Genomic DNA, 144179 nt, shown 5'->3' with positions numbered 1-144179 from the left:
CTTTTCTGGTTCATGTTCTATAGATGGGGATGATTCGGCTACTTGTGTAGTCATTCTAATGGTTTCCTCTATCTCTACTTGAGTGATAATGATAAGTGATTTGACTCTATCTTCACTTGCTTCCCTTCTTAAGGAATCCATCATAGGTGTTATCTCCTATGCAATTGGTGAAACATTTCTTTCTCATCCAAAATCCAGAGTGAATCTCTAGTGTACTTTTCTTCTCTAGTAGCTTGGGAGACTATTCCTTAGTGATTTTAGCTTATTTCTCTTAACTATATTTTACTATTGATTTGGGATTTGTCATGGTGTCCATATTTTGTGGTACTTTCTCTCTTACATGACCTGTAGAAACATCAATGTGTCCACTTTTTTTTTTCTTCTTTTTCTTAGTCTCATCTTTCATAGTTTTTTTCTTTGTATCTCCTTATTTTCTCTTCTTGATGAATTCATCTAATTGATTGGTTGTTCATTTATATTACTCAGTTGCACTCTCTTTTGCATCCTTAATTTGACCTATGATTACCCTTGATACATTCTTCTACATACTAAAGTCCTTGTATACTTCTATCGATGTTTTCTTGTCCACTTCATCTAAATCAGGTCTCATTTTGGATAGAGTATCATCAAGTAACTCTACAAATGTTTGTACACCAACTTTATTTTTCAAATAATGTATCTCCTAGTTCCTTAAGAAATTTACTTATGATTTCTAGTGGAATTTTCCATATTGTCCTTATGCTTATTAGTACTACCTTTACAATCTTGTTCTTGTTTTTTTGTTGAACTTGGACAATCTATTTTACAATATGGGATAATTGATATTTTTCATAATGTCCTTAAATATATCATCCAATGATAGTTAAGGTGTATTCCTATTACATTTCTTTGTTATTTTCATTACCTCAATGCTATTCTTTGTCTTAGAAGACCCTCTTTCTTGTGGTCTCGATGATCATTTTTTCTCAGCTTCCATTCTTTTATATGGCTCTAGCTTCTCTATTGCATCCATTTGTGATTGATTATTTAGTGGGGATCCTCTTGTAAGTTCAGGCTTCATTTATTCATCATCCATCTCTTCAACTTCTATGATTTTGGATGACCTTGTTACTTTACTATGTGTCACTTTCTTTGGTGTACTTTCCTCTGCCTCCTTCTACTTATGAAGTATGTATCTTATCTCTTTGTAGGTGTCAAACCTTAGTAGAATTGGGCTTTTTCCATAGCCAGTAACCACTTAATGTGTGGTATGTCCACTTCTTCACTTACTTTGTACTAAAACAATGTCAAGTAGTGAGTCCTTGGTTGCACAACTTGCATGATACACTTTTCTGTGTTTTCTATGAAACATATATCACTCTTTTCTTTTTCCACCAAACTAGCATGAAGTCATTCCTGCTTATAAATTTCTTGCTGAAAATTTTTAAAATATTCCCACAAGATATTGTTATCTTTTCCTTTGAGTTTTTTGTACATCTTGTTGATTTGTGTTGTTATTGGTTGCTCCTCTTACCACTTGAAGGTGGTAACCCTAGGAATTCCTTTCTAAAGTAAAATAATATGCATACTAATATTAAACCAAACTTAGAACTTGATTGATATTGTTTATCTTGATCTTACTTATATTCTCCATAATTTTCCCATGAAACCATTCACTTAGGTCAAGTGTAGCTTGTTCTTGTATAATTTGATGGGCTTTGTATGATGTTTAATAGTATTTTATATAACCTATCACCATAGCTGAAAATATTTATTTATGATTTGGGATGTCATTTACCGTGCATGCCATTCCATCATGATGTCCTCTTGTGAGGTGTCCAGCTAGCTTTTTTGGGATTGACTTTTTCATTAGCTCTCTTAGAATATAGCTAAATTCAGATACTCTTTGTTTCACTTGCTTCAAGATTTTATAAGGTTTTTCCAACAATGTGCATTGATCATGAACCCTACTTAATACAATTCTCACCCACTTCTCATGAAATAATTTTGGGATATCTATAGCTCAGTGTAGGGTAGACTTCTCCAAATGCTAGTGTTCTTGCTTCGAAATCCCATCAGTGTAAAAGTTTACATACAACTTATGAATTACCTTGTCACCCATTTCTCATATTTTGAGATCCAAATACTTGCTAATGTTCTTGGTGAGAGAAACATCAATTTGGAGTTATGGAAATATTCCTTTTGCATTTATTTCATCTCCCTTAAACATAGTGGCCTCATACTCAGGATGCTTTTTGATCCTCCTTTCAACTAACATCACTTTGTTGATTTCTTCAACTATTATATATAATCTTCCTCTAATAGTTACTACATGACTTGTCACAATAGCTTGCCAAGAAAATTACACCATGCATCTTTCTCTTCTTGCAGAGCTCAATAATGAACACTTCACAACTACTTACATTGAAGGCTAGGGTTTCACAAATTTGAAAGATTGAGAGATTTCAAGTTTTCAAAGTGATAAGTGACTTGTTAAGTGTCTATTTATAGTCTTGAATTGTAACGTTGGAGTCACAGTAGTAAAGAAGAGTTTTATCTACCACAACCTATGTCATTATTGTTTGCAATTCATTGAGCAACGGTCATGTTAATAGTTTTTCTCATGTCAGCTATAGGTGGGGCATTTTTTCTTGTGTACCTAACACTCAGTATCCTTTGGTGTCACATTATTTGATTTACCAATTTAGATTTGGGGATCAGTGTAACATTTTACTTTATAGCATAACCCAACCTTAAGCTATGAGTTACCTTAATTCATCTTGGATGTCTCACCACAAACTGGTGAGCTCACTACATATGTCCATTTAAAAAACCTATTCTTCCTCACTCTTCTTATTCCACGTCTCGTGAAGACCACCTTGAATTATTTTTTGTCTACAACCTTGCTCTCCCTTTTTCCATCAAGGGACTTACTTTTTGGGTTGTCTGTGCTTCTACAGTCTCTTGCAAGATGTCTAGTTCTGTGACATCGGAAACATGTCACTCCAATACCTCTCCAAGGTCCATTATTAACTCTTTGGTTCATTCTCAATTTACAATGTGTTGTAGGATGATTAGAATTCCTGCAAGTAGAGAAAACATGTGTGCTAAAATTGCCCCTGCCAGTGTTACTTTTCAACTTTGGAGATGGTTGGTTAGATCTTTCTCTCGGTCTGTAGGCCCCCATCCTTATGCCCATACTTATTCCAATAGTAACAATATCCATGTATTCTTTTCTAATTAAAATTAGATCTACACTCTTGTTACGTATGACCATATTGGTGATAATTATGGCAGTGCCCATTAAAGGTACTTTGAATACTAGGTGATGACTATTTGAACCAATATGCATTTGAAGTATGACCTATCTTACCACAATAGTAATAGGTGGATTTTCCAAGTTTCTTTCCTTTTGGTGATGTCCTTCCTTGCTTCTTTAGTTTCAAGTCTTCTCCTCTAGAAGTCTCACCTACTTCAATATTGTTGTCACCTTTATATCCAAGACCGGTCCTTCTCTTGTTTCTTTTTGAATCTCCCAATTGTTCATCTATCTTCTCTAAGCTCTCATTAAACTCCCTTAGTTTTTCATTCCTCTTATTCATGATATTTAGCATCTCAGCTAGTTTGAGCACTTGTTCTATCAACTATGTCAACTACTCCTTGTAAGGATGATTATGCTTCTCTCCCATCTACACCATCTATACATATTTTCTTCTTATTGCTTCCTTAGCTATTCTCTTTAACTCTAGGGTTATTCTCAATGTTTCCTCAAATTTGTCTTTGGCCAAAATGGCATTGTCTTGTACCTTTCATGCCTTGCTTATTCTTGATGCTAACTCTTCCTTTAATTTCTTTATTTATGCAATGGTTTTATTCATCCTCTTAGTCATCAGATCGGTTATGGCTTCATCCAATTTTTTTATCCTCTTTGATCTTCAAGTTATTCAATGAGTTCATGACTCTCACTCAGCTTTCCTATTAGCTCCTTCCTCTTTCTCAATGACTCTTAGCTTATACTTGAAATCATCAATAATGTCAAAATCTTTGTTGAGATATTTCTACACTCTTATGGCTTCCATTAGATCTTCCCTCAAGCTATTAAGTTCTTTGCAAGTAGGGTTTGCACTCAGATACCAATTGTTGTCCCAAACTAGTACTAAGAGGGCGATGAATAACTATGAACTTTTAGACTAGTTATGTGAGATCCAAACTATATAACCTTTGACATTAGTCTCTTAAACAACAAAAAAAAAAAAAATACAACACTATAAAACCATGTAATCTCACAAATAAACAATCACACGTGGATTTTGTATGTGAAAACCCTTGGTGAGAGGATGAAAACCATAAAGGGAGTAATAAACCCACTAGAATTTTAATACATGTAAAATATTTCCCTATTAAAGGATACAATAGTTCTTTTGGATAATACATTTTGTTATGAATGTTCATAACCTACAAGGATTACAAAAGCTTTCTAAGGCTACCTAGTTAAAGGATTTACAAACACTCCTTCTAGGAGGTAACTTGTGAAACAATGAAAATCGTAGCAAGGGTAATATACCCACTAGCCTCTTAATGCATGTTCAAGGTTTCCATGTTAAATACTACAGTTGTTCTTTCTAAGAATACATTCTGCTAAGAATGTTCATAACCTATGAGGACTACAAAATATTGCTAAGACTACCTACTTAGAGAATTTACCAACACTCCTTTTAGGAGGTATCTTTTGAGAGGATTTATAAAGCCTATTATTGAAGCTTTAGTGGTTAAGAGCTTACAAATAGATGCAATGATAAGAAACCAATCTAACTGAACAATCTAAGAATAGCATTATCTTGCCTTATAGATCAGTATGATAACTCCTTGGAGATTCTCTAATCTTCTTCCTTTCTTTGGTTTTCCTTATGAATTGCATTGATTGACGTCTTCCTCAATTTTCTTAATAATCAAGCTACTCTCTAGCTTTCTAATTTGTATCTTGGTTATGTTCTCTATTCTTCTCTCATAGTAGTTTTTAATCTTGTAAAATGACACTTCCAAAATGAAGTCTTGCACATTATATGTAGTACCCAATGTCTGGGCACCAAAACCCAAAAAATAAATCCTTCTCAAAGTTGATGCATTAAAATTTTGAATCGCATATCAGAGTTAGTCATATAATACTCGTGACACCTACTAGTAGGAGTCTAGACTGGTAGACCTTCTAGTCTCCCTATGAACCTATAAGAATCTTTTGTCCTTGTGTCCTTCATCTACTTTGTCCTAGATGTTTGTCACATCACTCTCTCTTATTGACCTTTCATCTTGTCACATCCTCGATGACCATTCATGCTTGTTCCTCAATTCCCTGCTCACTTTTCTTGTTTGCCTATCAACTAAATCAACATTTGTATCTTAATCAGTACTCCCTTATGTTAGCGTACTAAAGTATTTTCTTATTAATTATTCATATTGATTTAACTATTAAGTCACTTATTATCTCTAGTTTACTTAAGCTAAACTTTAGGCATTTAATAATTAATTATTTTATTAATTATTATTATGCAACCTAAGTTCCTTACCTATTAAAGTTTTGATCTCCTTTTATAAGGATTGATCTCTTTGTAATTATTCATTCACTTTTGATAATAGCAATTTCTCTTTTTTCTCATCAAAAACATCTCATTTATGGATCTGGAAATTGTAGCCTCCATAGCTTTTGATTCTCTTTTTATGTGATAGGTGTTTGTATGCAGGTGATTCTTGGGAGCTATGGGGTTGATCTTTCATCAACTTCAATATTGTATCAGAGCTCCAGATCCTCATGCCCCTGTTATGTTTATGAGAGGTTTGGGTTGGCTTTTAGATCTATTCTTTTTCTTTTAAAGGATTTCATTTTTAAGAGGATTTTTGTATTGGATATGGGGGTCACTAATTTTGGGTGTACTTTAAGCCCAAACGAACATCACCATTGAGCTCAAAACACCCAAAATCCCCTATTTCCATATAAAATTTGTTCAATTTGGACACAGTTGGAATCTAAGACAAAAAAAATTGCTCCTGATTAGGAACATTTCTTGAGGTGTCAATTTTAAGATTTTTTTGGCATAGAAATCAAGGTTCTCTGAAATGGACATTGAGATAGTTTCAAGTACAAAATTGGCATGCTTCCCAAGGCAATTTTGGTACAAATTGACACGTATACTGATGCAATTTTGACGAGGAACTTACACACTTCTTGAGATAGATTTTGGTATGAGCTAGCATGCTTCGCAATGTAATTTCTAGTACTGGTGGGCACACTTCCCGAAGCAACATTTTTTTTTCCTTCTGTCTCTTTTTTGACCTACCTGTGGTTTTTTGGTCGTAACTAGCTCATTTGAACTATATTTTTTGCAAACAAGATATCGTCGAAAAGTTGATTCTGAACCTATCATGATGGTACAATTTATTTGGACTTTTCATTCTATTTGGTTTCCATTTTATGCATTCAAATTCATAGGTTTTATTTTGTACTCCAGGAGACATCTTGAGACATTCTATTTTTCATATTCTGCTCTAGGTACATCGCATTCAGTTTTTTGTTTTTTTGAATTCTTGTGGATATCTTAGTTGTGTCAAGTCTAGAGATCGATTTTTTTTCTTCTAATTATTTTTCATGGGTTATACTATCTCTTGTGTCATCCTTATGTCTCTTTTGATCTTTGTTGACATCCTTTTGTAGTATTTTTGCAAATGCACTGAGATAAAGTGTCACTCTATTGCATTTCACAATCTTGCACATCTTTGCATTTTGTTGTACTCACACTGCATTATAAAGTGCCTTGGGGGGTTTCATGTTGGTCACATTTTTCATCTTCCTTTGTCAAGTGAGTGTTCATTTCATGATATTAGCCTCGTGATGTGTCGATGACATGTTTCATTATAGGTGTTTGTACTTCTTTTGCACTCTTGATGTTCCTAGTTCTTTTTTCTATAAGAGATATTGCATTTAGTTTTAGTGTTCATGTCTTACCTCTCAGCATTATTGGGAGGTTATGTTGGTTCTATTGCTTTCTTGGTTCAATGGAGTGAGTTATGTATTCAGTATTTGATCCTACGTAATAGGTGATTGTAGTGGCCAGATACTTATGCATTTTAGTGAGATGGATCACTTGCCATATAGACATTCTTTCCTTCTTGTTTTTGGAGGCCATAAAGATACCTTGCATCTTCGATTAATCAGCTCTTCAAACTTAATCTTCTCTACCTAGTCATGTTCTATACAATGGAGATTATTTGGATCAGCAGTTTGGAAATGTTTGCAACTTCATGGTTTAGCGGTGTTCTTCATGATAATCTTTTGTTCCTATCTTCTCGGACATTCACTAGTTGGAGGCTTCTTCAATCCTTCTCTAGTTCTTTTAGCATTCTTTGCATCTTTTTTTGGAGTAGGGTTTTTCCCATGTGGTTTTCTCTATTTCTCCTCTTTTTAGAGATTTGGTTGTGCTTGGGTACCTCATTAGGATTTGTTATCAAGACCCAAAATTCTTTTCAATGGTAGTTTCTAGGTTTTTAATTACTCCCTAAGTTTATCTTAAGGGGGGGTGTTAGACTAATAAATTATTTTCTTATTAATTAAATCATATTGATTTAATTATTAAGTCACTTATTATCTATAGTTTACTTAAGCTAAACTTTACGCATATACTAATTAATTATTTTATTAATTATTATTATGCAACCTAGGTTAGTTACCTATTAGGGTTTTCATCTCATTTTATAAGGATTGGACTCTTTGTAATTATTCATTGACTTTCGATAATAGCAATTTCTCTTTTTCCTCATCAAGAATGTCCCATTTATGGATCTAGGAGTTCTAGCCTCCATAGCTTTTGCTTCTCTTTTTCTATGATAGGTGTTTGCATGCAAGTGATTCTTGGGAGCTCTGGGGTTGATCTTTCATCTACTTCAACACCTTCTACCCATGGTTGCACTAACTTGCAACCTCTTTTGCTTCTCCAATCAATTGCCAATTAATAACAAGCACTCAAAGTCTTAAGATGCTACATGATAGTCACCACCATTCACATGCCAAGTGGACTCACTAAGTCCAACAAATTCATCAAATATAGCATGACTTGTGAATCCTTCATTAGATCCATTCATAGAGATGACATTTTCCTTAAGGATGGTCCTCTTATTGGTGCTCAAAATTGTAGCCCCAATTTTGAGCACCATTGAAGAAATCAAGCCCCATAAATGCTTTTGATGAGTTTGTACCCAGCTGTACTTTTGAGCCCCATGAGGTGTTTAATATTTCTAACACCTTCCATTCAGTGCGTCTATGTGTTTCATGAAGTTAAACTTCCATTTTGAGTCATTTCGTGAAGTCTCGTTTTGAGCAATTATCAATTCTACATTTTCACCTAAGTGTCAAACAGTGATAAGAGGCACCCAATAATGTTTCATGAATCGCCACTTTGGGAGTGTTTAGCATCCATATTTGAGAGCCTATGTTTTAGATTTTGAGTCATTTCAAATCCATTTGACTAGGTTTTGAATCCCCCAAAGTTGGTTATTTATTGTTGTCATGCTAATGCACTTAGTTCTAAATTTTGGAAGGCCCTGTTTGACGTGTTATAACTTTTGAACAGTTGACCCAAATGAGAAAATTCATTTTTTGTTGCATTCTAGTGGTCAAAGACTTACTGTGTTTCCATTTGGAGCTTATGACGAATCCATTTGGTCAGTTTTCAAATGCGATTCCCAATGCAATTTCTAGCTTTTTACTGGTGTCAGCATTTGCAGATTTGTTAGTACTCCTATTTGTGATGTTATATTTCGAGATCCATGATAGATGAGATCCAATGGATTGTACCACTATGTTGTACTCTGACAATACTTTAAGTGTGTCAAGTCTAAAATATTGACGAATCCGTCTGCACACTTTCCCAAGTCAATTCCATTTACAAAAATAATTTTTCTGCCATTGTTTCAATCTGCAAAATACGAGTAGCCCACTTTGACCAATTTCCATTTGCGCCTTGTTATTCCTCATTAGCCCAAATCACAGATTTATGTTGTCCTCATGACACTGAACCAGCATCCCAATTTTTGTCTTCTCAAGTGTTAGTTTACCTAGTTTTTGAAGCCAAATTTGAGCGCAATTTATTATTTTCTAACATGTTTATGTACAGGTGATTCTAAAAGGTCAACTTTGACGATCAATATCTTTTGACTCCAAATTCATCATGAGACAAGATTTGACAGGGTACGAGTGTGCAAAACAAATAATCAGTATGCTAGTTTTCAAAGCCTGGTCAGGTGTTTTGGTCAATTTTTAAGGCCAGTCAAAGGACCTTCTGGCACGAAATTGACAAGTTGCAGAAAGAGATGAACTAAGTTTCAAAAGTTGATTTAATAGTCAAATGTGATTTGGATTTGTATCAGATGATGAATAGATTAATTTGGCACTTCAGGTGTCTGAAAAAGAAAAAAAAAATAGTCGGACCCACTTTCGGGCATGACTAAGTTCATCTAATTGCATAGATATGGACCTGGGGTTAGAGGAGTTTTTGAAGGGGTAATGTTACAATGTTTTAAGTCATCATACAATGTGCAATATACATACAACATTTTGACTCCATTTGAAAGTAAGGGACCAATTTATGGTGGAGATCAGAAAGCTTCAAGATTACAGGTTAGGAAGGGTGTTGACACGGATTGATGTTAATCTGATCTCACATAACCAGTATGTTCAGAATTTATACTAGAGGAAGGGCAAACAAGTTTGGTGCTGAAGATTTTAACATCCTTTTAAGCATGTATGTTGAGGCAACGACAAGATGCACAGTACCACACATTGAAGAGTTCCAGGAGCATGGCAAATTAAGCCACCCTAACATCATGATGCCATTGGCATATGCTTTGAAGAATAACTTCGTTGTTCTTTTATATGAAAATGTTCACAGAGGTAGCCTTAGAGAGCTTTTTATTGAATCTTCCTTAGATTGGTCATCTCGTTGCAAACTTGCTTTAGGTATTGCACAAGGTTTGGCCTATCTGCATGAGTATTGTCCACCCATCATACATCTTGATATCGACTCCAAATATATTATGGTCAAATCCCCAACCGAGCCACAAATAGCAGAGACCAACTTTTGCTTCATAATTAATCATTCTACCAGAAGTAATGAAGGGATTGTCTCTGCAATTATTGGCTCAATTGGCTACATTCCTCCGGAGTATGCCTACACAATGAAAGTAACTCTTGCCAGCAATGTTTACAGCTTCAGTGTCATTTTGCTAGAATTGTTGATTGGTAGGTCTCCTATAAAAGATGGAATAGTACTGACACAGTGGGTGTAGAGGACTCCAAGGAATGAGAAATGGGAGAAAATTCTTGATCCAAGGATTACTAGATCTTCCTTTCAAGAAAGGAATTGCGTGATTTCTATTCTTAGAATAGCTCTAGCCTACGATGATTCTTCTCCAACTACAAGGCCTAAAATGAATAGAGAGAGTGAGCTGTGACAAACTTGGTGCGGAGCTTTATTGTAAGTTAGTATATTATGGATGAGTTTAATCTTAAATTTGGACATTTGTCAAAAGGTGTGGAAGTTATGAAACTTGTAAATGGTCTCATGAGGCATCCAAGAGAAGTCGTAGATCACAAAAAAGCAAGAAATAGATGTGAGAGTAGAAGCCCACGGCATGGGCAAAAAGGAGTAATCAAAAGGAAGTAGGGCATGAAATTTTTCAACCCACATGAGCAGACAAAGAATCTAACTCTCAATGTAGACAAAGAATGGAATCTGCGCATTGAGAAAGTTAGAAACCCACACATAAATGAAGCCCAGCTGCATATAATTTGAAAAAAACTAGAGCATTCACGCATAGTATGGGAGTTGCCTGTACATAAATGAGAAGAGCATCTTCAAAGAAGCTACAGAAGGTGGTTGTGTTAGGTGTTGCACAGAGGCGTCCTAGCAAACATCAAAGCTCGCGCATGCTAAAAGGAAAGAACCAATAGACAAGATGAACATCTACAAGCATAGAAGTTGTAGGTTTACAAATAAGGCAGTCTTATGCAAAGGAGAGCCTACATGCAAGCATGTAACACAAAACAAGCTAATTCAACATGTTAAAAAGGGTAGCCCACATTTAAAGCAAGGGCAGAGAAACACGCTAGTAGGGAAGTTTGAATTTTTTGAAGAGCTCCATGTGTGAACAAAAGCACCCATGCAATGACAAGAAAAGCCAAAACGGTATCAAGCTAGGCGCCAGGAAGGAAAGTAGTTGAAGGAACTGCAGCCCTTGGCCCTTGTTGGTCTCTACTACATTCTCAATACATTGACAAGATTATACGGTCCTTTTCTAGAAATGAGCTAGGCAGTCAAAGGAGTGCAGGGTCAAACATTCAAATGCAAATGGTACAGTTCTACTCTCATGGACTTCATAGTGTTGGTTAGGTGCGACACAGGGGATGAGCAATGGAGAATGGAGTTTTTCTTTTTATCCCACATTGGGGACGTGATGGGTTTGCAATGGTTTAAATACTCCCATAGACATATCGCATTGTGTCTCAAGTGAAGGGCTTTTGGAAGCCCGACCCATGTGATGGACCTCGTTGATAACACCAGCAAGTTGTAAGTGATAACATCATAAATTTTAAATGAACCTGCAAACATGCACGCAAAAATGAAATATATGATCTGGAATGCGAAGAACGAGATGGTGACACGTGGTAGATTGTGCGATATTCGCTATGTCGCCAACCAAAGTTGCTCACTAGTTAAGCATAGCGACATAGCGAATGTAATGAGGTGGCAGTGACATGGAGATAAGTAGGTGCAAGATATGATGTGGAATTTGAAGAACGAGATGGTGACACGTGGTAGATTGTGCGGTATTCACTATGTCACCAACCAAAGTTGCTCACTAGTTAAGCATAGCGACATAGCAAATGTAGTGAGGTGGCAGTGACATGGAGATAAGTAGGTGCAGAGGTGATGATGTGGCACAGTTATATAGGAAGTGATCCAATAAAATGTCAACACATGGCACTAACAACGCAAAGGTTCCTAACGTGGTACACTTCCTGAGGTGCTGATGTGGCACCCAGTTGGAGGAATCTGACAGTTGTGCAAGAAAGGAACAAATCATATTATGACACGTGTCATCAGTTGGTCAACATGTTTGACCCGAGTGAAACATAAAGGGAATTTCCAAAAGGAAAAAGATTTTTTATTATTTTATTATTTTTCCCTACACGTACTGGGCCAACATTTAAATAAAGTCTGAAACTTTATATACTTCAAACTATATAAAAGAATAAATATTTACATAATGCTATGGAAGCCATGAGACAAAGGCCAGAATTTCAAATGGGCATAACTAGGGCTATTTTTATTCGAAATGGATGCTCCAATATACCATCGAAACTGAGAAGATCTGAGTTTTCCATTTCTGAGGTTAGTTTTTGCACAGGTGCTCATCGATTCACGATATAGGCCAATTTGTGATTCTCAGGGCATTCTCAAAAAATTAGACAAATTTCATTATTGATCATCAAAATTGGTTAAAGGATAGATTTGAAGACCTTTTGAAGCTTAAATGTGGAAGAAACAATTTGGAAAAGTTTATATTGGCTTCTTGAGGCCATTTTAACTAATTTTTCACTTTTACCATGAGTTCACTTTGGCATCAAAATCAATTATGATGTTGAATCAGATATCTCAGATATTTCTTGCTTTCGGAAACCAAATGATGAAATTTTGATTTTGGCAGTTGAGGAGAGAAGGTAGAGAGATTTTTTTCAGCTTCTTGAGGGAGAATTCTAAAGGGAGACGTGTCAATTAAAAATTTAATCCAAGAATTTTCCTCTTCATATATATTCTTTCTTTTCCTTTGTAAAAAGGTTGTTGGTTGGTTTTTATCTTTCAGTCTTAGAAGCTCTACTTAGGCTGTGAAAACCACACACCCAGCATTCTCTCTTGTATTAAACAGCAATTTGAGTTTTATGCAGATAGTCCTTACTTGTTAGGTGATTTGTGAATTATTTATGTACATCTTTCACGTATTTGGTTTTAAGGAAAACAAACAAAGCACAACAAAGGGTTTCAAAATTCAGTCTGAATCTTGTCTCCTGGTCACGGGTTTGCAATCTTTTCTAGTTTGTGAACAAAGAGCATAAATTAGGTTGCAATTTGCTTAGAATTGTATGTGGTTGAAATGTCTTGTTGGTGGAACGAAGAGCCATGTAATTGCTTGGTGTTTATCATAGGGTTTGCAGATTTCGTGGTGGGATAATTCAAGTATGAGATTGAAATCTAAAGCAGATGTCTATTCACAAGGTGAAAGATAGATTAGGGATCTTGATGTAGGAGTTATGTCAAAGATTACAACGAGATGTATTGTTGTAATTCATTTAATTGCCCAATAGATAATGCATTGATCAAAGATAAGATCATTAGGGTTTGTTGTTCATACCTGGGTCTTGCTAATATCAACATATTAAATCATTTTTCCCTTTTATGTTGAAAGTTATTCAAAGTTTACCCCGCACTTAGCTCACCAGTTTCATGAGTCATGCTATTAGCTATTCCATGCTTGTGATTTCTCGATGAAGTATAGAAGATTTAGGGGTTTCATCTATTATTCTAGATCCTAATTATGCTCATTGAACTAGTCACATAATCAGATCTTAAGAGGTTTACCCGCTTAGGTTTTACAAAGCCTGAAGTGAAGAAGGAGTATAGCCTTATAGTTTGCCCAAGTTCTTGGTAAATTGTGTGCATTATTGGAGATAGCTTCCCATAGACGCATTCTTGCCTTGCATACTTGGTTGTTCAAACTCTGTTAAATCAGGAGCCAACAACTCCTTTTCTAGATCTATTTTAAGAGTATGCTTTCTTTAGAATTGATCTCTTTTTCTAGATTTTCTTAATTGAGATAATGCTTTCACTAAGGATTGGTCCTCTTTTGGTGGATTTCCTAGTGGACAACACTTCAATTTGATATCCTTTTTCATTGAGTTAACTAGGATCGCATAGTTGCTAAACCTTCAATTCCATCTTTTTTAGTTTCACACAACCCATAGTAAGATAAACCTTACTAGGTTAGTTGGTCATTACTAATTCTCTCGCTTTCTCTTTCTCACTATTTTTAAGTGTTGTCTTTTGTATCTTGGTTTTCAATTTGATAAGGACCTAAGTCAATTAGGGGCATGGTCTATTTTTGTCTCATAGACCTTGATAATAAAAATTCCTATGCATTGATCTACTTCATCATAAGCATAAGGTTGTTTCACTAAAGTGGGGATTAAATTTTTCATCCTAAAAACTAAGAACCTATAATTAGATTGTCTCTTGGGCAACAGTTTGGCAATTTTGAGATTTTGTGTCCATTATGCTTGATCCATCAACCCAACTCTTACACTTTCAACATATTTTCCTCCTTCCTACCCTCCAATTTGAATTTGGGCCTCTTCTTAGAGGAAGCGTCCTCTTTCCCAAAGTTTGGCCCCAAATTTGGTCCAGGGTTTCATTTTGTGGTTATATCAATATTTTTTTAATCCAAGTTAAAACCAATTCCAACATTCTGAGTCATTTTGAATGCAATCTTCTCCATTGTAACAAAATTATCTCTCACAATGGCCAAGAGGATGAGTCTTAAATTAAGAAATAAGATTGTATGTCCATCTACATGTATTTCATTCATCCATTCAAGGAAAGAATCCTTCAAGCATAACAACATTGAGGATTTTAAAGGGGCATTCATGGATCTATGAAATTGTAAGTCATTTGTGTTTCCTTATTGCATTCCAAGATTCAAATTCAACATACAACCACATTCAAGCAACATACAAGCATTTTCATGCACATGATGATCTCAGTACCAATTTACGAGCATTTTCCTACCTCTATATTTGCAATCTTTCCTTCATGCAATTTCATTTATATTTCAAAGTTGATTCCTTAACCAAGGTTTGACCAAGGCAAACCCATTCAATCCATGTGGAGGAATAAGTAACAAACCTATTGAGACTTAATTCAGAAGCACTAGATTTTATAGAAAGTTTGCAACTAAACTCAATCAAAAGTTTCCCGCATGGTCAAGATGTCCTCTTCCCTACAATTCAACTCCAAATTCAAACCAATGGTCAATATTATCATCTAGTTATTTCAAGTACTTATAGGTTCCCAATTAATTTCTATCAATTTGTGTTTGCTAAAACTTGTCATGTTTTCCTATTTAGTCTTTTATCTTGCATCATCATATCATATTCCACTTTAACTTATCCAAATAATTATTACAGAGTATCACTACACACACTTTAAGTCCTACCTAAGCCTATTGGTCATCTTCCTTCCAATTGTGCATTAGGAAGATGTGGGGAAGTCATCTTTACTTATGTCTTCCTTTTATCTATTGTCCATGAACTAAATTAGTTTCATCTTTTATCACATAGTGCTCGAACTATGTCATATAAATATTCTCCTCTAAATCATCATGAAGAAAAGTGGCTTTCACATCTATTTGCCCAACCTCTAAACATAAGCAACAACAATAAAATGCAAAAATTTATAGAAATCAATTATTTCATGTAGAAATTCAAAGTTCTGAAGAAGCTTTAGGAGTGAAATATGGTATTGAAAACAACATAATTTAAAATTTATACCACTTTTTTGTTGAGAAATAAATGGTTAAATCGTAGTGGTGAATTGAATAATGGTGTAACTCTTAAAGAGCTACAATAAAAAAATATGGGATGGAAAATCAACATAAATACAACTTTGGTACAATATAGTATTAAAAACTATAGCAAGATCAAAGTTGCTTTAAAATGCAAATGAGGTTAGATTAGCAATTGTTGTTAAGCTATTGAAAAGAAGTTTCTAGGAGATGTAGAAACTCTATTTATAGAATGCCAAAGAGAAGACAGATCACATCTCTTAATGTGTTTAATGTATAGAAGTGGTAATGGAAACTCTAGTAAGATTGTAAGATACAAAAAGGAAGATGGCTTTTGTAATGGATGTAAAGCTAGATAAGCTCATATTGATAATTTGATTCCCCCACGACTTGGTAATTAGGGTTGTCCAAAGGGTTTTGGGAAAATAATTTGTATTCAATGACCATATAAATAAAGCTAATTCAGATATACTTGCAATGTTTGTGGCAATATCTCTGTATTTTGAGCATGATATGGATGTTGTGAATTTATTTTATATATAGGGACATATTTAAGAAAGAGACATTGGACGATGTTCTAAAAATAGGTGGTGTTGCAACAGGGAAGAAAATGTGCTCTACTAGGTTTTGTACAGCTTTCGTCTAAATCCTTGTTTTTTCACCACCTATCATACCACATTTACTGAAGGATTTATTTTCTGTTATAATGGCCTTAGCCTTCTCCAGCCTAGCAATTGGTGTTTTACGAGGTAACTTCTCTCCTGATATTGCTTTGAATGTCAAGGAATTTGATAGTGCATATACTTGAATAGAGAAAAAAACCTTGATTGGGTATTTTGTGGGTCATACTCCTTCTGGAAGCATGCTACAGGAATGGGTTTCTAAGGTCTAGACACCCAAATGTGTCCTCCTTAAAGGCTTTTTCCTTTTTTGCTTTAGCAACCCTAGCCAAGCTGAGCATGAGTTTGTTAGAGGCCCTTGGTCTGTCAGGTCCTCTCTTCTATTTTTCCAATGTTGGTCCCATGATTTTGTTATCTCTAATGACCGCAAACATAAGGTCCCTGTATGGGTGGAATTCCCTAGGCTTCCTATTCCATGCTAGTCCTTCCTACAAGTCATTGCACAAACTATCGGCAAGGTCATTTTCCTTGATCCATTCAAATTTTTTAATGCTCAACCCCAACATAGGGTTTGTGTTGAGGTTGACCTTGCCAAGAACATCAAAGAATCGGTGGAAATTCAAATAGGTGGTACCACCTTCACTCAGAAGGTGCTTTACCTAAACCTCTCGTATACCTATTATAGGTGTCAGTCTGTGGAACACAAGATTAAGGATTGTCCATTGCTAGAACGCAATCGTTCATCGGTCCATGAAGCCAAACTGGCTCTAACTGCCAAAAAATATGAATGGACTATTGTTGTGGAAAAAGGAAAAGACTCTTCTGCAACTAATGTAGGCTCTTTGCCTCAGGATAATGGTCGTCCTAGCTCAAGTCTGGCGCCACCACATTAATCAATCCCTTTGCTCATGCCTCCACTTGTTTCAAACCCTAGTGCTCAGGGGATGACAAGCGTTCATACCCCTGAGTCTCGCCCTTCGTGGATTCAAGCACCACAAGCGGCTTCGATGATTTCGTCCCAACCCCTTCGTCATTCTCGCAACCCAGAAGGTGGCGACAAGGTATCTAATAATGGGGAGAAGATACGATGGGTCATCTTTCTTGGAGACCCCTCGTTTGATGCCTCCACATTTTTGCACAATAGTTTCTCCTCTCTTGGGGACGAGGAAGACATGCAAGTTGTGTTACAATGAATTGTCTCCCATGGAATGTGCATGGGCTAACAGACCTCCCTAGAAAATATTATGTTTGTGATACCAAACATCAGCTTGGTAATCTTGATGTTCTATGTCTTCAAGAAGCTAAAGTTTTTGGGTTTCTTCTCAACTCATCCTGTCGTGTTATTTGGTCGGGCAGTGCCTTGTTTGCTTCCCAGCATGAGACTAGATGAGGTAGTGTAGTCACTCTTCTCTCTCCTTGTTTACTTTCTTCATTTATTTAGCATGACTTTGACCACATCCAGAGGATTGTTTTGATTTTGTTGTCTTTTCATAATCATTCCTTTGGTATTGTTAATATCTATGCTCCCAATGATGATGTTGTGCATTCACACCTATGGCGTTGGTTGGCGGATCATTCTCCACCTACCACTTGGGTTTTTTGTGGAGACTTCAATATGATTGAGTTGGCTACTAATAAGGAAAGGCTTCAGCCTTTTCAATGGGCAGTTGGCGAAAGGCAAGCCTGGTTCTACATGCGGAACAAGATGGGCCTTTTTTATCCCAATAATAATCGTCGTCAGTCTGGTGGGGTTTGGCATACTTGGTCTAACTTTCGAGCTAGGTTTGACAGGGTGTTAAAGAGACTGGACAGGGCTATGCTTTCGACGGAGTCCTTTTTTTCCTTTTCACATGAATGTGCTTTACCCGGCACCCCTTTTCCAAATGTGACTTTGTCAAATCATTACCCCATCCTCTTTTCTATCACCTAGCACACAGCTCAGCCTCATCCTTGCAAAAGTCAGTTCTTTCTCAATACTTCCTTGTTGTCCCATCTACCCACCGTTGCCCACATTCTTCAAGTTTGGAACCTTGAGCCTAAGCTCCACACCTCTATTGGGTGGATTCAATGGTGGAATGATGTCATCCTCCGTACTACACAATTTCTTCGCATTTATGGGAGACAATTGGCCATGTACTGCAAAAGATCTTATGAAGCCACCACTAAAGATCTTCGTATGACCTTAGAAGCTCTCGCGATGAATCCGTTTGATACAAAATTACAAGTCCAACTTGCCAATCTTCGACACCAGAAACAAGTTGCAGACAATTATGCTGCTAGGGGAGCTTAGATCAAAGCCTGTCTCCCTTGGCTAGAGGTTGGCGATCATGCTTCTAATAAATTTTTCAATGTTGTGCAGGCTCGCCCCTCTGTGGTGGGCATCAAGCATGTTAGGGAATACCAGCCAGTCCTTTCTAACCTTCCTAACATCCTTCAAGCTTTTGTGCATCATTATGAGAAGGTTTTCATTGTGCAAGGGCCCTCTGTTGTGTGCGACCATGCCTTACAAGCTCGCATTGTCGCCACTCCCAATAGGCTTGCTCAAAGCAATGTGCCTTTTGTGAGCAAAAGCTCATGCTTTCTGATCTCAAGGAAGTTGTCTTCTCCATGGCTAATAATAAAGCCACTGGATGTGATGGCTTCCCTTGTGAATTTTACAAAACATTATGGGAGGACATTGGCCCTAATCTGCATCAGGTCTATCAAGAAGCATATAATATTCATTCCTTAGGAAGCATAATTAATAAGGGTAACATCAAATTCATACCTAAAGTTGGTGATCCCGAAGATATATGCAATTGGAGGCCCATCATTCTATTGAATGTGTCCTACAAGATTATTGCCAAGGCTCTTTCCCTTAAAATATGGCATCTGCTCCCACAAATTGTTCATCCCGAACAAACTGGTTTCATCAAATCCAGATATATTCTAGATAATATTATTGTTGGTTGGGAAGGTATGGACTGGGCTCATCAATCCAAATAGCAGGCCTTGTTTCTTAAGATTTGACTTTGCCAAAGCCTATGACTAGATTGAATGGTCGTTCATTTTGGCCATGCTTCAAGCCTTTGGGTTTGGCCCAGTCTTTATGCAATCAATTTGAATGCTTTTTAGAGATGTCTCTGCTTGTATTACCATAACCGGCCGACAATTTGAAGCCTTTGGGCTCTACAGATCTATCCGTCAAGGTTGTCTTTTAACGCCTTCTCTTTATGTCTTGGCTACTAAAGGATTTGGTTATCTTCTTGCTAACACCATCTCTCAGGGCCTTGTGTGTGGCATAGCACTCCCTGATTCCACTACGCAGCTTGTGAATGGCCATTTTGTAGATGACTCCTTTCTCACCCTTACAGAAGATGAAGGCAATATTGCTAATGCCTTGCAATGCTTGGATACTTACTGCCTTGCTTCTAGGTCTATTATTCAATGGCACAAGACCCTTTTCGATAGAAAATCTTTCTTGCCAGACCATCAATGGTTGTAGTGCTACGAGTGGAAATGGGTACAGCATGGAGAAATCATTCATTTTTTGGGCATTTCCTTTGCTTTTCAAGCTTCTCCTATGGAGCTATGGAATAACGTCCTGGCTCGAATTGAGAAGAAGTTGGATTATTGGATCGCAAAACCTCTCTCCCTTGTAGGAAAATTTTAGATTTGTTCTAAAGTGTTGGCTGCTACACATGTTTACTACTCTTGTTGGGCCCATTCCAAAGCTTCATACCTCAAGCTTGAACACCTGTTAAGGGACTGTCTCTAGGCCTCTAATGTTGTGCATCGTGGCTTTCACAAAGTAGCCTGGGACTTTTGTTGTCTGCCAAAAGACACTGGTGGTCTTGGACCGCTTCCCACTCGCAAACAGGGGATCGCCCTTTGCTTATTTAGAAGGGAAATCAAGACACCCAAAGATCTCTTTTCCAGAGTTACTATGAGCCTTTGCTCAAAGGAGGACCTACAGGTGCAATTCAAGCTTATCCATCTAGATCCACAAACAATTGATCTTATAGTTTCTGTGGTGCCTCCCCATATGTTGCACAAGCTTGGTATTCATTCATCTCGCCCATGGTGGAAGGACTAGAAGTGATATCTTGTCACTCCTTTGACCAATTATAAACCCAAGTTGGGTTATTGGTGGCTAGTTCCCCACCTTCCAATGGTTGAAACTCTCAACCAGCATTGGCATTTGTAGTCCTCACAAGACTTGGAGTCTTAGATTTGCCACGGTTTGGCAAGCCATCATAGAGCCAAAAATAGCCCACTTTTCCTGGTGTCTCCTTTTCTAGGGGCTAACGTTGGGCCCTCGACTACAACATCTAGGTGTCCTGGGCCCTAGATGTCCATTTTGTGGCCAGTCGAAAAACTTCCTACATATTTTTTGGTTCTACAGGCAAGCCCAGAATTACTAGCTCTAGATTCATGAGTTTTTTAAGCCTTTCTGCCTAGAGGCCTTCACCTAGCATATGGTTGTGCTGGGAGATTCGACCAAACTCCCTTTTAAGTATTCCCAGATATGGCATGCTTTTAGAATGGAGATTTTGTTTACTATCTAGAAAGACAGCTAATGTTGTTTTATTCTCTCACAACATTCTTGATATACATGTTATGTATGCTAAAGCATGTATTTGTAATAATATCATAATGCATATTCAAGTACAGACAAATAAGGTGGTGTTGGAGGTCGCTCACTTGTAGGAGCTTTTGGCTCTTTGGAGAAATGCCCCTTGTATGGTCGCTCGAGTATCGCTAGATACTTTATCCAGTGATCATACTCCACACGATCATCGAAGAGGTCAAAGCAATTCATCGCATCACTTGAATACTCCCAGGTCACAACCTTCAGCTCTCCCAGTGGCAGTTTTGGTGGTCGTCGTCGCTTGGCCCCACCGCTGTAGAGGACGAGTTCAAGTTGGTCCCCCTAAGCCATTTGCCAACCCCATGGACTTTTGGGGTTCTGATGATAAAGACCCTCCTTCGACTAGCACTACTCTTGCAACCTAAGGGCTTTCTTTTTACTGCTTTTATGTTTTTTGGTGAATAGTTGTTTTACCCGACCATGTGCCTAGTGAACTTGCAAGGTGATCTTGTATCCTCGGGCCCTTTTTTGTGGATATGTATCTTTAATATTTATTTAATATAGAAGGTTTATTCATCAAAAAAGAAAGAGACATTGGTGGGGCTTGAGAAGGTTCTTGTTAACACAGCTGACAAACTATGATCAACAAATAGTTAGAGGCAAACAAATCCCTAGGTTCTCGATATTAGTCACAAAGGATTGGGAACTGTATGGAGCCAAAAAGCCTATAATTGCAAGAAATTGAAATATTGGTTTGTGGTGTATCTCAAGGCAGTCAATGTGGATATGTAAGAAGAGAATAAGGACTTGGCAAATGCTAGTGACATAAAAGAGAAGCTGATACAAAGGATGAGGCAACATAGAAGGCTTCAGGAGAATAGAAAGTACTCTGTAAAGGAAAATGTTCAATGTTTAAGTATTATATTCTTTCTATTAATTTTGGCATGAATCAATTTACTAGTACTAGCAACAAGGATAATTTTGGTTCATTTAGGACTTATTTAGAAACAAGTTGTTATAATTTCAATATTGGAAGTGACATGTATATTAAACGGGTAGGCTCTCTAGATGGGCTTAGTGTTCTATCTATGTAAGACATCCATAGTTTTGATCTTTTATATGAATATAAATTACTAGTACTAGCAACAAGGATAATTTTTGTTCATTTGGGGCTTATTTAGCACCAAGCTATTATAATTTTAATATTGGAAGTGACGTGTATTTTGAAGGGGTAGGCTCTCTAGATGGGCTTATTGAACTATCCATAGTTTTGATCCTTTATATGAACATAAATATGAAATGGATATTTTATGCAAACTTTATGTTTCATGGCCTAGTCATTGATTTTTATTTTTTGTTGTTGTTGTTGTTATTATTATTATTATTGGTGTTATACAAGACTTGATTCAAATAGGGACTTATTATCATAGTTAAATTATATAAGATAGGGACATAATCCTAGTTAAATTATGCAAGATGGCAGTAGAATGATTAGAATGACAATTTATAAGTGAGTTATTAAATTAAAATCAACTCTTTCCTTATCTAAAACTAGCATTAGAATAGAAGTCTACTACCTATATCTCCATTTCGACTACGAGTAGCAAGGGCAATCAAATTTTGTTAAGCATCATATACAAGGGATCAATTTTTGAAACTAACCTGAAACATAACTATGATTATGGCATTACTATCGCGATTTAGCCATGTAGTTTTTGAGTCAAACTCATTGACCCATGTATCATTAGTAGTGATTCACACATGAATCCAATAGCACATTATAATGTTTTTAGTCAATTAAAATAAATAATACTAATAATCTACTATAATAAATCATAATTATACAGTAAATTATAATGACCTTTCTTATGCATATACTATAGATTATATTTATTATCAAGTTAATTTGTATTTAAGTATAAATTTTAAGAATTTTTTATTTTAAAAAAATTATTTATATATTCTAATGTGTAAATATTATAAATAACATTTAAAGTATGATTATAATAAAATTAAATTATTAAATATAAAAACATTATATAAATATATACTTTAAATTACACACTTAACAAATATAAAAAAATACAATAAAGATGGTATTTGGACTTGTAAAAACAAATAAGCAAAATGCCAAGTCAAAGGTATTCGTTGTGGTGTTTATTAAACATTATAAAGGTAGCAATCTAATTTATAATAATAATGATAACATATTTTCGTCAGAACATTATCCAATCAAGTTAAAACTTTTGACGAGTATGGATGATACAATGAAAGATGGCATCACATGAGTCATACAGCTCGACATTTGAGGGGTGCAAATAATTACATTGTAGCCAATGCCCCCTTTATCAAACCATGTACTAGTTTCCCTGATACCTATTTAACATGTGCTACACTATATGTCTAAAGCATTCATGAACTAATATCTTGTAGAGACAACTTAAACATCACACACTAAACTCCATTCCAAGATAAAATGTTAAATAGCCAAAATTAACTTATTCTTTCCAAGCTTAATTTTTTCCTTAGTGTGTGATGTTTAAGAATGGCCTTGCAGGCCTTTTGGACCTCTATGCTATGACAAGCCTAAATGGAATGTGGTTCCCTTGACAATTGCAGCGCATGCATTTAAGCAGCGAATTTCACCACTTAGGCAAAGCATTAAACCAATGGAAAATTTAAATATGCCCAAAACAATCGCATCATTTGATATAAATATTACAACATTTAACTTTTTTTCAGCGCTACAAGCTGTTTTTTTATTTTTGTAATAGGAACCATTTTGCTTTTGGTTCCATGATGTATACATTTTTCTTCCATTTTTTATTATGTCCATACATTATGTAGATACCGTTGCTTCCCACTTGATTATACAATTACCACTATCAAACTTTACTAGCACCTAAAAAGGAAATTTATCTCAGCCTAACCCTCATAATCTAATCAACCACCTTGGTATTATTGTTGACAATTAAAACATTAAGATTCTTTTGAATATTTGGGATCAAAAGAATTCCAAGAGAATGCCTCTTTAGATTGATATCAGGACACTAGAGTTTTGTTTCAGTTTAACTTTGCTTTCTATAGTACAGATATGTTTTCCCAAAATCAGCGAGAAGCCTCAGCATTCATACCATATACTATTTCCCACTAATTTGTGTCATTAGATTTGATAAAAAGAATGCATTAGTACGAATCCAAGGCATATGACAACAATGTTGCATACTAAGAAAAAACAACAGTTCTAAACCATTCCATGCTAATGTCCTTAGCATCAAATGTAGAAGCTTACCAAATAATGTCTCTATTTTAATGTCCTTAACATCTATTAGAATATACGTCCATTCAAGGTTGCCTACCTGCAATTTGCCTCCGCGACCTAATGAAATGTGGCAAATCTTGATGACAGAACCACATCCCAATCCTATGCTAAAAATCAACAAAAGCTTTAGGAGAGTAATTAATTCTGTTGATGCTAAAAGTGATAAAATTATACCTAGTCACCACAAGACTTAGCTATGATGTGTGAACTGTAAACAATGGGACAAACAAAAAGAATAACTAATGGAAAACTCAAGATAATGGACGGGGAAACTGAAACAGAGTGAAATTCTATCATGACCTTGCAATTTACAGCTATACAAATGATTATGTTGGGAGGATAAGTTAGATTTGTTCATGAAGGATTTCAGGTCCAAAGAAAAAATTTAAAACCCCTGCATCATGTTATTTACGCAAAAGTCAAGACTCCCTTGGCACGAGCCTTTAGGGGCAAAACTGTTGTCAAATAATTATGATGTTACACAAATATCCAAATCATGGAACACTGACTACATGCATGAACATCCCAAAAAATATAAAGAAATGAAGAGCAAGCAGGAGAACTCAAAGTAGACCAGGACACTGCCTCTCTCTGCATCTTAAGCAATATGCTAAAAATAAATCCACAGGACATGTAAAATTAATTATTGGGGTTCCCACTGTTAATGGTGGACAGATCACCGTCTTACTCAAACGATAATTGAAATTCGAAAATAAATGCAGGGATAAAAAAATAAAAGCTTGCTAAAGGAATGAAGCCTTTATGTATTGAATCTAAGCAATATTGTTTTTTATCATGAATCAGAATCTAATACTTCTTCATTAGATAATGACTGCAACTGTTGAGGTCCATGCCTATTGCAGTTGGCTTCAAGAGGGGGCAGCCCATCGTCACTAGATTCTTCACTTCTGCAATTCTCTTGTTCCTTTTCATGCAGCACATCATTGTTTGCAGTAACCGAGTGCTGTTTATCAGAGTTAAAGCCTTCAGGCCTACACATCACAGTTGAGTATTTCATAAAATGTAAGAAAATAGCCTTTGTATTGCTAGTTTAACAAATTGCAGCACTAAGTTCCATTTGCATCACATAATCAGACATTTGTGGAACATCATTATGAAAAATGTATTTATTAACCTCTACCTAAAAGTGTATGCCAAGTTAGTGTTGAAATACATATAAATGGTACTTCTAGAAGCTTTAATTTAACTTTTCTGGAGCTTAAAAATCTGCCCCCGGGACTTAAACTCAAGACATCTCAACAAGTTAAAGTATAAATTGGCAATAGTTTTCCTTAAAGAGGGGTGGAACTAGGATTAATGACCTCTCAAAGGGCATGATCTTAACAGGCACCTCTTGACCAATATTCTGCACAATTGTACATTTTGACATCGAACGCAAATGCACTCGTTCAGCGTAGCATGGTTTTTTTTCAAAGAAATGATTGGTATTGGCAGGATAAATAAAGGGCTTCTATATTCAACAGAGATCATGCTGCAATTGACTCCAAGAGGCTTGCAGAACCCAAAATTGAAGGAGGCCATCTAGATTGTTAGTAGTATAAGTGGGTCGTGTCCCATTAGATAGATATTTGTATAAGCAAAGATGTAATGTAACAGAAGATGATATGCGTCAGGAGAAAATATAGATACATACAAATCAAGAATATAATGTAACAAAGGAGATATAAGAATCTACTAAAGGTGGAAGACCTGCATGCATGTATATGAATGATCAATGATGATATAATCCAAATTATATTGGAGATCTGTATACCGTGTTATGAGCACTTTGCTTTCTATAATTCATTAACTAGTTAAATAACAGCCCAAATTAACTCCATATTTTTTATGTGAGTTTGGTTCAACTACAACAGGCAGAATCAAATACCCAATGTTTCAAGATGAAACATCAACCACTCAATGCTGTCTTCATATAAGGTCATCTCTCATGCTAAGCTTGCAATGTAAGATTACGAAATGACTTCCAAGATTCCTTCAATTGTAAAGACTCACTCAGTGAAATAATGTGATTTGTTGGTAATCACTTAGGAGACTTTAACATTGTTTCTCAAGTTCTTTGGCAAATGGCTTCAGAATGTGCAATTAAAATATATTATCCTTTTAGATTTCAAACTCTTGATCTTCTCAACTTACACTTAACTTGATTCCTAATCCTACTCCTAAGTATGAATGCAAGCACTTATGAATGGCTTGGACTCTACCAGATGGAGCTTTGTCAGCCACTTGACTCACCTAGTGCAAGCTTCTAAGATATACTTGAAGGTTTCAAATCAATACTTCCTCCCTAATCCCACCAAGTTGGTACAAACAAAGGATTGATCAAATTTAAGTACCATAATTCATCAGTTAACCATGCGAGGTCATTCTTACAATCAGCAAGAAGCTAGTTTTTTGAGTCATGCAAGTGAACATTCAGAACTAGTCTCATTCAACTAACTACTTGAAGCTAATTCTACTTTATCTTGACAACATGAAATGAAAACTATTCTAAACAAGGATGAAGGCAACCATGCAATAACACAAACTTGATCACAATCATCACCATGCAACACAAAAATGATGAGTGGAGCAATTTGATTTTATCTTTGCAACAATTCTCCAACGTGAGTTTACAAATGAAGGGAGCGAGCCTTTATATAGAGGGCTCAAGAATAATGAATGGCCAAGATTAAATTAGAATATATGGCCCAGATTAATCCACATAAGCCCTAATTGGGGTTTCCATGACTACCTGCTACAAGCATTAAATGCTCACCCAATTACAATTAAACACTGCCGCCTGGGCCAATAGAAAAATTACATTTATTTCATGGACCGTTGAGAAAATCCAAATCCATAACTACTAGATAAGGACCAATGACACGTGGACCAATGAGAAGAGAGCACATGTAGATAAATCTACCACCTCACAGACCAACAGAAAATTCAAAAGCAGCCATGGACCAATCAGAAAATAGGGCACATGGGCCTACGCCAGTTTCAATAGGCCAACTAAATTAAGGCATTTATAATCAACTAATGAGCAAATTCAAGACCATGTGAGCCTATGCCACCTCAGCAGCTTGGGAATCATGTGTCCCATCCGCATCCTCCTTTTCACATTCAATGAATCTAGACACAATCATTTCCATGGGGACACTTGGCATGCATCCAAGCTTGTACTCATAACAGCTTGCCTTACCTATATAAGTAGAACATAACTTCTTCCACTAAGCTGAATTATATAAAGTCATGAAGCAATTGCTCAAACTCAAGTGAATTTATGTTTCCAAAACAAATTTCATTCAACCTTTCCTGAAGCCTTTCCACAATTAGCCTTTGAGTAATATCCATCTTTGGGTGCAACATAGATCCCACATAACCAAGTATCTTATTCTTTATCTTCAAAATAGCATCCCTTGTAACCAGACAATGAAGCTCAACTTGCTTCAGTACATCACATCTATGAGCCACCCCTTCATGTCAAGCAACGAAATCAACCTCATGTCCTTTCTCTACCACAAAACCTTTTATGATTGTGTGCAATGGAACCTCCATAAGCACCAACAAATGGGAGAGCACCTTGTCCTTCCTTGATGAGTAGTCTCTGCACTGTCTCAGTATCCTCTCAGCTCATTTATGAAGGGAGAGTGCAATTTTGAATATCTTGATGAACTTCTTGAGAACTATGCTTGCTTCTTCGCTTATCGATGCCACCCATCTCCATGCTTCATGTCTCATAAGTCACCCTCCTAATCCTTCCATAGATGCAATGGAACTAGGCGTATGGAACTAGGCATGTAAGGAATAAAATTTGGATCTGCCTACCGTATTGGGCTCATGATTTGTCAAAGACATTCCTTCCAACTCAAGGCCTTAGCCTTATACTTCTTCGTTGCCACTTCCTTTTGTATTCTCTCATCAAGAGCCTGGATAGTCCCATGTGCCTCCATGACTTCCTATTTCTTAGTGACTCGTCCCAACTCGTACTCATTTATGTCATAGTTTTTGGCTTGATATCTCCTCTCACCTTGTCTACCCTTGGGACTACCACCTATGCAATGCAGTTTCCCGAGGCATCCATGGTGACTTGATAGGACTTTCTTGCCAGTGATTTGCTCTTGTCTTCTTCACTTCTTCTAACTAGCTCTTTTGCACTTCCCACGAGTTGCTCAATTGTATCTGGTCTTGTCATTCTACACCATAACCAAGCAAGTATCGATATTACTCCAAGTTCATCCTCAACCCTTTCTTCCTTTTGGTTTGTCTTTGGAATTCTCAATCAACTTAATAACTCTGCTCCATTTTCTTATGATTGATCTTCACCATCCTACGAGAGTGACTCAATATTAATGATTTCATTCCCTTTTCAAGGATCTCATTCTCTTCATTTTGTTGTTTCATATCATGCAAAAGGGACGGGTTAACCTCCTGATCATCAGGATCCAATGGTACGCAACTAGACCTCTTTTTTGCCTTCGATTCATTGGTGACAGGAACTATTACCACTTCTACTATTGCTTTCTCTAAAAATTTATTTTCAGCTAGCTTCCTTTGTTTCTTGGGTTGTGTTGTTCAATTAAGTACTTCCTCTCTCTCTTTTCCTTAGCTCGTAGAGGTCTACCACTACCTTTCTCATTGTATTGATTCTCAAAACCAGAACTCCTTCAGCTATGTCCTTCGTAAGCTCATAGGTTAATGACATCCTTAGTGCTTGTAGGCGAGCCTCTTGCTCTCACAACCATCCCAATATGAAGTTCTAACCATTATCATAAGTGCATCCAAGCTTTCTTCTCTCTTATTGCTCCAGTCAACGAGTGGGATGTCGGCCTTTCTTGTCTTCCCATTATTTGGATGGAGATATTGTTGAGTATTAGGGAGATTGTTGAGTTAGATTTGTTGTTAGATGGTCATTGACATACAAGTTTTGTCATTGATGTCAACATATGTTCAGGAGTTTCAGAGAAGAGTTCAACAAACTTAAATTCCACTAGTTACAAGCTATTGATCGTAATACCATGAACAATGTACGACATTGCTGAGTTTGTGAGCTTGGATATGAGTTGCAAAAATGGGTGTAGACCTTAGGTCTATAGTTGTAGCTCTTGATGTATCAACTTGAGTAAGTTACGGTTGTTTTGGTAAAGACTGGTTGCACACTAGTGACAAGGAAATACGCCATGCATGGTCGTATTTTGGATATAACTTGTTGGCGAGTTGGACTTAAGGTTTGCGAGTATAAGGAATGGAAGAAAACTTTGAATTGTGCATGCTTTAGGATTTATGGTTCATTTGGTCCATGTTATAACGATCACTAGCGTGTGGCCTCTGGATTATTTCTTTTGCGAGCCGACGGAATGGAGTAGCGTATTATTTGGATTAGCAAGCGTAATTATGGATCATGGCGTGTATTTTTGATAATTGTAATTGTTGAATGATTGTAAAAGGTGTCGTGTGAACCTTAACATAGGTCTATTTAATTATTTGTGCATTGAGAAAGTACTAAGAGGCCAATGCAATTGCTTGTTTGTAACTTGTATAAGGAAAGTAATTTCCTTGGTTGTAAGGTATGGGAATGGAATTATATGTACGAGCCTTGATGTTGGATATTAGAGCAAAGTTGACGGATTGTCAAATGCTTTAGTAGAGGTATGAGTGGAATCTGTTATCATTCCTAAGTATACTTCATCGGAGCTGTTAAGACAGGTCTGTTGTCATCGGTCAGTTCATTATTCAGATTTGTAAATATTTGAAGGTGGATTTAACCTCCTCATTTCAGAGAGTAAGTCTTGTTGAAGGTGAGTTTAACCTTCTCTTTTTGAGCAATGTGCTTTGGTGAGCCTTTTGTTCTCATCAACAACTAACAAGGTTGGGAACCTCTAAGTAGGGATTCAGTTCGTTAACATGGACTTGTCCTTTAAAATGGACAAATATACTAAATGTATTGAATCAACTACTAACAAGGCCAGGTCTCCTAATAGGGACATTCTCATATTAGTGCATTGATCTAGTGGGTATCATCGCCACTAGGGTTTTTCCATTAACAGGATTTTCCTCGAGAACAAAAATCTGTGTTATCGTGTTAGATTTCATTTTGTTATACACTATTATATTCTTGCTTGGTGATTTGTTTAAGAAGTTTGAAGTTTATAATTGTTGCACACAACTGATTCACCCCACTTTTCCGCCCTCCCCCCCCCCCCAAAGTTGTGTTGTGAGGACTATTATTACTTACAATTGGTATCAAAGCTTGTGCTCCTCTTTGAGATGGAAGCTTGCTAGGTTGAGGAGATCCAAGATGGCTTGCATGAAGGACAATCCTAAATTTGATGGTGATAACTTTAATAATTGGAAGAACAAGATGAGAAAACATATGATCTGCATGGGTGTTGATTATTGGATGATTACAAAGAATGAGGAAGATATAAAGTCAGAGATTGAATTGTCTTCATGTACAGATGAGGAGATGAAGAAATTCATGATTGCCAGGGTTGAAGCTGAATTCACTAAAATCAAGGAATTAGATTCAGCCCATGAGATTTGGGTTACATTGGAAGCATTGTATGAAGGAGACAAATATACAAGCAAGTGAAGTTGCAGAATTAGAAAGCAATGTTAGAGAGCGCAATAATGCAAGAGGATAAGACTAACAGACCTTATGTCCAGAGTATAACAGAGATTGTTACTGGTATGAAGAACACTGGTGGAATCATAACAGAGGATGGGATTGTAGCAAAGATTCTGAGATCTTTGACACCAGCTTATGATACCAAAATCATGGTTGTTGAAGTGATACCACTCGTCAACGGATTCAATAGGGAAACATTGATTGGTAAGTTGTTAGCTTTTGAAACTACTAGATTACAAGATTCTTTACCTAAACTAGAATCTGCTTTTAAGGCTATTGTTCATAAAGATAAAAGGATGCTAACGAAAAGTGTGAGTACTAGTAGAGCTAGTGGTAATCTTGGTGAGTATGCCAAGGATTGGGCAGAGATAGAAAAAGAAAGGAAGCTTGAAGCATTGGTCACAAAAAGGGAATATAGAGGTAAAGGTAAATATTTAGGAAAATTGTCTTCTAAATGTTTTTCATGTAATATGATTTGTCATTTTACATCCAGATTTCCAACTAGAGTGCCCAAATATAAGCCTAAGCCTTACAAATCTAAGCCTTAAAAGTCCAAATATCCTAAAGAATGCTATTATGCTAGTGAAGGAGCGTCAGATAATGAATCAGAGAGAAGTGAAGATGATGAAATTGGTTTTGTTGCTATTAAAGATGAAAGCCTTGTACATGAGGGAAAAGCATTGGTTTCACATGTTGAAAAGAAATCCAAATGTATCATAGATAGTGGTTGTTCACACCGTATCACAAGTGACAAGGAAAACTTTGTGTAATTGAATATGTGTTGATAATTGTAGCTCATAAAAGTTAGTTAGAAGTAGAGTTCAGGTAGGACTCTACTTTGAGGAAGTAGAGTTCAAGTAGAACTCTACTTTATCCACCTAACTAATTAAAGTAGTCACCTAAGAAGAAGAGTTCAAGTGGGACTCTACTTTATAGAAGTATAGTTCAAGTAATCCTCTAATTCTTTGAGGAATATTTATCAAGACATCATCACCAAAAATAGTTGAAAATAGTGCATAATTTAAGATCTTAACATTTCTTTACACCTAATTAATAACAAAAGTTACCAGAAAACAAGATAAGTATACTACCAGTGATGAGACTTCCGAAGTATGCGCACATTCTCATCAAAAAGAACTTGTACAATCATGCAAGTCACCTTGCTACCTGCTTCCATAGCTTTTTCTCTATCACTTCCCTCTACCAAAACATAGCTTCCTGGGTGAAACAGAAAATATAAAACTTACAATCTAGGCTGAATTCAGTTTCAAACACATATGCTAGTGGGACATATAAGATTAGCACTTCTCTGGAAGTATATCAGATGATGCCATAACTTGCAAGGGAAAAAACAACTAAGATGAACGTAGATGATTAAAACAAGTTCAAACATGAAAGATTCACATCTGCATGGCATACCCATAGAAAATTTAAATGCCAACATGACATGCAAGGAAAGCTCCAAACCTCTCTTTATCCAAAGACTCTTGTGAAATTTGGCTGGAAACAATGCCAAAGTTTTTGAACCCATACTGTCCATCACCTATAAGTTACCCAATTGTTTCATTCTTAGTTTATGTAATCATACTTTCAAATTAAAAATAAACACCACACCTAAATCACCACTGTTAACTTTACATGCCTCTTTGGATAAATAGATTTTAGTAAAAACATATCATAACTCCTTGGCACTTAAAACACACAGTAATAAAATTATAAATAGATTTTAAAAATAGTTATTCAACAATGATGCAAGAAAAATGCACAAAATTTTTGGTCGTAAATCAATGATAACAGTAATATTCAGCAATTGTGTGATGCCGATCAACCTAGAGAAAACAGTTGGAGAATGCGAAGTAGAAAGAATGAGTTTCAAAAATAGATGAGCAATGGCAAAATTTCACTAATTGATTATTACCAACATTTAAGGACCAAAAATACCTGCAATAAGGCTTACTTCCTAAAACAATAGCTCAGAAGAATACTTAGTGATAGTAGTCTATTGATGGTTTTTGTAAACTTATCTTCAACAACCTGTCAAAGGGAAATCTAAGGAATGACCAAGATACCTTTGTGAGAGGTGGTTTATTCTTTATATGCCTTCCAAATTTCATAGAAGTAAAAATCATTGGGGAAAAAAATCAGCAAACCAAAAGTAAAATATTTTTTGGAAAAATAGACAAAAAATCGGGTTAAAGAAAAATGTAAATTCTAAAAAAAGACACAGAGAACATTTTCTTTAAAGCTCAAGGGCATTTCCATATCATGAAGATATAGAGAGCACATAAAATAGAGTTTAACCCATGACTTGTAGGAAATGAGTTTTGTTGTTTATGTTCATATTGCTGATTACATAGGCAAATATTCAGCCTTTTTTAGAGGGAAGTCACCCAATATACCAAATAGTTGTGTAAGTCTAAAATCACCTATTGGCTAAGTCTATAAAGTAATTGAGATCAAAATTTTATCAGACAGTGATCCAGCTATTGTCGTGAATTTAGTAAAAGTGGAAGCCATTTTGAACTGCTCCGATTCTTCATTGTGATTAAGGCAAGGAGTTTTGTAGGGATAGCTTAATATTTAAGACATTTTATCAAATCATATTCCACAATTGCAATGCTTTATATTCCATAGTGGCAATTGGCAAGTTCTTTATATGGAATAGAATTCAACAAAAGGCAATTGTTTAGATGAATAAAAGGATTAACAAGCCATTGATTTTGGCAATACCTATCTCGCAACTACACTTTACGAGAAGACAAATGCTAATGATTATGTATTCAAGAATGTTCTATCACATATGTGATAAGCTTGTTTGTTATCATTCTGATTTATTTCATGGAGCAATTTAGATATATTGCTCATTTAATGAATTATATCCGTGTGACCATAAATTTTATGTATTAGTAATAAATGAAAAATCATATAAAAAGTTAAAAACCATGTGTGTGTATTATAAATTAAGAATATTAATTATATAAGACATTATAATGTCTTCAAACGTGTAGTTTCACAGTCTAAACACTTTGTTGGTGAAGCAGCCACCAAGGTTCAAACCCCTACTGTGCCACCACACTCGCAAGTTGTTGAGTACGAGGGTTTGAACATTGTGTCCCACCAATTCATAGGTCCCAGTCAAAAGCATTTCACATTGAACCAAAGGCATACCAAGCCAACGTCACCAGTCATATTAAAAAGTTTACTAGGCATTAATTTTTATTTAAATTTTTATACATTACAAGTTTTACTTTATTTTTAATTTATATATATATATATATATATAGTTTGAAATTTAAAACTACTAATACTAAATCCTTCCTTGTCAAAGTGCCATCCATGGACCATAAGAGTGTGTTATAGTTATTATTTTAAAACTAGTGGATAATTTTTAACTATTTACTTGTTCATATCAAAATCCAAGAGCAGCGTGCAGAGAACTTTGTTAAAGTTTGTAGCTGCGATAGAGATCTTTATCTCTCGAAATCTGAACGTTATTACCGTTATTATCATCTTCAGCTGAAAAAGACACTTAAGTTTAATTTGTAATATTAAATGTAAATGACATGTGTCATTCACATGCATTGAGGCATGAATATTCAAAGAGTTATAATTAATTATAGGAGTTATGAGAATCTCAAGAGACCTTCGGTTATAATGTGAACAGTCTATCCTATTGTTATATATTAGTATCAAGCAAAGGATATTGTACACTTAAACATTTCATTATCAATAAACATATAATTTTGTTGTTTGGCTGGGTTTTTTCCTTTATTCTCGAAGGGTTTTCCCAAGATATTTCTAGTGTTTATTGATTCAGTTTTGTCTACTTCTTGCTGCTATTTATCACCATTGATTTCTAGGCTCTATATTTTACAAGCTTAAGTTGCATAAAATCCAGGATTTAAGGCATACCTATCAACAATTTAACACTATAATGTCCCCTGAATTGAGATATGGAATAAACAATGATAACTATCTAATATTAGTTAAATATTTCATAAACTAATATTATATAACTAATCATAAAAAATTATTATTATTTAATATTAGTTAATAAATCAAAAACTCAAAAACTAATATTAAATAATTAATTATAACAATTGTTTGAAGGAAGTTGTATTATAGGAATTTCTTCCCTTATAAAGGCATTGCCAAGGTGGAAGACGTGATTTTGGAAATTACTATTATTGTAATTGATAGAGTTTAAATCTGTGCCATTGATAATGCATTTTCTATATGCAGAGGTATTTATTCATTTAGAAGTTATTGTTAGAGAAATGACATATTATTATGTGATCTTATGTTATTGTTGGAGAAAAGTTTCCATATTTGAAATGATGCTTTGGGTGATTTTATGTGATCTCTTGAGAACGATGCAATAATTTGAATAAAGTGAGGTGGAAGAATTAAATAAGCAATGAATATTAATACGAGTATGTGAATGATGTCACTTAATATTATTACAAATGTTTTCAGCGTTTAATATCTGAAAAATATGAATGCTTTGTTGGAACTATAACAAATGGTGGGACCCAATCATGATGCTGAATTATATTTGAAGTGAGCAATTATAAGATATATTTATATTTATTATATTCAAACTTTTATTAAGTCTGAACCATTTAAATATATTTTCATTCAGCATATGGGGAAGAGACTCAGTAGCCACCCAGGCTAACTTCATGCCACTGGATCTCTTGAAGTGTAAGTCGAATTATCCTGATTTTTTCGGTGTACCTCCGTAGGTGACTCAAGAGCTTAATGCAAAGGTTTTGGTGTTTCGGCATTTACAGAACTCTGTAGAGGCAGTAGAGTGCGAAGTGGTTGAAAACTGTCAGTTTAAAACACTCGCCCAATACCTATTATGTTCACCCCCCAATAGTCGCTCACCAAAAACACCAATACTTGTGGTAAAATGTCCCAGTGGTCATTATGAAATGTCCCAATAGTGGTGCACAAATGGATCAATCACCAACCAAAAAAGCTAAAATATGATCAACTATTAGTACATGTGTGATCAGCTGTTGGGGGTATCCATGACATCTACTCTATCACGGTCATTGGACTCCTTAATGGCTACTAGGTCTCTTACCCTATATCATAATCAGGCTTATCATAACTGGTGAAATTACCGACACTTATTTCATGTTTGCAAGGCATATCCTAAAGGGTTGAGTATTATGGAAAACAATTTATAAGCCTTCCTCCATGCAAGTCATGGGAGTTTGTTAATTATTGTTTGAAGCGCATTTATGGTGAGAGCAAAGTGAGAATATTCAGAAAACATGTCACTTTTATTGAGTCTGAAGCATTTAAATATATTTTCATCCAGCGTATATATCTTAATCAGGCTTATTCATAACTGGAAAAATTACTGACACTTATTTCATGGTTGCCACGCATATACTAAAGGGTTGAGTATTATTGCAAACAATTTATAAGCCTTCCTCTATGCAAATCATGGGAGTTTGTTAATGTCTGTACAGACATTAAAGATTGCAGAATCCACTTGGATAAATAATTGTTTTTTGAAGTCCAATGAAGGTGAGAGCAAAGTGAGAATATTCAGAAAACATGGTATAACAGCCTGGAAGTAACACAAGTTCACTGAGGGATCTGTTACCATTCAATGCAATATACAAACAGTGAAGCTGAAGAATTAAATTGTTCGGGCTATTCAGGAAATTTGGTGACAGACAGACGCCGCAGATTGTAAATAGGTGCACAAGATTTCTTGGAAGGTGTTAAGACAATAGTCATCTGAGAAAAGGCATTATCATTGTGATTGTGGAGTTTCCTTAGCAGTTGGATACTGGCAGTTTCCTGCTGGGCAAAGGTAGAACATACTTGCAGGTGCACAGAACATTTTAATCACCAATCCTATATTTTCCAGATTTTACCTTTGTTCTTTTATATGGCAATGAAATGTTATTTGTATAGATAGATAATGAGCATCCATACTGTGAGGTCGATGATGATTGTTATTCTAGAAACCTTGATATGAGAAAAAACTTGAGTAACTAACAGTCTGTAGCAGTGTAGAAATATTCAGAATGTACTCACCATTAAACAAGAGATTGAAGAAGCAGATGGATCAGTTCAAGAAGCATATGGATTCAAGCTTTAGAAGAAAAGATTAACAAAGAAGTTGGGAAGAAAAGAAAATACAAAGCAGAGACCATACACTTGAAGGAATATATAAGGCAAACAGTGAATCCAATCTGGCGGGCAAACTCAAAATTCGTTCCTCCAGTCCCCTGCTCTAATGGATCGATAAATGGATTTAAAGGGAAAGGGATGACAGGAAAGTTGGCAAAGATATGGGTGGCATACCTAATTGAGGAAGCAAGCAATTTTATAGTAAAGTTTGTCAAGACTTATGATACCATGCTCTCTCCAAGAACGAGTATAGGCCATATTGAAAGAATGTGAAGACTCTTACCAGGTTACAGACACTAATGGAATATCACACCATACATTGATAAAGAGTCAAGTGTTAAAAAAAGAGCAGAATGTTGATCTCTTGGCATGGTATTGAACATTAGCTTACACGAGCTATGTATTAAAACAAGTGGATTCTGATTGTATGGCTGCAAGGGATGTTGTTTTTGAAGTAAAAAATAAAATACTTGATTTTGTGAGTACTATATTACATCTGGAGGTAAAGGATGGCCAAAAGCTAAGTGTTGAAGAATTGCAAGAAAAGGTGAAAGATATTTACTTCATAGCTGTCATCCCACTTATGTTTGAGCAATCAGAAACAGCTTCATGGCTATTTGTAATGCAACTGACTGGAAAAAGACAAGCACCACTTGTACAAGCATGTGGAATAACATGAGTATACGCTCAGATTGGTGCCAAGTGTCCCCCTGGAGGAGTTTAATCAGATTATGTCCAAATTCATTGAATATGTAAAGAAGGATAAGGACAAAAGGAATGAATTCCCAAATGAGGACTTGATGCAGCCCTATCTTGCTTTGAATTTTCCCTTTGGTTAATAAGTAGGTGCTTCATTCTGATTGGCCCATTTGGTACCAAGTTATAAAGGGTTTATACCTAACCCTTTTTCTTATTGGCTCTTGGAAGCAATTTAATGTTCCTATTGATCCATTACTTGGTGGCTTCTTCTACAAGTTTCTACCTAAACTCTTCTCTCATTGGCCCACAAAGACATTGTGATTTTCTTATTGACCCACATTGTGGTGCTCTTTTGTAACTGGGTGGGCATTTAATATTTGTTGGTGATAGTTACGAAACCATTATTAGGCTTTGGTAGATTCATTTGGGCCATTGATTCTGATTTAGTCTTAGCCATTCATTGTTATAGAGCTCCCTATGCAAAGAATTGCTCTAATCATTTGTAGAGGAGTTATCTTGGAGAATTGTCGCTAAGATACTGCTAAAATCGTTCTCTATTCATCGTTGTGTTTGCATGGTGGATCTTTGTGAACATTTTGGAGTATTGCATGGTTCCTTACATTCCTCACTTAGATTAGAATTTGTTTTAGGTACTCAATATTTGAATTTGCTTCAAGTAGTTTAGATTTGATGAAAGTTATTGTAGAGCTACCTTTGGTGAACTTGCCCAGACCAAACCACTAGCCCCTAATTGATTGTATGTACGTCTTGCATGTTCAAATGGCATAATCGTAAGCTTAACTTCAATTAGTACATGCTTATTGATTTGTACCTACAGATGGAGTTGATGAAATGGAAATGATATGAGCATCTTTCATACGTACCTAAGAAGATTGCACTAAGTTGGTAGAGTTGACAAAAAGACCATATCTAGTAGAGTTACAAAGATATTCGCAACCTCTTGCATCCTAGTATAAAAGTAGAAGTAATTTAGATTTGTAAGCTTACCATCAATTGTATTTCATTTCGCAAGTTGAAAGTTGGATATTTTCATTGCACATTATGAAGCCATATCACTTGTAAGTCGACAAGTCTTAATTAACTAACATAAGTCCACTTGTGTACCAACATATCACATCATTACAATTGAGTTGAGTCCACCATTAGAAGGAATCTTGGAAAGATCTTGATGATCTTTTCTTGCAATCTTTAGCATACATGGTATCTTTGTTCAGAGAGAATAGGAAGTTCAGTATTTCATCTTCAAATATCAAGTCTTTAATTTCGTATGTTGTAGTAGCATAAAACTCTCATCAACAAGACATTAAGATTAGCAGGTTTCCTCAGCATTAAGGCAACAGTACAATCTTGTCTTATTTCATCAACAACACAATTAAGAAGAGTTTGAATCGCCTTCTCAATTTCAACAAGGAAATCAACTTTGGCTATTTAGGAATGCAAGAAAAACTTAATATACGTCTCAAGAAACTAAGGGCTAAGGGATCAATATGTAGATGAGAGAAGTTAATGACAAGCCTAGAGTCCCAGTCCTAAATGAAGCTAGAGTCAAGAGATATCATGATATTATTTTTCTGTTGGAGTTGCTTACCAATATGAAGAGAGCACATATGAGAGAAGGAAGAATTATGTTCCCTAAATGAGGTAGAGGAAGGAGAACCCAATAGGTGAGAATTATAAATAAGAGGGTTAGCAATATCAAGTATGGCATTGCAATCAGCTATTAAAACATTTATATTGGTAAGTGGTTTACAAGAGGTGACAGAACAAAAAGGAAAAATGTGACTAGGTAAAGAAGCAGGCTCAAGTTTTAATGAAATTTTTGGATGGATATTTTGCAACAGACACTTTTAAGAAATAATGCAAAATAATGGCTCCAACTACAGCTTGTGAGACACAATCTCTCCTAATTAAGGGAAGGCTCCCCCTATCTACTGTTACTGAAAACAACTAATACTAAACTGAAACCTAGCCTTATGTACCCTAAGCTTATTGATGGGCAGTATCCTCTTTTTCCAAAATAGGAGTTTTCCTTTCATTGTATTCTTTTATTTCAGAATACATGTTTCTATCTTTACAACAATCCTTCGAACACAATGTAGCAAAGTAAAAAAACAAGTTTGTGAAAGCCCAGCAACTCCTGTGAATTTGGAAACAAGGATGGAATATACATGCAGCTCAAATTCTTCAATGTATGCTTGACCTTTCGTGCACAAATTGAGAAAATAAAAGCAGCACAAAGTCTGCAAGATACCTCCTTGTTTGAGCGTTCTACAAAAGGATTCAAATTTGATAAGCATCTCAAAGTCTTACAAGATCAAATCTGAAAATCTAATTATAATTTTAAACATGATTTGCAGCTCAATGTCTGCATAAATGAAATTTAAATCCCTCTTGAATAATAGCATAACACTCACAATCAATCTTCAGAAAATGTTGTCACATAATGATAATACCTTAAATTAGCACAAAGTTTAAAAGCAATTTGCCTCTTTGATTGAAAGCAAATTTCTTTACCTATAAGCTCAAAGTCTTCAGAGTACTCAAGACCCGACTGTACTTTATGTTGCTCTCATCCAATTACAACCAAAATTGTATTCCTTTCACTTGCAATGAATCCTTCGTTCCAGTCCCACACAAAATGTTGTAATTTCATTTTTTGCAACCATGTGCAACTAAACAATATGCCTTCCCACTTGTAGTGTGTCTTCCAAAACCTGAATGGGGCCTAGAAAGCACTTGAAATCAACTTTCAGCAACCCAATTACAAGAGCAAACATGTACATTCCATTGCACATATGAAATGTGTTTATTGCATTCAGAGTTATAATTTGGTTTCAGACTTGTCTTGCAACCTTTGAGTTGCTTGTAAGGTTTGAGATTATCATAGAGCTCCCAAGCAAAGAAATAGCCTGCAAACTTTGTAGATGCAAGGTGGGATGTATGTTGAAGACTTTGACCTGCACTTATGTCTCATTCCTGTTCTCAAAATCTCATAAGGAGTCATGGAATGATTTTGAGATTACATAAGCTTTTAGGTTACATTGAGGATTAGTCTTAAGTCCAATTTTCTATTTATTAAGATTATTGGTCCAATAAATACTTCATAAATGACTTACGCCATTGATTAGAGATTGTCTTGTAATGGTAGCATCTAGTCTGTGAATAAGACAATAGGATGAATGTCCTGCCCTGATTTTGTTTAGCATAAATAGAAATAGTTAAGTGTTTTATTAATTTTAGTAATAATAAGAAGGGAGAGTCTTCCATTAGAAGTAGGAGAGATTGTGTTGCACATACTGTGATTGGAACCACTGTTTTGCAACTAATCCGTCAAATAGTTGGTTGCAAGATATCCACCCAATAGAAAGAACATGGTGATCAAAACATAAGTCGGCTATGTTAGCCTATATTTTCACCTTGTTGAATCCTGAGAATTTGTTGTGAAAATCCAATTTTAAAGAGGAGGTTAGGGTTACATATTCCCTGTTGCTGAAGTTTTTATGAAAGAACCCTAGGTCTTTACCCTCATGTATGTTTTCATTTTGAAAACCCTCTTTGGTTTAAATAATGTTTCGCGCTTTTAAAAGATTTCTGAAATTTTAAAGTGCGACCTTGCGACCAAGGTTATCACTCTATCACTGCATGGTTAAGCCTCTAACCATTTTATGTTGCGATGGTGCAACGAAGTCAAATTCTCAGTGTTCGCTTGGTCGCCACAATTAATTACAAATGGTTGGTCCAGACAGCAAAGGGGTGACGTAGTTAGCATGCAGTTTTCGCGGCTTCGCACAATTAAGTATGAAGTTAGAATTTCAGGCAACGACCATGTGAAAAGAGACTTATGCTCAATCGCTACCCTAGTGACAATTTGAAGATAGGACACGTGGAAGTATTTTGACTGTGGCATGGTTATGGTATAACATAAGTTCAAGCTGCAATAGTGTGATTGATGTTAAGAAAATTGTTCACAGCTTCGCAACTTAAAGCTTAAACAGTTGGCATAATGGAGCGACTCAATGACTAGCTGTGATTGCACAATCACAGGCTTAAGGATGTAGTGTAATGAGATAGTCGGGATGGTAAGAAACAATCAATGAAGGTAAATGAAATGCTTGATCGCCCAGTCACGTTGTTAAGACAGTTATATAAAATGAAAGTTGCAAACTGGCAAAAGGGTCAAGAGCTTGTGAAGTAAGCTTTGATCGCGCAGCCGTAAGGTCTAAGGGATAATGAAGGGTGCAAGCTGCGAATGGGCGAAAAGGTTAGGAGCCTTTGAAGTTTCTTTGATCGCGCGGCTGCATAGTTAAAATGATAAAGAGAAATAAAGGCAATGACGTAGTGACCTTTTACATTTAACGGTTTTGCATGTTCACAACATTAAAATGTTAATGCCAAAGTCAAGCAATGATGGTACGATTGAGGATGTTCGCAATTTCGCAAGTCATGAAATGCAGTTAATGGGACTCAATGTGACCATGCGATGCGATCAAGAGATATAACAATCTACGTGAGCGCTCAATCGCACAATTATGAATACAAAGCAAAACATAAGCCGCGAAGCAGTGATCAAGGCATGAAGGCAGTGTTCGCTCAGTCACACGGTTAAAAGCACAAGGTAAAGCATAGACTGCGAAGTAGCAACAAGATGTTGTAGAAGGTTTCGCTCTTTCACAAGGCTAAAGGATTAAGCATGAAATTAAACAGCGATTTTGCGACCAAGGGTTTTGCATAGTCGCAAGGTGAAACAAGAGTTAGAAGATAAGCCTCACGAAGTTGCAAATAGCTCACAGTTGCCTAGTGTGCACATGGTTGCAACATAAGACTTAAATAGTAAAATGACTATTGTAACCTCATAATTGCCAAAAAAAGACGTAATGTCTAAAAAAAGCGTAAAAAGGAATTTAGAACGCTAGCAATATGAGCGTCGTAAGGTCTGATTGTGATGCTTTTCTAAATTTTCAAAAAAAATCATGGATGCTAACTTAAAGGGCACCATTAATTCTATTTCTATGCTCAACTGCTATTAAAAGATGATGTAACGGATTTCCAATTATAGCATTCACAAAGTTCCAGTGCCAAAAATAGAATTGAGCATGAAGTTCAAGAAATTTGAGTTGTAAAAGAAGTGTTTGAAGTAATTGAAGTAATTGAAATCAGAGAAATAATGGCACAGAAAGAGGGTAAACTGATAGCACATGTCAACATAGAAGAAGTCGCTCAAGGTACTGAGTAATCTAAAACAAAGCTAGCCAGCTTCTATGTTGAAGAATGGGTTTACTTTCTACCAGGGTCCTCAAATGCTCAAACAATAAATCCTCATCTTTTCAAAGATGCATATAGTTTCTGTAGAGATGCTACCGTGCCAGAAACTAATGGCAGTGAATTATTCTGGTATTTTTACAATAATAGGTTAGACAATCCACCTATTTCAAATCCATGGAATAGAAACTTAGCAAAGTTAATCATGTAGAGGTGATAGTTGATATAAAATTGGTGAAGGCCTTGATAAAGGTGTATAATCCTACAACTCATGGATTTCACAGGAAGGATATGAGTCTACTGTGCACCTTGGACAGGGAGACCTTTATTGAAGTTTTCAACCTTGGAGGACCAATGACAAACATCATTGAGCAAGACAATTGGATGAAACTTTCACGACTCAGAAGAGTTTCTTCATTGGAACAATTATGTGAAGACACATCCCTAAGTCCAAAAAAGAAAAGGGTTAGCTCCCAAAGAAGGTAGGAGACTTTATGCCCTTAGAATTTTTCGGCAAATACTTCCAATATACTATGTTTGGAGTAGATAAGGTGATTGGATTGGATCGTACGATGAATGCTCCTGGCAATGTATACATCATGGCCCTAGACATTCAGGACTTGCATCATAATGTAGGGAATGATTTTGTGACCCATATTATAAATGTTATGCACAATGAGATTACTGCTGCTCAGAAGGGAGAGAAAGAAAATTTCAAATTCCACCATTACTCATTGTTGTTGCATATCATTCTTTACAAGAATATAGGCCACATCAGTCCTGATTTCATTGAAGGGACAGAGGAGAATGGAGAAAACTGGCCAGTGCAGTTGTGGACCAAGTTATGGCAAAGGTCTTATCCTTATTCCAGTTCTATAGCTTTCTATAATGATTTTTTTTTTCGAATTTCAAATATGTTAGCTGATATGACAAAGGGTTCCTAGGGCTGTTAGAATGTTGATTAGACCATCTGCATGCCCTAATGGGGATAGGAGGCTAGGACATGACTGGGGAAGTGTTTTCCTTTTTGAAAATTCTATTATAAGGGTTTATGGATGCCCCCAGCCCCTCATGTTTTGCCTAGGTATATCCCAGAGAGAATGGGGATTGTAGAATTCTTTTGGCAATTAATAATGATGAACCGGGAGTACCTAGGACCTACAATAACAAAGGGTTCCTTTGTTTGTAGAAATGTCAGAGTGGAGGATTTTGTCATAGGGAAAGATGCAACTAAAGAAATAGATGAATTCATGAGCGAATTCTTATTTCCCTCAACCCTTGCTAGGAACTATGATCCTAATGACCTTGTCAGGCATGCCCTAAAGCAGATGAGAAAGTTCACACTTCCAAGTAGCAAGCCCTGTCGAGAAGAGGATGTGTTTATGAATTGCTTGGAAACAAAGGACTGCAGAGATGAGACCCCGAAATGGAGAGAGATTATGAGAATTGAAGAGGAGATTAAGAAGACAGATCCCTCCTTTAAAGGTTTTTATCACGAGAAGAGGTATCTTGATAGGTATAATAAGTGCATCAGCAATTATGATGCTATAATGTCTCAAGTACCTCCTGAAATAAGAGACAGAACAGCACCTGAATCTCCAAAGCATGATGATATCATAGAGATTGATGATGATGAAGATCAGCTAGAGAGTTCAGCATGGGTCCAAGGTGGAAGAAAGAAACAGAAGATGATTGATATCTCAAACAAGGCAAGAGAGAAAGCATTGCAAATTATGCCTAGGGGTACCAAGTATTTTGATGATATCTAGCATAATTTCTTGATAAGGCAAGCCACCCAAAATGAATGAATCCCAAATAAACTTGAGCTTGAGGCAAGGATGCTAGATGAAAGGATAATCCAAGCTCAAGAATTTAGGAAGGATGATGACTTCATGAATTTTGAGGAGTTCAAATCAAAGATTAAACAAAATGAACTCACTCTGCAGTTGCACCCAGGAGACTCCCAAGAGAAAGTACTAGTAGCTGAACCGGTGCAGAAGTTGCAAGAATATGACCCAAACAGTGAGACTCTCACTGTAGATGAGGCTAGAGAGCTGGTGAAGGGAAGTGGGATGTTGCTCTTCCCTGGATGGGAGCTTAGCTCATCCTTCATGCTAGATCAAATAAGAAGATAAAGCAAATCTGTCTCATTTGAGAAGACCAATATTACTAGAGAACTGTAGGGGTCTGGATTTAATGTTGACTCCAAAACAATGGCAATCTAGAGTATGGCTCCTGAATTTGACAAGACAACTCTAATGGAGGTCAGAGACTCTCCCCAAGGCAATGTGATATTCTAGAATGTCACAACAACATCAAGTGACCAGATTCACAACATGATGAACATTGTTTCACTCATGAGAAAGAGTAAAATGGATATGCTTGAAGAACAGTTGTATCAAACATACGGCATATCCATTGAGACAAGGAAGAAGTACGAGGAGGAACTAAAGAAGACCTATATACTAGAGCAGAAAGTGGCTGCCCTCGAGAATGGGTAAGAACTCTGAGGAATGTAACCAAACCTATCACAGAGGTCAAAGATCAAGAGTCCCAAACATATGCTGATTCAGCAAATATGGGTATGAATCAGCCAATGGAGGTGCATGAGCTGGAAGCAGGAAAGGAAATTGAAGTCAGGACTATGGAGAGCATGGTCTCACATAAAATAAATGTCCTCAAACAAGCTTCCCAGAATCTCCACAGCAACTACATTGCATTGCAGGGAGCAGAGTATTAGTGCGCTGCGACCTTATAAATTCTTTCTACATTGTCCACCAAGTGGGGCCCCTACATTCCATTTTTTGACAGGTTGGTCCCAATTTTGGCCTGGAAAAAGGAATTGCCCAGGGAGAATATCATCTTCACCAGGAAAATGATAAAGAGGGTAAAAGATCTGAATGCATTCTTTTCTAGTAAGATGCAATTAATAAACAATAAAATGAAGACCATTGCCAATGGTACACCTAGCTTCATTCAAAAAATTGTTGATGATGAGAACAAGCTTAGGAAATGGCAGGAATGATCAAATTTTTTCCACAACATGAGAGGTTTATTGCCTATAGCAATGGTGAAACTAACATAGTAACAGTTTTTGACATTATTGATATTTTGTACAAGCTAGAGGCAAACATGAACAAAGCAGTTGCAGAGGTTAGAGCCTTGACAGATGCAAAATGGAATAAATGCCTGAATGAATTGAATACTGTTAGAGGAGCCACTGGCCAGATGAAGAATCAAATACTACAATTTGGGAGGTTGTAGCTGACATAAAGGCAATTCCATCCGGAGATAACGACTGAGGATGCAAGGAAAAGTCAAAGAACATGAAAAGGGAGGACAACTACTTGATAGAGATACCTTATCTTTGCGGTTCACCTGCTGTGGGTATACTCTCATTACAAACAACGAAGTTGATCCTGAACATCCATATTGACAGCTGTTCAAATTTTGGCTATCTCCAACATTCTTTTTGTAACTATTTTGTCTTATATAAAAAGTTGTTGTATCTTGTTTTTTTAACATGTGTCCTCCCATCCGAAGCTGGTTGCAATCCTTATCCTATAAAAGGATTTCCAAGATGTAGAGTGAGGGTCCGAGATTCATTTTGCTGAACTAACTCTTGTTCATTCTTGAGTCGGTCCAAATATATTGTATAAGTTTTTTCAAAGGTAGAATGAAAAAGAAAGTTAACAATTGTTGATCCATTTGAGCTTTCTCTGATATGAGTTGATATCTAATTGTATATTTCAAAAAAATTAATACAAAGATGCAGAAAATTGGCTGTGCATTTTTAGATCTTGTCTCTTCCTTTGTTACCATTTAAATCGCTGAAGTTTAATAGCAAAGTTTATTATATTTCAGTTGTAATTCATTTTGAATTATATTTCAGTTTACATTATGCTTATGATCTAATGGGTTATGTAAATGATTAATGTAAATTGGAAGAATTCTTTCGTTGTCATTGAAGATTTTGATAAGAAAGAGATCTGGAAATGAATATTGATATTCTTACCACAAAGTGTAAAGATAGATCTGATAATAGATGTCAAATTCCTGTGAAGTTAATAGACCAATGGATAAAGCACTGGCCATCCATAAAAGTTGATCTATTTGGAATGTTTCTAAAGTATAAATCTTATATAAATCAAACATTTCACTGTTTTATTGTTGAAGAACTGAAGTGTGAGCATGTACTTGATTCATGGAGCTCTAGGGTTTGATAAAATAGCAATTTATCATATCTGTTATTAGAAGAAAATAGGGCAATCATCTGTTATTTTGGAATTCATGTTGAGACTTTGAATTTTAAAGATATAAAGAGTGAATTCCTAGGTATACCCGCCTGAATTCTGCAGAGTTCAAGGTGGAGAAGACATCAGAATCTTGTTAGTTTTGTTCTTCTTATTGTGTTCCTCAAAATGCCCATTATAGTTTCTAGCTAACTCCTAGGTTTTCTAATCATTCAAGAGGTTGTTAAACTTCTGTCAAATCAGAAGCCAACAGGCTAGAAGAGAAATTAGACACACTATCAAAAATAAAGGTGTTCAAAGGGGAGGACTTATTTGTAGGAGTCATATAGGGGGTGTCCACAGACTCTATAGCAATCATGATTCAAAGTCTGATCCAAGGAGCTTGGAAATTCATTTAGGATTCTTGCAATCTCAATTAACCATGTCTACCCATTAAGTTCCTTGACAAGATTAGTTATTGCCACAACATTTCAAAACAGCTGTCACAGTGAATATGAATTATAGAACAGTCACACTAGGGCTTGGAAGTTCTCACCAAATACACAACCTTTTAAACTCAAACCAATTGCATTAGAAGGTACTTCGAAGTACTACTAGAATCAAGAAAATAATAATTTTAAACATAAAAAGTATAGTTATTCATCAAACTTCCTGTAACCCTTGATATGGAGGGTTTGGTGGTTGTTTTGAAAGAAATTGCTTGATCTCTCTCTATGATCAGTGGCCAGACTTCAAACCTGTCTCAAATGAAAGTAACCTCACCACTTTTCCCCACAATTGATTTGGGTCAAGAAACAATCATCACAAAAGAAATCCATGATTGATTCAAGGAAAACAGTAAAACTGTCATAAAATAAATCCTTTTGATTGCACAAACTTTCATCGAGCTTATCCAGATGATTACCCTCAACCAGAAGAGGGGTTTTATAGACCTCCAAAATGTATGCAACTGACCCCAACTGGTTTTACAATTACTTGGTCAATTTAGTCTCTAATGACAACTCTGTTACAAAAGTTGCAAAAGTTGTCAAGCAATTTTTTGCAACTGTAGCATTTTTCATCCAAATGACTTCCAATTGCCACACAAACTTGCCAGCATATCAAAAATGACAAATAAACATGATTTTAATCATTTTCTACCCCCTTGACCATTCATACCAACTTTGACCATTGTTGATCAATCAGGGCCTCTTAGGCCACAAATGACTACATAATGGCTCAAAGGCCTTACAATTGAAATCATGAGCATGAAAAAAAAAAATTATTTAACCATGAAAATGAGATAAATGGCCTTATTACAAACGTTTGACCATATTGGCTTTAATGGCCTCACAGGACTTTCAATGGTCCTACATCAGATCTCCCTCCGTTAACCCCACATAGATATTGTCATTCAATTGTAGAAAATATTACAAGAAATATATGGGGTTAGTGAGGATCCTCTTAGCATACATCTAGCACCACTGTTCAAAACCAAACTGCTACAAACCCAATGCTAAACTCAGCCTTACGAACACCTTTTAAATAATAAGGACCCATACAATTCCAACAGCCATCATTGTATCTGTTCAGCATTCAACCATTACATGTTTACAAAGTATTTTCTTAACACATCACCAAAATATTACTTTTACTATAAATTAAACTTGCAAACCAACAAAGAATGAATATGTCATTTGGGTCCTTGATGCCTCGATTGAACATTTCAAATAGGTCATGAGTAGACATAACTACAAATCTTGGAAGTTTAAAACCAGGCGATTTCTTTACTTCCATGAAAAGTGATGTTTTAGTACCACGTGCACTACTTTTTACAATGAATATGATATTCCATTTTTTAGCATCAGATGAAGTATAGATTATACTGTCACATAACATTAGTATTCTTGATATGTAACTCATTAAAAAGACAATAAATTAAACCTTTCTCATCACTAATGTCCTGATAACACAATTTTACTGTTATAATGGTACATAGTGAATGGCCTCATTATCGACTAAATGCCAATTTAATGAGCTACAAATGATTAGAACATTTATTAAATTTATACATGTACAATTAAATCTGATATTATGTCGGCAAAACTTTGTGTGAGCTAAGCAATCATCATAGTCATACACTTCAGTTTTTAAACTTCAATAATTCTGTTCAAGTTATAATTAATTGTTCCAATCTCACAAACTAATGCAAGCATTTGTTGTTACAACATATATTAAAAGGATTTAATTGGAGCTTGACACCAGTATTTGAGGCTGGTTATGGAATATCTTTATTCTTATTCTAAATTTAATAAGAATAGCAACAACCAAGTTGGTGTAAGGATTTCATTCCTATAAAAATATTTGAGACAAACACCATGAATTACGTTTGGATTTCATAGCTCCCAAGCCACCTACCGAACCATACCCATAACCTAATGACTAAACCATACTTTTAGATTCCTACTCACTTTCCAGATGTACATGTAGAAGCTTCTTTTTTTTAAATTCATCCTATTTTAAGCTCTAACAAATGCTTGTCTGAACAAAAAGTGAAAAGCAACGTTTTCAACTCTGTTATTCAGTTGGGCGGCTTCTCTGAATTTTATGCAGTCCAGAGGCCAGTTTATGCAGTCCAGAGGTCAGTTTTACGAATCATGTAATCTTCTTTTCAGAAAGTAGCCTTGTGGGAATTGTTGAAGTTTGTACTGTGATAGAGATCTTTATCTCTGTTCTTATAAAATGGAAACATGTTTGTTATGACCGTTGTGGTCACTTTCAGCTGAAAGAGATATTTGTGACAATATTTAAGTCAATATTATATAAAAAGGCATGTGTCATACGTCATGTGGAGGCACACGTATGAAAATATTAAGTGATGTATATTTGGAAATTGAAGAGACCTTTGTGTGTAAGACGAAGAGTCAAATGCAATCTATTTGTCTGATTGCTCAGTACATTGTAATAAAATCAAGTGAAAGCCTTGTACTACAATTTTTTGTTGATCAATAAACGAGATATTTTGCTGGTGTGGCTGGGATTTTTCCTTCAAGTGGAAGGGTTTTCCCAGGATAAATCCTTTGTCTTCTGTACATTTATTTAGTTCTCTTATGCTATTTATCTAATTTCTGGGCATAAAATTAACAAGAACCGGCAGTGAAAATTTTCATAAAGCATGTTGGCTTTTCATGTTAACTATTTAACTATTTTCTCAGTTGAACTTAATTGAAATTGCAGTAAAATGGAAACTGGGCTAAGCTTCCCCATAATGATGTTTGTGGAGCAGCCTTAGGTGTTCTGAATTAAGTAAACTAGGTTATGCAAAGTTTCAGGTCATACTATGCCGATTCTACAATGTGAATATCATTTACTTCCGTTTGTCTTTCTTCTTGCATTTTCCTGGATTGGTGACTGCAAGGTTGTGCACATATTTGTTTACTGTAATATTTTTTTTTTCTTTTAGATGCATTCAATTTGATTTAACAGTTCGTTGGCCCAACTACTGTAGGTATTGCGAATGATTTTTTCAAAGATTGTCATGAATTTATGTGTTTAGAGTTCTTATAATGACTTGACTTTAAAAAAATTATCACAGTTGTCTATTTCAGCAATAATAGGATTTTGCAGCCATCTAGTTTCAAAAGCTCAAATGTCTATCTGGTAGGTCCATCTGGTAGGAGTTGTTAGTATGACTGTGATGGCTAAATTTTTTAATTTGGCGTGGCATTTCTTGTTGCTGCTGTCTAGCTCACTAATGTTAAGGTTACTTATTCAATTTAAAATATTATTTTAAAGAATTTCCATCAATTCTGGTTCAAAGATGTTATTATGGTTGTTATAATGCTTTATGTACCAAATATCATATATGAAATTTGAATTGACGAATTCCACAAAAATAATAAAATTTCATTTTAGTTTGGCCCAAAGCCAGTACAGAACAAAACTGTGGCTTTTTTAATTGATATTTCAGTCATTTGATACATAATCTGGAGGAATAAGTGTGAATCCCAAACGAAATGAATAAGCATAGCCTCCTTAGTCACATGCTAAAACCAAGGTTTTTGTAGGAAAGGCACCATAGGTCCGATGGAATGTGAGGCTGTAAAAACACTGCAGAAACAACCTTTCAAAGAGGATTTTTTGAAGCCTAGACTTCCAAACCTGAGTTTCATATTTGCCTGGGATTTTAAATCAGAATAATATCCTAAGCTCACACTGGAGTTCCATACTCCATCACAAGCTTAAACTAAAATTATTATTTAATATATGATATTGAACATGTTTATTATTTATGCATTAATATTTTGAAAACTTAAAATTTTCTTATTATGTTCTTTCAATTCATTATAATGTACTTAAAAAATAAGATAATAGTTTGATTATTAATAAATTTTTATTTTGTATATGTAAAATATGCATAATACTTTTTGAATTTGATAAATATTATTTCATTTTATTTTAAATCTACTCCATTTTTATAATATTATTTTTTCTAAAGTGCCAGGTGAACATTTTAACATGACTAGTGATGCAGGCACCAACACACCCTCAAGGTTCATGTGAAACGCTTTTGATCTGGAGCTACGAACTATCGAGGCCACAACTAGGGGACCTCATCCTCTTATTACAAAGGGGAGACCTAGAGCTTTGAACCAGTGAGGCCACAACTGGCAAAGTTGAGGCCTAAACATACAAGCACATTGGGGGTAACCTAATATCAAATCAAGGGGTACGTGTCTTGACTCATCCCTCTATACACTTATGTGAGCCAAGTCATGGACACTTCAATATTTCCCTTACTAGTATTCCTCAAAAAATGTTGGCTAAGTCATGCTCTTAGGCACTTTGTGAATTTGTATCTCTAAGCATTGCCACACCTTGCATACTTCATCGACCCACGACATACATTGTGATCTCATCACATGTTGCTACACATGAATCCAAAAATGCTTCACAAAAAGAATTAGTGATTCCTCACAACAAGATGTTCATAAATGATTTCTAATACTACAAATTTGGAAGCCATCACACAGGAGATTAGTCTTGTTTACAATTATTGCATTGAGATCAAGGATGCTTCATAGAGAGCATCCAAAGCTTCAACAAGAAATCACTTTCTTTGCACCTTTTTTACATCAGTCATAGAATAGAATTCATAATGCTTCACAGAGAGAAGCCAATGGTTCATTTCTAGAAGAATGTTTCTCTAGCCTATCTTCTTCAATTGTACATTCACATATATTGGAGATGAGTTTTGTTCCCACTAGGTTTTCACCTTTACTTCATTATATCTTAAATTTGTACGTGAGCACCTAACATAGCTAATAGTTGGGAGTCGAGGGAACCATCGTCATTGTTCACATTATGACCTCAATTGCCCATATGGGGAGGTATTAGTGTAAATAGACTCATTCCAAAACTAGTTAGTTGTCATCACTTTCTGGATTGACCTATTCACACATAAGCTTAAGTATACTTAGATGTTTTACAAATTTGTCTCACCTCATACGGTTGAGACGTACACTCAATTTATGAGAAACCTCTTCATATGCACTTGCTATTCACTAGAACATAGAACACTTTTCAAGTAAGTTAACAAGTGTTTCATCTTTGGAAGGATAGCCATTCTTTGTGTTTAAATTGCCTGCCTCCACTAGCTCGCCTATATATGCAAGCCTACATTGTATATTTCAATCAGCTCTTTAATAATATTCATTTGGCTTTTGTGTGTTCGTAGTTTGTGGAAGATCTATTTTTTGCTTGTTGAAATTTAAAATCTCAAGAAAATTATTTTAGGAAAAACATTCTAGCAATTTTGATCAGAGGAATTATCAAATTTATGGCCAGTGCAAATTCAGAAGACACGAACATAAATTTCATCAATCTAACAAGAATGCATTGTTTATCAAACTCTTTTCTTTGTAGACTAGCTCAATGCCAATGTATTGTACTATAAAGTGGAATATTTTCATTCTATTGCATTTCCAAACAATAAAGAAAAGTTGTTTTGCAGCTTGTGGAACACTTATTCCCCCTGAACAAAAGTTGCAATGCATGGAGAGTAGCTGAAACTACAAAATCCCTACCAGATAGCTTTGCAAGGTATAGGGACCCACTTCTGATACACAGACAACTTTAAGCATTGGGGATTCACAAGCCAAAATATTTTGATTTCCTTCTAGGTAACAGGAATTTTCTTTCTTCTCTCATTTGAGGTAGTATACTCCTCATGAGATAACCTTGTTTCAAAGGAAATTTCAATGGTATAAGTTCCCTTTGGCAGCTTGGATACCTGGGCCACGTTTACCTAGGGCAAAGCAAATATCCTATCAATCTGGATATGGTCAAAGTAGAAACAGATTAATTTTGCAGACAAATAGCAAGTTTGCCTTATTCTAAATGCAGCTTCTGGGAAGTAGCAGCCACATTTACATTATGAATTCCAAATTTGCATACAGAATGTTTTATCTAGGAGCTATTTTATGTTTACTCATGTTTGTAATTTCATCAAATAATCCTGAGTAGTTGTGTCACTCACATAAAGGTTCAGGCCTACAGCTAATTTCAGTAAACAGCTAAATACGAATGGCCGCCCACAGATTGAAATTTTAGCAATAAGTTATTACAAATAGTGCCTCAAGGAAGGACTTCAAAAAGTTTCTCATAATAACCACCAACTCAAAAGGAATGCCACAGTTGATTCAAAAAGAAAACAAATGCTACATATAATGGCTTAATAGTGCAGCACCTTAAAATGGTGTCATTCAATCAGACGTCAGAAACTGTAACATAAGCCTCAACAAACATATTGAATTACCAGTCTGCAATATGTTCCAAATTGACGACAAATTTCACATATAACAAATATGTTAGTGTTTAAATTGAAAAGCTTGGAAGTTACCTCAATGAGATTGGACCCTCGAAGGGAAACTACTTGCATTATAGTTTGGCCTGCCTGTGGTTCAGGGCAACCTTGGAGAGCTCCTTTCTTCAAGTTTTTCCTACCTCCTCTCATGATCTTATTATAAACTCAAATAATAGCCTCCAACAATTAATAACTGCAAAAATTAACAGTGTTCTGTTAGCTCTTATGCCTTGACAAGCTAGTTTCTGATATAACAGTCAGCTGTGTTCCTTACAAGTAGTTAAATCTTAAATTCATTAGGCTTCATTACCAGGGGAGTAGATAAAAATAAATGCCAAACTACAGTTTCTAGTTTAATTTGAAAAGGATAGCTTAAACAAAAAGTGCCAATGTCATCAAAATGTGTGCTACAAAAACTAAATCTAGATAAACCAAAACTATTAATGCTAGGAACCAAATACACTTTATGTGCAATATGGTACCTTGCCATTGTATCTATTAAAAACTTCAATGTGTGTATATTTTCAATTCCTTCTTTATAGGAAGACTTGTTCTTCCTATATATATGCTGGTGATGCCCTATAACCAAGGGACGCCACTTTTCTATCACGATATAATCATCATTATATAATATAATATAATTATTATTATCTTATTATATAATATACTATTATATTATCAAATTTAATATAATATAATAATTATATTTTTAATTTAATATTAGTATAATTATTGTCAATACAATAATTATATTACCACACCCTTTATGTTATCTATGTTGGCTTGAAGGGATCCGACCATAGCTACAATAACATCAACACTCACTCGTCATTAGAAAGGAATCCTTCTTAAGGCTAGAGATTTTATGATAGATGATGATTTAGTAACTTCTTGCGGCAATATTGAGTTGCAAGGTTTCTGATTATAATCAAATTGAAATCTTTAGATAATAAGAATATTGGACTCATTGTTTGGTGGACGTAGCCCACGGATTGGGTGAACCATGTTAAATCTTTGTGTCTTGTCCTCTTTTCTGTGCACTTTATTCCTTTCTGATATTGGTTATATTTGCATGTAATTGTTAGTTCTATCTCTCTAATCCTAACATTTGATGGAGTATAGGTACAAGCAAATAGGTATTTGTTAGATGTGTCTTCCTCAAGTGAGAGAAATATAGGAATAGAAGATGAAAGTGAGACATCTAGTAGGTCTAAAATAAGAAGATCAACTAAAGGTCAAAAGACTAGAAGGAAGTTCAATAAACTCATGAAAATCCTCCTTGGTTGAGGGGGGTTATGTTCTTATGATGATGAGACCAAAGGCAACAATGAGGTGCCCTTGATGTACCAACATCTACAAAAATGATGGGTACCCAAGGAACTTCCTCCAATAAATATTGATTTTTGTGTTAATGAGAGGATATATTGCCTAGCACCATCACCAGAGAGGACTCAGTGGTTAAAGTTTTCCCACATCGTTTGGCACTATTTCTGCCAGTTTTTTTCTACAGGAGTTTTGGGGCAACGCCCCATGTTAGGAGTCCAAGGGCAGCACCCAAGGTGGAGTCCTAGTGTTGCACCCCACGTGTGCTCCCTTCATGATACAAGGCGGGGTCAGGAAGGCAGTGCCCCCAAAGCCAAAAATGAATTTATTATTGTAGAAGGCATTGGGAGTTAATTTTTTATTGGATTGAATATTCTAGCCCTAATTTTGTAAGTGGTATAAATCTTGTATAAATGGCATAGGGTTAGGAATTTGATGTATGATGATTTAGTTGCTTCTTGCGGCAATGTAGAGTAGCAAGGGATTACAGATTGTAATCAAGTTGAAATCACTGAATAGTAATACTGGACTTGTTGTTTGGTGGATGTAGCCCAAGGATTGGGTGAACCACATTAAATCTTTGTGTCTTGTATTCATTTGTGTGCTCTATTCCTTTTGTGATATTGGTTATATTTGCATGTAATTGTTATTTTTGTCTCTCTAAACCTAACAACAAGGCATGGAAATATGCCTTTGAAGGAACCAAGTATAATAGCATGATATGCGTAAAATCCAAAAAACAAATTCATGGAGGCATATCTCACTTGAAGTCCATGCAAGGATCAAAAAGCACACAAGGATTTGTAAAGAGACCCAAGAGGAAATAAAGAGAGATGAATGCCTTGCTCTCTGTCCAAGATGACAAAAAGTTGCAAAGGGAAAGAGCAAAATTCACAATGAGGGCAACCATTTTTGAATCACAAGGTATGTCTCCTTTTTTAGAATCATTTATTATTTTTTAATCATTATTATTAATTTAATTGTGCTAAAACAGTGACATGGGTTGTGACTAGGCATCCCAGTCACCCTTGATGAAGAAGTGACAATGAGGGCATATGTTACATCCCAAATTTTGACCTAATTTTAAATTTGCTCATAGCCGTTAGATTGAATGGATTTTTCTTTCATGATCATGTGAAGTAAGTAGTTATTTATATCAGTTGTATTAATTGTTTTGCTTTTGACCTGGTTCACTATGAACCAGTGAAGCCACAAATAGGGGACCTCATCCCCATTAGATTTGAACCTTAATGGCAAGGATAACAACTCAACAACTTAATCATCTCAACATGCCACTATTGGCATCAGTTGTATTAATTGTTAATGAAGATGGTTGTTAACCATTACTTGTTATATGATGTTTAGCAGTTGCTTGATTTTGGAATTATGGTTAATAATTGAAGTCTTTTAAATGTTTATATGAAAATTATTATGGAACTTGTTATTATGGTGGAAGTGTTTCACAGGTGATTGCAGGAGAAGATGAAGGTGGCAAGCATTGCTAAACAGGATCAACGAAATGGGATATTAGCTTAGTCTAGTCAATAGGATTGACAGGTATGACCTTAAATTGCCTTGGCTAGGACCTAGTGACTTGAACTTCAGGATACAACTGAAGGACCCGCATGAGCTATCAAATAAATAATTTAAGAAACATAAAATAATTTAAATTAAAATATAATATGTACCTCAAAGGATTTTAAATGATCTTTCACCATATTATTAAATATATACCTATGGACATACACATAGACATAAAAATGAAGTGACGCCATAATATTATTTTCTTATAATAAAATGATGCCACCTCACCAATATATCTACGTGTACATAGATAAATATAAACCATAATATTTTTCGAATTATAACCTTCAAAATCTTCTTCCATTCTTTTATTTTTCTTTTAAAAACTGATTGAACACTTGGCATTTAATTGGCATTCAAAAAGCCAAGATAATTCTTATGTACAGAAGCCAAGGAGTCACATTGTTTCCTTTTAATAGAAGTCGTGAGTGAGAGGCGGATATCTTTTTCCAAGCACCCAACTACCTTACTAAAGATCGGCTCCCTTTTACCATTTCCGACTTCTCCATTATTCCACCTTTCCTTTGCTCATAGTTCCAGCTTCACTTACCATTTAAACCTTTGCAAACTCCAAGCAAGATCTCTACAAAATATAAGCGTTGCCATTCTTGCTATAGGCTGTCATATATTTCTACCTTGCTGAAGTTGAGGTTGCCTTTACATACTGCGGTTACACTAAGTAATCAATTTGAAGAAGAACAGATACACAAGCATCTAGCAAGGCTCAAGCATTTCTAGAATTTATACCAGGTCGTGCGGTTGATCATTCTCCAAATATTGCTATATTTCCTTTAATAACCATTAATGCATTTCAATTTCCATAGCAATAAACTTCAAATTATACTCATTCATAATTGAATAACCTTAGGAAGTTGTTATTATAAATCATAGCAAAATATCTGATGGAACCTTAAAATTTGCAGAATTTTGAAGTTCTAGAAACAATACTGAAAGGAGAAACTTTATGTATGTGCAAATGCAAAATCGTCACAAGTTGTGTAAATCTTGAAGAGTTAGATGTTCATGTTCGTGTGGCTCATAGTTAAGACCTACAGGGGGGCATGTTAGAAGAATGGTTTTCATGTTGCTGTGGCATAAATCAAAATCATCTGATTACTCATACAGAACTGTGAAAGATTGCACATTCAGCAGGAACTAAATCCTCACCAATTATCTCTCCAGGAATCTGAGCCTTCCATTCACAAAGGAAAACTTTCCCTGAGGTAATGGAGAAACGGGATCTGACCATGATAATGCTCTAGGTCCGACTCCAGTGCCATCCTATAAAGATGTTGGCTAGTTCGAAAGATAAATCAGAGAACATATTATATATATATATATGAAGCAAAAACAATAGGCCTAGAGTAAATGAGGCAAAGACAATAAAGTATAAAGGGAAGAGATTGGAGATGTCTTGTGTGCCTGAGGAATCTATACAACTATACGCGATAGACAGGTCTCAATGTTCTCTTTCAATACATACTACCATGCCAAACAATTTCTAGACGATCACCTCCAGCAACTTCAATGGATGTCGATGAGTGTCTCAATCCAAGAGAAGGGAGAGTCAAATTTCCACCACAGTTTCTGCTACAGTCAAGTTTGATAGAACAAAGAAATATATATGGAGTTGCAGATATTCAACAATAACCACGAATTAAATCAATGAAGTTTGAGAGGGAGAATAAAAAGATGTCTCCATCAGCGAGTGAGGGGCAAGTTCAGATCATGTTCTTAGACCCTGTTTTGTCACCATCGAACAAGCAATTGATAAATGAAGAAAGTCACGTTGGACATAGTAACTTGCCGCATGAGGAGGCCATGATCACAGGCAAAACACAAGTGTGATTGAATATAATGATGAAGAAACAAATTTGTTACTAGAATTGCATCAAACTCTTCAAATGCTCAATCTTTTCCCTCACGAGCAATTACTGCAACCCCGAAGGGAACTCCAGGTTAGAAAGTTCTTCACAAAATGATGGAGATAGTATCGTGAGTTTACATCAAGTAAGCTTGTATAAGAATGATGCCCGATAGAGATCCGTCAGGAATACCCAAAACACCAAACGTATTACACTATGGCATTAGCTTGGTTATCGCAAATACTACAAATGTCACCATTAATTAAATGTTGCGTCTATCAGCTTCTACTTTCCTGGCAATGAAAATATAATTCTATATGGCAAACATAAGATAAAGTAGAGGGGACGATTTTCAAGAGATTATTATTATTGCCATGGCTAAGTTCCTGTTATGTCCATGTCAAATTCGAAAGACATCTGAAGCATCCATATCGAGTTCACATCATTTAACTTTGTTTATCAAAAGCGTCTAACTCCTCTTTTGTTTTTGTTTGCAAGCACATATGAAGACGTCAATAACTATTGTCGTCTTGTATTTTTCTCTAAAAACAATATATATATTTGTGTTCTAAGCATTGTGGTTTTTCTTGTTTGTAGATGAACATAATCATTGGTTCTCTACTGCAAAGGACTAAAGAATTCAAAGGGCCTGTTAGCAAAGACATCACATTAAAGTCATCTCAAATGAAGAATCACCATGAAGGATGTGGTTGGGTGATTAACAATCAACAAGGAACCACGTGTAATCAAAATTCATCAATAACAGTGATCGATGGCCCTGACCAGATGCGCGTGGATGACTTCTATATAATTATAAAATTGGAGACAACTCAAAAATTCAATAATGAATATAGCATACTCCTCTCCTAAGGCCATTTGAAATTAAAATTTGTGATTATAGTAACAACTATGTAATGGAACCAATTAGAGAATCAGTTCCCTGCTTTGAAGAGTTGTGATGGTTGGGGGACAACCATATAACTACTTATTCATCTATAAATATAAGATGTAGAACAAACCGGAGATACAATATATATTCACTTTCCAAAAAACTTTTTTCTATTCGTGCTCATTTGGTATATTATATTCTTTTGTTGGTAAAGAAATGATTTTTTGAACTAAGCCTGTGGATAGTGGATTATCGAATGAATTCTTGTGCAATTCTGGAGTCTAACTGTATTGGATGGATCATCCATAAGGAGTGTCTCCAATACAATTTTATTTCTGGATCAGTAAGAAATATTTATTTTAATTTATTTGTATTAGAGTTTTAAAATATTATTAAGTTGTGTCCTTTATAAATGTTTTATTAATTTCTATAAATATTTTAATATTCGAATAAGTGCACTGGGTCATTATTGCATTTTAAATTTGATAAACATAAATATTGTAAAATATTTAATTATTTCTATATTTATGTCTAGTTTGTCTCCATATCACATGAGTTGAAGTACATACTGGACTAATTTAAAATTGCGTTTGTATAATTGATCCGTCGCATGTGAATTGTTAATTTGTTTATAGTTTAAATATATTGAACTTTATAAAGTTGTACATTTCAACTTATAATATTGAATCTGATAGCTCATTTAATTAAGCACTGGTCTTTATATTGCTCATAATTCGTAATCCATATGTTGGCAATTTCATATCTTTCCCTCTAAAGAATTAATATATTCATTTTTTGCAGAAATTCATACTTATTCTTATTTCAAAAACATTCATACAATCATTTACTTTTATTCTTAATTCAATCGCACATTTGAAGTTTTCGATAATTCTTGTCATTTTGGAAACTTTCAATACATTCGTGTTCTAATCAATCTGCTATAAGTGTCTTGGATCTAAGTGTTTTGTCCAAGATCAAGTACACCTGCCTTGGTTTTACAGAGCCAAAAGCGCAGGGGATTTGGATCGCATCGATCAATCCCGTCAAGTTGGCCTTAACCGGTTGGATATCCCAACATCAAGCAAGCAAGGCTCGTAGGATTCCAATCTGCGGTTTTGGGAACCAACAATATCCAAGACATGGAATCATAAATTGTATTTGCCATTGGAAGTCAAAATACAGTGATTTTATTTATGCAAGTCTTAAAGAGTAATCTCTCAAATCACAAAATGTGAAATGCTGGAAGCATCTATTTGCTATGAATTAACAGAATAGATCCAATTGCTCCGAGAATCCAAACACCTAGGACTCATAGACTATATAGCCATGTAAAGGTGAAGAGGTGAGATAAAATCTACAAAAACACGAAAAATGGAATCAGATATGATTAAATAAATTATATAACCATACTTAATAGCTCATGCTCATCCCTAATAATTTTTCCTGTTGTTAAGTCGAGCGGTGGTGATCGTGTTGTTGAACCCATCAAAAAACCTTGGCCAAGGTAGTTTAAAGGCATGTTTGTCATCTATTGATCACTTGATGTCAGTGGTGCCAATTATGCAGACATGTCCGTCCATAACTGTGGAGGCATTCTAAACACCAGAATGCTCAGGTGGTTGGACTAAGAATATCTCAAGCCCGATCCCAGAGTAGGGAGGGTCTTTCTAATTGAATAGATTGTGTGGGGATAAATATGGTCCGAGGTTGGGAGGTTAAGCCTAAGTCAATGCTTCTCCTCCTACCAAAAGTTGAGGCTTGCACAACCAGCTAAAGACCCACCAGATATTTCTCGTATGTTCTTTCTTTTTCATGTTATGCAATTACTTTATTTATATGCATAAAAAGATAGCTAATTGATATTATAGTTATTGTTAAACACAGTTATTTTCAGTTAATCATTAAACTAGTTATTTCAGTTGATCATAAATATGGTTATTTTCAATTAATCATTAATCTAGTTATTTCAATTGATCATGGATACAGTTATTCCCAATTAATCATTAATCTAGTTATTTCAGTTGATCATCGATACAGTTATTTGCAATTATTTGTTAATCTAGGTTCTTCAGTTGATCATTGATATGGTTATCTCAATAGAACATGGTTACTTTAGTTAAACGTTGATAGTTAAATAGTTAATATCATATGAAAAGGAAATCAGTTATCTAATCAATGAATGTTGGGTAAATCTCTTTATTTTTGTTATGAAAAACCGTTTATTACAGCATAGTGGGCTCTATTCATGGGCCACGAATCTGCACAGCTACCACCCACTCAACTTCCACTTCTGCTGATTCTAGTAGACCACATAAATCTTCTCTTGATGATTTTTTTTGCATAGAAACACACTTCGAGCACGACCATCGCTAGAGGGTCTTGGATGGAACAATGGTGTACATAAGTAAGTTGACATTCAATGTACCAATTTTTGGTATTTTAACATCCCCTTCAATTTTGCAGCAAGTCCCTATTTTCTCAATTTTGTAATTGGTTGTACGGTGGTAGGAAAGGGCTACAAGGCACCTACTTCTATAGACTTGAGTGGGAGGTTAGTTCACTTGTTTCAATTTTTAATACTTTTATAATTTTACAATTACCTATTTTTGTTGAATGTAATTTTTTTAATCAAAGTTGTGTACTTAATGTCATTTTTATTTTGTGCTTGTAGATTGCTCAAAGATGTTTTTAGGGCTAAAGATGTGGTTGAATATCAAAAATTACAATAGAAATGGTTTGGCTGCACCATACTTTCAAATGGATGGACGAATGGAATAAACCATACTATCATTATTTTTTTGGTTTATTGCAAGGATCAAGTGATCTTTATGAAATCCTTGGATGCTTCGAACAAGGTAAAGACGGCTGAAACTTTGGCTCTAATGCTAGAGCATGTTGTGATGGAGGTCAAAGCTGTTGATGTGGTGCCAATAATAACCGACAATAAAGTGACACATGTGGTAGCTGATAGGATCTTACAAGATAAGTATAGTACACTCTTTTGCTCTCCTTGTTCAACCCATGTCATTGACCTTCTTTTGGAGGATATAGAGAAATCGGATTGGCAGACAGATTGTAGAGGATGCAAGGAAGGTGAAAATATATATCTACAATCACTCTTTGGTCCTTTACTTGATGAAAGAATACACCCATGGAAGGAGTTGGTTAGACCTGCGATCACAAGGTTTGCAATGATTTTCTTAACATTGCCAAGTCCTATTGGTCCTTTGACTCCTTTGAAGCAATTGTTTGTGTGTGAACCACGGCTAGACACAAGTTAACTATCATATCCCCATTTTAAGATAGAATTTTAATAATTATTAGATAATACAATGTTATTAAATAAATAATAAATTTATATTAAAACTAATACTAAAATATAAAACAAGAAAATAATATTTATTTAATCTATATTATTGATAAAATAATATTTAGTATGATATTTTAAATAATTTAAAAAATAATAAAATTTCAATGAGTAAAGAAATAAATCAAATTAAATACAAGAGACAATATTGTAGAAAGTATGTTAACTTTCTAAAAACGATTTAATAATAAATAAAATAAAAACACAAATAAGTAAGTAAATAAATAATATAACATAGAATAATATAAATTAACTAAATCTAATAAAAAGTCAAGAGATGTTTAACAAATAGACATGACTCCTTAAAATTAAGATATAAAAGAGAGAGGAGTTTATTTTAGAGAGGAAAAAACAGAAAGGGAAGAAGAGAGGAGTTCAAAAGGAAAAATGGAAGAGGAAAGTAATATGAAGAAAATAAAGAAGTGACTTTCTGAAAAGGTATCAATGATATTGAAAGGATGCGTACCTTTTGAAAGGGTTATAATTATGAACAATTGCAACTCTTCAAAAATATTGTGATTATAAAGTATTGAAATTTTTCCAAAGGATTTTAGTTATGAAGGGTTGTGACTTTTCAGAAGGATTATAACTATGAAGTGTTGTGACTTTTCAAAGGATTTGTATTATGAAAGGTTGTGACTCTTGGAAAAGACGAAGGTAAGAAAGGTATATTTATGAATTATATTTATTTAATTATGTTTATGAATTTATTTATGAACCATACTTGTGGATAATATTGTGTTAGCTCATGGGGTTAACACCATGGATATTAATGAGACTCAAAGCATGGAGCATGTGAGATATTTAAGATCTCCATTGTCCGCCATGGCCGAGAATCAATGTTACTTGTAGCATGGAGCGTGCGAGATATTTAAGATCTCCATTCTCTGACATGGCCAAGTGTTGATATCGTAGCATGAAGCATGTGAGATATTTAAGATCTCCATAGTCTAACATGGCCGATAATCGACCTACCAGAATATTCTGAAGTTGTCAACATATGCATATGTAAGTAGCCTTGGATAGAGAATGCCCGTCCAAGAAGAATCTTAAGGGGTGCGCTTCTAGGAAGACGGCAATGTAGCTATGAGCTAGGAAGCCCAACTTGGAGAAGTCCTTAAAATTGGGGTTAAATTAGAGGGTAGAGTAATATAGTTAGTTTTATTATTATTGTGATTCTAAAATTTATTTTGCAAGTATTACTTGTCCCTAACTAACCCTATTAGTAGGGACATTACAGCGGTATCAGAGCATGATCTTGCCATCCTGTAGGGTTAAAGAGGCTCTAGAAAAATAATTTATATGAAAGACTAATGTAGAAAGTTAATGACTATTAGAAATGATTCAAACATATCCATAATAGCAACCTAAGAATTTAGACTAAAAGAAATATATATATTTCAACTCAATAGAAGAAATTATCTAATTGCTTGAGGACAAGCATTTTGAGGAAGGGCGAACTGTCATATCCCCATTTTAAGATAGAATTTTAATAATTATTAGATAATATAATGTTATTAAATAAATAATAAAGTTATATTAAAACTAATACTAAAATATAAAACAAGAAAATAATATTTATTTAATCTATATTATTAATAAAATAATATTTAGTATGATATTTTAAATAATTTAAAAAATAATAAAATTTCAATGAGTAAAGAAATAAATCAAATTAAATACAAGAGACAATATTGTAGAAAGTATGTTAACTTTCTAAATACAATTTAATAATAAATAAAATAAATACAAATAAGTAAGTAAATAAATAATATAACATAGAATAATATAAATTAACTAAATCTAATAAAAAGTCAAGAGATGTTTAACAAATAGACATGACTCCTTAAAATTAAGATATAAAAGAGAGGAGAGTTGATTTTAAAGAGGGAAAAAAAAGAAAGGGAAGAGGAGAGGAGTTCAAAAGGAAAAATGAAAGAGGAAAGTAATAGGAAGAAAATAAGGAAGTGACTTTCTGAAAATGTATCAATGATATTGAAAGGATGCATACCTTTTGAAAGGGTCATAATTATGAACAGTTCCGACTCTTCAAAAATATTGTAATTATAAAGTATTGAGATTTTTCCAAAGGATTTTAGTTATGAAGGGTTGTGACTTTTCGGAAGGATTAAACTATGAAGTGTTGTGACTTTTCAAAGGATTTGTATTATGAAAGGTTGTGACTCTTGGAAAAGAAGAAGGTAAGAAAGGTATGTTTATGAATTATATTTGTTTAATTATGTTTATGAATTCACTTATGAATCATACTTGTGGATAATATTGTGTTAGCTCATGGGGTTAACACCATGGATATTAATGAGACTCGAAACATGGAGTATGTGAGATATTTAAGATCTCCATTGTCCGCCATGGCCGCGAATCAATGTTACTCGTAGCATAGAGCATACGAGATATTTAAGATCTCCATTGTCTACAATGGCCAAGTGTTGATATTGTAGCATGGAGCATGCGAGATATTTAAGATCTCCATTATTTGCGATGGTCGATAATCAACCTACCAGAATATTCTGAAGTTGTCAACATATGCATATGTGAGTAGCCTTGGATAGAGGATGCCTGTCCAAGAAGAATTTTAAAGAGTGCACTCCCGGGAAGACGGCAAAGTAGCTATGAACTAGGAAGCCCGACTTGGAGACGTCCTTAAGATTGGGGTTAAATTAGAGGGTAGAGTAATATACTTAGTTTTATTATTATTGTGATTCTAACATTTATTTTGTAGGTATTACTTGTCCCTAACTAACCTTATTAGAGGGGACATTACATTAACCAAAGAAGCCTAATGGACAAAGTATTGCGCACATTGTCTTTGACAACCACTAGTTTTATGAAGCCGTAGAAATTGTGGAGGTAACTTGGAAACTTCAAAAGTTAAATATTTAATTTTCTCGTATTCAATAATCAAGTGTTTCATTACTAATTTATATCCCTAACCTCACATTAATGATAATCATTTTCTACGTTTCACATGTAGGTGGCAAACCCATTTTTCTCAACTTAGTAGATGGGGAACTAACCCCAATTGGGTATCTTTACAAGGCCATGGAAAGGGCCAAAAAGGCTATATGAAATTACTACAAGGGGAACAGCCTAAAATTTGACCCAATATGGTCAATTATTGATAGGAGGTGGAACAATCAACTCCACCAACCCATTCATGCAGTGGGGAATTTCCTTAACCCTCATTTTTGCCTCTCTATCGTATGGGGATCCCAATTAAAGGTCATGTAGGGCTTCATTAAATGCATGTAGAGGATAGTACCCGACATTGAGGTGAGAGACCTCATTGTGGCCGAGATGGAAGTGTACCAAAATGCAACAATAAAGCTAACCTCCTTGGAATTGGCAAGGAGAGGAAGAAACACTCAAACCCCACGTACAACATTTGGCTTTAGGAGTCTTTCACATGCATGATTAAATAAAAACTAAGTTACAAATACATGTTCTCGCTTTTCTTTCTAACTCTTTAATATTTATCTTGCAAATGCTTGGTAGCGAAATTAGGGCGGAAATGTCCCAAATCTGCAAAAAATTGCCCTTCACACATTACGTCAATCATGTAGTTCATCTAGTTGTGAGCATAATTGGAGCTTATTCAAAGTGATTCACACACAGAAGAGGAACAAGTTGGCACAAAAATGCCTCAATGACCTTGCCTTTGTACAATACAATCTTAAGTTGTTCACTAGAAAGGTAGAGTCCACACTAGTTGGTCCACTTGGTATAGATGACATAGATCCTTGTGGTGATTGAATAGCACAGAAGCAGCCTTCATTGTTCATAGGGGATGACATGAATGATTTGGAGAGGCAGGCTATGGAGGTGGTTTTGTATCGAGATTGGATTGTATCGAGATTGGATGGCATTCAAGAGGAGGGCAATGAGAGTGAGGATATAGATGAGGAGTCATTATCATTGGCAGCCTTGTAGATCAACTGCAAGTGGATTTGAAGAGATTTTATAAGCAAATCTGGATTCAAAGTAAGTTTTCTAAAATAAAAAAATCTGTAAAACCATTTGCAATGTTCTCTAGCACAATCTAGAGTGTAATGAATAAGATTTGACACCATTGTTTAGGAATTTCTCCAAAAAAATCTTAGTTCTCTCAATAATTTCATAACCTAACACATTTTTTGTTTTCTCCTTTTAAGTTTCAGCTTGTGTTTAAGTTTATTTAAAGTTTAATCTAATTTAGTTTGTTTTTTAATATGTTTGTTAAATTTCTAAATTTGTGGCCTCAATTTTTATTTTGTCTGCAAAGATTGATTTTTCATTAAATGCCAAATATAGATTCCTCTACAACCAGGTCAGTTGTAGCATCTTCTAGTGGCCTTGTAGGTGCATGTCAATCTAAATTTCTATGCACGCACCCTAAAGAGGCTAGAGACAGGGCATGGAAATATGCCTTTGAAAGAACCGATACAATAGCGTGATATGCATAAAATGCAAAAAACAAATTCATGGAGGCATCTCGCGTTTGAGTACCACCTTGTAGGGATCAAAAAGCATGACACAAGGATTTGTGAGGAGACAACGGAGGAAATAAAACGAGAGATGAATGCCTTGCTTGTTGTCCAAGAAGAGAAAAAATTGCAAAAGGAAAGGGCAAAACTGGCCATAAGGGCAGCCATTTCCAAATCGCAACATATGTCTCCTTTTGAATCATTTATTATTTTATAACCACCATTATTAGTTTGAATTGTGCTAAAACATGCTCATAATGAAATGAAGGGGATTGTGACCAAGCGTTGCAATCACCCTTGATGAAGAAGAAGCAACAATTGAGGACATAATGGGCTCTATTCGTGGCCCACGGCACCACACACTTACCATCCACTTGGCTTCCACTTTCCTTGATTCTAGTAGACCACATAAATCTTCTCTTGATGGGTTTTTTGTGCATAGAAATACACCTCCAGCACAACCATCACTGGAGGGTATTGGATGGAACAATGATGTGCATCAACAAGCTGACATTCAATGTATCACTGTTTGGTATTTTAACAACATCCCCTTCAATGTTGCAGCAAGTCTCTATTTTCTGAATTTTGTGACTGGTTGTACGGTGGTGGAAAAGGGCTACAAGGCACCTACTACTACAAACTTAAGTGGGAGGTTAGCTTACTTGTTTAAAATTTTAATACTTTTACAATTTTACAATTTACCTATTTTTGTTTAATGTAATTTTTTTTAATCAAAGTTGTCTACTTAATGTCATTTTTATTTTGTGCCTGTAGATTGCTCAAAGATGTTGTTTCGAGGGCTAAAGATGTTGAAGATCAAAAAATTCAATGGAAACAGTTGGCTAAACCATACTTTCAGATGGATGGACGAATGTAAGAAACCATAACATCATCAATTTTTTTGGTTTCTTGCAAGGATCAAATGGTCTTTTATCAAATCCTTGGATGCCTCGGGCAAGGTAAAGATAGCTTAAACTTTGGCTCTAATGCTACAGCATGTTATGATGGAGGTTGGGGCTGCTAATGTGGTCCAAATAATAATTGAAAATACAGCAACATATGTGGCAACAGGTAGGATCTTACAAGATAAGTGTAGCACACTCTTCTAGTCTCCTTGTTTAGCACGTTTTATTAACCTTCTTTTAGAGGATATAGGGAAATCAGATTCTGCGAGATTAGTTGAAGAGGATGCAAGGAAGGTTACAAAATATATTTACAATCACCCCTGGATTCTTCGCTTGATGATAGAATACACCCACAAGAAGGAGTTCGTTAGACCCATGGTCACAAGATTTGCAACAATTTTCTTAACGTTACAAAGTCTTATTGGTTCTTTGAATCCTTTGTAGCAATTGTTTGTAAGAAACGATGGCTTGACTCAAGTTATTCAAAGAAGCTTGATGGACAAAGTGTTGCACGCATTGTCTTTGACAACCACTTTTTTTATGAAGCTATAGAAATTGTGAAGGTAACTTGGAAACATCAAAAGTTGAATATTTTATTTTTTGAATTCAATAATCAAGTCTTTCATTATTAATTTATAACCCTAGTCTCTAATAATGATAATCTTTTTCTACGTTTCAATTGTAGGTAGTGAAGCCCTCAGTTAAAGTTCCTCGCTTGGTAGATGGGGAACAAACCCCAATGGGGTATCTTTATGAGGTCATGGATAGGGCCAAAGAGGCTGTAAGAAATTACTGCAAGGAGAATGACCTAAAATTTGACCCTATATGGGCAATTATTGATAGGAGGTGGAACGATCAACTTCATCAACCCATTCATGTGGTGGTAGGGTATTTCCTCAACCCTCGTTTTCGCTTCTCTCCATCATACAGGGATCTCAATGGAGAGGTCATGAAGGGCTTCATTGAATGCATGCAAAGGATGGTACCCAACGTTAAGATGAGAGACCTCATTGTGGCTGAGATGGAAGTGTATCAAAATGTAATAGGCAAGCTATTCTCATGAAACTTGGCAAGGAGAGGAAGAAACACTCAAACCTCAAGTACAATATTTAAATCTCGGAGTCTTTCACATGCATGATCAGATAAACACTAAGTTACAAAAACATATTCTCACCTTGCTTTCTAACTATTTAATATTTATCAAGAAGATAAACATTACACGCCAAATGTAATTATTAATAAGATGTAAGCAATCAATTCAGAGGCACAAATTCAATTGTAAGGGCAAATAGAGTGAGTGCAAAGCATGCAAAGACACATTGAATCTGGACTTAGTGAGCATTAAGAAATCAAGACAAAACAACAAAACAAGTCCGGATCTTGTCATAGAAAATTAGAATTGCAAAAAAGGTCAAATCTGAAAGTAGTGATCAGAACCCCCAGGATCAAGTATTCTCAAATCTGACTTTTTAATCTCAGAATTTTGACATTAACAGAAATCAGTTGTTGTGGTGGTTTCATAATGGGTGGGGGGTTGTAAATGTTAGAATATATAGTCCACTGATATAACTGAGAAGGGTGGGGGGGTGTGAATCAGTTATACAACTATTATCACTTTTATCAAACTTAATAATCCTACACCATGTGATCAACATAAACATAAACCATGGCAATAAACTCATACACAATAACACCAAATATGTTAACTAGGGAAACCCTTGATCAAAGGGAAAACCCCTGTGGGGATGGTACCCACGAGATGATGTACTAATATAAATATTCCTTGTTAGAGGATGGACCCTGTTAGGAGTCTATTACAACATTCAGTACATATGAGTCCTTGTTAGGAGACTTTGAATCCTTGTTAGGAGATCCCAACCCTGTTAGGAGTTGTGGAAGACAGCTGGACCCACTGCTGAAAGATCCCTGATAGATGCCCTTGCTAATCTGCTGTAGTTTTTAAATTAATAAACTATATTTTTTCCTGTGATTTCTTTGATGGTCTTTGAGAATAGACAGAAGTTGCAGAAGGTTTTGTTTTTGTTTTGTGTTTTTTGATAGTTTTCACAATAGTAATGAATAATGAACAATAAACATGAGAGGAGACTAAAAATTAATAAGAACATAGAGCCAAATCAGAATTGCTATAAATCGTACCAGGCAGATTTCTGATTTATAAAGCCAAATAATAAATTTAATGCAGTTCCAAAGAGCTTACATCCAACAATGATGGCAAACTGCTGCAAATGGCAGCCGTAAGACTGCAAGGAATCACGTCCCAGCTGAAAGAATCAATCTGTAACGCTGAAACCATAAATTTGCAACCTAAATCCACAATAAAGAATGGTGTACTCTATCCCTGATAGCAACGCACACTGTCTGCAGAATCCAATGCCAATAACTGCTGAGGGCTACGTCCCAACCGGTCCAGAATCTAAGGTTTGCGTCCCAGATGAAGAATTGCTCTCTCAAAGCCAATTCACAAAAACAAGTTTTCCAATATGCAAAAGATAATAAGAAATTAGGTCTCCATCTCCTTATATCCCCTTCCAATTGTAAATTGAACCCTAAAGAAAAATTACACTTTGCCCTTTAAATAAAATATAATAAAATAACATTTTCCCAATTAAAGTCGTCCATGCTATAGGAAAAACATTGCTTTATTAAAATTCCATAGCTGAAGGCACCAAAAAGTCTACAGATAGTAAAAATCATGTATAATAATTCGAGACCTTTCCAACGAGCTATAACACATAGGTGTACCTGATCAATTGAAGCCAAAATCCCCTTATTACTCCAAAATGGTTATATTATTAACCTTATTTTAATTTATTTAATCACCAACTTAGGAAATATTTAAATATATTAAAATATTTCCCAAATGGTCCCAAAAGGCCCAAAATGACCAATCAAACATGAATTTGATCTTGTCACCTATTTGTGACTGATGCCGGACAAGATGGGTCAACTGGCAGTCCATCCCTAAAATCTAGGGATGCTCCTAAAAAGTAGGAGACAGCCCCAATCAACCAAATTGAGTCCCAATGACTCCCCTGCTGTGTGCACCTTTGAGAGAACTGTCACTAAACTAGGAGTTCCTCCTAAAAAATAGGAATGCCTCCTAAAAAATAGGAGATGCACTCTAAGTCTCCAAAATGTTCGCCGAGGTCTCAAAATGCCTCCTAGACCACTCCTAGTCAATCCCTACAAATTAGGAATCCCTCCTAAAATTGTTGTCTACTGCTCCAAACTACTTGGGAAGCTCATGCATGACTCTCAAAGCCCCTGGGTTGGTTCCCTCTATGCTCTGCTGGCCTATGGGAACCAGATAATAGACCAACCTTGCTAGAAATGTTGTCACTAAGGAAGGGCAGAAGTTGGGAACATGACAGACCCACTGCCCAAACAGCTTCAAGGTTAAGACCAATGAACCCAATGTTCAAATGATCTATGTATTATTCCTTGCAGAATAATAGAATTGAATTGTACTTCCTTCCTCTGTCTCTATCCTGTCAACCAGACTTCTGCTCCTTCTAATCTTGTAACCAGATCACGAACTGCGCATCCAATAATCCCTTGGATCGCTTACACATTCAATCAAAACTTTGCTCCTTTTCGCACTTCACAATTACATTGCACAATAGATACTTGATACTCTTTACAATCAAGGAAAACATCTTTCCTTTATAACATATCTTCATAATAATTCCTTGAGTCAATCTTAAGTCTTTCCCAATTAATTAAAATAAGATATACAATTAATTACAATTACAATAGCATTGTCGGCTAACAGTCTATTACAAAACTTCACATGTGCAACTCCAGGTCTTGTGCACTCACTAATGTCACCACTTAACTGTCTTCTGTCACTAGTTGACTGCACATCACCTCATTATATCTTGGCTAAAAGATATAATGCAAAGATTAGAAACTGCCAAGCAGATGCTTTGGTTTTGCGCTACTCATAGTAAATCAAACATAACTGCCATACGTCTTTGACTCAAACTTTGTTCTCTTAACTGCATCATCAGGACACTCTCAAGAACATATCCTTAACTATGCATCACTTAACCCTTACTCAGTTATTGCACAACACAAGATCTCTAACTGTTATTCTTCCAGTCTTTATAGAAACCATACTATGTTGTCATCAATGATAAACACGATCATGAATGCAACATGTCAATGTTCTCCAATGCTTAGGATACTCCCCCAAAGTAGTATCATTAGCATTCATGTTAACAGTAAATGCATAAGCGATTAGAATGGAAGACAACAAATGGTTAAATTGTGTCAATCTGACCTTTCTGTTTGATTTGAGAATGTCAATTCTATAAAGTACAAGATTTGATAATGCATCTTAGATTGGGGATTTTGAACATGACTAAGTGAATGATTGGAGTGTTTTTAGATTTTGTTCATTGCAATCAAGACTTGCAAGATAATAAAGTTAATAGTGCATTTCAAATTCAAAGGATATATCATCATGGATTTTAGTTTTGTTAACACTAACCCTTCTTGTTGCAAGATGAAAGCATAGAATGTACATAAGAGGTCCATGGTGTTGTATCACAGATCAAAGATGGAAGCAAGCTTGGTTGTTCAAGTGTGTGCATCAACAAACCACAAGTTGTTCATCAAGCTAGCAAGGTGTTTCAATGTTGAAGTGAAGATGTGGGATCAAGTTCACAATGTCAAAATGGAATTCAAAGAGCAAATGCAATGGCATGATCAAGTCAAGGAAGACCGTTACAAACTTGGATTTCCTTTGAAAATCTAAGTTCAATTGGATCAATATATCACTATTACAAGTGCAAGGCCAAGGTTAGGACATCATGAAGATGTCAAGATTTCAAGTAAAAGGTCAAGTTCAAGAGCATGTTAATGAGAAGATTTCCAGAAGATGGACAAAGTTCATAAGCATGGAGCAATTTGGGAATGCAAGCTATCACAATCAATCAATAATTTAAGTATATTGAGTATCAAGAGATACTGCTACAGATGCAGAGACTTCTTTATGAAGATAGAGAAGTTGAACTAAAAAGCACATCAAGGTGGCACTCGTTCATCTTCAATCACTCAGATCATGCCAAGTGTTCCAAGTTGAACAATATTATGTCCAAATCCATTGAATTTGCCAAAGGGGAAAAAGTCAAAGGAAGATTTGTTGTAAGCCCACATGGTATTTTATCATTGGCCCACTAATTGATGCCTTCTATATAAGCTTCAACCTAACCTATTTAATCATTGATTCTCGAAGGCATTGTAATTTTTTCATTGGCCCACAAGATAGTGCTCAAATGTAATTGCCCAGAATCTAATGCTTGTAGCAGTTATCTTGGGCCTTCATTGGATAGATCTTGGCCCTTGATTTAAATCAATTAGATCCACTTATTGTACATGCAGCCTCTATATAAGGCCAACTCAAATCATTTGTAAAAGACGATTGTGAAGTCTTAGTAGTAGCACTACTACTACTACTACTAAGACAATTTTGAGTAGAAGATTGTAGCAAATCTTGTGAAGTCTTAAAAATAACACAATTTTCTCTATATAAAACCTTAATTATGTATATTTGACATTATCTGGTTATTGTCCTTACCTTAGTTAATTGCTGGATATAACTCTCATTCTAAATGTTCTCCTCTCTTCCAATCATTGTAACTGTTTCTGAATCCTTATATGCAGATCTGACTGCAGTCATCCTATTGCATTTTCATTATTTTTCTCTCCATTTCAGAACCTGATGTATTCCTTGCACTATCACTGCTGATTATCGTTATTTTATCAGAAACTCGGCTACATGAAAATATGAAATCGAATGATAAGTGTGAAGTGAACTGATCTCTGTATATCAGATTTTGTAATAGATGTAACTTCTTATTGCTTCCAAAGGCGTATACTGGGTTTGTTTCGTGGCCCTAAGAAGGCCCCTACTATCGCCCTTCCTACTATTGTTGGGTGGCCCTTACCCTTAAAATAGTTTTGTAGGGGGCCGCCAAAGCACTTCGTTGCATCAGATAGTTGCTTTCAATCCTTCTTTGAGAGGTGAGTTTTTAAGTATAGAAAACTAGAAAGCAAAAAAAATGATCGAAGTGTAGATTATGATTAGTTCTCCATTAAAGCTCACCAGTCAATATAGGACTGCAGAAGCTCAAGCTCGTAGGCATTACCTATGTTAAGTGGCGTCAAGAAGATAACATGTTGTGCACCTTTCTACAAAGAAAAGCAGCTAAAATACTTATGAGGTGCATAAAAAGCAGCTTCTAGGAGATTATTCATGTCCTTGGAATGGAAAACAACACTAGGTGCACAAATGTGGATGATTGGAGAACACGAGATAAATGCCAAACCGTACAATTTTTCTTGGCAAACAAGAGACCAGTCAAATTTTGAATGGAGAATTGTTATCTGCAGTTACAAACATCTGATACTTAAATAGACACACCAATCATGTCTAGAATCATTGAAAACTGATGCAAAAGCAGAGACGTTAACTCTATTTGCCTGGAGAGTGATGATATGCCAAATAGAGCACCCCTGTTTTTGTTAATGCAATGGTTTCAGAAAACAATGTAATAATATGAAAAGCTTATTGGTACGTAATTGTACCAATTAGTCCTAACCATGTAACCAACTATGTGAGAGCACGTACCCATTTGGAAAACCAAGCTGTTTGCCACTGCTTCAGCACACTCTTTGAAAATTTTAGTCAATATCTGTCATGCCGATCCCTTGCCCTGTGACATTTGTTCTTTAAAGTAGAAGAGCCGGTATAATAGCACAAAATTGTGAAATATGCTGTACAACTTACAAGGTTTGTGAGAAAGAATGTAATAAATTTAATACATGAAGATGGGCAAATCTCTATCAATCACTTTGGGTCCGTTTGGCAGTGGGAATAAAAGTGGAATAGGCATATGTAAATTCTTAAAAAATTTAATTCTCTGTTTGGATGCACCAAATCGGAATTGGAATTGGAATAAAATAGGAATACGTATTCCAATTTTGGCCCAAAAAGGAGCATTTGCTATTCCACCTCAATAGGTGGAATTCAAATACTTATTCCTATTTCAATTTTAATTATTTTAGAAAACATAATTTTTTGGGTCCGTGAATTCCCCATCAAATTCTGGCTGAACCAAACAAGAATAGGAATACGTACCCCCATTTTTCTATTTAAGAATAAGTATTCCTATTCCCATATTTATATTTCCGTAGCCAAACGAACCCTTTGTGTGTAAATAGCTGTGGAAGCAGTTAATAATTTTGTCAGGAAAATTGTCACATAAAAAGCAGCGTGCATTCAATTCTAACTTAGTGATTCTATTAGGAAAATTGTGAAAAAAGATAAAAAACAAAACAAACAAACTTTAAGAACAATGGACAGAATAAACAAAATTTTAAAACTGCCAAATAAACATTAAAATTCGAAATATCTCTGCCTGAAGAAGCAACTAGCGATCTAATGCTAGGAGATACAATAATATAATATATAAATACAGCAGCAAATAAAACGACAGGACCAATGCCTTCACATAAAGCACCCAAAAAAAAATTCCGTCCACGTAAAAATTAGGAAAAAAAAACTGACAGAAACCATAGCAAGTTACTTCCGCAAAATCCTACACATATTGTTTCGTACCGTCAAACGATGCCGGGGACCAACAGTATGGCCAGAGCTTGCAGCAAAAAGATTAAGAAACCCTAGCGCAGCAAAATTGTTTATTTACTGAGATGAAGCAAATCCAATACCCCTACAGCTGCTGCTGTAATCTATTCAGAGTAAACAAAAAAATAGTAGACCTTAAAGCGTTTTAAATGAAAACATTTAAGTGCAGCTAAATTTTGTTTTCCGTCGCGAGGACCGTTGAACACCGCGAATGGTTCTTTTCTTCCCGGCAAACTGCTATAAAACATAGTCTATCGGCTGATTATAGAATTGGAAATAAATATATTTGAACAGGAGATACATAGAAGAAAAGTGTAGATATATAAATATATTAGCTTATATATATATATGAACAGGAGATACATAGAAGAAAAGTGTAAATATATAAATATACTAGCTTTTATATATATATATATATATATATATATATGCTGAAAGTCATCTTTCTAGAGGTACTTATTTTAATTCAAATTCTATGGTTTTTTTTGTATGTTAGGATTTAAATAAAATAGGTGCTTCGAGAAGGATAACTCTCGGCATATAATATATATATATATATATATATATATATATATAAAAGCTAGTAGTAGTCGCCGCACACTGTGGAAGACATTTTTTAAGAAATCTAGATGGTTATAGTTAGAAGCAAGTTATTTTTTTATTATTAAATATAGTTGTATAAAGTTACTATAAAATTATTCTTCAATATTTTATATTTTAATTCTATATACAATGTTTTATTTGCATAACTTTGATTTTTATTTTATTTTAACGATGTTAGTACATAAAATGTTATAGTTAGGAGTAGAGTTATGGTTAGGGTTAGGGCTAGAGTTACGGTTAGCGTTATGATTAAAAATAGCATTATGGATAGAGTTAGGATTACGATTAGCAATTAAGTTAGGGTTACAATTAGAGTTAGAATTAGAGTTAAGGTTAGAGTTAGGGTTAGAATTAGGGTTAGGATTAGGGTTAGAGGTAGAATTAGAGATAGAGTTAGAGTTTGATTAGGGTTAGGGTTAGGGTTAGAGTTAGCGATATAATTAGGGTTAGAGTTAAGGTTATGGTTGGAATTAGGGTAAGAGTTAGAAATAGAGTTAGAGTTAGGGTTTGCATTAGAGTTAGAAAAAGGGTTAGAGTTAGAGTTAGAGTTAGAGTTAGAGTAAGGGTTAGAATCAAAGCTAGCATTAGGATTAGAATTAGAGCTAGGGTTAGAGTTAGAGTTAGAGTTATGGTGAGAATTAAGGTAGAAATTAGGGTTAGTGTTAGAGTTAGGGTTAGGGTTAGGATTAGATCTAGAGTTAGGGTTAGGGTTAGGATTAGGATTAGGGTTAGGGTTAAGGTTAGTGTTAGGGCTAGAGATAGAGTTAGGATTAGAGTTAAGGTTAGGATTAGAGTTAGAGTTAGGGTTATAATTAGGGTTAGAGTTACAGTTTGAGTTAGAGATAGAGTTACAATTAGAGCTAGAGTTATGGTTAGAATTAGAGTTAGTGTTAGAGTTAGAATTAGAGTTAGGGTCAGAGTTAGGGTTATAATTAGGGTTAAGGTTAGAGTTAGGGTTAATATTAGGGCTATAGTTAAAGTTTGGATTAGCATTAGGGTTAGGGCTACAAATGGAGTTAAAGTTAGAGCTAGAGTACAAGTATGAGTTAGAGTTAAAGTTAGAGTTAGAGTTAGAGTTGGAGCTAGTGTTAGAGTTAGAGTTAGCATTAAGGTTAGGGTTAGAGTTAAAGTTAGGGATATGATTAAGGTTAGGGTTAGTATTAGAATTAGGGTTAAATTTAAGATTATACATAGGGTTAGGGTTAGAGTTAGGGGAAGAATTCTAGAGTTAGAGTTAGGTTAGAGTTAGGGTTAGGGTTAGGGTTATAATTAGAGTTAAATTTAGAGTTAGAGTTAGAGTTAGGGTTGGAGTTAGGGTTAGAATTAAGGTTAGGGTTAGGGTTTGAGATAGAGTTAGGGTTAGAGTTAGAGTTAGAGTTAGGATTAGGGTTAGAGTTAGAATTGGAGATAGAGAGGATTAGGGTTAAGGTTAGAGTTAGGGTTAGGGTGAGAATTAGGGTTATAGTTATGGATAGAATTAGGGTTATAATTAGGGTTATGGTTAGAATTATAGTTAGGGTTAGGGTTTGAATTAGAGTTACAATTACAATTTAAGTTAGAGATAGAAATAGGGTTAGAGCTAGAGTTAGAGTTAGAGTTAGGGTTACAATCAGAGGTAGCATTAGGGTTAAAATTAGAGCTAGAGTTAGAGTTAAGGTGAGAGTTAAGTTTAGAATTAGGGTTATTAGGGTTAGAGTTATGGTTAGGATTAGAGTTAGAGTTAGGGTTAGGGTTAGGGTTAGGGTTAGGGTTGGGATTATGGTTAGAGTTAGAGTCAGGGTTGGGTTAGGGTTAGAATTAGACACAGAGTTAGGATTAGGGGTAGGGTAAGGATTAGAGTTAGAGTTAGGGTTCAAATTAGGGTTAGGGTTTGAGTTTGAGTTTGAGTTTGAGTTAGAATTAGAGCTAGAGTTAGGGTTAGAATTAGAGTTAGGGATAGAGTTAGAATTAGAGTTAGGTTAGAATTAGGGTTAGGTTTAGAGTTAGGGTTAGCATTAGGGCTATAGTTAAATTTTGGATTAGCATTAGGGTTAAGGTTATAATTAGAGTTAGAGTTAGAGTTAGAGTTAGACTTAAGTTTAAATCAGAGTTCGAGTTAGAGTTAGATTTAGAGCTAGAGTTAGAGTTAGAGTTGTTAAGGCTAGGATTAGATTTATTATTTGAGTTAGAATAAGGGTTCGAGTTAGAGTTAGAGTTAGATTTAGGGTTAGAGTTAAGATTAGAATTAGTACTATAGCTATGGCTATATATATAGGGTTATGGTTATGTATAGAATTAGAGTAAGAGTTAGGGTTAGAGTCAGGATTAAGGTTAGGGTTAGGGTTAGAGTTAGGGGTAGAAGTAGTGTTAGAGTTAGGGTTAGTGTTAGGGTTACAATTAGAGGTAGAGTTAGAGTAAGGGTTAGAGTTAGATTTTAGGTTAGGTTTAGGGTTTGAATTAGAGTTAGAGTTAGAGTTAGAGAATGAGATGGAGATGGAGTTCTAGAGTGAGAATTATGGTTAGGGTTAAATTTAAGGTCAGAGTTGGAATTGGGATTAGAATTAGTGTTAAGATTAGGGTTAGAATTTGAGTTAGAGTTAGAGTTATGGTTCAAGTTCAAGTTAGAGCTAGGGTTAGGGTTAGGGTTACAGTAAGCATTAGAGTTAGAGTTAGAGTTAAAGTTAGAGTTAGGGTTAGGGTTAAAGTTAGAGTTAGGGTTAATCTTAGAATTAGGATTAGGGTTAGACTAGGATAAGTGTTAGGGTTATATATAGGATTAGGGTTAGGATTAGGGGTAGAATTAGAGTTAGAGTTAGGGGTACAGTTAGAGTTAGGGTTAGAATTAGAGTTAGAGTTAGGGTTAGGGTTGTGGTTAGGGTTAGGGTTACAGTTAGAGTTAGAGTCAGGGTTAGAATTAGAGTTAGAGTTAGGGTTTGTACTATTATTATGGTTAAGCTTATTTTTGGGTTTACTATTCATATCACAATTGACATAGTGCTATTAGTACAATTCAAGTTAGTGTTATGGTAGCTATTAGGTTAATCATTTATGTGGGTTAGCCCTACTAAAATAATAATCATTAGTGCTATTGTAACATGTATTATTATATATTTTTATAATGTACTCACTCCTCCCATCCCTTCCCACTCTCTATAGAAATTTCCTTTATTACTACTCTCTCTCTCTCTAATATCTATATACACCCCATTATCTCTCTCTCTCTCTCTACTCTTTAGATATACCCCATAATCTCTCTCTCGCTCCCAATACTCACCCTACTCTCTCTCTCTCTCTCTCTCTCTCTCTCTCTCTCTCTCTCATATCTAGATACACCAAATTATCTCTATCTCCATACTCTTTAGATACACCCTAGAATCTCTCTCTCTAGATATGTCAACTAATCTCTCTCTCCCTCTCTCTCTAAATACACCATCATATGTCTATGTCGACCCTTATTTCTAATCTCTCTCTACTGAAAATATCTATCTATAAAAAACATAATATGAGCCCCCTCTTATCTCTAGATATGTCCTCTGATCTCTCTCTCTCTCTCTCTCTCTCTCTCTCTCTCTCTAATATCCAGATAGACCCTGTTATCTCTCTCTCCCTACTCTTTAAATATACCCCATAATCCCCCTACTCTCTCTCTCTCTCTCTCTCTCTCTCTCTCTCTCTCTCTCTCTCTCTCTCTCTCTCTCTATTCCCCCTATTAAAAATCTAATATTATTTCTATTTAGTAGTAGATATAGGGTTAAGGTTAGGTATATAATTGACTAAATGCTTAGTACAATCACATATAGAGTTCGGATCCAAGGTTTATAATTTTATTAATATAACACTTAGTGTTATGGTCAGGGTTGATAAGTGGTTAAATGTTACACTAAAACAAGGGACATGGGAAGTAGGAGATTAGGTGTAGTGTTGAAATATTACAAGTAGAACTATGGTCAAAATTGGGATATAGGTTTTAAAAATAACTCTAATAGTCGAATATTTTAAATTGTATCTTGTTCATGAAAGAAAAATTATAAGTCCCAACACAACTATTTAGATGATGTAAAAAGTGTGAAAAAATAGATGAGAATCAATTTTATGAAAAATATTTCTCCATGATGATGTAAGAACATATATATTTTTGATTTTTTAACAATTCTAATGCAAGTTTTAATACAACGATTAAGAATTATAATCAATAAGCATGCCTATCATGAAGGACATCTATGTAGACTTATGATTTTATTTCTCAATTAACATATTTAGTAACCACATCCATTGAAAATATCTTTTGTAAAAATATATTTATTTTTTTCTTGTTCTCTTCTTGATGAAAGTTACATAAAACAATGGCAAAACACAACTCCTAATACAAGTAATTAGAAGAAGTAAAAGCCTAAAACCACAGATAAGAATGAACAATATACATAACATTTATCTATAATGGTGTGAACACATGCCACATTCTTCAATGATTAGGATTGTATTGCAACCTTTATTTGAACAATGATTGTTAAAGACTTCTTTCGTCATCCACTTTTGTATATGTGTCACACACGATTTTTTCTGCATATTTCATCTGCATTACTTCCATTTCCTCAACATAGTCAATTGACAATATTGCATTCTCCACAACTTTAATTATATTTGTGTGTGACTCTTTAATTATTTGTTGGCAATTATCAAACCTTGTATCCAAGAAATTATTTGATGCCACTAAAGTAGTTAGGCTAGTACTAATAATGTTTGATTCTCCGTTCAAGGCATCCATAACTCAAATATTAACCCGCAAATTTAAAAACAAACATCAAAATATAGAAATAATTAGAATAAAAAAGTATTAGAAATTAACATAAATTCTTTCAAATGAATAATGTTCAAAACAAGATAAATAAAACTTAAAACTATTATGAATGAAACATTTAGATTGTAATGTTTGAAATATGGTGGCATTGCCTTCCAGTTTTCAAACATTACAAACATAAACATTATATATTTTTTTTCATAAAAAATACTTAAATAAAACACTTAAATTATTATATGCAAATCTAAACAATTTTGAATGCAATTCTAAATCTAAATGAAACTTATTGAAATTGAAATATAAATCAAAGTAGAATGCTACAACTAATTTAAAAAAAAAATCTACATCTAAATCCAAATACATAACTAAATTTAAAACTAAATGCAAAACTAAATTAAAAAATTTTAAAATAAAAGTAGAAATCTACTCCTCTAATAATCTCCACCTTTTCCTCCCTCCAAACACAAAATGAAAGTGAAGTGATGAGCCTTTTTTATAACTTGTGAGAGACTACTCATATCCCCAAATGGATGTCTCTTCACATTCCACGAATTTCTTTAAAATTCCACCACTCTCCAAAAAAAAGGCATGAATGGGCATGCAAAAAATCATTTTAAAAAAATTTGATATTTAAATTTTAACTGAAATTATTTAAGTCCTATTTTTTCGGCCCCTATTTTTTAGGGCCTAATATTTCGACATCCATTTGGCTTCCTATAATTTCGGCCAGCTATTATTTCAGAAATGCTTTGTAACTGCTCCATTTTCTTTGTTAAATTGATTCTAAATATAAATTTCGTTTGTAACTCCCATCAACTTTATCTTTTTATTTCTATTTGTTAATAATTATGATTGCCAAATAGGCAAGAGCCTACAACACAATGGTAAATTGTGAACCTCTTATATGGGAGGTCTGCAAGTTTAATAAATAATAATAATTGAGCACAATGCATAATAATAATAATGAATCTTGGCTTTAGCCTCTTACCAATCAAAAAAAAAATTATGATTGCCAAATGGCATTACACATTTTAATTTTGGTTTTTAACATTTTTGTGAATGCCAAATGGCATTTTCTATTTTAAATTGATTTTTAAAACTAAATTTCATTTGTAACTCCCATCAAATTTATTTTCTACTTCTATTTGCTAATAATTATGATTGCCAAATTGCATTACATATTTTAATTTGGTTTTCTTTTTGTGAATGCCAAATGACATTTGTTATCTAAATTTATTTTTAAAAGCAAATTTCATTTGTAACTCTCACCAAATCTTTTTTACTTACACGGATTATTCCTTGGAATATTCTCGTGTTGGGAATTGTTGCTCCCATTATATATGCCTCTCGGCATAATAAATGGAAAATAGAAGTAATGTCATTTTTATAAGTATTTAAATTAGGAAAGTTAGAAAAAAATTTAAAATATATTTATATTTATATTATTTTATTAAATATTTAAATATCAATAGAATATTTGAATTAAATTAATAACTTATTCATTTTTATCATTTTAAATATAAATTGAAATATATAATATAAAAAATAATTATATTTATTAAAAAAATATTATATATTTTAAATTGATTGATTTGGATATTATATGTTTGGTCATTATTTTCTTGTTAACATAACTTTCTATAATCTTTTAGTCATTATCTTTAAAACTTGCTAAATACATAATAATTAAAAGCTCACTAAAATGTTTCATACCTTCTAATAACTTACATAAGTTTTGATTATTTAATTGAAATAATTGTACACCTTTATTAGTAATCATAACATAGAATTATTCACTAGCAGTTGGCTTTTGTGCTTTTGCAACGATAAGTCGATAGGTGCTTGATAATAAAATTATTTTTTTAATATAACTTTATGTGAATAAATTAGATTATTAATAATTTTTATTTAAATAACATAATATTTTATTTTAATTAAATAGATTGATAAATATTATTTATTGGGGTTGACCCCACAATGCAACGACAAAAGTTGCTCATTACAAGCCGTGTTGATACAGTGTCCCAAGTTTGAAGCCTCCAATCGCAAAAAGGTGTTCATGCCAACTCAATTGGTGGTTTCGAGGATGAGGTCTCCTAGATTGTGGCCTCACTAGTTTGTAGCTCTAGTCAAAAGCGAAATGTTACCTATATATATTTTATTTATTTTTATTTATTTAAATTCAATTTATCATATATGGATAAAACAATCATCTAAAATAATTGAACTAACATAATAATAAATAATTTAAAAACTAAAACCTAAATCAATTTTAAAAATCAAAAGTTAAATGATGGGCTCTGCTCATGCACCTGCAAACTAGGTAAATTTTTGTCTGAATCAACTTAGGTTTTACAGGCAATGTGAACATTGTTTGGCAACAATATATGCATTACCTTTGTACAGGTCATTTCCTCTACTTATAAATGAATAGGAATCGGATGGGGGATGGACCAAGGATCGATCACACAGAATGAAGAAAAACATAGTACGTCCTAATGATGGCCAAAAATGAATCCCTTCAGCCATATTTCATAATATTCAGGAAGGAAGAAATTTGGTAAACATTCAAATAGCTTTACACCTCTCCAAACTATGGATAGGAAAGATAGTAAAGACAACCTCAAATTAACTCTTTTCTTTGAGAGAAGAAAAGTTATCCTAACTCAAGGACCTTTAGAAACTGCAAAGCAAATACGGGAGGTCAAAGAGCAAGATCGGGAAGAAAATATTCTTTCAAAACATGCATTTGAATATGTTCAAAAGAGATATAAGGATTGAGGACTTTTTTCCCATTGGACAAGACCAGGGATGGAAGTACGCAGTGTTGCAAATTGGCTAAAAAGCTTCCTAGGTAAACATATCAATATTACAATCATGGAAAATGAATTTATTTGTTTAGCTTGTAATAGTTTAAATCTTAGGAATGAGCTCCTATAAGGAAATACCTTAGGCTTGAATGGTTATCCTTTAAAAAAAATAGAATGGATCCCCTTCTTTGATCCAAAATAATCAATGAGATTCGAAGTAGAGAAAGCAATCTTACTTCTTAGAAGCTATTGAATTCTTGTTCAAGGAAATGCTTAGGACAATTGGTTCCAAATTAGGTACCTATGTAGGATTGATAGAATCATGTCTAGGAGTTTCAATCCCAATTATAATAGGTAAAACATATGTGAATACAATATAATTTAAAACCCTAGATATAAATTTTAATGGAATGATTATTTTTGTTAAACCAAGACTTGTGGAGGGTCTCTTCAGGGATATAGATCTAGTCAAGCGTCAACCTTCTATTGATGATAATCGAGCAATCTCTAGGGATATTAATATTGTCTTAAATGGGGAGGAAGGAAGATTCTCAATCATCCTAAGTGGTGAGATAGAAGAAGGAGAAATAAGGGAAATCACCCCCTATCTCAAATCTATTATTGTCAGCTTGAAGAATGATGAGGAAGTTTATTTTTCGTATACTTCATCCTTTAGGGATGCAAGCAAAATAAGTAAGGCTTTAGGGGAACCCAAAAGTGAAACCCAAGAAAGAAAGGAAGATAGAGTCAATATCTTAATTGAAGTGCTTAATGACATGGTAGTGGAGGATCTTATGAATCAGTTTATTGATGAAATATGTGACGAGGAGTTAAAATTACAAAAATCTAACTTGATCTCCAGAATTCAGGAGGCAAACAACAAAGTAAGGGAATCAACTCCCATCAATGCTAATGATGATTTGGAAGAAATAGTTAGGGAATTGTCAGGTCCTCTAGGTTTAGGATTTTTCCTCTCAAGTAAAGAAGGTTCATATTGTGCAAAAGTGTTGAGGAATGGAGAACAAAAATCCTTGCATGAACTAAAATAGAAAGATGGGAAAGATAAAGGTTAGGTTAAACTCACCAATACACTAAGTGTAGGGAAGGGGAAGATCTTTCCCCAAGTGCCATGAATATCCTTACTTGGAATGTTAGGGTCCTTAATGCCTCTAACAAGTAGTAGCTCCTAAAACACTACATAACTAACACTAAAGTTGACATTCTTCTACTTCAAGAAACCAAATTTAATAGTGTAGAAATGGGTAAATTTAGAAGATCATTGGGTTGGAGGGAGGTTAGAGAATCCCCAATAGAAGGGGCTTCAGGAGGTTTATCCTTAGTATGAGACCCAAGAAATGTATCTATAACATCTATAGAAATTCACAAAGACTGGGTGAGCAAGTCAATGAAAGGTATTAGATCTTATTTTTGTTATAGTCTCTTTAATGTCTACGGTCCAATCAACAATGGGGATAAATCAAGGCTATGGAGAGAACTAGAAGAGAGGTTAAGATTAGGAGAGGGGGGTCTCTCCATTCTAAGAGAAGACTTCAATGCAATCCTTCGATCCTTAGAAGAATGAGGGGGTAATAACTCCCTCTAGATGGCATCAAAGGAGTTCTTTAACTGGGTCAATAGGTTAGGATTAATGGAAATGGCTTGTTCAAGAAACACCTTTACATGGAACAATGAAATGAAAGGTTTCAATAACATTGTAGGAAAAATTAGATAGGTTTTTAATTCATGGAGATATATCATTAGTCCCTATATTATTTCAATCGAGAGTAAAACCAATCTTAGGATTGGATCACTATCATATATAGCATAAAATAATAAAAAATAAATGCCCTAATGATTGTCCTTTGAAATTTGAGAAATTGTGGCTCAAAGATGAAAATTGCTTAAAACTAATAAAGTATGGTGGGAAGAAACTGAAGTTTCAAAATCAAAATTTTTCCTAGTCATGAGAAAATTTAAAGTAATCAAATGAAGATTAAAGGAATGGAACTCAAACTTCTTTGGTAACATTTTGAGGATTGGCTTATAACTTTAGAAGAGAATTGTGATATTGCTATCAGGATTTAACTGTGTGATTTTTGAGTCAAACTCATTGACCCATGTTTCATGAGTAGTGATTCAACTCACCCTTGTGAGCATCACCTAGATCCAATGAGTGCTAAGTGTTCCATTTATTCTCATGAGAGATGGATTCATTTTGAATCACTACTCATGAAACATGGGTCAATGAGTTTGACTCAAAAATCACATAGTTAAATCCTGATAGCAATATCACAATTTGACTAGCTATGGAAATTATCTCCTATTTAGAAGAGAAGTTAGAATCCCTCAACAAGGAAGTTCTAGAAAATGGAATGGGAGAGGTGGATTTCCTAGAAGAAAAAAAGATGATGCAGTAGTATGAAGAAGTTCTTGCCAAGGAAGAGCTTTTTTGGAGACAGAAGTTGAAGGAGGTGTGGTTAGAAGCAAGGGACAACAATATTTTTTTTTCACAATAGCTCTAAACAAAGAAGAACAATCAACTAAATTAGTTCCATCAAAGGAACAGATGATAGTTTTGATGCAATGCAAGGCAAGAGAATCCCTAGAGGAGATGTCTTAGCCCCCAACAAATACGCACCTCAATTCTTTATTCATAAAATAATTTATTATATGCAATGTGTTAGGATGTAAGGCCTTCTTGGTTACAACCAAATACAAAGAAAGTAATAGTTATGCAAGATCCCTCAAGATCTAATCCCAAACCCTAGCTAGCTAGATCTATAACATGACAACACTATGGTGGAAACCTCTAGAGATATCTAAACTTATGCTTGCAAGCCACGACATAATCTCCTTGTTTCCCAAGCCACAACTACTAGCTCTTCTCAACTTCGCTCCTCTTTGCTACTCCATGTTGAATTGAATAATGAATCTAGACTCCACAAGACCCCTCTTACTTATATCCATCTAATCCACAAGTCAGACTAACAAGTTACAAATTAAATAAACCCTTATATTAAGTACATATTTGAGCCACCAGTTAGCCTACAACAAATATTAAATACCAAATGCCTTAGAAAGCTTACAAAACCCATTAAATACACACAAGACAAATCAACAAGACCAAAATAAGTCCACAAAAACTCCCACGACCCCTCCACATCACAATCACACTCCTTACACATTAAATGTATTATGTCAATTGATCAAATATGCAAGAACTTTGTTTGGCAAGCCCAAACTGTTGAGTGTTGGCAACCACCAATCAAGCATGACCGAGCTCCACAAGCATTACTAAGTAAGCCAAGCATCGTTGAGTATAGGTTATGTCGAGCACTAAAACTATCTTGGAAATTTGGCTAAGTAGGATAAGTTGTAAAAGAGTTAGATTTGTCATTTATGGTAACATATGTCTTGTATGAAGAAGGCATTATGTACACAGATGAAGATTTCACTGTTAAACTTGAAAATTGTCTAAGTACAAGATAGTTTATCTGACAAAACAGAGACATTTTTTATATGTATAGATAACAGGAGCATTATAGGCATGTGTGAAGTTAGGTATGAACAATATAGAGTGTTACAATGTGTGTGTAAGTGCGCAAGTTAGTACAATCAGTACAAAAGAAGATATGACAATTTTACTAGTGGTGGCAACATTTAGACAAAACATAACATAACTGTAAATGGGTAATTATGAGTTAAGGAATTTTTTTTTTATGAAATAATTACTTGACTTATGAGGTATGACATCCTATATGTTAACCCTAAGTGACCAAGAGTTATTTTTTTCTTTTGCCAAGCATGTGAAAGCTTGAAGGCCAATTGGACAGTAATTTGTGAATTGTAATGGTATAAAGGTAGATTACAATATGCAAAATAAAGTGTTCTTCTAAGAAAGAATATGTGAATTTTGTGTAATGCGAATTATGATGTATGATTAGAGGATTGTGGATTTTGTAATGAGCACTAGTGACATATATCAGATATTGAAGATATTAGTAGCAAGCAAGAAGTTTTTGTATCAAGGAATTGCATTGTAAGTTACATGTTTAGGTAGTGGGCTCAAGCTATACATCATTTTTTATATGTATATGTACCAACTACTAACAAGGTTGAAGAAACTCCTAACATGGTTGAGGCTTCTAACAAGGACTGAGACACTATATGCATGTAATAGACTCCTAATAGGATCAATATCTTTAACCAAATACTTTTGATTAGTGGATCATTTTGTGGGTACTGTCCCCACTGGGGTTTTCCCTTGGCCAAAGTTTCCCTAGTCAACAAATTATGGTGTTACGAGTTCTCTTATTGTATGATTATGTTTACTATTCAATATTGTTACTTTACTTTCATATGCAAGTTATAATGCAATCAATAATGTCCAGTTTTGGGCTAAATTTTTTAGAATATTGATTCACCCCTCCCCCCTCTCAATATTCTTTGTTTATAACAATTATAGTATCAAAGCACAATTAATCAAAAGAGGCTTAACAACTTGAGTAAGATCCCAATGGATATGGAATAGTTACAGAAGAACCTAGAAGCAACTCTTGGGCATATTGATATTGTTACTGAAGAAAGAGATAACCTAAAAGAGAGATATGAAGATGCAAAGGACTACATTGAGAAATTGAAAGATAAGATTGATCATATTAAATCCATAAAGGAACCTAAAGATCAAACAAAAGATAGTGATGAAGTATTAAGATTGAAGAAAAAAAATGAGATTTTTATTCATGAATTGAAGATCATTACATTGAAGCTAAGTTTGAAGAAAGATGATAGCAAAGTTGAGTCAGCTCTTAAATCTGAGAATGTAGATCTAAAATCCCATCTTAAAAAAGTGACATCTAAACTTAAATCCATCAAGTTAGAACATGTAGAACTTGAAAAGTACAATAATGTTGTGAAAGGAGAGTAAATTTAGACTAAACAACAATTAGAAAAGTTATATTCCAATAGTGAGAAAATTGATGAGCAGTTATATTTTCAAAGACCTTCCTATGATAAGATTGGTCGTGGATATTTTATTAGAGAAAAGTTAGCAAAGAAATCTAAAACAAGAAAGGAACCAGATCCAATTGTTGAACATCTTGAACATAAGATATATGAGCAAAATAGGATTGAAACAAGTCAATCTAAAGATGCGCCAAAAGAATTTGAGGAAGCAAGTCAATCTGAGAAAATTGACGAACCAAAGGCAACTAAGCAAGTTGAATCACCTAAGGAAGTAAGGTATGAATTTAAAAGTAGATGCTTTATATGTAATGAAGTTGGTCATATGAAGAGAGACTATACATGTAAGTTATTCAAACCTATTACTAATTTTTATTGTTATAATTGTAATGGTTTTGGTCATAAAGAAATTGATTGTAAGAAACCTAAATTTGATAATAACAATAACAATAGTAGAATGTTTAGAGATACTAACCCTGTAGGTAATGAAAGAACAAGATCTAGTGAAAGGACATCAATTGAAAGAAGGAGATCAAATGAAAGAACAAATGGAACAAGGAGCAACATTGTGTGTTACAAATGTAATAATTTTGGATATATTGCCAGAAATTGTAGAGCACCAATCAACCAGTCTAGACCTGATCAAAGAAGAAATACACCAGTATGTTAGCTATGTAATAACTCTGGTCATATAGAAAGGTTTTGCAAAATGGACATAAGGAACATCAACAGGAACCCAAATTTCAGAAGGAACAACAATAGAAATGTAAGAAGGAATGATAGCAGCAACAATAGTCAAAAAGATGAATTGAGAGAACATGTCAAAGAATTCAAAGAGGTATTTGTCAAAGAAAAGGATCCATCGAGCTCACATATAGTATTGGAAGAAAAATATTTTGGTGCACTTGATGAGAGATTGAAGTCAACATTTTTTTTTATTCGTCCTATTTGAATTGAGCATCTTTTATAACCAACTTAGCATTAGAAAGGCAGAGAAAAAAACAAATAAAGAGTTAACATTTGCGCAGTTAGTATGAAGTAGTTCATGATGAGTGGAAGCTATGGTTAAGTGTGCATATCATTTGGAGATCATATACATATGTTCAAAAGAAAACAAGTTTACCAGTAATCAAAAATAACTTTTATGAATTGTGTAATTGCACAATTAATGTAGAGATTGATTTGGTAAGATATAAGCCATTCGAACAAGATTGTATCTACCATTAGAATGTTTTAAGAGTTAAGAAGAAGATAAGAATGAATTGACAACAATTGAAAATAATTTGGAGACAAATTAAAGTGTGAAGTTTTGTAAACCCTAGCTATGCGAAATTGAGGTATTTATCATCCGCTCAGTCAAAATTCTAAAGCTTTTAATCTAAAACAATGGCTTCTCCAATAGTTTGTGATGTGAATGGATTACCTGATACAAGTTTGAGAAGCACCCTTATGTGTCCTTAGAAGATGACCCATTCAGAGCATTTTCACAAGTTTTGCCTAATGTTTTACACGTAGAAGACATTAGAGTCTATATCCACTATAAATTTGACAGTATTGATGACAATAATATCCACAAGGAGTTGGATTTGGTTTGCAATAGTGATTTATCCTTGAAACAAGGTTATGAGCACCTAGATGAGCTGAACATTATCAAACATGTATTTTATACTAAGTTTGACAACCATGAATGGACAAGGATAATTCTCAATTGTATTCATGAAGATATGTCTTAGGTAGAAGATATACCAATAATGATTGATAATGACATGATTTGCAAACTTATTGGTCTAAGTGAAGAAGGATGTCATCCTATAAATGAGAAGAATGTGAAGAAGCTAGTTGAAACCAACCTAAGAACCAAATCTGATGGAAGAAATGAGAGACTTGACTTGATTAAGGAAATTGATGTAAGAGTGTTGAGCAAGATTATTGGGTATAAGATGACTTATAGTTCTAGAATGAATTATGCGCCTATTGGATCCATTCATGTAGGTTACCTAATGGCAATAAAGAGAGAGAAAGTAAATATGTGTGAGATCCTTATGCAACAAATCTTGGATAACATTGAAAGGATTAAGAAGACTAAGAATGCACCTTTTATATTTGAGACTTTGATTACACATCTATTCTTTCAAGTTATGAAGAAGTTTCCTAGTATGCCTGATTATGAGTGGAATGGAAACAAATGCACCATGAGCATGATCTCATCATTATAGAAGACAATCAGAGAAGAGAGTTATAGAAGATATATATAGAATGATGAAAAAAAATTAGACTAAAATGAAACAAATATATATAATTCCACCATCACTAATTGAGAAATATAAGAATGACATTTGCTTCATGGTAGAACCAAATATCACCTGCATGGAAGCAACTAAGCCAAGATTCAAATTCATTAGCCCTATGGGCTATGAAATGACTAAAGAATTAGCAGAAGGATATGTGAAGATAATAATTGAGTTAGAAAGAAATGAAGAATGCCCTATATGAGGGAAACATGAAGCAAAGATGAAAGAAATATAGATTGAGCTATACAACAAAGATATGTTGGAATATTCAAATGGGAAGAATGCTTCTGAGGGGCGGGGGGGGGGTGAATCAGAAGTAATATATTTAAAATCTTTAAACTGAAAGTAGATTGCATACATACAAACCTATCAAACAATTATGAGAAACACATAAGAATCACCACATAACACTTGAGATTTTGGTAACCCAGAAACCCTCTAGGAATAAGAAGGTAAAATTGGGGTGGGGATGATACCCACAAAATTTGCTGCAGCAGTAAGGTTTTAACCACTTCTAATGGTCTGCCCTGTTAAAGGCTTTACACTGTATCAATAGTGACCTGGTTAGAGGATTTACAAACACTTTACATGAAGTGTCACCTTGTTAAAGGATTTAATCACCTATTTAAAGGATCTATGAAATAGCTGTTAAGCTAACCTATTACCATAGGATTTTCATTCTAATACAATTGCTAGAAAGTATTAGGTACAATAAACCTGATAGGTTACAATGCTTCGATTGCTGAATATAGGCACTTGATCTGCTTTCTCTGATCTTGATCCTTTGTGATCTGATAGTCCTTACTCTGAAAGTAGTTTTCCTTACACACCCTTGTATATCCACTCATATTTTTTACAATGAAATTTTATCTTCCTTATAAAGACATTCGAGGATTTAGGGTTAGGTATGGATCTACGATCCATATTCAATCTCTATTTCCCGCTCATTGTTTGCACTTCTTCCATTGGTTGCATGCCTTCATCATTTTTCTTATTGGCTGCATGTAGATTGCATAGGAAAAATAAAAGATTCGATCTTATCATTTAATCCTTCGAGATTTGTCACATGTCGGCCATGAAAATGATTTACATATGAATCAATGAAGTTACAAACTCATATGTACATTTTGTGTTGCTTGGCACTTGTTGATTCCAGATGCTCGGCACTAATAACAAACTGGCTTACTCGACACTTGTTTCATTTCTGTATTGCTCGGCATCATCTATGAGTCGACACTTGAATATCACTCGGCACTTGTATCTGCTCGGCACTTAAAGTCATTCGGCACTTGAACTTCACTCGGCACCTGATCTTCAATCAACACCTGAAGACTACTCGGCACATGAAGATCACTCGGCACCTGAAGTCTTTCCTAACTCGGCTCTTGTTGTGGCTCGACATACATGGTGTATTCGGCTCCAATATAGAAAGTAGTTAAGTGTATTGGCACTCAAGCGTCAAAAACCATTATGAGGTTAACAATCTCCCCCTTTGACATGAGTGACAAAAACACTTAACTGACCTTGTGAGTACATTAACTAATCTGTTTGGTATATATAGAGTTTTTAAATAAAACTTGATCAAAATTTGTAACTTATAATATATACCTCAAAATTATTGTAACTCCCCCTGAGTTGGTTGCGCCTCATACATCATATAGTATCTCCTCTTTAGGTAATATCTTGTGCCTCATACATCATATAGTATCTCCTCTTTAGTTAATATCTCCCCCTTTTATTCTTATCTCCTCCTTTTATTCTTATCTCCCCCTTTTTGACACTTATGTCAAAGGATTTTAAGGGTTAAGATCGTATTTTGCCAAAAATGTGATGTTTACCTCCATAATCATCCTGAGAGCTGCATCCCAATTGTTCAAAGCAATTTCTAGTGACTTATACTGGATGGCAGTCTCTGCAGCAAGATGAATAAGTCCATTTGATGTAGAAAGATTAGAATCTTTCTTGAGAACGGTTTTTGCATAGACTTGTTCCTTATGGAGTAATTCCAAATGTGGGGTAATGGAGGACTGTAGATGTATCAATTTTGCTTTGATATTGGCCTCATCTGCTATTAATATGGCTATTTCTTTGTGAGTGTGAAGCGGTTGAGCAAAATGCTTCTCACTTTGAGCTAGATCATTTGGTAGTTGTATGCTTGAAATGTTTAAATTTCTTTCCAAGCTCAGTATCTTTTGGCTTGTCTCTTGTGTGAAGTATGAAAAGTCACACGACTTTTTGTACAATGAGAATATATTCTCAAGTACCTTTTTCACTTTGTCTACTAACTTTGCCAATTCAACCTGTGAAAGTGCTATTTCACTAGATACTTTCTCATTCACTTTCCCTTGAAATTTTCTTTCAGACCATTCCATAAGTTTTGCATTTGTTTCTTGGTCTTCATTTGTCACCTGGTCAACAATATCTGATAATTGCTCCGTGATATGCTTTGACTCATCTAGTAATTGCAAACTGAAGGCATCCATAAGGATGTCCTTAATCTCATGTAGTGTTTGCTTTTGTTTATACTCCTTCCTGAGTATCTCTTGTCTCTTTCTTCTATTCAGTGCTTCCTGCACCTCATTTATTTGATCAATGGTTATTGTTTTTGAGTCATAGCCTGGTATGACTATCTCCTCATCTAATTCAGGGTCTCCATAGTGAAGTACCCTTGCAACTTTTGTAGTACTAGATGTTGGTATATATATTTGCAATGTTTGTTGTGAAGGAGTTCCTGAGGTAGGCAAATTTATCAATGTTTGTATTGCCTCCTGCTCTTTAGGGGTTTCCACTGTTTTCTCCTCCTGCTGTCTACTATCTTGATCAATTATGGTAATCTTAGGAAGTGCACCTTGTGTTTGTGCTGTAGGATCAGATCTAATAGTTTGTCCTATTTGTTATGTTCCTTTTTCTACAGCTGCACTTGGCTTCTATATTGTAGTGTCAACTATGCCTGTTGAAATAACTATTGGCATTTGAAGTTGACCACTAGTAGCTGTAGAGATGATGGAAGGTGGTTCTTGTGGATTCACCTTATCTCTAACTCTGCTTTCTACTAGTTTTTGAAATTCATCCATACTGACCAATACTGGATCTGCACATAATACTGCTTGTTGTGTAGATTGGTCAAGGATTCTTTTGAGATCTTTTGCAATTAATGGATTGATGTTCTGACCAGAAGTATTAGGAACATCAACAATAGTTACAGTTTCTGCAGGTGTGATGGGTACATGAGGAGGGCTAGAGGGTGGCAGTTGTGTGTCTTGCACACTCTGATCTGGTTGCTACTCTTGCTCAGCTATTGCCGATACATCTTGTTTTTGTGTCTCTTCCTCCTCTCCATCTTTCTTTTCTTCTTCTTTCTTCTCTTCTTCTACCTTCTTTTCTTCTTCTACTTTCTTTTCTTCTTCTACCTTCTTTTCTTCTTCTACTTTCTTTTCTTCTTCTCCCTTCTCTACTACTATCTTCTCTTCTCTCCTTTTTCTCCTCTCTTCTAGTGGAGCAGTAGCTTGTTCCTTGTATTCTTCTTCAAGAAAATCTTCAATCTTTTTATACAAGTTTTTCCATGATTTCATTGTTCTTTGAACAATTTCTTCCATTTTGTTTTGGAGTATGAAGAATGCCTTGTACTTAGGTGTAAACCTATTATTATGCCTTTTGACTACTTTCTTTATTTGTTCCCTAGTCAAATTCGGCAATACGCTTGCTAGGGTTGATTCCCTCATCTCCTTTTCCATTTTCAAACAAAATGCCATCTGTCTTCTACACTTTTAGATAGTTCTTTTGGCAATTGTCCATCTAGTTCAAGTGGAGTGTACTTGAACTGTGCCATCATTCCATAAACTATTTTTCTATCCTATTCTATTCTTCTTCAGCAAACTTATTAAAATCAACTTTATTTAAGTTGCTTAAATCACCATTTCCAATCTTTTTACATAAAGTATCAACTAAAGAATGGCTTACCTTTTCAGATTGATCTTCTTCATCAGAATCAGGTTGAGCCACATATCTTCTTCTTTTTCTCGACTCTTCCTGTGTTTCCTTGATTGGTTTCTTCTTTGTAACTTCCTCTTCAGCCTTTTGAGTGGAGGCCTTTGTTGCAGCTCGTGTTGTAGGCTTTTGAGGTGATGGCATGGCAGATTTCTTTGGTTTTTTTGCTGAGATGGAGGCTGTTCTATTGCCTTTCTTTTCTTTGACTCAGCTTCAATTGGTGCTTCCTTGGCTTCTTTTTCTTCTGCACCTTCCTCCTTATCTTCACCCAGGCCTTGAGTTAATTCCATTGGGCCTTGTTCTTGTTCATCTCCATCATCATTGTCATCTTCTTCTTCTTCTACTTCAGCCTCAATTTCATCACCAAATTTCTTCTTAATCTTCTTTAACAATTTGTCTTTCTTCTTTAATGTGGAAGCAGTCTTTAATTCCATGTTTATTTTTTACCTTACTACATCATAAGTACCAAAATGTGGAGCACTTTTATCTGTTTCTTCTGCCAATAATGCAGTTATTGTTGCAAATGCCTCATCAACATTGATTTCATATCCAAATGGCCTTAGCCATCTCACTCTTGGAATTGCAGCTTGAATGTATGTGAAGTCAATATCAACCAAGAAGCATATATCATTAACATATTCTTCTACCAAAAAAATTGGTATTCTCACCCCTTGTTTCATGGATTTCTTGAAATCTTCAAAATAACTTGTCATCAGGGTATCAAAATTTTCTCCCATTTGTTCTATATATTCATTGATTTGGGCAATGATAGTTCTATCATTCCTCCATGTAATTTTTCCGAAAGAGGGAAACTGATTTTGAACATAGAAGAATATACAAATTAGAATTGCTCCAAATTTGCATTGAGCACCCTTTGTCCTTCTTATGGCAGCTAGGTTTTTAGTAATCTGTTGTAGTTGTAGTTCTACAAGATCATAAATATGATCCTTTTTCACCAATTTGTAACCTACATCTATTGCAATACATGACACACTATTGAGTCTACTGGATTGATAGAACTTATGAGCAATGACTCTAACAGCAAACTCAACTAGAGGATCCTGAATTGTGTGAATTGTCATTCCTCTCTTATTCCACTGAGCACCAGTGTTCTTTTCAATAACCTCCTTCGATTCACTTCTCAAGGTTTTGAACCGATCTAGGGTAGGGTACCCTATTACTCTATGTATGATTTCTTTGGTTAATTTGATGGGAGTATCTTCTAACCATAAACTTCCACCATGAATTCTACTTAACACAAGTTTAACCCATTCTGTCTTGAATACGGTGGGAAAGCTCAAAACTCGGGTCAAACCCTTTCTTTCAACAATTTTGAATTCATCTTTTAAGACTCCATCTACGCACAATTTCTCATAGGCTTTCCTTATTTCCATATCTCCTAGGGCTCCTATCTTACAATTGTAGCATCTCCTCACATCTTGAACCATTACAACTTTTGGGGGTATTTGGGAGAGAGCTCCGACTAGGTCATTTTTGTATGCAACTTCAGGTATGGGGCGAAAATCAGGTTGCTTGACCTCATTGGACACTAACTAAACTTCAAATGACTCTTTATGCTTAGTTTTCTTGGAACTTGACGCCATTTATGCAAACTAGGGTTTCCTTTTTACGAAATATGAAACTACGTAGCTCAGCACAAATGAAAAATACCTCAAGATCGATGAAAACACGTTGAGAGATGTTGCAATCTACTTGAAATGCTGGATTCTATGCTGTGAAGTTGCTCTGCTCTCTTTCTCTTCTTTGCTTCTTGATCGCGATGAGGAAAACTGATTAGAATCATGGTAATATACCCTATTTTCGTTGCATTAAATGCTCAACTGCCATCTCGGCTTATGAAAATTTTTAACCTAACTCGACATCAGTTATCAACTCGGTCGCTATTAGGAGCTCGGCATGTGTTGGAGTTTAAATCGGCATCCAAAGATAGCTTGGCAACATCATTTAGATTTTGTCTTGACATCTTGTCTCATGCAGATTTATACTTTGCATTGCTTCTTTGTCTTGGGACTGATGTGTGATATAGCTTTGTATATTAGTCCCGTATACTTCTCATGCTTAGTTTGATGAAGTGTGATCACTTGACCTATTGGGTGAAGTGATCCCTCCACTTGATGTGTTGCATTCATCTTTCTATTTCCAAGTCTTATTCATTTGCCCCCTTATCTTTTTGACATCAATCTTTTCTTTGCCCTTATTTTCTTCAGTCTTGGGTGCCTTTGATCTTGTAGGACAGTTTCTGCTGATATGACCAACTTTCAAACAACTAAAACATGTGGTTTGATTCAACCATCTTTTGTAGTTCCCTTTGAAATGTGTTCTTATGCAGTTCTGTGGTATATGTCCATATTCCTGACAATAATGACAGCTATACTTGGTGTTGTAATCCTAATGATAGTGACTTTCATTCCCTTTTGATTTTGCTGGTTGATTTGATGTCCATATAGGCTTTGATCTGCATTCAAATGCTCTATGCCCATACTTCTTGCAATTGTGACAGTGTCCATCAAATTTTTGTGTCCTTGTAACTCTGGATCCGCAATCTTGTGTCATATGTCCTTGCATGTTGCACTTGTGATAGTAACTCTTGCTCTTGAGTGTCTTTGGTTGATTGAATTTCCTATTCCTACAAATATTAGCAGTATTCCCCTTCTTATTACAATAATGACAAGTGGGTTTTGAATTCTTACCTATGTCATCTTTTTGCTCGACACTCTTTGATGATTCTCCAACCTCAGTGTTGTTGTATCCTAGTCCTAATGTATCATGGGCAGATTTTGGGGATTTCAACAACTGTTCCAAATACTTGATGGCTTCACTTGACTTGTTCAAATTCTCAGCTACCTCTTTTTCTCTGTTCAATTCATTCTATAGTTGTTCATTGTGTATCTTCAAAGTAGAGATCTCAATATCTTTCATATTGAGTTCATGATGAAGGTTCATCATTTGGGCAAGTGTATCCATCTGCATATTTGAGATCCTTGTTAATTTAGTACATTTTTCTTCAAGCTTGTTTGCAAGATTTCTTTTGTCATTTTCTATCATGACTCTATCCTCAACTGCTCTTTTCTTTTGTTCAGTGATTTCACATATCATTATGGCCTATGATTCATGTTCCATCTTGAGAGATCTTATCTCCTCTGCTTGAACTTTGTTTTTCTCCATCAGTTCTGCTATTGCTACATCAAACTCTTTAGTGTCTCCATTGGCACACAGTTTTGTTGTATCAATCTCCTTATAGTTTATATCATTTTCAGCTATGGCTATATCCTTCCTTCTCTTCAAGGATTTTCTCAATTCTTCCCTTGCTTCCTCTACTCTGTGTAGAGCCAGTTACACATCAATCACTTGATTTTCAATAATCTTCCCAAGTTTGAAGACTTCCATCTTTAGATCTTTTTCTTCAAGTTGTTAGACTTCTTTTTGTGAGAACCAGTTGCTCTGATATCAATTGTTGGAATATTCAAATGGGAAGAATGCTTCTAAGAGGGGGGGTGAATCAGAAGTAATATATTTAAAATCTTTAAACTGAAAGTAGATTGCATACATACAAACCTATCAAACAATTATGAGAAACACATAAGAATCACCACATAACACTTGAGATTTTGGTAACCCAGAAACCCTCCAGGAATAAGAAGGTAAAACTGGGGTGGGGATGATACCCACAAAATTTGTTGCAGCAGTAAGGTTTTAATCACTTCTGATGGTCTACCCTGTTAAAGGCTTTACACTGTATCAATAGTGACCTGGTTAGAGGATTTACAAACACTTTACATGAAGTGTCACCTTGTTAAAGGATTTAATCACCTATTTAAAGGATCTATGAAATAGTTGTTAAGATAACCTATTACCATAGGATTTTCATTCTAATACAATTGCTAGAAAGTATTAGGTACAATAAACCTGATAGATTACAATCCTTCGATTGCTAAATACAGGCACTTGATCTGCTTTCTCTGATCTTGATCCTTTGTGATCTGATAGTCCTTACTCTGAAAGTAGTTTTCCTTACACACCCTTGTATATCCACTCATATTTTTTACAATGAAATTTTGTCTTCCTTATAAAGAAATTCGAGGATTTAGGGTTAGGTATGGATCTACGATCCATATTCAATCTCTATTTCCCGCTCATTGTTTGCACTTCTTCCATTGGTTGCATGCCGTCATCATTTTTCTTATTGGTTGCATGTAGATTGCATAGAAAAAATAAAAGATTCGATCTTATCATTTAATCCTTCAAGATTTGTCACATGTCGGCCATGAAAATGATTTACATATGAATTAATGAAGTTACAAACTCATATGTACATTCTGTGTTGCTCGGCACTTGCTGATTCTAGATGCTTGGCACTAATAACAAACTGGCTTACTCAGCAGTTGTTTCATTTCTATATTGCTTGGCATCATCTATGACTTGGCACTTGAATATCACTCGGCACTTGTATCTGCTCGGCACTTAAAGTCATTCAACACTTGAACTTCACTCGGCACCTAATCTTCACTCGGCACCTGAAGACTACTCGGCACATGAAGATCACTCGGCACCTGAAGTCTTTCCTAACTCGTCTCTTGTTGTGGCTCGGCATACATGGTGTATTCGGCTCCAATATAGAAAGTAGTTAAGTGTATTGGCACTCAAGTGTCAAAAACCATTATGAGGTTAACAAGATATCAAGAAGTTTGAAAAAAAATTGAAACATTAATGAAGGAAACATGTATCACAAAAGATAAACTAAAAGAAGCCATGAGTATTGTTGTGGTTTCACAATACATGCCCCATGTCTCCTAGAAATGGGGACCCCCTAGTAAATTTTTAGTCTCCCAAACCCCTAGTTTAGGGCCTGGGTCATTTTTGAACTCTTTTTGAGTCTAGATCAAGTCCTAGTCTCTAACTGGACAAGTACGGGGTGTTAGAACTAAGAAAAAATTGGAAGATTTTGAGTGTTTTAGTGCATAAATGCACACTTGCACACTAGCACACGTGCACACCTATCCAAGGTGTGCAGGTGTGCTAATTGTGCAAGAGCACACTTATCTCCCTTTGGAGATGTGCACCTTGTATATGAGCAATGTTAGTATGCTAATAGAAACTAAATTTAAATAAATCTTCTACAAACTAAACAAAATTCATAAACTTCAAGATAGGATGTATGCTCAAGCTTATGCTTCAAAAAGGGCTTCAAATGGAGTTGGAATTTGGGTGTGAGTGTATGGTTTTGATATAAAATGGCTTCTCAAAATGGCATTATGACTTTACTTCATGGATTGTGTTAAAATGACTTGGGAGAGGATTCCTTAAATAGGCAAAGGGCTTGAGGGATCAAGGGCTAGGATGAAAGGATATGAAAAAGCTTATAGAAGGCTCAGATTGCATGAGAGGAAAGCACATGGATTGTGCTTCCTTACAACCAATCAGGGAGTGACACATGTCACATGGTGAGAGGATGGAGGAAAGGGGAAGGATGAGTCAACAAAGGAGGCTCACGGGATAAAATCTTCATAAAGACCCTCATAATGACTTGTAAGAGCAATAAAAGGGCTTGTAAGAGTCATTTATGACCTAGTGGACTTCATAAAGTTTTATGGTTGAGATATTTTGAGGGAGATGAGAGCAATTTCGACTTGGGCTTGATTAGGAGGGTTTTAAGCTTGCTTAGGATGATGCAAATGATTAGAGGATGGATTAGGATGGTTTAGGATTAGCTTAGGGATAGGCAAGTGGATGGCATTTAATGAGGGTGGGTGAAGGAGGAGATATTTGTTAACTTTGGCTTGGGTTAGTAAGTTTTAACCCATGTTTAGGGAATGTGACAAGGTTAGGAGGGGATTAGGATTAGGTTTAAAGACATCTTCTAGAATAGTCTAGACTTTGGATGAGGATAAAGACTTTCTAGAATAGTCTAGAATTTCCTAGGATGAGGATGAAGACTTTCTAGAAGAGTCTAGAACTTCTTAGGATGAGGATAAATTAGATTTTTAGGAAATAAATAAAGTTTTATTTATTTCAAGGGTTTGGGTTGAGGAGATATTTATTAAAACTTTTTTAATAAACATGAGGATTAATATTTAATCTTAATTAAATATTTTGAGTTGGGATTAGGGGTAGGAAATGATGGGATTAGCCTTTAATTAAAATTAAAGAAGGATTAGAAGATTTTGGAAGAGGTTAGTGGTCTTAAGGAAATTGGCCAAGTTTTGGGCAAAATTTTTTTTTTAAATTTATTTTGGGTTTTTTGGTCAATTTATTAATTAAATAATTAATAAATAAGGAAATAATGTTTAAATAAGATTTAAACATTTTTGGGAGGGATTCCTTAATTAAATATTTTTAATTAAGATAAAGGGATTTAATGGCATAAAAATTAATTAATTAATTAATTAAATAAATAATTAATTAATAAATGATGATGTCATCAGGACTTTTCCAGAAAATAAAAATACTTTATTTTCTAAAGGTTTTTAGGTGTCTACACACCTATGTAGGTGCATACTGGATCCAAAACTAAAATACCTAAGGAAAGGTGTGCATGTGCACACCTCCACAAAGCTTACACTCTTTGTTTGGCACTTGAGTGACTCAACACATGAGTGGCTCAACTCTCACTACAGACTCAACATGCTCTATCTTATACATGTTGTGCTTAGCATGTGCTACTTATTCGACATGAACTAAGTAAATGACTTAAGTATATAGACACTCATTTGTCAAAACCAATTTGAGATCAACAATCTCCCCCTTTGACATGAGTGTCAAAAACACTTGGTCATGCATTGATATTTGTATTCTTATGAGCATAAGATATCTCTTATTTGACTTGTGTACAAAACTTCAAAATTTCAAAATTTTGTAACAAATTATACTTCAAAATTTGATATCTCCCCTAGAGTTGATAAGTTTGTTATGTATTCAAAATTTTGTACTCCTGTTGAGTAAATGTGTCTCAACTGATACTCTTTCACTTCATGCTATTTTGTGTTATTCTTTTCTTGCTCCCTAATGCTCTTACTCTCTTTTAGCTTAACTCTCTTTCTTTCTTTCAATTTTTTCTATCTCTTTACTATCTCCCCCCTTTTTTTTCTTTTCTCCCCCTTTTTCTTAAGCTTACTTTTCTCCCCCTTTTTCTTTACTACTTTATTTCTCCCCCTTTTTGACACTTATGTCAATGGGCTATACATTGATAGTGTGTTTTTCCAAGAAATATTTATGGACCTCTAATATAATATTAAGAGTTGCATCCCAATTTTCACATGCTATATTCAAAGACTTAATTTGGATAGCTAGCTCGACATCAAAGTGGAGTAGGCCATCCAATGTAGAAAGATTGGGATCATTCTTCATAAGAGTTTCTACATAGCCTAAGTCCTTGTACAAAATCTCCATGTGAGGAGTCAATAGTGTTTGGATGCTAATCAGTTTTGCCCTTATGTTGGCTTCTTCAAAAAATAATGATGCTAATTGACTCTAGGTTTGCAATTCTGAAGTGCTTCTCACTTTAGGCTAGAGTCATAGGAAATTTTGCATCTAATGCATTAATTTACTTTCCAAACTCAAAATGTGACTTCTTGTCTCTTGTGTGAAGAGTGTGGGGTTGCACAAGTTGGTGTACAGTGAGAAAATGTTCTCAAGTACCTTCTTCACACTTTCTACCTTTATTGCCAATGCAACTTGTGTGAGTGCTATGTCACCTGATATTTTCTTATTCCCTTTATTTTGAAATTTCTTTTTGGACCATTCTAATAGTTTAGAATTTGTATCAAGGTCTACATTATTTACCTTTTCCACTATATTTGTCACTTGTTGGTTTCATTTGGAGTAGGTAGACTAAATTCATCTGGAAAGATGTCTTTGATATCTAACAAAGCTTGCTTCTGCCTATGCTCCATTTTGAGTAGTTCTTGATGCTTCTTTCTAGCCAAGGCTTCTTGCAATATACCCATCTGCTCTATTGTCATAATGTCATAATCATACTTTGGTAACAAATCTCTTCATCAAGGCTTACATCTCCATATGTAATGACCTCTTATGCCTTTGATGAGCTTGGACTCAGCATTGAGATTTGTAATGGTGTTGCATCTATGCTTGGCCCTTGAAGAGTGTGATTGGAAGGAGTGCCAGATTCTAGTGAAGTTACTAGTTCTTAAATGGTTGCTTGCTCCTTTAGTTTTGGTGTCAGCTCAGTCTCTTTAGGCTTGTCCTTATTTTCCACAATGTCTTGGCTTGCACCTTGTACTTGTGCTAGAGGTATAGATAGATTTACCTGACCTATTTGACTCTATTCTTCAATAGTGGCTTGGGTTTCCACTGTATCCTTTCTAATTGTATCAACCCTTGTTGGTGTAGCTTCTAAGACTTTATCTAAAGGTTGTACATGAGTGACTTGAGGAGTGATGGTAGGTGGTTCCTGTGTTTTCACCTCTCCACTTATAGTGTCAGTCACTATTTTTTGTATTTCATCTACGCTCACTAATACAGGATTATCACATAATTTTTCTTGTAGTGTAGATCGATCAAGTATCTTTTTTAGATCCTCCTCTGATAGGGGATTGATGTTCTGGGCAATTAGTTCAGAAACATCCTTCACTATTATTGTTTCAATATTTTCACTTGTTATATGTTGAGGGTTAACATTAGGCAATAGTGTATCTTGTACACTTTGTTCTTCTTGTTGCTCTACCTTAGTTGTTGCCTTGCCATCTATATTTATTTATGTACCTCCCTCAGCCGTGTCTTATTGTTATCATCTTCTTCATTATCTTTTACCTCAATGGGTTCCTATTCTCCTTCTTTTACTATAGCAAGCCCATATGTAACCTTCAACATTTGTGTGGACTTCTTTACAACATCTTCAATATTATTTTGCAATATGCTGAAGGATCTATATTTTGGGACAAATCTAACTGCATATTTCTTTATAGCCTTAGCAATTTGTGCCTTGCTGAGTTTAGGAATAACTTGTGCAAGTGATGTCTCCCTTATTTACCTTTCTAAATTCAAACAATAATGTCATTTTGGTTCCACTCTTTTATATAAACTTTTAGGCATTGAGTTGGCGATTTCTAGTGGGGCTTTCTTAAAATTTCCCATAATGGCATATATAGCCTCCTCCACTTGATTCTTTTCAACTTTACCAAGATTATCAAAATCAATATGAGAAAATCCTGACATATTTGCACTATTCTTAACATTATCACATAGGTTTTCTAGATTTGAAGATGGGTTGTGACTCACCACTTTGAATTGGCTATTGTCATCTAATTCTGTTCTTTCCTCATTTGGTTTAGCTTATGCAATGTGTTTCCTCCTTAGCTTTTTTTGCACTACTCCTCCATGCTCTGTAGGTTTGGCCTTCTCTTTTTCCTTTTGTGCAGTGACACGTGCACTAGCCCTTGTAGTAGGTGTTGTAGGTTGGGGCTAGCTTGGTTTTGCAGTCTTCATGGTTCTTGTCATTGATTGAGCCTTGGCCTTTCTCTTCTTTTGATCAATAGGAGTAGGTGCTTCCTTGGCTTCTTCTTCCTGAACACCTTTTGTAATTTATATCTCTTTCTCTTGCTAATATTCTCCCATTCCTTGTGTTAGTGCAAGTGGTGCTTAGGTTTAGATGTCTTCTTCCTCTTCACCCTCTTCCTTCTCAACACCTTCACCAATTTTAGCTTTTAATTTCTTCGCAAACTTCTCCTTCTTCTTTATAATAGAGGCAATCTTTAGTTCCATGGTAATTTTAGATTTAGCCATCTCATAATTACCAAATGCTTTAGCATTTTTATCTATATCTTCAACAACTAATGCATTTATTGTTATAGAGGCCTCATCTACATTTATTTCATATCTTAATGGCCTTAGCCATCTTACCCTTGGAGTTGTTGCTTGAAAAAAAGTATAATCAGCATCAACTAGGAAACAAACATCATCATAATGTTTCTCCATGAATGATACTATAATTCTCAATCTTTTCTTCATAGACTACTTAAAGTCCTCAAAGTAACTTGTCATTATAGATTCAAAAATTTCACCCAATTGTTCATTGAACTCACCAATCTATACTGCCACTAACTTATCTATTTTCCATGCCACAGTGTAGTGCCTCTCCCATTTGACTTCTGTAAGTCATCCCAATGGATGCAACCTTGTTGATATTTTGTTGTGATGGATCATGATTGTGACCATGAGTGGTCTACGTCATTGAGGTGATTTGATTTATGTTTTTGTATCAGTTGATTTGATTATGCTTATGTCTAATTTATGAGAGTATGATTTGATTTATGGTTCACTGAGGTTTGTGCCATTGGTTACCAGGATCAATGTGGTATCATGAGGTTGTTCTATGATTACACTAAGATGTGTGCAGAGATTGCATTGTGTACTATTACCATGCTACACTGGATTAGGTTCTTGTCGCAATGGTTAGTCATGTTTCTAACTGTGTTCTCTTATGTGTTTTAAGTGTCTTTTTAAGTTGTTTAAACAACCATTATTAAATGCTTAAATAGTTAGAAATGGATTGTTCATGTTGGATTCATTGGTTATGTGCTGTAGATATTTACCTTGTTTTTTTTGGATCTGAGAGATATTAGTTACTTATGTTATGTTTTACTTTTGAGATGACCTAAGGGTTAGATGTTATACCTTGATTTCATTATCATAGATTTTAGACTACTATGTTATTTAGTTGATCATATTGCATGGTGATGCAATTTTGAGATGATAGTGTGTTTTATGATGATATCTGATTATCCGGTATTTGGACATATCTCTGATTATGTTATGTGATGAATTTAATACTATGGTTATTTACTTCATTCCTGTGTTGTTATGCTTTATGTGAACATGAGTGATGTAAATAGATTATTTTGATATAATTAAATAAATGGTTAAATTAGGTGATTTAATGCATTTATTGCTTCGGTTATGTTATTATATGCAATTGCACTTGATCATGTTGTTTAGTGTGCAGGATTTATATCCCTAATAGTGGCACATGGAGTTAGTGATTCAACCATTCATATTTTACCAATGTCATTCCTATATGGTTGACGTATCCTTATTTTAATTGTTTAATTAAACCTTTCAGTGATTATTAAATATGAATTCATTTGCATTATGTGATTAGACTAGTGAGTGTGTCTGTGCATTTAGAGGTTTGCTTTGTCATGAAAGTTGTTAAGGAAATTTATGTGTTTTTGGATTTTTAGGCTTTTTAATAGATTTATTTTAATTTCTAGCAGCTTTGCCATAGATGAATTTCTATTTATAGGAATAGCCTATTTTTGTCTGGGTCGATTCAGGCTTTAACTAGGTTGGTTGGTTATTTGCCCTAATCGATTATTCACTCAAAAGTGAATAAGTATCTAAAAAGGAATTTAATTCCTCAATTCTCACTTTTGAATTAGAAAGTTGGAGAGTAAAACCCAAAATCCTCTTTATGAGAATTTATTGTTTTGTTCATTGTGGGAGCTATGGGCATGGGATCGTCGTGAGATCAGGCTCGTTGGATTCGGCTCGAGAAACCTTGGGTTGCCGCAATTTTCAGCTACTTTTGCATGCTATTTATTTTGTGGTTTAGATTCTCGTTTTGCCCTTTTGGCTGTGAGGTAGGGCTTTATTGTTTTATTGTTTTTGCTCTATTTCTGCTTCTATTTTTGGTAGTTGTTTGTTTGGAGGCTGAGAACTAGTTTTCCCCTCCATTTCTGTATGCTAGTTCTACTCGGTTGGATGGGTACGAACATTTCCCTATTTTTTGGGATGAGGGTTTGGGGTTTTGCATCGTTATGATGGCTATTTTTGCATACAGTTTTTGAACATGTTTATTTTTGGATTTTTGGAGTTTTTGAACCCAAAGGTCAAATGGGTTTTAATTTCAAAGTTTTCCAAAAATTTGGGGTTTTTACCTCATTTTATGTGTCGCCCAATTTTCTCAAATTTTTTTGGCATAATGTGGGTCGTGGACTTGGATGATCCATTTAGATATCAGTCAAACCACTATTGCACTTTTATGTTGCATTGGGATGCATGTCGCACCCGTACTCTTGACTTTGTGTTCGATTGAGTGATTTTATACTTGGTGTTATGGTTTCTTTTGGACCTTTGCTTTTGTTTCATGGACACTAGAATTCATGTAGAATCCATACTCCTAGATTGAGGCTGGTTGAGTGAATTCATGATGTTTGGTCTTGTTGCATCATTGGGATTTGTGTAGAATCCATACTCTTGGATTGAGGCCAATTGAGTGATTTCATGATGTATGGTTTTATTGGCTTGGGATTCATGTAGAATCCATCCTCCCGAGTTGTTTCCAGTTGAGTGTTGTTTTGCATTGTGTTCTCAGCTAGTCCTTGTGCTTTGATCTTTGTGATGGTGGTGTACCACACACAAGTAGGTGTGTGTACATATCTATTGGGTGAGCTGTGGGGCCTGCCCTTCCATGGACTTGCCGAAAGTTATGATCATTAGGGTTGGGATGGGAGTATGCATGCCCATGGGCACTTGTTGTAGGATGAGCATGGGTAGGGTAGGGTAGCATATGGAGGGGGCTTCTATCCCATAGCCTAGTGATCATGATGCCATAGGTATGGCGGAGGTTAGGAAGCTTTAAATAAGTGATAACTAAATAAAATGTGTGTGTTAATAGAACTCAAGATAATGAAAAGTTTCACATTTGTGTGATGGTTCCAAGGGAGTCCCTTAAGAGTGTTGCCACACATGATCCGAGCTTCAGCTTTTAGATGCCAAGCGACTCTCCATGATGTTAGCCCCTACTTAATAGCCTATTGAGTGTTTGACCAGGACCTTTACTCCTTACATTATCTTAGGTTCTTAGGTACAACCATCATACTGTCTGGTGTTAGTGTTAGCCATGGATGTTGTGCTTTATGTGTGTTTGTGGTTGGATCATTATCTCCATCAGCATGGTGGGTGTGGACCTATGGGTGCCATGTGGTTGGGAGGCATAGCTACCCATACCACTACTAGGGACTGGTGTACAGAGATAGTCTTTTGTCCTAGTGCGACTGTTGCTAAATGTTTTCACTTGATGTTTTGAGTTCTAGAGTATGCTTTCTTATGATTTATGCTTTCATTGGAATGCTTGGATATCATGTTTAGATGATGTTAGTTTATTTGACGCATTCCCATATTATGATTTTTAGCATATGATGTTTAGCATATGACTAGATGTTGTGAATTGCTTTTTGGTTTAGCATGTTAGATTTCCTTATTATGATGCTTAGCATGTGATCATGTGATAGGTGATGTTATCTACTTTGTAGGATTATCTTATGCTTTACTACTAGCATGTTAGATTTCCTTATGTTTATATTGTAGCATGTTTTAGTAATGACATCCCTATTACAATAGTATCGATGATCTGATCAGTGGCTTGGGATGTTACGCGTGGGGGATGGCTAGGATCCATGATGGTCTTATGATGCTATTGACAGTTGGGAGGAACCATGTACTTAGTTTGGTTGTTTAGTCATTGTGATGTTATTTTTGTACATTGTGATGGTACTTATGTTCACTGCGTTGTTGCATTCATTATGTTCTTTACTAATATGGTTTAGATGTTTAGATGTTCATCTTTCTTGTTGTTTATGCACTCAAGTGTTCATTCCTTGATTTATGTGGATTTGGTACTCCCTAGTGTGGAGGTTTTATTGTTTTTATGCTTTTTAGTCTTGTCCTTTTGTTGCGCTATTGTGTTTTCTCATGTAGAAAGGCAGTTCCTCGTGTGAGAAAGTACTTCCTCACATGAGAATGTACTTCATTGCACAAGAATGTATTTCCTTGTGCAGGGATGCAAATCCTCATGTGGTGTGCAACAAATCCTCACATGGAGCCAACAATTTCTTGTGCAAAGTGATGCAAAGTCTTGTGCGAAACTTGAGACCAGTGTACTTCCTCATGCGAAAAATAGGGAGTAGTTAGGCTTGGCTGAGAAAGTTTTGGAAGTTGGTTTTGGACACCTTATTGGATTTCACACCTTTCCAATTCGAAAAAATCTTTCTAAGGGGTTTAAAATATATCATTTAAGTATAAGTTGACATATATTTATGTCAACTTATGCTTAAGATATATTTTAATATATGCGACGAATCTTTTGAGATAGGTTTTAGACCTCTCCAAGATAAGATAAAGATTCTAGGAAATTTCAGGGCTTCAAAAATTCAAACTTAGCCAAATTTTAGGGCTTTAGGATTTCAGACTTAGCCAAATTTTAGGATTCTACATCTTACCCCAGCTTGGTGTTTTTTTGATGAGTGGTTGTTTCTTTGAGCCCTCATTGTGTGCATGGTTGTTGTTGGCCTGTATTTGTGTGTGTCTGTTTGGTTATGGCATTTAGAGATTTGTTGGTTTCGGGGATTGTACTGAAGTCTTCCGTTGCGATCTTTGTGATCCCTATATGATGTTGTCATGTGCATTCATACTTTTATTTTTTTTTATCTTGGCTTGTATTGAATCCTTGTTCCAAGGATGTCCAAGCAGGGCATTACACATAGTGGCAAATGTAGGAAATGTGTTTTGAACATAAAAGAAAATGCATATCAGAATAGAACCAAATTTGCACTAAGAACTCTTTGTTTTCCTTATTGCTCCTAGATTTTCAATCAACTACTATAGTTGTAGCTCGACAAGATCATATGTGTGATCTTTCTAGACAATCTTATAACTAACATCCACTACAATACGTGACACATTGTTTAATCTACTTGATTGGTAAAACTTGTTTGAAATTACTCTTACTACAAAATCTATCAATGAATTTGTGATGGTGTCAATTGTCATTCCTCTTTTATTCCATATGGCTCTTGTATTCTTTTCAATAACCTCTTTTGAATCGCTTCTTAAAGTCTTAGGCGGATCTAGGGTTGGATACCTTGTTACCCTATGGATTATTCTTTTGGTTATCTTGTTTGGTCCATTGTCTAACCAAAGTGAACTATCATGAATCCTGCTTAATATAATCCTAATCCATTCATTTTTGAAAACATTTGAGAAATTTAGGGCACGAGTTAACCCTTTCTTCTCTACAATTTTGAATTCTTCCCTTAACACCCATTTTCACAAAGTCTATCATATGCTTGTCTAATTTCCATGTCTCCAATACTTTCAATCTTATAGTTGTAACATTTCTTAACATCTTGAACCATTAAATTTTTTGATGGTATCATAAATAACACATCGGAGGGATCTTGTTTATATGCATTATTAGGTATGGCCTTGAAAATTTGTTGTTTTCAAAACCTCCTTATCCTCTACACTCTTTGAACTAGATGCCATTTTATGAAACTAGGGTTTTTGAAAATTGAAACAGCATAGCTCAACACATGATAAATACTTTGCAAGATATGATGAAATGGTGTTGAATTGCTGTTCAAATCTTTTGCAAACACTTATAATGAATTTCTTGATCACCTTTAGCTCTTCTTATTCTTTCTCAATTTCAAAATGATGTAAAATGAGTTGAAAATAGATCAAATAGCCTTTTGAAAAACTCTAATTAATGTTGAGTTCGTACACAGTTGTAAGCTCAACATCAACCAATTTTAGGCTCACTTAGCATCCATTAGCATTTTCAATGTTTGATAGTCATTATGAGCTCGGTGTCAACTAGCCAGTCTGTTAGCTTGGCATCCTCTAACATTTTACTTGACAGTCATGGGAAACTTTTCATGCTCGACAGTAACATGAAAAACTTAAAAGATTTTTCTTTGATTCCTAATAACATCTTGCAAATTTATTCATGCTTCTATATACTTTTTAGTGCTAAATTCTTTTGGAATTGATGTATGATATAACTTATGAATATCAGTCCCACATACCTATTGATTTCTTAGTTTGATGAGGTGTGACCACCTGACCCATTGGGTGAAGTTATCCCTTCTCCACTTGATGTGCTACAATCCTTCTTTTTCTTCCATGTCTTGTTCATTTCATTTCTGACATTTTCAACATTTGCCTTGCCTTTTTCTTTATCAAACTCACAACTTGGTGCCTTTGACTTTGTTGGACAATAGCGGCTAATGTGACCAATCTTCAAACAACTAAAACATGTGGTTTGACTCAACCACCTTTTGTAGTCACTTCTGAAGTGTGTCAAGAACATGTCCATATTCTTGACAATAATGACAACTATATCTTGTATTATAATCAAAGTTATAAGAGTTTCCATTGTACTTTACCTTTGTTTGCCTGTACGATGACCATATGGTTTTGGATTTGCAATCAAAAGCTCTATGTCCATACTTCTGATAGTTATAGCAATATCCTTCAAATCTTTTTGTGTGCATGGTCATAGTTCTACACTCATATGCCAGATGACCTTGTTTGTTGCACTTATGCTAATGAACCATGTTTTTATGCTTGACATTCTAATTTACAGTCTTGCTCTTGCACACATTAGTAGTATATCCTTTCTTACCACAATTATGACAAGTAGGTTTGGAATTCTTACCATTGTTGTTCCTTTCTTTAGCACTTTTGGATGACTCTCCTTCTTCGGTACTTGTGTATCCTAGTCCAGGTGTATCATTATTAGATCTAGGGGATCTCAATAGTTACTCAAAGTATTTGATGGCTTTACTTGGTTTATTGAAACTTTTAGCAAATTCCTTTTCTCTTTTTAGATCATTATGCAATTGACCATTCTACAACTTCAATGCTATTATCTCAATGTCCTTGACATTCAATTCATAGTTGGCATTCATCATTTGACTCATAGTTGTAGGACCAAAAAATGGGCTAATGTCTAAAATACTATGAGCAAATCACAAAATCAATAAACATACATTGACATCATCTAGTCTACCATGAAAGCCAAATAAATAAAGAAAGCAACACAATGTTAAAAACCCCCTCTTTCATTTGTAGCTCCCATGTCCTTCTTTCTTCTCCACATGATATAACTCCAATTACCTATAGTGCATACAATTTAGAAGCAAAAGCCTAAGATAGTGATAATGCTATTAGAATACTAGAAGATGTGATTTTAGTGTGAGAGAGAGAGCAAAAGACCAAGAAGCTAGGGACTCAAGGACTTAAGACTTAGGGATAAAAAATGAGAGGAAGAATCCTCATTTTATAACCAACATGAAAGATGAGAGCATTGGACTTGTCACCTTGGATATGTGACTTGGCAAGAGATTCCTTTGAGAATCCATGACACATATGACACAAGATGCCAAATGTAGGATTGTATGACGCTTGGAAGTCAAACATGCCTATAAATGGAAGAGGATCTGTGACATGTCATATGACACCTCCAACCCACTTAAAGCCAAGAATGTATGACAATGGAAGCCAAATATAGATGTGCATTAGGAATAAGAATATATGGATTAGGACATATCTTAGTCAAGTGTAAATGGAGAATCCATGATGTGTCACACCCATGTGTCATGATGATGTCAATATTATGTGGAATATTTGAATTAAAATCCATTATTCCACACAAATAGAAATTAGTAAAAATGGAATTAAGGGTGAAAAATATGACTTGGGAAATTGAGAATTTCCATGGTTTGTGAATAATGAATCAATTAATTAATATAATTAATTAATTGAGAATGTCAATTAAGAAGAATAATTAGTTTAATCCTATAGAGGCAATTAGCAGATGATTGGCCAATTTAGTTAAATAAGTGCGATAGTATCCTTTGATGAAATGTGACGATAATGCAGATTGACTAGGATGATGATGGGTAGACCAAAGCCATGGTCAAATTGATTGATCGATGAAAATGATAACATGCCGAGGACACATGACATGAACTAAGGACATTTAACATTTAATTGACATTGTAAAATGCTACAAGATCAGGATTGGTTGATAGGGTTGATCATAATAACATTGACAAACACTGTCAATGTTATTAAATGGTCGATAATGCAATGATTTGACATTGAAAAACTAATAAATGTTAAAGATTAGATGACACGAATGATATTTTGACCTAGCACAAAGAGCCATGACAGTACTAAGGTCAGATTGATAAGATTTGATAGATTGATAGGTTTCCAAGGTACTAAAAGCCACAAAAATACCTAAGATTGGATAAATGCTGATAGATTTGGGATGTTTGACATGTTCCAAGTTGATTGAAACTAATTTTGAGTGATTCTAAGTTGATTTGAAATGGTTTCAAAATCATATGAAATTGATGTAAAAGAGGATACCAATGATGATAGACATTGTTGAGATATGATCAAGTTGGCCAAAAGATCAAAGTTAGTGGAATGAGAAATGGAATGAGTTAGTATGAAAATGCAATGAAACTATAGATGTGAACCATTTTTGAGCATCTACATTTTGCCCCTCTTTGATACAATGTGATTTAGAGCATTGTGTCAAAGAATGCTGACGAAAAAGACATAACATCATGCCCCCATAATGGTGGTATATATTGGTTCCCCCTTGAGAAATAGATCAACATGGGCATATGATACATCAATTTTTCAAAAACGAGCAGAAAAATCCATAGCAACTAATGGATAAAAAATCAGAGCTCAAATGTGAAAGTTATGGGCTCTAAAGTGCAGAACGAGGGTCGATCAGGAGTCTGAGAGTATTTTCAGGGGTTACTACTTAAGATAGTGACCAAATACTGAAAATGATAGCTTAAATTTTTCATAATGAAGATAAAAATCCAATGCAACTAACGAATCACAAATCAGAGTTGAAACGCAAAAGTTATGGACTCCAGAGTGCAACGTAGGGGTTTTGGGAGTAGTTCTTGGCATCTTATTGCCCCAAGTGCACCCAAAATGCACCCAAGTGCACTCATTGTGCACTTAGTAAGCCCAAGTGCACCCAATGTGCACTTAGTAAGCCCAAGTGCACTATGATAGTACCAAGTGCACTCTAAAAGTGCAAACTGTGCCCCAGAAGGCTCCGGAGGCCAAAATCAGTCTGAGTGGACTCACAATGACCTAAAACTTTGTGTACATGCCTAGAATGATAGAAAGAGGTCATAACATGGGTTAAATCAGTCAAAAATGGTTAGATTTGGTCAAATAAAGGTTAGACTAAGGCTAGACTAGGTGGAAAGCCATAGAAGGTTGATAGATAGTGTAGGATGATGCAAGAATGTAGGAATGCAAGATGGAGATGATTTGGTGTATTAGAATACATGATCATAGTGGTGGACAAAGATATTAATGATAGAAGACCAAATAGGTGAGATGATGACTAGTTAGATTGATTTGAAGACTTTATCTTTTGGAAAGTGCAATATATGTCAAATGGAGCTTTATTTTGATATGGCAAATAGAATGCAATGCATCATTGCATAAAGGGCTAGAGTGCTAATGCAATGAACAAGCATGATGCAGACAGAAAATGACCTTGTCCTTCCTAAGGCATATATAGATGCCCTAGACTCTCAAAGGTACATTTTAACAAACAAAAAATAAAAGATGACCATGAACCATCTCGACCACTCTCATAGATCAGTTTATATCATCGAGTCACATAGGAACATGATCAAAGAAAAAACAAAGAAAAAACAAAGAAAAAAGAAATCACTCACTAAAAAATGTGAGCCAATAGCTATTCTTGTCTATTATTAATTTCTTTTTAGTGTTTTAAGTCTTCAGATAGTGTTTGATAGGTTGATCATGTGATGGTTTTGTTTGTGGATTCAGTTGATAGGTTCATAGTGATATGTTGGATTGATTGTTGGTTCACATTGCTCAAATAGTTGTGATTTTCATTGAAGTGCAGTGCTTTGAGTTTCAATCTACGAAAGTACAAGTGTTTATGTAGAAGCAATGATTATGTACAAGGTTTATTACAAATTTTTGATGGGTTTTATGATTTTTAGGGTTTTTAAGGACATTTTATGTTTTTGTGTGATTGATTTCTTTAGAACATTTTACAATTTTTAGCAATTTTTTTAGGACATTTTATGATTTTTATGAATTTGTTCAGGACATTATATGATTTTTAGCAATTTTTTCAGGACATTATATGATTTTTAGTGAATTTTTTCAAGACATTTTATGATTTTTAATGATTAATTCAAGATGTTTTATGATTTTTAGTGATTATTTCATGATCATATTTGAATTTGTAGGATTTTTTTTTTCAGGATCATACGTGGATTTTAAATGTTAGCTCCAATCTGATATGAGATAAGTTCAATGGGTAAGATGTTCTTAGGGACATGCCCCTAGTTCAAGTTCAACCTCATGCACTATGTAGGTGATATGCCCCTAGACAAGATGTAGACTATGTACAAAGGCCAACGGAAAAGTATATACAGACCGATGATGCTTGGGGAAGATAACAATGGACATTAACTAGTTGGTGGGCCATGATAAGGAACTAGGGATGTCTTGCAATATGAAGGATATGATCAAGGAATGACAAAAGGGGGGAAAGCCAGCTAGAATCTTGATAGATGGATGAGCAACAACTGATTACACATGGTGCTCATTTGCTAGGTTTTCACCATGGTACTTGTCCAAAGTGCTTGTTTGCCAGATTTTCACTTTTGGACAAAATTTTTCCCTTGACTCAAATTTTTGTGCCAAGACACCTGTTTTCTAGGTTTTCATCAAGGTATCTATTTTTCCATGACCTTTTTCACTAATTCTTTTCTTTTTCATGACATTTTGCTATTTTTTTGATATTTTTCAGGACTTTTAAACAGAATCAAGAACATTGTTGACAAATGCTAAGAAGAAATGTGTTGTTGGTTGTGCTAGCTGATAATCTCTAGACCCACAACTGACCATAACTATGTAGGATTCATTTTGATTTTGTAGCTAAGATCAAACCATTGAAAAGCCCTCAAGATATACCATATTGTATCGTATGTAAGACAATTTCTTCATCTCATGAATCAAGGCATTTGAGGATACCCAACCTGAATCCAACAATCCTCTAGCTTTTGAGTGTGACCCCAATAATACCGCTGAGTCATATATCCATATATATACCTTCAACCAAAACCCATTCAACATTGATGATGACATCCCATTAAGTTATCCTGAACTATTAGATTGGGACCAACATAGACCAACCCATTATTTAATAGTTCACATCGGGTTCACCAATTGTAGAACCAAAAAATAGGCTAATGTTTAACATACTATGAGCAAATCACAAACTCAATAAACATACATTGACACCCTCTAGTCTACCATGAAAGCCAAATAAACAAAGAAAGCAACACAATGTTAAAAAACCCCTCTTCCATTTGTAGCTCCCATGTCCTTCTTTCTTCTCCATGTGATATAGCTCCAATTGCCTATAGTGCACACAATTTGGAAGCAAAAGCCTATGATAGTGATAATGCTATGAGAATACTAGAAGATGTGATTTGTGTGTGTGTGTGTGAGAGAGAGAGAGAGAGAGAGAGAGATAGAGAGAGAGAGAGAGAGAGAGAGAGAGAGAGAGAGAGAGAGAGAGAGAGAGAGAGAGAGAAGCTAGGGACTCAAGGACTTAAGACTTAGGGACCCAAATTGAGAGGAAGAATGCTCATTTTATAACCAACATGAAAGATGGGATCATTGGACTTGTCACCTTGGATATGCGACTTGGCAATAGATTCTTTTGAGAATCCATGATGCATATGACACAAGATTCCAAATGTAGGATTGTATGATGCTTGGAAGTCAAACGTGGCTATAAATGGAATAGGATCTACGACGTGTCATATGACACCTCAAACCCACTTAAAGCCAAGAATGTATGACAATGGAAGCCAAATATAGATGTGTATCAAGACTAAGAATATATGGATTATGACATATCTTAGCCAAGTGTAAATGGAGAATCCATGATGTGTCATGCCCATGTGTCATGATGATGTCAATATTATGTGGAATATTTGAATTAAAAATCCATTATTCCACACAAATAGAAATTAGTAAAAATGGAATTAAGGGTGAAAAATATAACTTAGGAAATTAAGAATTTCCATGGTTCATGAATAATGAATCAATTAATTAATAAAATTAATTAATTGAGAGGTGAAATGACATAGGATTAAATTATGGGTTGTTTACTCCTATAGAGACAATTAGTAGATGATTGGCCAATTTAATTAAATAAGTGCGACAATATCCTTTGATGAAATGTGATGATAATCTAGATTGTCTAGGATGATGATGGGTAGACCAAATCCATGGTCAAATTGATTAATCGATGAAAATGATAACATGCCAAGGGCACATGACATGAACTAAGGACACGTAATATTTAATTGACATTGTAAAATGCTACAAGATTGAGATTGGTTAATAGGGTTGATTATAGTAACATCAACGAACACTGTCAATGTTATTAAATGGTTGATAATGCCATGATCTGACACTAAGAGACTCAATAATATCAAAGATTAGATGATGTGAATGATAGTCTGACCTAGCACCAAGAACCATGATAGTACTAAGGTTAGATTGATAAGTTTTGATAGATCGATAGGTTTCCAAGGCATCAAAAGCCACAAAAATTCCTAGGATTGGATAAATGATGATAGATTTGGGATATTTGACACGTTCCAAGTTGATTAAAACTAATTTTGAGTGATTCTAGGTTGATGTGGGGTGATTCCAAGTTGATTTGATATGATTTCAAGTTGATTTGAAATGGTTTCAAAATGATATGAAATTGATGTAAAAGAGGATACAAATGATGACAAATATTGTTGAGATATGATCAGGTTGGCCAAAAGATTAGAGTTAGTAGAATGAGAAAATGGAATGAGCTAGTATGAAAATGTGATGAAACCATAGAGGCGAACCATTTTTAGTGTCTACAACAACTACTAGCTCTTTAGAGTTCACATCCTCTTCTCCAAGATGGATCCTCATTATGCCCAAAGACTCAACAAAACCCTCAACTTATACCCAACTAAGCCACAAGTTGGTCTAGTTTATTACAAACTAAATTAAATCCCATACAATAAATATATGTTGAGTCACAAGTCGGCTACAACACAAATTAATACCCTTGCATAAATTAAAAGCCAAGGTCAGCTCATAGAAAAATCAATGCCAACAAGAGCCAAGACCAAGCCAAGCATCAAAAAGACTAGATCGAGTGTCAACATTCTATCATATATAATCGAGTTCCTATATCGATCGAGCTGAGCTAACTCGGGCATCACTGCAACCCAAATGAAGTAGACCAAGTTGAGCTCGCAAGTACAAACCAAGCCAAAGAACACACCAAGTCCTCTAGAAGCAACCGAGCAACTTGGGTAACATTTTAAGCAAGCTTCACCAAGCTTCCAGTGTATGCCAAGATCCGTAGAGTATGCCAACCTCCTAGTGTCTATCGAGCTCCATAGAGCATGTTGAGCTCCTAGGTGAGAACTAAGCCTAACAATGACCAAGCACCACTCCTTTGGTGATTGAGTCCACATCTTCAAGCCGTAATCCCTCCAACATGTAGGATTGCAAGCAAGCCAAGATGCTCTTGCATCAGACACCCTAGGTTCAAAAAGATGTTCTTAGTAGTTGGAAGAACATCTTCTAGGATTCAACACATAAATCCCAAATTGGTTCTTTACATACATATCCTTCAAGCCTTCAACTTGTACACTCTTTACCTTGACCTTCTTCTGCTTCTTCACATTCATCCTAGGTGTTCTATAGGTCTATTTTCCATGCTGATCTATAGGTTTTTTAATAGTAAACACATTCTTGACACAATCATGCACAACCTTGCAATCATACTGCCAAGGTCTACCAAGAAACACATGACAACTGTTAATGTCCACTATATCATACAACACTTAATACTTATACTGCCCAATCTAGAAATCAACAAGGCATTGCTCCTTCACTTCTAAAGTATACTCACCTTGCAACTAGCCAATCCTATAAGGATAAGGATGTCTCACTTTCTTCAAACCAAGTTTCTAAACCATCTCCTCAGCAACAAGGTTATCAATACTACCACCATCCACAATCACATTGCAGACTTTACCATCAAACTTACAACAAGTCTTGAACAAACTAGTCCTCTAACAAGAATCTAGTGTCCTCTAACCAACCAGGACTTGCTGAGCTAGAAAACTCGCTCCTTTCTCAGTTTGACTATCTTGGATTGCAACCTCATTCATAACAAAAGTTTTCCTAGCATGAGGAAATTCAAAAGATCTATACCCTTCTTCACCTAATCTGAAATAATTACCACTAAACCCACCTCCACCTATTCTTCTCTTCTGATAAATAGGTTTTGGTTCACCTTCAACACTTAGTTTAGCCTTTTTTGAGTTATACTGCTTCTCCTTCCCTCTAGCATTACCTTGACTTTTCCTCTTCAACTTATCTTTTGCCTTTAGAGCATATTGATAAGCATCCTCAATTAAAGAAATATTCAACATACCAACATCATCTTGAATATTGAATCTCAAATCATTAATGTATTGAGCTACCTTTTACTTTAACAATTCTCTATGCCTAGACTAAATAGTCAACTTGTAGAATTCCTCGGTATAATCCTTCATAGTCACATCTTTCTACTTTAGATTATACGACCTCTTGAACAACTCAAGTTCATAATCAACAAGAATGTACTTAGCCTCCAACTTAGTCACCATCAACTTCTATCTAGCGATCTTCATTTCACCTTCTTCTTCTCAACCTCTTTACAATTCTTTCCACCAAAGAGAAACATGTCCTTTCAACTTAGTTTGTGCTAACCTCACTTTGAGTGGATCCTTAATATCCTTAAGCTCAAAGTAGTCTTCCAATTCATCAATCCAATTAATTAGGTCTTCAGGAGTCAAAGTACCTGAGAAATTAGAAACCTCCATCTTATGCTTCATCTCCAAATGAGATTTAGGTCTAGCAAACTAACCAACCCTAGTTCCAATAGGTCTTTGCACATGATTAGTTTTGTCCTCACCACTAGATCCAACTATTGAAATTATAGGTGGGAAGATTTACTTTTGAGAGGGGGGGTGAATAAGAAGTAACATTATTTAACCTCTAAAACTTTTAATTGAGATCATTCACATGCATCTACCATATCTAATTAACATAAAAGTAAAGATATGCATGAAAATAGATAACATAAGATTTTGGTCACCCAGAAATCCTCCAAAATGAGAAGGTAAAACTGGGGTGGCAATGAGACCCACAAATTATCACAGTAACAATACGTAACTGTTTAAGGTCACAAAGTTTGACCACTTCCAATGGTCTACCCTGTGAAAGGCCTACCCTCTTAAAGGCTTTACACCCTATTAAAAGTGACTTGGTTAAAGGATTTACAAACACTCACTTGGAATGTTACCCTGTTAAAGGATTTAGCACCTTGTTGAAAGGCTTACAACATGGCTGTTAGAACAACCTATCTCCATAGGATTTTCATTCCTAATACAATGGCTAGAAAGTATTAGAATGTGTTGACCTGATGACTTACAATCTTTAATTGATGATTCTAGATCCTTGTTGTATTCAGTCTATTCAGATCCTTCCTGACCTGATATGTCTCTACTTGAAGTGTGAATGCTCTGTTCTCATCAACTAGATTCTGCAATGCTGCTTTTCCTTCTCTAAGTCTTTACACCCCTCTAGACTTCACTATAACTCTCACTCATGCATTCCATATACCTCTCTTACACTCGCACAAATTATGGGGTTTTGTCCTCCTTTTAGAGGCTTCAAAGACTTAGTGTTAGGTATGAATCTATGATCAATATTCATCCTTCTTTTCCTGCTCAAATCTTTACACTTCTCCTATTGGTTGCATGCTTTCTCCTTTTTTCTAATTGGTTGCATGTTGATTACATAGGGAATGTAAAAGATTCTATCTTATCTTTTAGATCCTTTGAGATTCATCTAGAGTTAGCTCAAAAATGGTTTACATATGAGTTTGTGAAGGCAAAAATTCATATGCTAATTCTATGTTACTCGACACTTATTGATTGCCAATGCTTGACACATATAGGAATTCTATCTCACTCAACATCTATAGTAACTTTGTCTCGCTTGGCATCTATACTTTGCTTGGAACCTATAGTGACTCGACATCACTTATCACTCAACACTTGAATCTTTCTTGGCACCTAAAGTTCACTCAACACCTGTTGAATTTATGACTTAGCACATACTATAGCTCGACATTTTTATTATACTCAGCATTATCTTGGAAATTGGTTAAGTGTTTTGACACTCAATTGTCAAAACCAACCTGAGACTAACACTAACATATTCAAAAAAATTCGCGAATTCCTCATAGCCATCTTTAGTATCCATATGCCTAGGCATACCACCTAAAGCACTCATAATTTTACCAATCATGTCACTCTTCATCAATGCAATCTTAGATCTGAATTTGGCTCTAATCTTCTCTAGGATCATTTCTTCCACAACATCACTAAGATCATCAATTTCCCTAAGGTTCAATCTTCTTGGAGACATCTTCCAAAATTTTTGCAAACCTAAAACAATAGATTCACAAATCTAGAAGATCAATTAGTTCCATAAGATCAACCTTCTCCAATCCAAGATCTTGGTGCAAACTGCCTTAGCTTCAATGATTTGTCCACGCACTTAGAAAACTAAGATCTGATACCACCTGATGCAATGTAAGGTAGGAGAATCCCCAAAGGATATGTCCAATCCCCTAGCAAATAACCAAACAACAAAAACACAAAAGAAAGCAACAATAATGTAAGATTTGATACCAAAACATAACTCTTTGTTCATAAAATAATTGATTACATGCAATATTCTCGACTATAAGGCCTTGCAGGTTAGGGCCAAATACAAAAACAATTACAATAACAGTTCTACAAGATCCAACAAGATCCAACTTACAAATGTAATCCCAACTAGTCCAAAATGAAAACTGGATAAGAACACTAAGAAGAATCCACACTTCTACCCTCAAGTCCACCAAGCAATCCTTTGGTTCCCAAGCCACAACTAATAACCCTTCCAAGTTTGCATCCTCTTCTCCAAGATGGATCCTGATCATGCCTAAAGACTCCACAAAACCCTCTACTTATACCCAACTAAGAAATAGGTCATCCTAGTTCATTAAAAGCTAAATTAAATCCCTTGCATTAAATATATGTTGATCCATAAGTTGGCTACAAGACAAATTAAATAGCCCTACATAAATTAAATGTCAAGGTCAGCTCACAAATAACTCGATACCAACAAAAACCAAGACCAAATTGAGCGTCAGAAAGACCACATTCAGTGTCAACATTTTTCTAGGCATAATCGAGTTCCTACATTAACCAAGCTAACTCAGGCATCACTGCAACCCAAACTATGCAGACAAGGCTAAGATCACCAGTGCAAATTGATCCAAAGAACACACCAAGTCCCACAAAAGCAACTGAACAAATTAGGCAACACTGTAACCAAGATTCACTAAGCTCCTAGTGTATGTCAACCTCCCAGTGACTATTGAGCTCCCAGGCTAGAACTAAACCCAAGAAAGACCAAACACCACTCCTTTGGTGACCGAGTCCACATCTTCAAGCCAAAATCCCTCCAACATGTAAGATTGCATGAAAGCCCAGGATGCTCCTATATTAGTATAGATCCATACATACAACTAAACTATGGATAGATGAAGTATGTATAGATCCATGCAAATCTTGGCTCTGATCTATACATAGTTCATCAACACACAATAGTTTATGATGTCATAAACTATGAATAGATCGATACTTTCATGTCATTACCTCTAATTACCTATATATATCATAGTTAAAGCTTTGATTATCTATACCAATAGCAATGAAATGTAGAACTATAACAATAGTTTACAAGGTCATAAATAGATCCAGCTCATAAATAGGAATGTGTTTAGATGCCAACCATGCCAATGTTAATGAAATGAACAACTAAACTATGTATTGATTAATGTCAATCATGCCAATGAAATGAACAACTAAAATATGGATAGATCAAGTATGTATAGATCCATGCAATACCATTAAACATAGACAAATCATAAAAAATAATTACTTTAGATGCCAATCATGCCAATGCCAATAAAATGAACAACTAAACTATGTAACAATTTTTTGCTAGTCTGATTAGCGAAATAGTTAACATGTTCTCAGTAATGAATTCTAGTTTAGTGCTAACAGAGATCAATGAAAAATCATTAAACAAAGGCAAATCATAAATAGGAATTACTTCAGATGTCAATCATGCCAATGCCAATGAAATGAACAACTAAACTACATATTGATCAATGCCAATCACTCAAAGTAGCAGTAACTAGTTGAAATAGATAAATTGAACCAAATGTTATTGCAATCTAATCCACTCTCTTTAGCTAGTTCATCATGAAGAATCCTTTGGCTCTTTCATGTTGAAGTAAAAAGGTGTCATGTGCTTTAAGGAAAAAACCTCAACTCAATTTAGGGATTTATTTCAGAGTGATATATGCAACATTCAAAACATTATCCTCTTTAGATTTATCCATTTTTACAATCTAAGGCTTACCAAGGCCATCTTTGAGTTCCTTCATAGTTTCACATATCACATCCAATGATGCAGCCAAATTTATCTTCTTCCTCTTTCCCCTCCTTGATGATGATGGTGGAGGAGTTCCTCTACCACTTGCACTCGACTAATGGAATGATAAAAATCTTCATCCAAATCTGGTTGGTTGTTAAGAGTTGTACCACAACTGATATCATCTTCATCAAGTGGATGGAAGGCATCATTCATAGGGTGCCCTTCTTCAACATCAAGGGGCATTGTAGTTGCGTACCATTCAACAATGTCATTGCCAACAATTATAGCCAACTCATTAAAATATTGAAAGGTTGACCTCTTATAAATTTTTGCATTTTTTAATTTTCTCCACTACATGTAAGCATAAATAAATAGATTAGGTTGTTAGTCTTTCATTATTAAAATAAGAAGGCAATATTTTTTCAAGCAAAAGAGTACAAAGATCATTCAACCTTCAAAGGTGTTGACAATTGGCTAATGAAGATATGTAATTGTTGTTATTTATGGCAACACTTGATGTACATGCTTGTAGGAAACCTCAAAAATAAAGATACTTAGCTTTGATACCCAAAAAAAAGTATGAAATCATATTATGATTAGTGAAGTTATATTGAGATAGTATACATGTTTATGATGATGTGTATAACCTTGGAAGTCAGTATGAATTGTATAGAAAATAAATATTTGTGTTTTACTAGTGAAGAAGAACAATGAAATTAAAGGTAAAGGAATTATTTTATTTACAAAATAATTAATTGACTAATTAGGACCGACATCCTAGATGTTTACTCTAAGTTGGAAAAGCATATTATGGTCTTAGCCAACCTAGCAGCAATTTGTAACAAGGCATAATATTTATGCAAAGGACATCTTGCAAATTCAAAGGTGGAAGTGTATGTTGTAAGTGATATGTTGTGTTGAGCAATTGTATGTGAACTTTTGTGAAGTGATATATATGAAGTTTTGAGAAGCTATTTTTGTGATCTGAGATCAAGATGAATATTAGAGACCAATCAATCAAGAAGTAACAACACCTATATACCAAAGGTCTAATTAATTGTTTGGGCAGCAAGCTCTTCTTGTAATTGGAAGTTTATGATTGCATAGTGGGCTCATCTTGCATTTACTATACTACATCTCCTAAGAGGGTTCGAATCTCCTAATAGGGATTCATAGTCTCCTAATAGCGACTCTCTATATTGAATTTACTCATTGACTCCTAACAAGGTCCATCCTCTAACAAGGAACATATATATCAATATACTATGTAGTGGGTATCATCTCCACTGAGGTTTTCCCTTGTCCAGGTTTTCCCTAGTTAACAAAATATGGTGTTACGAGTTATCTTTGTGTATGGTTACTGTTACTATTCAACATTACTTGTTTACTTTTTTATGTATGGTTCAAAGTAATAAATAATATCTAGTTGGTGACTAAAGTTTGTAGCTTACCAATTCATCCCCCCTTCTTAGTAATTCCTATTTCTAACAATTGGTATCAACACAATTACTCAGAAGAGGCTTAACAACTTGAGTAAGATCCCTATGGATATGGAACTGTTGATGAAGAACCTTGAAGAGGCACTTGAACAAATTGATCTCCTTATTGAAGAAAGAGATAAGCCAAAGGATAGATATAAAGACTCCAAAGTATATATTGGATAGTTGAAGGATAAGATTGAACATCTCAAATCCAAGCCTAAATTTACTAAATCTAAAACTAGTGATGATGATTATTCAAAGATGAAGACAGAGTACAAAATCTAGAAGCATGAATTTAAGATTACTAATCTAAAGTTGACATTGAAGAGTGATCCTAGCAAGGTTGAATATGATTTGACGACTGAGGATACAAATCTTAGAGTGAGTCTAATGAAGAAGACATTTGAATGTGAAACATTGAAAGAAGATCAGGAAGAGCTCCATAAGTACAACACTATTGTGAAAGAGGTGAATTAACTCAATGCAAGCAACAAATTGAGAAGCTTTATTTTAGCAAAGAAAAGCTTGATGATTCAATGTCAATATAGAGACCTACTGATGATAAGACTGGGCTTGGTTATCTAGTTAACATGTCTACAAAGAAACCTAAAAATAGATTAGATCCAAAAGAAAAAGAAAAATCTGATAATAGAATTGAATCTAGTCAATCTTCTGATAAACCTAAAGAAGTTGGACAAGAAAAGGAAGATGAGATATTGGACCAACCAAAGCAAGTGGAATCTCATAAAGAAACTAGGTATGAATTCGAGTGTAAGTGTAATGAAATAGGTCATATGAAAAGAGATTGTACAAATAATTCATTTAATCATGTTACAGATTTTTATTGTCATAATTGTCATGGTATGGGGCATAAAGCAATTGATTGTAGGAAACCTAAATATGATAATGATGGAATAGGAAAATGTCTGGAAATACTAATCCTATAGATAGAAGAAGATATAATGAGAGGACATCAAGAGAAGGAAGACCTCATGAAGAAAGAAGACATATCATGTGTTATAAGTGTAACAAATTTGGACACATAGCTCAAAATTGTCATGCACTTGATGATCAACATAATCTTAGAAGAACTCTAGTATGCTAGTTATGCAACAACTTCAGACATACATCAAAGTATTGTAGAATGGACAGAAACTTCAGAGATAGAAGGAACAATGGAAGAAACTTTGGAAATAGAAGGAACAATGGAAGAAATGTTAAAAATGATAGAAGAAACCATGAAAGGAACTCCAAAACTAAGAAAGACAATGAGGAAAAAAGAAATGTAGTCAGTGAACTTCAAGATGAACTCAATGAGGCATTTTAAAAAGGATTAGACATCTCAGAAGAAAAGTTAGAAGATAGTGAGATAGGAAGATTGAAGTCAATAATTGAATTTGATTCAGTTAAGTTTAATTAAGCTTATTCACAACACAAGAATTTGAAACTTCATCTAGAGATCGAACTAGAGGTAAGGAAGTTGGGAAAAGGTGTATCAAGATAAGTTTAGATAGTATCTAAGCTCGCTTAAAATTTGGAGCTTATTTGAACTAGTTACGAAGGAATTAAGAGTTACTATTATTATAGAGAAAGTTAATTCTGCAGTAGAAGATGAAAACTATGTTTTTCTAGAGAATTTTGTGGAGTGAAGATTCTTGGAGCATTCTTATGATGGAAGGAAGCTATGGTAAAGTTCAGATAGCATTTGAAGATCAAGCAAAGATTATCAAATAGATATTTGATTTCAAAATGTAATTGACAACTTTTTTGTGTTTGCAAAATACACGATTAATGAAAGTTTGAATTTAATGAATAAAATGGAGTACATACTTGATTACCACTTCATTGTGAATTAAATCAAAAGAATAGAGCACTCAGAAGTGACTTGACAAGGCAATTTTGAAGTAAACCCTATTTTCGAAAAGAGGTACTTTGTCATTTATTCACATAATTATTTCGATAAACTTTATATTTGATAGAATCATGGATATTTTAGTTGTTCATAATGTTGAGAATGAGGAGAGGACAAAATTGAAGGTAGTTTCTATGAAACCTATAGAAGGAAACCCTAATTCAACATTATCCATTACTTTGAATAATGTAGTGTATTTGGAAGATGTAGGAAGTTACCTTAACAACAAGTTTGAAACTACTGGGAGTGAATATATGAACAAAGATATGGAATTAGTCTTTGACCATGATATGACTATGAAGCCCAGATTTGAACATTTGAAAGAACTAGACCTTTTCAAATATCATTTCTACCGAGAATTGGACACCGATGAATGGACTCATATCATACTATGTAGAATTCATGATGGAAAATTATGGATAGAAGAAAACGTAGTTGACATTTCATCCACCCTTATTCATGAGGTAACTAGTCTTGGAAAACAAGGTAGTGTACCTATAAGTGAAAAACTTGTTAAGAAGAAGGTTGAGAGCTACAGAAAGTAGTTTATAATGGAAAGGCCATGGTGATCAACACCATTAAACAAGATGATGTAAGATTCTTGAGTAGAATCATTACCTACTCTATTTGTGTAGGTTCTAAGATTGATGAATTTTCAATAGGATTCATCTTTGTAGCCTATAAGATTTGTGTTGAGAAGGAACAAGTTAACCTTGGTGAAATTCTGAGAATGCAACTTCTTGAAAACCTAGAGAAAATCAAGAGAACTAACAATGGTGTATTTTTCAGTCATTGATCAATCATATATTCTTTCATGTACTTAAGAGAATTTACATACTTATTGTTACTAAAATTATGAGTAGTGAGAAATGTACCCTAGAGAAGATTAAAGATGTATGTAGAAGACATCTAGTAGATAAAACCTTGGATAGAAAAAATTTGATAATGAGAAAATTTTAGAATGGGATGAGATAAAGATTCAGAATTGCACCTAGAATTGTAGAAAAATTCAAAGATTATTTAAATGTTATGGTTGATACATATTTAACTCATATTTAAGTAATAAAAGCTCAAGAAACATTCTTCGATCCCTTCAATTATGAATTAAGTGATGAAGTAGAATTGGATATATAAATCTACTATTGAACTTTGAGAAGGACCAAGCTGAGTATAGATTTGGGAATTATGAAGAGATTACCCAATCAACCCATCAAACATCTTTAGAGAAAGCATCTCACAAGAAGATAGAGACAATAATGAAGAAAGTTTTAACAAAGGTCGGTATGATAGAAAGTGAGTCACAAGCAGTTAAGGAGACCATGAAACAAGGAATAACATATGTGTAACCTTTATCAGTATCTATTATAGAGACATCTTCAAAATAGAGCATTCCATATGCTGCAGTGTCAGATGTACAAGCAAGTGAGCCAAAGATGAAATTAGAGAGATTAGTGGAAGCTGTGACTACAAAGACAAAAAGAGTTAAGTAATAGGCTATTAGACTAGGCAAGAGACAAAATACATTGTTGACAATTGTTGAATCCAGCGAAGAAGAAGAAGAAGAAGCTAAATAGGCAGAGTGAGTTACTACTTCTAAATAGATAACAAGTAAAGCAAGGTAACCATGGGAGCCAAATATTGAATAGATAAATTCAGCCATTGCTAATAAAGGGAACTTTGTTTAGATGAACAAATTTTATGATTTGTATAATGATATTGAGAAAGATCAGATTGATATCTCTACTATGAGATATATAATAACTAACAATCTAAAGCTTAAGGATATTGAAGGTATGGTAAATCAAAAGGTCTATGATAGACTTATAGAGAAGAAGGTAGCAGCTCGAGAAGAAGACAGAACTTCAGACATCTATGATAAGGACAATATGCAAGACTAATGATGAAGAAGAAGTCAAGAATTTGTTGAGCAGTCTGGCACCTTACTTAAGAAACAAACTAAGACCATTTCTATTTATGGTGGGTGAGAAGGACAAAATAGGAAGTGAAACAATGACAACTATAATTTAGATGATGACAAAGTTTAAGGCAACACCTTCACCAACACCTAGAACCTCAAAAGTGTCAGTAAGTGGTGACACAATGCAAATTGATTAGACCAATGTTACTATTAACATTGATTATACTAACCCCTTCGAGAATTCCAAACAACCTGAATCTCATGCCGATGTTATTGAAGATCAACTAAAAAAATTAAAAAGGAGAAGAGGCTATTAGAAGAAGAAAAGATAAACATAGAAGAAGCCAATCATAAATTGCTTGAAGAAGAAATAAAAAGAAGAGTTGAGGAAGAGAGGAAGAATAGAATAGAGGAGGAAGAAAAGAGAGATAAAGAAAGAAAAGAAAAGGAAGAGAAAGAGAAAGAAGAGAGAAGAGTCAAAGAGGTAGTAGAGAAGAAGCAAAGGGAAGATGAATCTACACCATCTAGTTCATCTACTCCATTTTCACTTGCTAGCCTAGCATATAATGATGATGATTAAATTGACTTGATCTCATCTCTAAAAAAAATGATTGAGAAGAATAGGAAAGTAAAGATCCTACAAAGATCCTTAATGGAGGTTACTAACATATTACACAATACTTTGGAAGTCAAGCACACATAGGTAGATCCTAAACAGAGGGCACATGCAATGTTGAAATCTTTTGACGAGGAATTTACAAATTTGTTGAATGTTGCAGAGTCAAAGGCACATATTTCACATGATGCTAATTTATTTAGAACCATTTTTCAGAACATCAAGAATGATTTGCTAAGTCTTAATACTTGTATCAAGGAACTTCAGAAATATCAGCAAGACAGAAAGGGACTGTACATTAAGTGTACATTGTCTCACAAGTTGACTGGGGATTTTGACAAAAAGATTGAAGGAAAGCTGAGTGAGCTAGAAGCTCTATCAAGCTAGATACAACAACCTTCTAACAAAGTTGATGATTTTGAAGGATAAGTGGCCAAAGTTCAAAATGATATCAAGAGACTAGAACTTCGAAAAGAACAAATTTTGAAGAGAATATCTAAATTTAGAGAGTTTATTGCTCTGAAAATATCTATTTTTGAGAGACAATTGGAGGAGTGTGTCAAAGCCAAGGACACCTATTCAAACTTTTTATACTTTGATCTGAATGCAGTCAAGATTGCATCATATGCTCCATGTACAATTATCACCTCTGCTAAAACAACCAAGATACATGGACAAAAGGATTAAAGAGACTTAAGGAAAATTTTGATAACTATATAAAGATATTATCAGTTTAAGGTAGATAATTACAGTTTGTTTTTGGCAGCAGATGGATAGTGTTTGACAATGTTTTACACTCTAACCTTTGCCATTGATGCCAAAGAGGGAGGAGATGCATAAAAAAATTGTAAATAAGGTAAAGGGGAGAAGATGATAAGGTAAAGTATGCAATCATATTGAAAGGGGGAGCATATGTAAGATGGATGTGTTTGAAATTGTCTTAAAGTAGACTTGACAAGGTAAAACATATAAATATAAGGTCAATTTGAGGATTGAATTATAGAAGAAGCATGAGATTGAAAAGATAAATAAAGAAAGTTAATTGGAAGGATATCAGACTATCCAAGTTGAATGAGTTACGAAGAACATTCCTATCAAGGAGGATCAAGTAGTCAAGCCATAAAAGAGATCTAAAATTAGCAAATATAGTTGCATCAACAATCATGTCATATCATTGTTACTCTAATAATTGTAATAGTGAATCAAATCTCCTAACAGAGTTAGCTTAACAACTATTTGTCAAATCCTCTAACAAGGTGACATATCTATATCGAAGTGTCTAAAGACCTCTAACAAGGCCACTCCTAATAGGGTGAACCAAATCCTTTAATAGGGTCACAACTAATAGTGTGTTTTGTAATCTTTAACAAGGATGGCTCCTGATAGGGTGTACATGATATATTCATGTATTCATGAAACTTTAATGTGGAGTGCAAATAAAATGACAATGAACTAGAATAAACCCAAGAAATCATTGTCAAAATGTAAACTCTATGAATGTCCCATGTTTCCCTAACTATAACTGCTAAGAATGCTCTTAGACTAGCATCTCAATGATGATTCTAGACTGAAAATATGCTTAAAATGCAGATCATATGTGAGTAACAACTCTTAGAATACTACCAAAATGGACATGCAATGAGCTAAACATGTGTTAAAATGATACTAAATAACATGAAAACAAAGGTAAAATAATATCAAAATGACATAAACTTGCTAGAATAACAATGCTAATATGCTCAATATGACAACTCTAAATATGCCTATAATGCAAATGCCTAAAACTTGGGTCCCTTTGCTCTTGAATTCTCTTGCTATTTATAGGATTTTAGAAGGGGTTGGGGTAAGAATCTAAGTTTCACCTTTGACTGGTGAATGAATGTGAAATTGAAAATATCTCATAAGAGATAAGAGGAAGAGTGCAAAAGTCTTGATTTTGAGGATAAATGAGGATTTTTTCAAATGTAAAAGGAGGATTTTCATTTTGTGAGGATAAATGGATTTATTGATTTAATAAAAGTTCCATTTATTTTCAAAAGTTTGTCTTTTTCCTTCTCCCTTTTGAATTTCTTTTTATGATTTTGAATTGTTTTTCTCCTCTTTTTGAAGTTGGTTTAGGTCTTATTAATTTGATAGATGATTTAATCGATTAATGACTTGATGTAATCCTTAATTTGAAAGTCTTCTATCTTCCTCTCAATTTACGTTGTTAGATCAAGATTTGCGGTGTTTTAAGTCTTTGCCAATTTTTGGGTGTCTACAAATGCCCCTCTTTGAGCTAATATGCAAAGCATATTACTTCAAGGACCATCTTGATTTTCTGATTTTAGGCCAAATTCTGATGATTGAATGTTTGTTCAATGATATTTTCATGTTTTGTAGGTTGATATGATGTTTGGTTGTCGTTGATGGCTTGCTATCTAATTGTTGTTGATTGATGTTGCAATGGTTTTACTTGGATACCTTCGTTTTGGTTGATTTGATGTTTGAAATTATGGCTGGGGTAGAATGTTTTTGATTTTTCAAAAAAAATTGATGCCCTGATTTGGATGCAAATTTTTTGGAAAATTTTGATGCCCTAATTTGGACGTCTCGGTTTGATATGGATATACTACCCCCTCATAAATGAAATTAGAAAAAAATGAATGGGCAAAAATTAAGGAGGTTTCAAATTTATTTATGAAACATTCAATACATGTCAAATAAAGAGGATCAAGTTGGTTTAAATACAATACCCAATTTGCAAAAATGACCAAAAAGGTTCTAATGTTGGGCAAATAGAGTGAAAAAGCGATATAAATGCCCCTAAGGAGGGTTAAATAGGTCAAAAGGGCATATACCCTTGTTATTTTCACACTCTCTTTTGACATTAGGAAATTTGGAGCTCTGATCTTGTGAGGATGGTGGTTCCTTTATGAGAGCATAGATTCGAGTGGGGTCGTAGGTACGAGCATCCAGAAGACTACAATGCTCCTTTTTGCATGTGTACCTAAGTTTTTGTGAATTTTGCATGAATTTTTGTAGTAGATATGATAATTTAGGTATTTTAGTGCATTTAGCTTTTCTTTTAGTGCATATGTATGCTTTTAGTGCATACATGGGGCAAAATAACACATATAAAACCCTAGATTCAGAGCAATAGTGCATTCATTAGGAAAATAGTGCATGTGTAGCTTGAAATAGTGCATCTGAGTGCTTAGGTGCATTTGAATGATTTGGTAGCACATATGCATTGTGTTTTAATGCCTTTGTTTAGAATAGCACTTATGCACTATTAAAGAGTGCATATAATCATTTTGATAGTGTTGATACATGTTATAGTGCATTTGGCATAGGAAATAGAACTTTAAAGCATTGTAATAGTGCATAGGTCTATTTTAGTGCATTCAATTAATTTGGTAACACATATGTCTGAGGAAATAGTGCAAAGAACTTTGAAGAGTAGAAACAAATTGTAAAGCCTTAATTGAGTGTAAGATAATGCAAAAGGCTATATTATAGGTCTGTTGGCCAGGGATTCATCATAACGAGTATACAATAGAAATCAAGTAGTCATGAAGTGATGTCTTAGGATCAGTCTGATGATAGATAGGTAAAGAATGATGCCCCAACTCAAGATACAAAGTAGGGAAAACAAACAAGTTTGGCTCAAGATAGAGGACAAGTAATAGATCCAAGATAGAACCAGTAGCTGATTAGCTAGATATAGATAGTAGACTGATGTATGATGATCACTTGGGATGAAAATTGGCATTGTTGTGTGTTTATTTGATGCAAACAGGTACATGGGTGCAAACTCATGGTGCGAGGATTATATCCATGGCCCCTAGAGGTAGCAGGAAGGTTGTCAGCTGTAGATTACTAGGTGATAAATAGATGTGGGTTCACTTATTTACTACAGATGCCCTAGTTTCGAGTGAACAAAGGGCTATTGAAAGCTATGGTTGAGCGATGACACTCAGACCACAACACCTTTCATTTGCCTATGGGTGAGATGACTGTGATGCCAGAGGATGTGTATCGATTGTTACAGATCCTGATAGTGGGAGATTTAGTGTCCTACAATCAGATTGCAGATGACACTGCCTTCAAAGATCTATTTGGAGATGGCAACATAGGGGATGACAGTGTATCCTAGTCCCATATGTTGCAGTATAAGCCATTGTTGGTAGTGTTGGTTGGATTGATAGGGGGTTTTTGTTGCTAGATAGATGATGGTGGGATGTCCAGTTGGATGGGTCCTATTGATATAGGATATGATTGATTAGCCATGGATATTTGCATGGGGTAGCTACATTTTGGCCCACTTATATCATGACTTGCATTAGGTTGTATATTATGGAGCCTCATCATTATCAGTAGGGGTGATATTGTTACAATTATGGACATGGGAGCATCTACCCATTACTCATCTGATATGTGTGCGATAATGTCCTCAGGATATGCCTTACATATATGCTTACTCTGATGTGATCATGCAGCCCCATCTAGGCAAGATAGAGTATTGGTGACAAATTTTGGATGATATTGATGAGGTCGTATGGAGACCATATAGGTTTATTAATTCATGGGTTGAGGATGATGATGAGATGGTATATTTCTTTAGCCCAAGATATTTTATTGGTAGGGTTCTCGCTGTGATAGAGAGATTCTATTTCAGGCAGGTTGTGAGATAGTTTGGGTGACAACAAGGTATGCCATAGGGATCAACACATTATGCTCAGGTTCAGGCAGAGAGGGTAGTATGGGGGCCAACCTTGGAGTATGAGGCTTTCTTGGAGGCCTTTCTACAGATGATAGATATGCCACAACCATGGGCATTGTGAGATGGAGAGGCAGATGCATGAATGGAGGGGGACTATGCACGATGGTCCTGTGAGCATCCATTTTTGAGATACACCGATCCAATAGAGCCTATTTTGGGCATTGATGAGCCATCGATTGGAGGGGAGGATGGAGATGATGAGGGTGGTCTAGGGAGAGTTAGAGGGAGGTGGCAGGCTAGAGGGAGAGTGAGAGGTGTGGTTAAAGCATGGGGAGATATGGAGGGCGAGCTCAAGTAGTAGTGGTACTACTACATAGGGGTGTTGCACGAGGTCTAGTGTAGAGGCCAGGAGATGTGGGTACAGGGAGGTTTGGAGGGATCCAAGGTCATGAAGGTACAAGGGTGAGAGGAGGGATGGGCGATGGTGTAGGATCTGATCAGTGGGATAGGACATAGCATGTGAGGGCTAGGTTACTTGATGTTGTGCAATTTATTCAATGATAGAGACCACTAGTACTGGTTTTGATTAGAGATCCACAAGATTTATAACCATAGGGGTAGTAGCAAGTGCCACTAGATGTGCAACTGCCAATAGAGAGATTAGAAGGATCTACTGATTTAGAGTCTCTGATGAGTGCTATGGAGGCACGAATGGGTGAGTTGGTGAGTACATTACATGAATTTATAGTGGCAATGACACCGAGGCCACCTCCAACACTATTGAGGACAAATGGGGCATCAACCAGTTAGATGACCATAGCTGTACATGTTGACAAATGTGACCAAGCAGACACCACAAGAGGTTAGGAGTTCTTGTGACAAGCAGGGACCTTCAGGTCAGCCACCTATGCATGGATGAGTGTATATTATGTGTTATGGCATTACTCATCATTGTGTATTATTATTCATTTGATATTCATGTGGAGGTACTTGTTGATCTTTGGATGTTCATGTGGATAGACATTGTGGCCTTTTGATGTGCATGTCATTTGATTTATTGGATGTTCCTGTTGATGTAGTCCATCTTATATTCATGTTGATTTGATCTTTTTGATATATCATGTGATCTTTTGTTTTATGAGATATCTGAGCTTATGTATGTGCAGACGTGTATGCTTGTTATATCATGGACCCATGTATGCATGTGATGGTTTGTTTTGATGGATACGATAGTAGTAGATAGTGATATATATGTGAATAAGTAATGTAGCATGATCTATGGATAATGAATAAAGGAATGAAATGGAAAAAAAAAAAAAAAAAGAGTTGTAACAAATGAAAACGTGATGAAAATAGGCGTGAATGAAATGAAATAAAATATGGTAAAATGAAATTTGATAGAATGCAATGTGATGTAATAATATGAAATGTAATGAAATGAAATGTGATGTAATGCAATGTGATGTAATAATATTAAATATAATGAAATGAAAGGTGTAAATGAACGAAAATGTTAAGTATCGAGATGCATGAATGAAATAAAATGCAAGGAATGAAAATATAGTAAATATGTGAATGTAATGAAATATGTGGATGTAATGAAATATATGTAAATGAAATGCAATGTGGTGATATGAAATTTGATATATAATGCAATGTGATGTAATAATATGAAATTTAATGAAATGAAATTTGACGTAATGAACTGTGTTGTAATGTGATTAGGGTAAAAGCACAGATCTGTGTCACTGTTTGTGATACCAAAACCTGTTTTGGTCAAATCTCATTTCTCTATCAAAACTCAATTTTTTTTTCAAAAATTAAAAATACCCTTTTATAGATCTCAGATTCAATATCATCATTATATAATTTTTTGAGTGTTTTGATTAGTTATAATATGTTATAATCTCAAAGTATTATAAGTTGATATTTCAACATTTCAGAAGATGCTCCCTCAAAAAAGGAAAAAAAATAGTAAATCATATAAAAAAAAATTAAAAATTATATTTATCTTTAGAGGAGAGAATCCTCTTCATAAATATGTAATTTTTTTTCAAGAAGGTATAGATTTGATAGGAAAGTTTTGACGGGAGGGAAAAATTGTTGGATTCTGATAAGGTCAAACTTGAGTACTTATAACAAAGAAAATATACATCAAAAATAATTATTTCTTTTTTTGTGCACTAGCTATACATGTCATTTATAAGATATTTTCAAATCAGAGCAAAAAAAGATGATTTGCATATACTTGTTTGACGGGAACTACACCCCATATTTTTTTACAGTTAAAAAAGGGACTCCAAAATAAAATAAAATGAATAAATTCTTACTCAAAAAAATTATAAAAATTATAGGCATAAAATTCATCCAATTCTACACATTTCTTCAGTTTACATCATCTTCATATTTTAAACACAAATACCATTTTTTTTGTCACTAATGTTGAACTGTCACATTCAGATATCATGTTTCTTTATAAAAGGTGACACAGGTTTGTGCTTTTACCCATTAAATGAAACGAAAGGTGGTATGTAATCAAGTGAGCTTGAGCGTAATGAAATGTAATGTAATGACTTGTGATAAATGAAATGTAATGTAAGGAAATTTATTAAATGAAAAGAAATAAAATGTGATAAAATGAAAGGGAATGAAATGTCAAAAAAAATGAAATATAATGAAATGAAATGTAATAAAATGAAACGTGAGAAAATGAAACAAAATGAAGTGATAAAATGGAAAAAATGAAATGAAATGGAGTGGAATGAAATGAAATGGGAATGAAATGAAATGGAAATGAAATATGGAATTTGTAAATGAACGAAAATGTAATGGAATGAACAATGGAAAGAAATGACATGAGAATGAAATGAAATGGAAATGTGATAAAATGTAATGGAATGAACAATGGAAAGAAATGAAAAGAAAAGAAAATGAAATGGAAATGTGATAAAATGGAATGGAATGAACAATGGAAAGAAATGAAATGAAAAATAAAACGAAATGGAAATGTGATAAAATGGAATGGAATGAAATATGATAAAATGGAATGAAGTGAAATGAAATAAAATGGGAATGAAATATGAAATGGAACATATAAAGGAGATGAGAAGATGAGGTGAATGAAAGTGAAAAATGGAAGGAAATGAATGTGCTAGAGATGAAAAGAAATGGAATAGGACTCAACTTTTGAGATTCAAAAGCCATGAAATAAAACCTAAGACCCTAGTAAGAATAGAATAAGGAGTGAATGCATAAAATGTGATGAATGGTGTAATGAAATAGTGACTATAATTGTTTGAGATTCGAAAGTCACATAATGCCTTAGGTGGGATAGATGATAGGTGAGAATGAGGTGTGATGCAAGATGGTAGTGTTGTGATGAGACTGAGTCTACAATAGTAGAGTGTTAACCCTTGTACAAGTATGTTGTTTTGTGACCTATTGTTGGATAGCCTTGAATTTTTTATCCTTTTTATTGATCACTGTTGATGAGACTTGTGTGTGTGTTATCCTAATTTATGTGCCAACCATGTGTTCACAAGAGACCTAAGATGAAAATGAAAACTAAATAAATGCAAATAATTGTCACTTTTATTGTAAAGAGATACATATTAACTATCATCATAGAGCGTTTAATAAAAAGTGACCAAGTATAACCACCACTAGCTTAGCTATGGCGATATGAATACTATGTTACACTCAGAAGTACCATCAATCATGGACAATGTACATGAAAATTATGACAACTTATTGAAAAATAAATGTTATAGCCACAATAAATAAAAATAGGCATGCAAACAATCATATGTCGGATAAAGTCCTCACCTAAGAAATTGTACAAAATTGGTCGAGGTACACATGGCTTTCCAAACAAGAGGAGGCACTTACAAGTGGACACCAATAATTCATGAAATCAGAGGATCATTGGAGTTGAACAGTGAAAAATCAAAGGCAAATAAAGTATCATGACTTCATCCTGGTACCTCTAGTCAAGTACATCATCAAGGTACTAGAAGTGCATAATAGTAGAAAAACCAATAATTGCAGACCAGTAGTGCCGATAGTTGTGTGTAGTAGTGTAGAATTTGTTTAATCCATGGATAAAGTTGTTGTAATGGTCAAGAAAAAAATCATGAAATGTGTCAATGGGAAATCTATAGTATAATGCATGGAGTGTGTGTTGGCAAAGAATGTAAGCATAATTTTTTGAGTGTTAATTATAGTGTGGGAATGGTGGAAGTGTGCTTGGTATGAGTGAGGTGGGAAGCAGAGAGTGGACACATGGTAAAGTCAGTAAAGAATGAGTCTAGGCGAGTGATGGCCATAAATAGTTGGATAACATCAAGAGGGAACGAAGCAAGGTGAAGAGTATAACATTGTCATCGAGTTGATTGAGAAGTATGAGGAAGTGTGTGAGTGAAAGCATGTCAGGCTCACTAGATCAGTCAAAGTAGGAGGGTGATGCTAGCTAGGGAAGGTGGATTAGACAAGGGCAAAGGGAAAAATGTAGTCGGTGAAACTCTGGGGAACTAGTGTATCAATCTAAACTTCAAGCATTAGCCCAGGAGCAAGGCGAATCAGGTCATGCGGGACGAGGGTCTGCACAACCTGAAGATGCAGAGATCAAGGTAGAAGAAATGCCCTTATTAGCATTAATGATGTTGTCGGGGACTGTAGTGTAATAGGCATTGCAGGTGGTATCAGATGACAATGAGCTAATGATGCAGGTAGAGAATAGTCTGCTTGTGATGACAAATAGTATGTTCAGAGTGGAGGAGGAGGTAGAGGAGATAAAATCTCCTAAAAATTCTATGGGAAAAGCTCTGAGGGATGTGGGAGATGTTATTATGGGTAAGGGGATGAGTGGAGCATGTCAGTTGATTAGCCTTGGATTTCCAAGACAAGGATCAACAAAAGGGGAAGCGAGCAGTGTAAATGTGGAGGAGTCACGACTAGAGGTGAGGGGTGGAGATCAATCATTGAGTGACATGGAAGAATTATGGAGAATGTTGGCTACAAAGAGAGTCTAAGAAGAAAATGCTAGACATGAAATCGTGTCTCTACTGGGATTGATGGAGAAAGCATGGGAAGATGGAGTGCAAATAAAGACACGATGGCTCCAAGTGGTGGTGAATATGGAGCAGGCGCGGGTGCAATAACTAGAAGCACAACTACATGTGGAGCAATTACATTTGGAAGGGAATGATGTGAGGATTTGGAGGGAGCAGTTGTAAGCTCAGAGATTGCAAGAATCCCTAAAAATGGTGCAAGTGGGGTTGGAGAGTGTACAAAATGAGCTAGTGTTGCTGTAGTCACATTTTGAATCATTCAGGGAGGTGATTGAAAAATCAAACTCCCTATCATTGAAACTATAGGAGTGGTTAACATTGAGTGAGTTGAAGTTGAGACAGTTGTAGTAGTGGTTGGGTGAGGCAAAAGTGGACATGAAGTATTGGTGAATGGTGACTGATCAAATGCAACAAAAGCAAGATGTGGCCTAATGAGCAATCATTGTACTAGGAATAAATAAGCTGGTGGAGAATGTGTTCGTGGATATGCAATAGATGGTGAAGGTACATCAGGAAACTACTTATTATATGAGACTTTATCATTAGGCATTCCTGAATGAGAACTAGTGGGAGATGTAGTTTGTGGATAGGGAATTTGTACAACTATTAAATGTGCAGTTGTGCTGTGGTAGATTTTTGATTCCCATGGATGTGGTGTGGGTACGTAGAGGATTGACACCAGGGGCTTCTTCTTCGGGAGCTAGGTTTGAAGAAATGCCATTGATTGGACACCCTGTCTTGCCACCTCCCTTAGGGAGGCCAGAATAAATGATCTGTTAGAGGATATTTGAATGTAATGTTGTTGTTATCGTCATAATAGAATAAAATTTGTGTTTGTTTTTGTGGCAAGAAAAAGGACAACTGGTGGTAATGTTAATGTATCAGATGAACATTGTCGTGTTTATTTTTTATATTTTTGGAGTCTATTTGGATGTTTTTAGCATTTTGAGGAATTTTTGGATGTTTTTGGAATTTTAAAAAATATTCAAATGTTTTTGTGTGTTGGAAAAGATTTGGAAAAGTGTCAATCTTTGTAAAAGTGGAGACAATATGATCTATAGAGGAATACAAACCTTTAGTTGTATGTGGGGAACTGAATGTCTGTATGGGCTCCCAATGAAAGATGAGTAAAAATTTGTGTAATGGTTGGAGAGTTGTGGCATTTAAGGTGGAAAAAGTAGGAAGTGCTAAACCACCAATTGTGAGGCACAAGTCTGTATATATTGATAGCTATTGCAGATAAGCATAAGGCCAAAGTTAAGATTTTTGCTAGGTGTGCGTTGAGACAGATGCTCACGAGGCTTGTGAAAAGGTGTTGGGATCTATAGGAGGCTTTGATGGCCAAAAGAGGCCAAGAAGGGCCTTGAAAAAGGTGCTTGGGTGTTCGTGAAGGATGTTTGGGCTTTGAAAAAGGCATCTAGGGCTTGTGAAAAGGTGCCTAAGGGCCTAAGAAGTCACTTTGGAGGCTTGCAAAGGCCAAAATAGGGCCTTGAAAAAGGCATTTGGGCCTAAAAATGTATTTTGGGGGCCTAAAAAGGCCAAAACAAGGCCTTGAAAAACTCATTTGAGGGGCCTGAAAAGGCATTTTGGGGGCCTGAAAAAGGCATTTGGGCCCAAAGAAATGCTTTGGGAGACTAAAGAGGTGCCTGAGGGGCTTGAAAAAGTTGTTTGAGGGGCTTAAAAAGGCAAGGAAACCCCTACAATCTCTCAAACTTATGCTTACTTATTCTATGCCACCTGTTAGGGGATGACGAAAAAATTTGACGGATATCTGGGCCTATTGGTATAGCATTGATATATTTGTTGAAGGGGCCTAGATCAATCGTGGCCACTACAACATAAATAAGACTAATAATCCATCAAGAATTGTTGTTCATGGCTGGAGGAAAGAAAAGGAACACTACTAGATCCTCTTTCACTATTCGCGTTGTGCTAGATTTTCCAAAGCCTAGTGAGATGTTTTTGGACATAACTATGTTGCTTCTTAATTCCATTGAGGCACTTTTTTTTTTGGTTTTGCTAGAGGTAATGGAGCCATAAAATATTTAAATATTTTTCAATATAGAGGGTCTTACCATTGATTTCATATAAAACTGGTCAAGGTATGCAAACCTGTCCCAAAGGAGCATCAATTATAGACAGACACCAGTTTGACATGAAATCAATGAATCATTGGTTTAAAAAATACATCAATAATTTATGTATAGTTGAATAACTTATTTGAGTTGAAATGAGCCATGTCTGACTGGAATTTTGGGGTGTTGTTAATTATTTGGATTTTTCAGCTATTTTTGGCAATTATTACCCCCTTTGGAATGTTTTTGGCAATTTTTGACAACTTTTGAATGTTTTTGATAATTTTTGAATTTTTTTGATAATTTTTGACAATTTTTGAATTTTTTGATAATTTTTGACAAATTTTGATTTTTTTGATAATTTTTGACAATTTTTGAATTTTTTTTGATAATTTTTGACAAATTTTGAATTTTTTTGATATTTGTTGACAATTTTTGATTTTTTTGATAAATTTTGAATTTTTTTGATAATTTTTGATAATTTTTGAATGTTTTTGATAATTTTTGACAATTTTTCAACTAGTGGGGGTGAAGCGAGGATGTGAGTGAGATTTGTTGGACTATGGAGATAGCTAGGACTGTGTGGAGGCACCTAAAGAGTCAAGGAGATCAAAGTGGGCCAAAAGGGCTAAGAGTGGGCTTAGGGAGCTATATTGGAGATGATGAAGGCAAAAAGGATCTTTGAAACAAAAAAAGGATCAAATAAAAAGCTAAAATGGATATTGGGAATTATTGGCCATGGCAAATAGCTGAGAGGTGCACTGATTTTCCTGCATTTCATGTCTGTGGTATCTCAATACATAATCTGACTCCATGTTTCTCCTGATTTGTTGTGGTTCCCTATGAATATTCTAGTGACTATCTTTGCTACTGTGAATTGTGTCTGATGCCAAGAAACCACTGAACTAGAACCCATAAGTGTTTCTCAATTGGGTATGTGTAAAATTAACTAAATTGTGCTAGGTAAGCCACAAATAAGCAAAATTTGTCTCTGCAAAAGTTCCTTGAGTTCTATCTTGAGTGTCTTTTGGCACTGAAGGACTTGTCTTGTTTAGGGAAGTTAAAAGGTGCCATCTCTTGCTCCTTTTGAAACCAAAGGTGGCACTTCTCACCAATTTTTTTCTTTTGGTATTTTCTAGTGTTTTTTTGATTTTTTTGGTATTTTTGCTGATGTGTTTCTCAAAGCTTTAGACATAGAACCTTTTGAGATGAATGATATTGATGGACTTTGCTAGGTCTATGCCATCACAAGCTAAAAGTTTGTAAGTACCCATCCCAAAGGATTCTGTGATAATATAAGGACCAATCCAATTGGCCTTCCATTTTCCTTTCTTTCCCCTAGCAGCTTGGTTCTTAGGGTTTTCTCGGAGCACTAGGTCACTAATTTGAAAGACACAGGGCTTAACCTTTTTGTTGTAATTTCTTGATAACCTATTTTGATACAGTTTAAGGTGGTCATCTATTGCACTTTGATGTTCTTCTAATCATTCTAGCTACTCTAGATGAGCCACTCTATAATCCTCATCTGATAGGATGTCACAAAGATAACTCTTAAGGATGGATCTCATCCTCTAAGGGAAGAATGGCTTCACAACCATAAACAAAGAGAAGGGTGTTGTGCCTGTGGTTGCCAAACACTTGTCCTATAGGCCTAGAGGGTGGGATTCAGCTGTAAATGCCAATCTCTGCCAATATTGTTGGTGGTTCTCTTGAGAATGTTGATAATGGTCTTGTTGGTGGCCTCTACTTGGCCATTGCCTTGGGGTAATAAATTGACAAGGAGTGGTGTATAATGTGAAATTTCTCACATAATTTGTCAATTATTTGATTCTTAAAGTACAAGGCATTATCAGTGAGAATGACATGAGGTATTCCAAACTGATAGATGATATGGTTTAGGATGAAGGAAGAGATTTGTTTTCCTATAGAGTCAAAAAGTGGTGCTGCTTCAACCCACTTGGTGAAGTATTCCATGGAAATGATAATCCATTTACGTCTGCTAGAGGAAGGTGGGTAGATGGCTCCAATTAAATCAAAACACCATTGATAAAAAGGCCATGATGTGGCTAAAGGGTTGAGCTCTTGGGTTGGTGCATGAACAAGTTTAGTGCCTCTCGTGTTTACAGGTTGTACCTTGTCTATTTTGATTCAAGAGATACTTGATACTCTTATTGTTATTTGTATTTTAAGATGACTTGAGGGTTAGATGTTATACTTTGATTTAGTATCATAGATGTTTTACTGCTATATTGTTCAATTTATCACATTTGCATGTTGATGCCATATTGAGATAACAATAGACCTATGAGGATATTTGATTTTTTGGTAGTTGGACATATTTTTTGATTATGTTATGTAATAGATTTTATGCTATGGTGATTTACATCATTCTTGTCTCTTTAT

At 34.9% G+C, this 144179-nt stretch overlaps 1 protein-coding gene across 6 annotated transcripts; it reads right to left on the bottom strand.

Moving 5' to 3' along the window:
* Positions 1-24535: 24535 nt before the first annotated feature.
* Positions 24536-76399, bottom strand: LOC149576373 (uncharacterized). Of its 6 annotated transcripts, none has more exons than XM_089817049.1 (7): positions 76074-76394; positions 75594-75676; positions 75084-75168; positions 54051-54207; positions 32247-32322; positions 31871-31997; positions 24536-25143 (listed from the first exon to the last, which is right to left on the bottom strand). In XM_089817049.1, the coding sequence occupies exons 4-7, from the start codon at positions 54162-54164 to the stop codon at positions 24945-24947; spliced, it is 516 nt and encodes a 171-aa protein (XP_089673175.1). In that variant the 5' UTR covers positions 54165-54207; positions 75084-75168; positions 75594-75676; positions 76074-76394; the 3' UTR covers positions 24536-24944. The 6 variants fall into 6 exon arrangements, with proteins under 6 accessions (XP_089673175.1, XP_089673160.1, XP_089673181.1 ...); XM_089817034.1 differs by having other exon boundaries at positions 32199-32322; positions 76074-76211; XM_089817055.1 differs by lacking the exon at positions 75084-75168 and having other exon boundaries at positions 76074-76218.
* Between the last annotated feature and the right edge of the window lie 67780 nt (positions 76400-144179).

This window comes from Cupressus sempervirens, chromosome 1 (genome assembly GCF_028749045.1).
Source record: "Cupressus sempervirens isolate cs-2001-9-10 chromosome 1, ASM2874904v1, whole genome shotgun sequence".
NCBI classification, from domain to species: Eukaryota; Viridiplantae; Streptophyta; class Pinopsida; order Cupressales; family Cupressaceae; genus Cupressus; species Cupressus sempervirens.
The sequence above is the reverse complement of the archived record's forward strand: the minus strand, read 5'-3'. Positions and strand labels throughout refer to the sequence as shown.

Excerpts from the sequence above, each read along its gene's own strand:
- LOC149576373 (XM_089817029.1), bottom strand. The coding sequence starts at position 54,164 with ATGAGAGGAGGTAGGAAAAACTTGAAGAAAGGAGCTCTCCAAGGTTGC. Across the intron at positions 32,323-54,050 it reads GAGGGTCCAATCTCATTGAG|GTGATGGACAGTATGGGTTC; the intron begins GTAACTTCCAAG and ends GGTAACTTATAG. Across the intron at positions 25,144-31,870 it reads CTTCGGAAGTCTCATCACTG|GCCTGAAGGCTTTAACTCTG; the intron begins GTAGTATACTTA and ends TGTGATGTGTAG.